Raw genomic sequence first — 144,179 nt, forward strand, 5'->3', positions numbered from 1 at the left:
ACTGTGTTTGTGTGGATGTTAATGTCCACCTGTTACTGTGTGGGTGTGGGTGTTAGTGGCCCATCTATTACTATGTGCGTGGATGTGTTAGTGGCCCATCTATTACTGTGTGGGTGTGGGTGTCCATCTTTTACTGTGTGGTTGTGGGTGTTAGTGTACACCTGTTACTGTGTGGGTATGGGTGTTAGTGTCCATCTATTACTGTGTGAGTGTGTGTTAGTGTCCATCTGTTACTGTGTGGACAGTGAGGCTAGGCTTCGTTATATAACTATCCATTAGGCTGCCAAATGATGATGGACATACAGTATATACATTTATTATCAAACTTCAAAATATATTTGATGATAAGAACAATGAATATATGACTAATTTAACCCCGGGCATCCAAGGGCAATGTTTAGTAAGACCATAAAAACGTAAGGGGTTCGCAAAAAGCCCACTGACTATACTTGGCAGCCCCTGTCTACCTACCGCGAGTGGCAGTGTAGCACCTATCAGTAACAGTAATAGATGGGCCACTAACACTCACACCCACACAGTAATAGATGGACACTAACACACACAGTAATAGATGGACACTAACACACACAGTAATAGATGGACACTAACACACACAGTAATAGATGGACACTAACACACCCACACCCACACAGTAATAGATACACTAACACCCACACCCACACAGTAATAGATGGGCCCCTAACACCCACACCCACACAGTAATAGATGGACATTAATGCCCACACCCACACAGTAATAGATGGACACTAACACTCACCCACACAGTAAGAGATGGACGCTAACACACACACTCACACATTAATAGATGGACACTAACACCCACATCCACACAGTAATAGATGGACACTAACACCCACACCCACACAGTAACAGATGGACACTAACACTGTACACATACCCCCACACAGTAACAGATGAGCCACTAACACACCCACCCACACGGTATTAGGTGGGCCACTAACACCCACACCCACACAGTAATAGATGGGCCACTAACACACCCACCCACACAGTAACAGATGGACACTAACACACCCACACCCACACAGTAATAGATGGGCCACTAACACCCACATCCACACAGTAACAGATGGACACTAACACCCACACCAACACAGTAATAGATGGGCCACTAACACACCCACCCACACAGTAATAGTTGGGCCACTAACACACCCACCCACACAGTAACAGATGGACACTAACACCCACACCCACACAGTAATAGATGGGCCACTAACACACCCACCAATACAGTAACATGTCGGGGAAAAGCTGAGCAGCTCTCGCGGTAAATATGTGCCTCCCAAAATGGCGGGCCTTTGCGGGGCAGCTGAGAAGTGATCAGCTGATTGCTGCTGATGACGTCACGTGCAACCCCTCTTTAGGAGTTGCCAACGATTGATTTCCTCCCGCCTGTATGGCGATACCTTCTCTATAAGTTCCTTGCCCGGCCCTGCCGCCGCGATGCACCCCACGCCGCCGGCCATCAGCAGTCCTCCGCGCCCCAAACTAGCCCCCCCCCCCACAAATAACACAAATACACATGAAAATATACCCACTGGCGTAGCAAAACCAAAAGAGAGTAGCCTTTAATCTCCTATCCTTCCTGATTAAAATCCTTTTTTTGAATGAATGAAATCAGCCCATAAAAAAAGGGAGAAGATACGCTTAGAACATAAGGAATTTAACATGAAATACCTCTTACAGTATACACAGTACCAGGTTAACTGCTGATTCGATTTCATCATGTAGTTGTACATCTCAATGGGCATATTGTCACAAGCTATATGGCACCATTTCGTGCATAAATCACATTCCACAGCATTTGCTTCATTATCCACCTCTTTGCTACATACACAGCAGTAGTCTTTGACCACATCTTCAGTGTTTACCTGCAACAATAAACTATCAATCAATCAATTTCGTCCACTGTGGCACCGCTGCCACATTTGTTTACAACCGCGCTTCCTCTGTAGGGGTGGGCAGGTACCGGTACCAGTACCGGTACTAACGGTACCAGATAAACGGTACGGTACCGGTACCAGATTGCTCGGATTTATTTATTGGATTTATTGATAATTCTTCATGTCCGATTCTTTTTTTTTTAGGTTGCTTATAAATATTGTTATTGTTATTAGACTATGATCGAGTACATCCATAATAACTATACATGTTATTTTTTATCGAAAAAGTAAATATTCACTTCATTCAGAGAGAGAGTACAACAGTAGAAACATTCTAATTAAGGGCAGAAATAAATGAGAGGAAAAAGTCCACTGTGTGTGTGTGTGTGTGTGTGTGTGTGTGTGTGTGTGTGTGTGACACACACACACACATACACACACACACTGGACTTTTTTATCATTTATTTCTGCCCTCAATTAGGATGTTTCTCCTGTTGTACTCTCTCTGAATGAAGTGAATATTAATTTTTCGAAAAAAAATAGCATGTATAGATATTATGGATGTACTCTATCATTGTCTAATAACAATAACAATATATATTAGCAACCTAAAAAAAGAATCGGACACGAAGAATTATCCAGTAAATCCAAAAAAATAAAATAATGGAGACGGGAGCTATGATGGAAACGAAAAGCAGGACAAAATGATGGGAGCTTGGGAAGACGGTCAGCGAGGCAGTGACTCAGCAGCGAGCACAACATTCAAGGCTTAGTTTGTCTCCACAGGGCCCATACCGGTACCGCATGGTGACTGGCCAACCCCGCTCGCCGTCAAGCGTCACCAAGATCCAACCAGTACCGGCACTAGCGGTAATGGTCAGTGCCGAGTGATCATGAGTCTTCCCGGCACCGGGTACCGGTACCGGGTGCCGGCTGAATCGATTCTTCTCGGTACTTGGTACCGGTACCGGGTGCCGAGAAGAATCGATTCAGCCGGCACCCGGTGCCGGGAAGACTCATGATCACTCGGCACTGACCATTACCGCTAGTGCCGGTACCGGTTGGATCTTGGTGACGCTTAATTGACGACGCGCGGGGCTGGCCAGTCTCCATGAGGTACCGGTATGGGCCCTGTGGAGACAAATTAAGCCTTGAATGTTGTGCTCGCTGCTGAGTCACTGCCTCGCTAAACCGTCTTCCCAAGCTCCCACCATTTTGTCCTGCTTTTCGTTGCCATCATAGCTCCCGTCTCCATTATTTTATTATTGGATTTATTGGATGATTCTTCATGTCCGAATCTTTTTTTTTTTTTTTAAGGATACAAATATATATTGTTATTGTTATTGTTATTAGACTATGAACTGCAACAGGCATGACTGAGAGTTTTGATGTGAGGGTTGGGCTACACCAAGGTTCAGCCCTCAGCCCTTTTCTCTTTAATATAGTATTTGATGTGTTGACGGAGGGCATAAGAAGAGGAGTGCCATGGGACATTATATGCGGATGATGTGGTGTTGGTTGGTGAATCAAAACAAGAAGTGGAGGAGAGGATGGAGGAGTGGCGTATAGCATTGGAGAGGCGGGGAATGCGAATAAGCAGAAGTAAGACGGAATATAAGGTGATGACAGACCAGGATCAAGGCAGGAACAGGGACATGAGGAGCATAACATTAGATGGCCAGTCTCTGAATAGCGTGAGGGACTTCAGATATCTAGGTTCAACGGTTGCGGCAGATGGAAATGAAGAGGCGGAAGTTACAAGAAGGATACAGGCGGGATGGAATAATTATCGTGATCTGTCAGGAGTCCTCTGTGACAAGCGAATGCCAATGAAATTAAAAGGGAAAGTGTATAGAACAGTGGTGAGACCAGCTATGACATATAGCCTAGAAACTCTGCCAATGAAGAAGTGTAGTGAAAGAAAATTGGAAGTGGCAGAAATGAAAATGCTGAGATGGATGAGTGGAGTGACAAGAAAGGACAGGATCAAGAATGAAGTCATAAGAGGTACAGTTAAGGAAACAATTAAGTGTGGGTAAGAAGGTGCAGGAAGCGAGACTGAGATGGTTTTGGTCATGTTATGAGGAGAGAGGAAGGGAGTTGTGAAAGGCAGATAATGGACATGGAAGTGGGTGGCAGAAGGAAGAGCTAGAGGAAGACCCAGGACGAGATGGAAGGACTGAATAGGCGCACCTGACAATCACCAAATGGGGGGGTACAAACTTGGCGGAGGGACTTTTTTGGCAGCCATTGCCGGTAACGGCTAAAGAGTAGCCTATCCATGTTTTTTATTTATTAATGATCCACGAGACATCCTAGAGTTAAATCAAAGTATGTGCTTATCTTTGTATTCATTCATACACACACTGGTAATATTTCTGTGCATGCAGTCTGATTCACTTGCTTGAGTGAAATTCTATTGTGAAAAACAGTCACATATTCGTGTCACTAGTAAAAATGAAACTAGTGATGAAAGTTTTGCCACCATGAAATATACACAAATAGATAAATATGAAAGCTCACTTAGTCACAATAAGTGACATCACCTGCTTTGCGCAGTAAAAATATGCTAATTATGGTATCTGACATCCGCAAAATGGCGTACAGCTGGCTCGCGGGCCACGGAGCTATACAGCCTCAACGTTGCCAGATTGTCATACTCAGCCGATTATATTTCCCGACTTCCTACCCCCAAACTGCATGTCTTCTGGGCTCCAATAGCGAAACTAATTTATAGTTATCGCTATAAGAGTTTGATCCTGATGTTTCTTGGCAATAGTTAGGCGTCAGAAACCGGTAAGTACTGTGCTCTGAGTACGATGACCTGGCAACGGTGGCTATACGTATTTTCATATTATTGTTCTCTTGTTTATTCAATGTTCTGTTCAAGAAAAAAGAATACCCGTAATTCAAAAATATCTGCCAAGTGCGAGCGCGCCACCACCGTGCACCACCGGCACCACGTACCCAAGTTGACGACCCTCAACCTTACCATTATACCCGTATATGCACTGCCACATTCGTGTTACCTTGGGTACCTGGCTATACAGTACCCAACCAGCAGGTAACATTATTTCGTCTGATGTGGAGATATATTTAAGATTTCTAGCGTTTAGGGACCAATGTAACGTTTTTGATGCTCGTGTAGCGGAATTATAGTTACAGTTGGCAGCACTGACAGGACAACAACAACACACGCCGCCGAGGGCCGAGCAGCCCAGTCGCCCCATGGACACAGCCATTGCCCGTCTGAGGATTGGACACACCCGCCTCAACGCCCACCTGCACAGACTGAACATAGTCCATGACCCACACTGCCCATGGTGCCCCACACAACCTGACACACCAGAACACCTCCTCCACTGCCCAAGATTCCACTCCCTCCGCACCACCCTCAAAGCATTCTTAACCAGTCTCCGTATTCACTGGCCAACCCGAGAGGACCTGCTGGGCAGCGACGCCCTCAGCCCCAACACTGCCTTCCACGCTCTCAGGTGCACGCAAACCTTCCTGCAGAAGTCGGGGCAACTCGACAGGATCTAACTCCCGCCCTGGTGACAGGACGGCCAACACAATAAACAACTCCTGATAACAACTACCACTGACGGGGCTCTAGAGGCTGGGGCCCACAGCCTAACTAGCCCCATAAAACACCCACGAAGAAGAAGAAGAAGCATCCCTGCTGGCCCTGCCCAACGAAGGCTCTACACCCACGGGCCAGCGACACCCTCAGCACCAACACTGCCTTCCAAACCCTCAAGCGTACACAGACCTTCCTGCAGTAGTCCAGGCAGCTTGACAGGATCTAGCCCTAGCTCTAAGGACATAACAATAACGACTGCCTCAAGCAACCTGTTCTGCTAGGACTATAGAGGCTGTGGTCCCATGGCCTAACCAGCCCCCTGAAACACTGAGGTATATACCTGAAGAGGCAACCACCCCCTAAAACACTGCCAGGAGGACAACAAACACCATCTGCCTGCTGCCATTACTGCTACTAGCCTACGACTACGCTTCCTGTTCACCACACTGACGACCCCAGCGCAGCAACAACAGCTTCCTGCAGGTGTGGAGGAAAGAGAACGAGGACAGCAACAACACACTCAGCCGCCACAAAGGTTCCAGACTGGATAAATGTTCTTGGACATGTCAAAACTAAATTTATGCCAATAATATAACCATAAAAGGAAGAGAGATAAGGAAAACTGGTAATAGTATCGGCCTAATAACTGAAAACATCTTGTGAAATTCCAAACTCAAGATTGAAAGATGGGAGCCATGGAATAGAGATAGGTAAGCTCACCTGCACAAGACAGGCTGCCCACCACGCCGGTGTGTGGAGGAAAAGAGAACAAGGACAACAGCAACATACTCCAAGACTACCGCCGCAAAGATTAAGGCGCCTTCCTCTGCAAGACAGGCCGCCCACCACGCCGGTGTGTGGAGGATAAGAGAACGAGGACAACAACACATTCCAAGACTGCCGCCGCAAAGGTTAGGGCCGCTTCACCTGCAGGGCTGGACAGCAGCTTGAGTGGCCAGGACAGTCAGGAGCAGACTGCTGTAGGGAGCAGGAGGGTCAGAGGTCATCAGGTAAAACAACTTGCTGCTCGCAACTCCAGCAACAAAGAAGAGAGAAAGTTTGTTTTTCTAGAGTGTGGAAAAGAATTCACCTCAAAGGAAGACCTCAGATATCACACCCTTACAAACACTGGTGTGAAGAACTATGAATGTAAAGAATGTGGGAAAAAATTCATCCAGAAGAGTCACCTTAATACACACACCCTTACACACACTGGTGTAAAGAACTATGAATGTAAGGAATGTGGGAAAAAATTCAGCCTGAAGAATCACCTTGATAGACACACCCTTACACACACTGGTGTAAAGAACTATGAATGTAAGGAATGTGGAAAAAAATTCATCTGTAAAAGTCACCTTGATAAATACCCTTACACACACTGGTGTAAAGAACTATGAATGTAAGGAATGTGGGAAAAAATTCATCAGCAATTATGACCTTGATAGACACACCCTTACACACACTGGTGTGAAGAACTATAAATGTAAGGAATGTGGGAAAAAATTTAGCCTGAAGGGTTCCCTTGATAGACACACACTGGTGTGAAGAACTTTGAATGTAAGGAATGTGGGAAAAAATTCAGCCTGAAGAGTCACCTTGATACACACACCATTACACACACTGGTGTGAAGAACTGTGAATGTAAGGAATGTGGGAAAAAATTCGGCCTGAAGAGTCACCTTGATAGACACACCCTTACACACACTGGTGTAAAGAACTATGAATGTAAGGAATGTGGGAAAAAGTTCAGCCGGAAGAGTCACCTTGATAGACACACCCTTATACACACTGGTGTAAAGAACTGTGAAAAGAACTATGAATGTAAGGAATGTGGGAAAAAATTCATTCATAAGAGTCACCTTGATACCCACACCCTTACACACACTGGTGTGAAGAACTATGAATGCAAGGAATGTGGGAAAAAATTCATCCAGAAAAGTCACCTCAAAATACACACCCTTACACATACTGGTGTAAAAAGTCATGCATGTGAAGAGTGCGGGAAGAGGTTCAGCATGAAGTGGACACTCAACCAACATGTATTCAGGCACTATGGCCTTAGAGAGTTCAAGTGTGATATTTGTGAAAAGCTCTTTAAGACAAAGGGTGACATTGCCAGGCACATGAAGATCCACTTTTGAAGTGTGTCTGCCTACAGTAGTTATAGTGATCAGGGTGTTAGCAGGAGCTGAGCCTGATAGAGAAAGGTAAGTGAGGGAGAGGTAAAAGTGATCTTGTTAGACAAAGAAGAAAGAAGGCTTGCCTGTTAAGTGATAAAAGGAGAGGAGCCACAGCAAGAAGAGGAAGGGAAATACTGATGGATGCCTTTCCACAGCTGTGGTAGCTGCGCCTGGAGCCTGGTTGAGTCTCACAGCTACAGTGAAGTACTTACTCCTCTGTGAGGTGAGAGGCAAGAGAATGTCACATAACACTAAAATAGTTGGATCTAGATCTTTGAGCGCTTTCTGGGCAAGCATCTCACTTGTTTTTTAGACACAAACAAATTATTACCTTCTAGTTAGTTTGGTTTTAGAAAAGGTCTCAGCACCTCCAACGCTCTTATCTGCATAACTCATGACGTACAAGTTACTCCTGATGCTGGCTATGAAGCTAGACTTATTTAACTGATTTTAGCTCCGCATTTAATTGTGTTAACTACAAGGCCCTTTTGTTTATAGCCAGATCTCTTGGAATTGGAGGCCGCTTCCTTCAAGTTCTTTCCGAGTTTCCATAGCTGGGCATGATAACAGAAAACCTTATTCCCGATAACCGATAACTGATAATGGAAAACCTTATCAGTGATAACCGATATTTGTTAACTGGAGACACAAATATAGGCGATAACTGATACCTGATATAAATCCACAACTCCGATACTAGCTAGCGATAAGTCTGATAGGCGAAAACGATACTATATTGATATTTCAAATGAAAAACATTGATGAATTAAAATTTTCATAATCTGTATTTTAGAAAACTTACAAAACCTGAGAACCACAGGTTGACACATACCTTCGGACGGTAATACTAGAAACGCCTGAACTGGTGTTGTGTTATTTGGTGTCCCCACCGTGAAAAGCTGGCGCTTTTGCTTACAAACACTGGTGTCTCGTGAACAGCGCATGCTCAGACCAGTAAGCGTAGACCTGTACGTACAGTCTCACAAAGCTTTTCAACCATAATTAAGAGTTGCTGGAAGGCTGAATCAGACATACAGTACCACTACCACCATCCCTGCTGTTTCTAGAACGACACTCTGTACGAGTTGTATTTTTATGTACAGAGTGTCGTTCTAGAAACAGCGAGGAAGGTGGTTCTATATGTCTGATTCAGCCTTCCAGCAACTCTTAATGTGTTAAAAAGCTTTGTGAGACTGTCTAGGGCTACGCTTACTGGTCTGAACATGCGCAGGTCACGAGAGACCAGTGTTTGTAAACAAAAGTGCCAGCTTTTGACGATGGGACACCAAATAACACAACACCGGGTGCCTTCAATACCACGGCATGCTCACAAACAAATAGAATAATAATTTTGGGGGCAAAGTTAAATGACATTTCTCTTTGATATATTGATTTTTGAGTCGGACATAAAAAAATAACCTAGTGTTTTAATGTTGATGATCTAGTATGAAATCTCTTCACCAAAGATATTTCATACCCCAAAGTTTTTTCATACAACACCGGGCGCCTGGGCCACGCATGCGCAGTAGGGAGGAGACAATGTTTTTTTTTCTGAGAGGCTGAAAAAAAGTAGTGATTATCGCTAGTTTGGTTACAAAAGTAACAAAGATATTGATATATGTTTAAATAAGTAATGGATGGCCGATAACCCGATACTGTTATCAGCGATAAAGCATCGCAATAACGCCCAGCTATGCAAGTTTCTAACTGAGAGAAGGCAGTGTGTGACTGTTGATGGCTGTTACAGTTCTTTTAGTCATTGTATCTGGTGTTCCCCAAGGTAGTGTCCTGGGACCCCTTCTTTTTATTATTTATACATTTGACATGTGGTGTGCAATCAAGTCTACAGTACCCTCTTGAGTTTCGCACTTGCTTCATTCCGAAGGTATGGTGCTAAACTTGAGGATCACAAAACTCGAGGTATTGAAATCTGTGTAAAAGCGCTTATTGGTTCTGACCCGTGGAAAATAATGACTTTTTCCGACTTTACTCCCTTGTTATCCCTATTTTTTCGGCTTTATTCCCTTGTTTTCTCGGTAAAATTCTTGTGTTTGCTCATACTCCCCCCTCATCCCCAAAACAAGCTTGGGATCTGTGGGAATGCGGGGTTTCGGGTGGGGGACACGAAATCCGTCGCAATCGCGTATTTTTATGAGGGAGGTGGGGGAGAAAAATTCCCTAGATCTAGGAAAACTCCCTACATTTAGGGATTTTTCCTCCCACCGCCACTATAATGAGTGTTTGCGACGAATTTAGTGTTCCCCAAATGGAAACCATGCATTCTCAATGGATCCCCAAGGTTGTTTTGGGAGAGAAGCGTAGTGAACCCACCAAACAATGCTGACCTTACCGGTCTGGCATGGCGCCGGAGGCAATCTGCGCCCACATAAACAGCCTACACTACACCCATGCCCTCTCTCTAGCACCGGTGCCAGTAGGTTCTCACCTCATCGCAAGGTTTCTGTCCTGCTGGTAGAGTCTGTGGCACCAAACATGGTGTATCTTCATTGTTTATCACTGACACAAGCAAAACCACTAGCTAGCTGTGAACCGTCCAACGCTGCACCTTAAACAGTACTGCGGGTTCTAGAGCAAGTGCAGGCTCTCGATTCTCGAAGCTCCTGCCTGAGCTGTTCAAACACATGAATCCTGACTGACCGCATTTTGAATCTGCTTCGCGGGTTCGTGTTCCCAGTATACAGGGTGATTGTGGATATTGACTCCGCGCCTCCAGAATACGATAATACGCCTCCATATACCATAGTTAATTAAAAAAAAAACATGTCCCTCAACCATAATATGAAGGCGGCGCCAGTATCAGATCCAGATCCAGCCTCTTCCCCCAACGATCTTGGGGGACTCACGGGAGGTCGGGGTATTTGGGTGGGGGAGCATATTTAAACTACTCCAACCGAACTTTACGACCCGCTAACGGTGGTGGGGGGGGGGGTTTGCCCCCCTGGACCCCCCTCTTAAAGTACCCCAACTGAACTTTATGACCTAACAGCTAACTGAGGGACATTGAAAGAGGTACTTACGTCCCCTTCTTCAACATTAGTTATTACTTACATTACTGACGAAGCCAAGATGGTCCGGTGGCTTCACCAGACCCATCCTCCTCCGACCTGCTTCAAGCGTTCGTACGTGCTACCAAACCTGCTTCACGCGTTAGAACGTGCTACCAGTAAGTGAATACATAGTCTTATATGACGGTTGCAAGATTCTTATGACGTAAATTACTTACCGTTTAGATGCTTCATTATGATCTTAATACTGTGACGGGGTGGCTTCGCCCCCCTCGAACTCCTCTTTGGTATGGAGAGTGAGTGAAATTGCGTGGTTTCCGTATGTTGTAAAAAAATCCTGGAATGTACGAAATTTCCCTACATCTAAGTAATTGTAAGGAATTTCCCTATATCTAGGGTATTTTTCAACCCCCCATAACTCAAAAACTTTGCATTTGCGATGCATTTCATGTTTACCACCGCATTCCCTGCAGTCTCAATGGCCCCCTAGCCAATTTTGATTGCGAGGGTTGAGTATGGGGAAACACCAGAATAATACCGTTTTCTCAAAATACGTACCTTGTTAATAGGCAGAAAATAGGAAGTAAGAACAGTTCGTTTTTAAGCCACAGTTGAAGGCGGCTGCCTTACAATTGACTGGCAGTTCTGATTACACGCTTGTAATCCACATGGTGTCGTCTGCTAAAGTAAGGGCGGTTACCCGTGGGACAGTTGGACAAACCTATATTTTTCTGATAGTTTTCTGTGTTATGAAATAATCTGCTAACTCTTTCTGTTAAAAATTATGAAATCACTAATATGATTGACTTTTCAATGCCTATTGAACGTAAACTGCTGCCGCCGCTGCAAAATAGCTCGCAGAGAGGTTCAACTTGTTTACTCTTTCCATATTTCCCTCACCGCTCACAAAGATCACAAGCGGACAGACTAGAACAAAACGAGGCAAATTAATACTTTAAATGCTGTGTATTCCCACAGCGTGCATGTGTGGTGGACAGCAGAATGACTAATTTCATCGGGGAGATATTTCTCGCAACACCGGCCAGTGTAGTGGACCTTCTTCTTCTTTTGACCTGTAACGCTTTGTATCGCTTCTTAGGCCCTCCTCCTCCACTTTTTTTATACATCACAACATACACTTAGGGCCGCTTTCACAGTCATTTTGTTTGTTTTGATCGTTACCAATGGCAGCGGTCGCCAGGGTTTTACCTTGGCAGTCGCCGCTATAGTATTTCCATGTGAAACTGGCCGATTGGGTAGTGGCGGCTGCGGGGTTAGCCTAGCCCCACACTTAGCACACACTCTCAACATCTCTTGCTACGTCTGCAGCCGCCACTACCCCATCGGTCAGTTTCACGTGAAGTACTAAGCGGCGATAGCTGCCATTGGTAATGATTAAAACAAACAAAGTGACTGTGAAAGCAGCCCTTAGTTACTTAACAGTACGCACTTAAACATTTCACCCCAAACTTGGGTGTTTTTCTGTCCTTTTCTCTCCCTGATTTTGCTTTTCTGTGCCCTTTTGTTATTTTTCACTATTACTTTTCACTGTTGCTGTCATGCATTACAGGTCAAAAGAAGAAGAAGAAAAGGAAAACAACCCCGGGAGATCTACAATTTTCATAGACTTGAGAAAAAGATTTTTGGACTGTGGTTCCACAGCACGGGGTGTTCCCTTATCTTGTCAATCAAGTAGTAAGCAAAGCAGCTCTGCCAGTCCATTTTACGAGTCTCTTGGTGGGCCATCTTCCACTGCTCCTCATTCCTCAGCCACTGCTGTCGTCTATTTGTTTACATGCAGCTGTTCGGTACCCACGTACCCATGTTCATACTCACAACCGTTTTCCATTCATAAGGACAACCAACAACTTGCTCCAGGTTAGGCATACGGGCAACAGCGGTTGCCCATAGCTGCAATGGTTGGACACCGCCTTTTAAGGCAGCACGCATGACACTGACGGTAGGTAGACATGACCCGTACATCTCAAAGCAACGCGAAACTTGTGGCAGTAATGCGCGAAAGTCGTGATGGTAAGAATTTAGGACTAAGTGCTAAACTCGAGGATCGCGAAACTCGGATAGCGCGAAACTCGAGAGGGTACTGTAATATGGTTGCATATGCTGACGACACCTCTACATATGCAGTAATTCCTTCCCCTCAGGATAGACAGAGAATTGCCAATGTTCTCACTCGTGATGTGTCTAGCATTCTGTCTTGGTGTGGTCGGTGGGGTATGAAGCTGAACACGAGTAAATCTCACAGTTTGGTTCTTAGCAGGTCAAGGCCTCCCTTTCCTCCTCACCCTGATATTGTGGTGAGTGGAATACTGATCCCTTATTGTTCCTCACTGAAGTTGCTTGGAGTGACCCCTGATCCAAAACTCACTTTTGAGTTGCACCTGCGTTCACTTGCGTCGACAGTCTCACAAAAAGTTGGTTTGTTGCGTAAGTGCAGTCAGCTTTACTCCTCTGATGATGTAAAAAAATGCTTTTACTCTTTCATACTGCCTCTTTTCGAGTACTGTCATTCCGTTTGGATTTCTGCAGCTGAGTCTCACTTAATGCTGTTAGATAGAGTGTTCAACCAGATTAAATTTCTTCTTCCGAATCTCGAGCTTAATCTTCGGCATCCTCGCTTGCTGGGATCATTGTCTTATTTTTTCAAAATTCTGTCTAATATCGACCACCCATTGCACCTTCATTTGCCTGCTCTCTCACAACCATCACGTGCTACACGACACTCCTTGGGGCTAAATGACCGTTCCTTGTCTGTTGACCGACGTAATACATCACAATATTCCCGGTGTTTCATCCCAGCGACCATCAAACTGTGGAATACACTTCCTAATGTGATTGTTAATTTTAGTAATTGTGAAACATTTAAAATACATGTGAATGCCTTTCTTTTCTCTCAGCTCGCTTAGTAACCTACTAGATTTTTCTCCATCTTCCTATTCTTTGTTTTCTTCTTCATTCTGTATTTCCCGATATCGGTGAAGTGTCGCCCGCTGGGCCTTTTGGCATACAGTAATCCCTCGTTTATTGCAGGGGTTAGGTTCCAGAACCCCCCGCGATAGGCGAAAATCCGCGAAGTAGCGACCTTATTTTATTATTTATATAAATTATTTATATAAGCATGCATATTTCTGTGAATCTCGCCTCAGCCCGTGTGAACAAGGTCACCCAACCACTAGTTTCTCGCGAGATTCAAAGTCGGCTACATTTCACAGGAAACTCATCGAAATTCTAGTCAGAAACTCAGTCACCAACATGTCGGTTTCTCATGTGGTCGGTAAGTTGTGGTCACAAGAGGAAGAAGAGTGTATCAGCTGTTCGATTCAGTAGCTCTCCACGTGTTTATTCCAGTACCACAAAGAGTTCCACGAAACTAGATAAGCTTGGAGTAATCATTTTGAGCAACTTTGGGACTTTAGTCTTGTTCAAGTGTATACATTGCCTCATCCTGTCTGGGTCCTCACTGCCAACTTCTCGAGCATTTAACGGTAGCAAGCTGTAACACATTCTCCATTTGTCTTCGAGCTAACCACTGACGAACCAACAAATGCTACGGTCGCTGAGCCAATCAGTACCCAGGATACAGAACACAGTGCTCTGGTTGGTCGCCTCCCATCCATCAGCCAATAGTGTGCCGTGTACGATCACACGTGGGCAAACTAGCTCAAGCGTAAGCGGACGGAGCTGTATTTTACATACATGCGAGTCTTTGTCGACTCATCTGCTGTACGCTACATATTTTATTACAATTTAATATTCTTTTAATATGTTCTTATTAATACTTTCTTAATTTTCATTATATTGTTTACATTTTTTTAGGCTAGAAAATACTTCTTTTACTGCAAAAAAGTAAAATAATTAATATATTAAAATACCTCTATACCGCAAAATCCCACGATATAGTGAAAAATCCGCGATACGAAATTAAATATTTACTATTTAAAAATTCGCAATACAGCGAGACCGCGATAAGTGAACCGCGATATGGCGAGGGATTACTGTATAGCATTCGTGCTTTCTGGCGGGTCACCTTCATTGATTTATATAATAATAATAATAATAATAATAATAATAATAATACGTATTTATAAATTATTGCTGCAGCAAAAGAATCAATACCTAAGAGTGGTGTTCTTCACCCAAGAGAACGATACCACAGATGCAAGTGCTTCCAACACCTCTCTGGCCATTGAACTGCCCTGCCTCAGAAGTGCCTAAGACGAGCTTCAAAATGTGTCCTGTGTTGTGGAGCGGCTGCAGTGGTCTGGTGATTAGGGGCCCAGGCTGCTGATTGGAGGGGCGACAGTTTGCACCTCTCCCCAGGCAGCTGTTGGTGGGATTGGTCAGCCCTGGCCTGTACTGGGCTGCCTGACAATGATGCTTCGTCCCCCTTGCTTGGGCTGTGTCCCCAACAAACAGTGAAGAAGTAAGTGAGGGAATAAACAGCTCTGAATACTACAGCCATGCAAAGACGACTGAAAAAATTATCCAGGAAAGTTGTTATTTAGCAAAAATTGATAAGAAATAACATAGAGGATGTCAGAAGTGGTGCTGCCAAGGCAATACTTGGGTCAGCAGCAACAGTCTCAACTCAACTCTTCCTGACCTTGTTGGCAGGGTGTGCTGGTCTGTGCCTCCCTCACCCTGCTGCCTCCATGCTGACTGAGAGAGAAGCAGATGGTCCGTGCAGTGATACGAGGCCACAGAGGTGACAGCATCAGGAAGGTTGTTGCTGCTGCACACACTGTCGGAGGCAGGGTGTGCTGGTCTGTGACTCTGTGTTCTCGCCTTGACTGGCTCTGAGTGGCTGTGGCAGTACAGTTTCCCGACGTTCCTCGCGTAAGCTTTAGACCACTCAGCTTGCAGGTTCCAGTTGTTGGTGGGCGGAGCGTCCGAGGTCTCCTGCACCCACAATTCATGTAGGTTCATACACTGTTCATATTTCTTTGCACGGGTCACCTGTTACACGAGAGAAGCAAGTTTTGTCGACATCCTTGGATTAAGCAGCGACTGTACAGCCATCACATGGTTTCAAAAATTTGATAGGGCAAAAAATAAAGTAATAAGGGTGACAAGTTCAGTAAATAACACTTAATGTTTACACCACTTGTTACTTGTCATCGTTATTTGCATTGATTATGGAATCAGGTTTGGAAGATAACATTTTTTTGTACACACAGTCCTCCTGTGTAAGATGGTGCTTTGCAATACAAGAGGCAGCAGTGAAGGCTTTGCAATAAGTGCTATAGACATTAAACGATATTCTCTCAGTTTTACTCACCACAATTACTTATTTATTACCCTATCTAGTTTTGGAAATTGTGTTACAGTTGTAGTCATGGCTTGATTCAGTGATGTCAACAAAACCTGCTTTTCGTGCAACAGGTTACCCTTGCAAAGAAATATGAACAGTTTGTGAACCTACGCGAGTTGTGGGTGGAGGAGACCTCAGACACTCTGCACGCCACTAGCCAATCAGCAGCACCATTTCCTGCCTGGTTAGGGGTGGGCAAGATTGGGACAGCCTCTATATTGTGCAAAGATTGGAAAAGTATCTTTAGTTTTGTTAAGATTGGGAGTGTCTTTAGTTTTGTAAAGATTAGGAAAGTGTCTTTAGTTTTGTAAAGATTGGGAAAGTGTCTAGGTTTGCAAAGATTGGGAAAGTGTTTTTAGTTTTGTAAAGATTGGGAAAGTGTCTTTAGTTTTGTAAAGATTGGGAAAGTGTCTTTAGGTTTGCAAAGATTGGGAAAGTGTCTTTAATTTTGTAAAGATTGGGAAAGTGTCTTTAGTTTTGTAAAGATTGGGAAAGTGTCTATAGTTTTGCAAAGATTGGGAAAGTGTCTTTAGGTTTGCGAAGGTACATAAACAAAGTCTCCCTTCTCCATGCCAAATTCTCAGGGCCAGCAGAAGCATAACTAATATAAAAACAAAGTCTCCCCTCTCCATGCAGAATGTTTAGATCCAGCTGCATCTGGCGTAACAAACACTCATACTAACACAGCCTCCCCTCATCACAGAAAGGGTTCTTCAGCCACGAGAAGCTGGAGGAGATGAAGGCACACCGGGCAATGCTTCAGAGTGCCCCCACCGCCGTCAGTAATCCAACAGCCATCGGGGAGTAGAGTCACAGCCGCCAGCCGCCAATGTACACACACTAAAAAAACTATCGTTTCAGTGGGGTCCGACGAATTTCACACTGAGCAACCCGGTTACCTCGGTGGGGTTGGTAAAAATGTGATCACCCCCACCACCTCACCTCTGCTGGGGGGAGCAGGACAGGACCCCCGTAAGGGAGGGATAGAGAGGTGAGATACCAGATATCACCATAATATTAAGAAAGTGATTTGCGTGCCACTTGTTTAAGCTTGATATTCACAAATTATTAAACAATAATTAATGTTCATATGATATTCGTAACAGACAAAAACAACCATCAACGCATGTCAGATATAGTTCAGTTCATAATGTGCCATCCTGGAACTACTGCTTCCACTGAACGTGTCTTTTCTTTCATGAGCAAGTTGTGGGCATCTGAAAAAAACACAACTTCAAATTGCAATGCTAAAAGCATTGCTGGTTAGAAAGATAGTTTAAACAGAGTTGCATGGACTTCTACAGGTTGTTTCAATCTACTCCTGGGCTACCCTTCTTTCTTGTGCTGCCTCATTCCCTAATAAAAAGTAGGAACTTTGCGTGCTTTTTAAGTTGACGAATAAGGAATGTGGCGCGGGCGTTTTGAATGGCTGAAATTAGCCGTCTCTGGAGAAGAGTAATTTATTATATAGCTTGCATGCAGGAGTTAATTTGTCTAACATGTTGGTATAATGACTCGCTGAGAATTATTAGAGAATTAATCTTATTGGGTGCATTCCATTATTGTTTCAAGACAAGTGAATACCGTGACTCGAGTAGTGCAGCTATAATAGTGAAACCAATGCCAACGTTATCTTACCATTTGGGTGATAAGTTAAGTTTATAATCCACTATAAATCTATCATAAGGGTTCGCTAAGTTTTACGTAACGTCAGACAGTGGAACCGTAAGTGGCGATCAGTCAGTGGGATTCACTCTGATATCCGAATCCTGAGTGACTCATCACCGCAAGGTGTTTATCATATTGTCTCTTAAATGGACAAAATTTTTACTCTGCACTTGTGTGTGAGGTGTTAAAGCATAATTTCATCACTCCAAACACTACAATATTATAGCTACATAGAACACAGATCAATTAACTTCGACTAAGACTCCGCCTGTGTGTTTCATGAAGCCCTACTGTGCCAGATCAAATTCTACTGCTTCATTTACGAGTACCACCCACTTGGTTCAGGCAAAAGTACCCACACCCAACACACGCAGTGATACCAACATGAGTAGCCTGTTCTCAATGGCTTCGTCCTTTGTGTCAGTTTGTATCATGCTGAATGTGTAACGATATTTTTTTGAGTGTGTGTATGTACTGTCTGTGTAGGGCTGGCAGGGTCATCATAGACACAGCGCCACGCCAAAGATTCTTGTGTTGTATTGACGTGTAAGTCTGTATGGAGCTGGTGAAATGTAGTGTGGTGTAGTGCATCCTCTTGCGCTGAAGGAAGAGTGACTGGAACCTTATGATCTTACCCCTACCTTGAACCTTTTGATCTTGGGAACTTAAACCTTTCCATCCTGTCTTGTTAGTGATGTGTGTAGCGTCGCACCTCCTCTTACACTGATGGAAGAGGGACTCGAGCCTTGTGATCAAACAGAATCTTACGGCTGAGAACTGTCACTAACTTGGAACTCAGGTGGTTGTAATTAAGTCACCATCATCATTATCGTCATTCCCATTGTGTTACACTGGAATTGTGGTGTGGGTAGGATGATGATGATGATGATGATGATAAGTGTGTGTGGACTTAGTGTACATGGGTAGGATTTTCCATACACACACACACACACACACACAAACCTAATTTCACCCTCCCACTAAACAATATATAGTTAAATGGCTGGTTCACACACACACACACACACACACACACACACACACACACACACACACACACACACTTTGACCCTCACAACTAAACAATATAAGGTTGAGTGGCTGGTCAACACACACATTGTTTGTTATTGTTTGTTACCCCTGTTAGTGATGTTTGTATCGAGTGTTCTGTTTACAAGTCGTGTGCATGAGCCAGTCCTTGTTGACCATTGTTTGTGAGTCTTGTTAGGCTGTGTTGGAATAAAGAAGGAAAGTCAAGACCTTCCACCTATTTCTCTGTCACTTGTGTCTGTTACAGGGCCTTGTTGAGGTGTAGTAAACTTGTTAATGTAAGAGTTTCAGGATATGAAAGACAGACAGCTCTAAGGCTGTGTTTACACCAAATGAATCGAATCGATTCCATTCATGAAGAATCAACACAATTCGTGATTCGTCTTGATTCGCCACACTAATTTCAATGTAACCATTTACACCAAGCAAATCAAGTCAATTCAAATCATAACGATTTATGGCGATTCAGAGTCACTGATTGGTTTGAACCCATTTTTTTCATCAGTCAAGGCGAGTCACCTGAGGAGTTAGCACCATGCCAGTGGACATCCTGATCAATTTAGTACGAGAACGACATGTGATATATGATCCCAGTGATCCTATGCACCGAAACTGGGATGCCATAGCTGCATTATGGAAGGATATTGCTACTGAAATGAAATGAAAACGTTAGTTAATAGTTTTTATTCACTTACCACAGTAGGTAGGCGGTGGCCGAACTGGTAGCGTACTGGACCCACATTCGCCGCGTGATGGACGACGCGGGTTCGAATCCTCACGCTACCACTCGGATTTTTCAGTCACCGCCGAGTGGCTTAAAACTACCCACATGCTGTCCTGAAGACCACCCATCAACCCGGACTCTAGAGGAAGCCGTCCAAGCGAATCAAGAACGAGTTCCGGGGGGCGGCATGAGCCAATGCAAGATGGCGCCACTATAAACACTCGCCTGCGCCAGAACGGGCTGGGCCGACCATCAGGCCCCACCTGGAAGAAGCCTTGGGCCGACCATCAGGCCCCACCGGGAAGATGCCTACCGGCGCAATAGGCAACAACGTAAAAAAAAAAAAAAAAAAAAAAAAAAAAAAAAGAACTATTGTAGGCTACTGAACCACAGAAGGTATTGCCGCACCCTATGATTTACCAAACAACTTTATGCTGCATCTTTTTTTAAACAAATGACGACAAACGTTATGGATATAGCTAGATATTCTCATTTGGCAACTGTACGGTGCATGGTTTACATTTGAAATGCGTGACATAACTGCACGTCGGTAATTGGTATCCTACTTTCTTATGGTGGATCCAGTCAACTCTACCAACATTTTAAATTGTTCTTTAGTCATCCTAAAGAAGTCATTTAATTTCTCTGGATTTTTCACCAAATCTGGGAATAGATGTCCAAAGCTCCCAAATTCAGCTCTTTTAACAATAATTTCATGCACCCATATTCGTTGTTGATGCCTACGCCTACGCTGCCTCAACCACAGCATCGTTGCTATTTCAGTGACAGCGTTTTCGTCCATACACATGAAAGCCTGCCTTGGTACTGCCTTTTGAATATTGACTCAGACTCAGTCAGTAGGAACTATGCTGATTCAAAATGACTCGAGTTAATGATTCTTCATTAATGGAATTGATTCAATTCACTTGGTGTAAACGTAGCCTAAGCAATGACGACTTTATTACAATACTTTTCTCATTTTAAGGGCCGTCACAGCAGGTGTGGGGCCATCAGGGTAGGTGTGAGGCCATCAGGACAGGTGTACTGTCAGGGCAGGTGTGAGGCCATCAGCTAGGGTAGGTGTGGGGCCATCAGGGCAGGTGTAGGGCCATCAGGGCAGATATGGGGCCATCAGGGCAGGTGTGGGGCCATCAGGGTAGGTATGGGACTGTCAGGGTAAGTGTGGGGCCATCAGGGTAGGTGTGAGGCCATCAGGCCAGGTCTGGTACTGTCAGGGCAGGTGTGAGGCCACCAGCTAGGGTAGGTGTGGGGCGATCAGGGTAGATGTGGGACTGTCAAGGCAGATATAGGGACATCAGGGCAGGTGTGGGGCCATCAGGGTAGGTGTGGGACTGTCAGGGTAGATATGGGGCCATCAGGATAGGTGTGGGGCCATCAGGGTAAGTGTTGGGCCATCAGGGTAGGTGTGGGGCCATCAGGGCAGATATGGGGACATCAAGGCAGGTGTGGGGCCATCAGGGTAGGTGTGGGGCCATCAGGGCAGGTGTGGGGCCATCAGGGTAGGTGTGGGGTCATCAGGGTAGGTGTGGGACTGTCAGGGCAGGTATGGGGCCATTAGGGCAGGTGTGGGGCCATCAGGGTAGGTGTGGAACTGTCAGGGCAGATATGGGGCAATCAGGGCGGGTGTGGGGCCATCAGGGTAGATGTGGTGCCATCAGGGTAGGTGTGGGGCCATCAGGGTAGGTGTGGGGCCATCTGGGTAGGTGTGGGGCCATCAGGGCAGGTGTTGGGTCATCAGGGCAGGTGTGGGACTGTCAGGGCAGATATGGGGCCATCAGGGTAGGTGTGGGGCCATCAGGGCAGGTGTAGGCCATCAGGGAAGGTGTGGGGCCATCAGGGTAGGTGTGGGACTGTCAGGGCAGATATGGGGCCATCAGGGCAGGTGTGGGGCCATCAGGGTAGGTGTGGAACTGTCAGAACAGATATGGGGCCATCAGGGCAGGTGTGGGGCCATCAGGGTAGGTGTGGGACCATCAGGGCAGGTGTGGGGCCATCTGGGTAGGTGTGGGGCCATCAGGGTAGGTGTAGGGCCATCAGGGTAGGTGTAGGGCCATCAGGGTAGGTATGGGGTCATCAGGGCAGGTGTGGGACTGTCAGGGCAGATGTGGGACCATCAGGGTAGGTGTGGGGCCATTAGGGCAGGTGTGGGGCTATCAGGGTAGGTGTGGAACTGTCAGGGCAGATATGGGGCCATCAGGGTAGGTGTGGGGCCATCAGGGCAGGTGTGGGGCCATCAGGGTAGGTGTCGGACTGTCAGGGCAGATACGGGGCCATCAGGGTAGGTGTGGGGCCATCAGGGCAGGTGTGGGGCCATCAGGATAGGCGTGGATCCATCAGGGTAGGTGTGGGACTGTCAGGGCAGGTATGGGGCCATTAGGGCAGGTGTGGGGCCATCAGGGTAGGTGTGGAACTGTCAGGGCAGATATGGGGCAATCAGGGCGGGTGTGGGGCCATCAGGGTAGATGTGGTGCCATCAGGGTAGGTGTGGGGCCATCAGGGTAGGTGTGGGGCCATCTGGGTAGGTGTGGGGCCATCAGGGCAGGTGTTGGGTCATCAGGGCAGGTGTGGGACTGTCAGGGCAGATATGGGGCCATCAGGGTAGGTGTGGGGCCATCAGGGCAGGTGTAGGCTATCAGGGCAGGTGTGGGGCCATCAGGGAAGGTGTGGGGCCATCAGGGTAGGTGTGGGACTGTCAGGGCAGATATGGGGCCATCAGGGCAGGTGTGGGGCCATCAGGGTAGGTGTGGAACTGTCAGAACAGATATGGGGCCATCAGGGCAGGTGTGGGGCCATCAGGGTAGGTGTGGTGCCATCAGGGTAGGTGTGGGACCATCAGGGCAGGTGTGGGGCCATCTGGGTAGGTGTGGGGCCATCAGGGTAGGTGTAGGGCCATCAGGGTAGGTATGGGGTCATCAGGGCAGGTGTGGGACTGTCAGGGCAGATGTGGGACCATCAGGGTAGGTGTGGGGCCATTAGGGCAGGTGTGGGGCCATCAGGGTAGGTGTGGAACTGTCAGGGCAGATATGGGGCCATCAGGGTAGGTGTGGTGCCATCAGGGTAGGTGTGGGGCCATCAGGGCAGGTGTGGGGCCATCAGGGTAGGTGTCGGACTGTCAGGGCAGATACGGGGCCATCAGGGTAGGTGTGGGGCCATTAGGACAGGTGTGGGGCCATCAGGATAGGCGTGGGTCCATCAGGGTAGGTGTGCGGCCATCAGGGCAGGTGTGGGGCCATCAGGGTAGGTGTGGGGCCATTAGGGTAGGTGTGGGGCCATCAGGACAGGTGTGGGGCCATCAGGGTAGGTGTGGGGCATCAGGGCAGGTTTGGTGCCATCACGGTAGGTGTGGGGCCATCAGGGTAGGTGTGGGGCCATCAGGGCAGGTGTGGTCCCATCAGGGCAGGTGAGGGGCCATCAGGGCAGGTGTGGGGCCATCAGGGCAGGTGTGGGGCCATCAGGGTAGGTGTGAGGCCATCAGGGCAGGTGTGGTGCCATCAGGGCAGGTGTGAGACTGTCAGGGCAGATATGGGGCCATCAGGGCAGGTGTGGGGCCATCAGGGTAGGTGTGGAACTGTCAGGGCAGATATGGGGCAATCAGGGCGGGTGTGGGGCCATCAGGGTAGATGTGGGGCCATCAGGGTAGGTGTGGGGCCATCAGGGCAGGTGTGGGGCCATCTGGGTAGGTGTGGGGCCATCAGGGTAGGTGTGGGGCCATCAGGGCAGGTGTTGTGTCATCAGGGCAGGTCAGGGCAGATATGGGGCCATAGAGCAGGTGTGGGGCCATCAGGGTAGGTGTGGGGCCATCAGGATAGGTGTGGGGTCATCAGGGCAGGTTTGGGACTGTCAGGGCGGATATGGGGCCATCAGAGTAGGTGTGGGGCCATTAGGGCAGGTGTGGGGCCATCAGGGTAGGTGTGGGGCCATCAGGGCAGGTGTGGGGCCCTCAGGGCAGGTGTGGGGCCATCAAGGCAGGTGTGGGGCCATCAGGGTAGGTGTGGGACTGTCAGGGCAGATATGGGGCCATCAGGGCAGGTGTGGAACTGTCAGGGCAGATATGGGGCAATCAGGGTGGGTGTGGGGCCATTAGGGTAGATGTGGTGCCATCAGGGTAGGTGTGGGGCTATCAGGGTAGGTGTGGGGCCATCAGGGTAGGTGTTGGGTCATCAGGGCAGGTGTGGGACTGTCAGGGCAGATATGGGGCCATAGAGCAGGTGTGGGGCCATCAGAGTAGGTGTGGGGCCATCAGGGTAGGTGTGGGGTCATCAGGGCAGGTTTGGGACTGTCAGGGTGGATATGGGGCCATCAGGGTAGGTGTAGGGCCATTAGGGGAGGCGTGGGGCCATCAGGGGAGATGTGGGGCCATCAGGTAGGTGTGGGGCCATCAGGGTAGGTGTGGGGCCCTCAGGGCAGGTGTGGGGCCATCAAGGCAGGTGTGGGGCCATCAGGGTAGGTGTAGGACTGTCAGGGCAGATATGGGGCCATCAGGGCAGGTGTGGGGCCATCAGGGTAGGTGTGGTGCCATCAGGGTAGGTGTGGGGCCATCAGGGTAGGTGTGGTGCCATCAGGGTAGGTGTGGGGCCATCAGGGCAGGTGTGGGGCCATATGGGTAGGTGTGGGGCCATCAGGGTAGGTGTGGGACTGTCAGGGCAGATATGGGGCCATCAGGGTAGGTGTGGGGCCATTAGGGCAGGTGTGGGGCCATCAGGGTAGGTGTGGAACTGTCAGGGCAGATATGGGGCCATCAGGGTAGGTGTGGGGCCATCAGGGCAGGTGTGGGGCCATCAGGGTAGGTGTCGGACTGTCAGGGCAGATACGGGGCCATCAGGGTAGGTGTGGGGCCATCAGGGCAGGTGTGGGGCCATCAGGATAGGCGTGGGTCCATCAGGGTAGGTGTGGGACTGTCAGGGCAGGTATGGGGCCATTAGGGCAGGTGTGGGGCCATCAGGGTAGGTGTGGAACTGTCAGGGCAGATATGGGGCAATCAGGGCGGGTGTGGGGCCATCAGGGTAGATGTGGTGCCATCAGGGTAGGTGTGGGGCCATCAGGGTAGGTGTGGGGCCATCTGGGTAGGTGTGGGGCCATCAGGGCAGGTGTTGGGTCATCAGGGCAGGTGTGGGACTGTCAGGGCAGATATGGGGCCATCAGGGTAGGTGTGGGGCCATCAGGGCAGGTGTAGGCTATCAGGGCAGGTGTGGGGCCATCAGGGAAGGTGTGGGGCCATCAGGGTAGGTGTGGGACTGTCAGGGCAGATATGGGGCCATCAGGGCAGGTGTGGGGCCATCAGGGTAGGTGTGGAACTGTCAGAACAGATATGGGGCCATCAGGGCAGGTGTGGGGCCATCAGGGTAGGTGTGGTGCCATCAGGGTAGGTGTGGGACCATCAGGGCAGGTGTGGGGCCATCTGGGTAGGTGTGGGGCCATCAGGGTAGGTGTGGGGCCATCAGGGTAGGTGTAGGGCCATCAGGGTAGGTATGGGGTCATCAGGGCAGGTGTGGGACTGTCAGGGCAGATGTGGGACCATCAGGGTAGGTGTGGGGCCATTAGGGCAGGTGTGGGGCCATCAGGGTAGGTGTGGAACTGTCAGGGCAGATATGGGGCCATCAGGGTAGGTGTGGTGCCATCAGGGCAGGTGTGGGGCCATCAGGGTAGGTGTCGGACTGTCAGGGCAGATACGGGGCCATCAGGGTAGGTGTGGGGCCATTAGGGCAGGTGTGGGGCCATCAGGATAGGCGTGGGTCCATCAGGGTAGGTGTGCGGCCATCAGGGCAGGTGTGGGGCCATCAGGGTAGGTGTGGGGCCATTAGGGTAGGTGTGGGGCCATCAGGACAGGTGTGGGGCCATCAGGGTAGGTGTGGGGCATCAGGGCAGGTTTGGTGCCATCACGGTAGGTGTGGGGCCATCAGGGTAGGTGTGGGGCCATCAGGGCAGGTGTGGTCCCATCAGGGCAGGTGAGGGGCCATCAGGGCAGGTGTGGGGCCATCAGGGCAGGTGTGGGGCCATCAGGGTAGGTGTGAGGCCATCAGGGCAGGTGTGGTGCCATCAGGGTAGGTGTGAGACTGTCAGGGCAGATATGGGGCCATCAGGGCAGGTGTGGGGCCATCAGGGTAGGTGTGGAACTGTCAGGGCAGATATGGGGCAATCAGGGCGGGTGTGGGGCCATCAGGGTAGATGTGGGGCCATCAGGGTAGGTGTGGGGGCATCAGGGCAGGTGTGGGGCCATCAGGGTAGGTGTGGGGCCATCAGGGCAGGTGTTGTGTCATCAGGGCAGGTCAGGGCAGATATGGGGCCATAGAGCAGGTGTGGGGCCATCAGGGTAGGTGTGGGGCCATCAGGATAGGTGTGGGGTCATCAGGGCAGGTTTGGGACTGTCAGGGCGGATATGGGGCCATCAGGGTAGGTGTGGGGCCATTAGGGCAGGTGTGGGGCCATCAGGGTAGGTGTGGGGCCATCAGGGCAGGTGTGGGGCCCTCAGGGCAGGTGTGGGGCCATCAGGGTAGGTGTGGGACTGTCAGGGCAGATATGGGGCCATCAGGGCAGGTGTGGAACTGTCAGGGCAGATATGGGGCAATCAGGGTGGGTGTGGGGCCATTAGGGTAGATGTGGTGCCATCAGGGTAGGTGTGGGGCTATCAAGGTAGGTGTGGGGCCATCAGGGTAGGTGTTGGGTCATCAGGGCAGGTGTGGGACTGTCAGGGCAGATATGGGGCCATAGAGCAGGTGTGGGGCCATCAGAGTAGGTGTGGGGCCATCAGGGTAGGTGTGGGGTCATCAGGGCAGGTTTGGGACTGTCAGGGTGGATATGGGGCCATCAGGGTAGGTGTAGGGCCATTAGGGGAGGCGTGGGGCCATCAGGGGAGATGTGGGGCCATCAGGTAGGTGTGGGGCCATCAGGGTAGGTGTGGGGCCCTCAGGGCAGGTGTGGGGCCATCAAGGCAGGTGTGGGGCCATCAGGGTAGGTGTAGGACTGTCAGGGCAGATATGGGGCCATCAGGGCAGGTGTGGGGCCATTGTGTAGGTGTGGAACTGTCAGGGCAGATATGGGGCCATCAGGGCAGGTGTGGGGCCATCAGGGTAGGTGTGGTGCCATCAGGGTAGGTGTGGGGCCATCAGGGTAGGTGTGGTGCCATCAGGGTAGGTGTGGGGCCATCAGGGCAGGTGTGGGGCCATATGGGTAGGTGTGGGGCCATCAGGGTAGGTGTGGGACTGTCAGGGCAGATATGGGGCCATCAGGGTAGGTGTGGGGCCATTAGGGCAGGTGTGGGGCCATCAGGGTAGGTGTGGGGCCATCAGGGTAGGTGTGGGGCTATCAGGGTAGGTGTTGGGCCATTAGGGTAGGTGTGGGGCCATCAGGGCAGGTGTGGGGCATCAGGGCAGGTGTGGTGCCATCAGGGCAGGTGTGGGGCCATCAGGGCAGGTGAGGGGCCATCAGGGCAGGTGTGGGGCCGTCAGGGCAGGTGTGTGGCCATCAGGGCAGGTGTATGGCCATCAGGGTAGGTGTGAGGCCATCAGGGCAGGTGTGGGGCCATCAGGGCAGGTGAGGGGCCATCAGGGCAGGATCGAGTGGGGCCACTCGTTTCCACAGAGTCCACAGCAAAATTTACACCCTTTACGAGGCTGTGTTGCCCATCTTCCCAAAATGTTTCAAGAAAAAGTGACAGAAACGCATCATAATCATATGTTCCTCCCTTCTCCTTTGTTGTTAAATGCAACAATGAACAATCAATCAATCAATACTACTGCATGAAGGTAAAACTCGCTTACTTAAAGTATTTCTACAATATTAGACTAATGGACCAAACTCATTGTGGTTTTAATATATGGTAGTAGCCTTTTGGGGTGTGTGGGATGAATTCATGCCCTTGCATTTACTAGCAGTTTACGTCTTGATGCTCCCGGCGGCTCCTCCCACGTGTGAACGTACACTTGCTCCCGAGAGCACCCAGCTGGTCTAGCTGCTAGATCGTCGCGGCTGTATTGCCGGAATTGCCAGGTGTAAAGCCGCCTTAACTTTTAAAAAATCGCTAGCAGCGTTTCTATCAATTTGCGATGCATATATATGGGGTTCAAAATGCTTAGAAACATGAGATCTAACCCATGGTTAGAGTGAGAAGTACCACGTACAGTGAGATTGTAGTGACACGACTTGCCTGATGGGCGAGCCTCCCATAACCCAGTTAGCCAGCGAGGTACCTCTTTGGCCGACTGGTAAAGGAGGGGCTCTCCCGTTGTGCTGGTCGCGGGTTCGATCCCCGGCGCCGGCAAAACCTTTCCTTGTCTGGATTAATTTCTCGTGTGTTGAGTTCACATTTTCTATGAACTTCGGAGAGCATATGGGCCATCACTCTTACCTGTTACCCCTTCGGGGAGACAACAGAACCACAGGAGAGGATCGATGCCCACCGCTTTTGCTACCAGTGAAATGCCAGAATTTTTCTCTTTACAACACACACACGACCATCGCGTGTAACGAAACACACGAGAAATTAATCCAGACGTAACGGGAGAGCCACTCCTTTACCAGTCGGCCAAAGAGGTACCCCGCTGGCTAAGTGGGTTATGGGAGGCTCGCCCATCAGGCAAATCGTGTCACTACAAGATGGGCAATTCTGAACATTTACCCAAAGCGGTTGATTTTCCAAAATTCGCAGCTTAATGACAAGGGCTCCGGCCGCAAAATCAAGAGTCCGCCGTCCATTACTTGAAATGTCACTGCTTATAGTATTATAATCCTTGGCTTCACCTACCATCCTGGCGGATTTTTTGGCCATTCTAGCGGATTTATAAATTTTGAGTTGGCAACACTGGCCACGAGCCGCGGCAAAACAAACAACACACCTCCACGGCGCCACGCCAGGGACACCCCCGCAGGATTCACAAGAGCGACCAGACCGTGGCGGCCTAACACAACAGCACCACAAGTCACCCACACCTCCAGTGACTCCCAACTTGGCGGCCAGCAGGGCAGAACAGAGACGTGCAGTCACGTGCTTCCCCGAGGCGCGCCCCTGACCACCCCGCAGGACACCGACGCGGCAAGGAGAGTTGTCAGCAGGCCATCACAGCCCTTCAGCACGGTTGTCAGGCCATCACAGCCCTTCAGGACCACCAGCAGCAGCATGGAGGCTGTAGGGAAGGGGGTGAGTCCTTGGTCAGAAGTGTGTGCAGGAGGTGGAAGTCAATTGTGGACATAATGTGGACTATATACATTTTTTTTTTTCTACAAGGCACTTGATATTTGATGGTATATTTTTATGATATTATTCAAGTATACTGGCCCATACTCCCCCCTCACCCAAAAAAGGGTAAATCTTAGGAATAGCAGCTTCATCCCCTCCAGCCCCCCCCTACCCCCCAACACAAGCCTGGGAACCTGTGGGGAACCAGGGTTTGGGGGAGGAGGGAAGGCAAAATCACTGAAAAATGGGCTTCCAAAATTTCCCTTGAAAAATCCCTAAATTAAGGAAAATTCCGGTCTCGAAAGTAAGGAAAGTCCCTAACTTTATAACCTAACAGCTAACAGGGGGGCTTCCCACATGGTAAAGATTCGTTTTAGGCCCGTGCCAGTATCTCATTATCAACCTCATGAAATATCTTCATATATCTTTTCTACAAACCTTCAACAGTCATAGAAACGCTTTGAAAGTCCAATTCAAGGACTTTTTTTTTACTCTTGAAAATAGGGGATAATGTTTACAAAAACGCGTCGCCTCCTCTGGCGGCAGCCGTAAAATAGCTCGCAGAGGGTTTAGGGTCGGGGAGCATATTTAAACTACTCCAACTGAACTTTACGACCTACTAATGGGGGGGCTGAGCCCCCTCGACCCCCCCCCATGTGTATATGTGACTTATTTCAGCGAGGAGGTATTTCTCGCAACACCGGCTGCAGTGTTGCCGCGGCCGTCGCCAGAGGAGGCAACGCGCTTTCGTAAACATTATCCCCTATTTTCAAGAGTAAAAAAAAGCCCTTAAATTGGATTTTCAAAGCGTTTCCATGACTGTTGAAAGTTTGTAGAAAAGATATATGAAGAGATACTGATGTTTCATAAGGTAGGTAATGAGATACTGGCACGGACCTAAAATGAATCTTAACCTTGGTTAAGATTTGTTTTAGGACTCTCAATATAACGCTTTCTAGGCTGTTGAGTGTTAAGTGTACAGCGCTGACTGTGTGACATGCCCGTGTCACTGTGTGACACGCCCGTGTCACTGTGTGACTGTTCGCATATGGTGGTATTGAAATAATTGTTCAAAGGGACTCGGTTTTGGGTTATATGATGGCGCAATATGTGCCTCCTGAGGGATACTACAGGTAACTCGATTTACGCGAGTTTGGTTTACGCGTTTTTGAAATAACGTGGGGTCGAAAATCCAAATAAATGTTTAATTTACACGTTTTTTCACTTATACGCGATATTTTATGGAGTGGCAACCGGATGCCTCATGCAGCTGGACTCACACAGCGCCGCGGCCACACAGCTGAGCTCAGTTCTTCCCACGCACCACTTGAACAACAATACAGTACCCACGCTACTCAACAACAACAATACCCTCGCTGCTGTGCTACCACGAGGGGAAAGGCAGCCAGAGGAGGAACCACGAGAGGGAGAGGAGTCAGAGTGATACAGTAGGCAATAAAGGTACAAACCTACCTCTTGTTTGATTTACATTGTTTTTGATTTACGCCACCTCTTCAAGGACACAATACTCGCGTAAATCGAGAGTTACCTGTACCAATAAAGAGGCTAAATTGTTAGTTAACATTTACCAAGAGGTGAAGTAGAATGATATTTTGAGTGAGTGAGTGAGTGTGTCGATCCATCCATCATGGTAGGCCGAGGAAGACTGACAGAAACCTGCCTATGTGGTGCTGCCTGCGCGATACACCCCGCGTAGTAATACATCTTGAATGTAATCATTTAAAATTATAAAATACAAATACTTGCACCATTATTTGCTTTAATATAGATGTAGTCGCACCTACATTATGTTGTATATATGATGGTGTAGTTGTGCCTACGATGTGTTATATATAAGATGGTACCTAATGACTATGATGGTGAGTCGCGCCTACGAAGTGTTGTATGGTAACTAATGACAGATAAGATAGTAACCGTAGTGGTAGGAAATGTATGTGAGGAGTCAGGAAATGTGGTGGGGCGGCAATGGGCACCTCAGAGTCCCTGACGCCGAACTCAGCATAATCATCAGATAATCAAGAACAGTGAATGATGTCATGCCTGGCACAAGGGTCACAGTGCCATAGCAAGGCTTGTTTCAGGCGAGGAGGACAGACACTAGGCGAGAAGACATGAGGCAGGAGCGTAAGGCTCCTACCCGTGGAGAGGAGATGAGAGACAGGAACGAGCGCAAGGCTCGTACGGTGTATGACGAGGCTATTATTAGACCTCTCAATAATTGTGAGTATTATAAGTTTGATGTTGTGTCATAGGATAAGGTGACATTTGGTGTATTTGATGTGGCTGCAGTAATTGTATTGTGTCGATTGACACATGCTGATGAGCTGTATTCTTTTACCTCACTCAGGTTTACAAGCATATTAAAAGCGAGTAAAACAAGATGGGTCGTCTGATTTATCCTGCCCGAGCCGCCATATCGCGGCTACAATAGAGAAGAAAATAAAGTAGAACTTGTAAAGACCGTTTTATGTCGGAAATCGTGATCCATGCGAGTTCTGGATATTACTGGCTTAGGAACTAGTTTGTATGGTGCACTGCAGGGCAGCTATGAGGGTCAGTCTGTCTATAGAGGCGCTCGTGAAACCATAACAATGGACTTGGAAAAAATTGTGAGGCCAGCGTGGAAAAATACACCCCTTGTGACATTACAGTGAAGACTGCGAATGTTGCTGAAGTTACCGTAATAAAAAGAAAGTTGGAGAGGTATCAAGACACCTCTTGGCTTGGAGGTCGAAAGTGGAGTCCGCTCTGGGGCATTTGTATTCCCCCCCCAGACGGGGACTCCAAGGCTGCATTATTATACGCATGCTGAACTACTCTGGTGTAGATGAGACAATAAGGAAAAGGAGAGTGAGGACACAGAAGGGGTCTTCGGAGAGGCTTGCAGCACCTTCCTCACTTCCCGTATAAACCTCACAGGGAGTGGTTTGCGCCGGTCTGGATAGGTGTCTCCCTACCTACTCCCTTCGAACACATAAACTTACAAGAAATATGCGGTACTGTGTTGGTCATTTATTCACTGGGAAGAAGTGCAGGAGAGGGAAGAAATTAGAGTGTGGAAAATACCACTTCACACAAGCATGGACCAGCAGGGTGCATCATCAGGCTACCTCCCCTGGTATAGGCAACTCACTCTCCAATGTAATAATAATGAAAGCTAAGTAAGCTATCGTATCATACACAACTCATATTCTGATAGCTCTCGTACAATATCCAGGAAAAAAATTACATGATTCCAGAAGACCTCATCCAGGATGCAGCATACGTGTACTCAGATATCATGCGAGGGTGGCGAGGATGCAGTACAGTATCCTCTTGAGTTTCGCGCTCGCCTCGTTCCGAAGGTAGAGCGCTAAACTCGAGGATCGCGAAACTCGAGGTATTAAAAGCGCTTATCTGTTCCGTCCCATAGATTTTTATTTTTTTATTTATTATTATTTTTTTTTTTTTTACATGTGGGCTATGGCGCCGGTAGACTATCCATTTGGGCCTGATGGTCAGCCCCAAGCCTGTCATGGCCCAGGCAACTGTTCATTGTGGTGCTATTATAATTGGCTCATGCTGCCCCCCAGCGCTCAATTTTTTTCCTCCTTTACTTCCTTGTTATCTCAAAATATGTACCTTGGAAAAAGTAAGAAAACAGGAAGAGAGAACGGGTCGTTTTAAAGCCACAGATGAAGCCTTACAATTGGCTAAGCTCTGAAAACACGCTTGTGAATCGCTAGGAGTCCGATAACGTCATTGCCGGTGCTCACCCGGTCAGCGGCCTCGCTGCCTTGGGTCAGTGTCACACTGGCCATTTTCTTCTAATTGTTGTGGCTACTGGCAACTCCTTTGCGCCCATCTGGGAGCGAGTTGTTGGTTGTCTGTAAGCTGATGTCACACTGGGCCATTTTCTTCCAACTTTTCTGGGTGTGCGTCACACACGGCCAAGGTCGGTTGCCCGTATCCACATCCACAACGTAAACAAAGCACATGCTCTGTATTGACATGGCTTCGTCTGCTAAAGTAAGGGCTGTCGCGGCTTGTGCTGCCATTACCTAAGTTATGGACTTGTTGCCACAGTTAAATGGAAGGCTGAAGCTGTTGTGGGTGTGGCGTGTCTGTGGTTCCTCCATGTCAGTTCTCATTGCCACCATTGTGCGTGAGCGGCCGACCCATCCATCTAGATTCCGACTACATAAACACGTGGATCGAATAACAACAAAGACACACACACATGCTCGTACACACCAGACTCATCATGAACCATGGCAGATGTTTCTCACAGACAAAAATGGCTTTGCCATTTCCTAGAGTGTGTTAGAACTTATTTGGTGAGTGGTTCATACAAACCAAACATACCCAGTGGCAAGAAGAGAGCAGTGTTAAAGACGACTGCTCTCTTCTTGCCAAGAGCCAGGTTTGGTTCATGTGAGCCACTCACCAAATACGTTCCAACACACTCGAGAAATGGTGAAGTCGTTTCTGTTTGTCAGAAACATCTGCAATGGTTCCTAATGCGTCTGGTGTGAGTGTGTGTGTGTGTGTGTGTGTTGTTATTCGATCCATGTGTACGGGTGAGTTGGCCACGCACACGCAGTGGTGACCTGGCATGGAGGAACCACAGGCATGCCACACCCACAACTGTTTCTTCCTTCCATTTAACTGCAGCAACAAGTTCATAACTTGGGTATTGGCAACACAAGGCGTGACAGCCCTTACTTTAGCAAACGACGCCATATGTTGATACAGGGCAAGTGCCTTGTTTACGTTGTGGATGTGGATACGGGCAACCGACCTTGGCCGTGTGTGATGCACATCAGGAAAAGTTGGAGTTGCCGGTTGCCCTAGGTGGCACCAACGCGGCGGGAAGAAAAAAGCCCTGTGTGACACCAGCTTACGGATAACCATGAAGTCGCTCACGGTTGGGCGCACGGGCGTTGCCAGTAGCCCCAACGGTTGGACGAAAACGGTCATTGTGACACCGCCTTAAGGCAGTGAAGCCGCTTATAGGGTGAGCGTCGGCGATGACGTCGTCGGACTCCCAGCGAATCACAAGTGTATTTTCAGAACTGTCGGCCAATCATAAGGCAGCCGCCTTCAACTGCAGCTTCAAAACGACCCGTTTTCACTTCCTGTTCCCCCCCCCCCCCCTTCTCTCTCTCTCTCTCTCTCTCTCTCTCTCTCTCTCTCTCTGCGAAATTCGGAGTGATGCTGCATGAAAATCAGGATGGTAAGATTTAGGACTAACCGCAAAACTCGGATAGTGCGAAACTCGAGAGGGTACTGTATATGCATCCTCGTGTTCAAGGGGTTAAACTCAAAAGTGTTCAGTGCGTAAAGGACCTGCAAGATGACTTCATACAAACCTTTTATTCCAAGATAATGATTTGCACCTTTCTAATAGATATGCATTTCTTTTTTTGTCAAAGAAACTACACAAAATATTTGAGTTAATAAACTGATATTTTCCTTAAGCAGTGGATGCCTGAAAATGTGTTTTCACTGTAGCTGGCAGGTGAATTTACACATGAATTCAATTGATTTTAGTAAGAAAACCTGCAAGTTTCATTCATTTTGACTCAATTGTTTTTGCGCAAAAAAAATATTTGCAGAAAAGATAGATGTTTGAACTAAATGTTTAGCGAATAATATTGAAACTACTTTTCGCACTGACATTGTAACTGTGGCCTTTTACTTATCATGTCAAATGCTAACCCTTCCGCTCCAGGCGTTATTCCAGGAGGGGACACCCATGTCCTGGGGTTTTGGGAAAATTTAGGGTCATGGTTACATTCTAATTGCAACGTAGATAAACATAATGGAAATTAACCATATACTACTTCAAGGAGTACTCACCTTCCTCTGTCGAATGGCGTTTAGTAGACCGTTCTAGGTCCACTGGTTGCTGAGTAATCATGAGTAGAAGTTGGTCACTTTTTTTTGCCATAGAACTAGCCTGCGTTTGGGCGTGTGCGTTTGACACGGGCGAGAGTCTAACCCTCGCTCCTCGTTCCACTCCGCTCCACTCTATGCTAACCATGTGGGTGTGCTTGCATTTTTGTATGTGTTTTATGTGTGTGATTGCATGTGTAATGTGATGAAATTGTGAGTCTAGTATGGTGCAACAGTTCTCGAGTGAGCAATGCACTGGTGAGCGGGAGACAGGGAGAGTGAGACGCGTGTCTGTGCTTGCAGGTGTGCGTGTCTGTCGTGCTTCTGTGTGCCTGATTAACTTGTTCTGTGCCCTTGAGAACCTCTACTGTGTGAGGAACCTGTCATTAAATGTGACTTAGTGTTGAACGTGTATCTTTGTGCCCTGCCTCGTGCCTCTCTCTCCTCGGCGTTCTGAGGGCTGGTGACCAGTGCGCCGCCCATGTGGTTGTTCTGGGGATCACACCGGCTGCCTACCCGTGGTTTGTGTGTGGTGGCGTAACAATATTTGATTATTTATTAAATATTTTCCTGAGAATAGATCATGTCATTTTCAATTACATATAAATTGCCTATGTTGTACAGTTTGTTTTACACTTTGGGGTTGGTTACTTAAAAGTCTTGGTAGGTGTGAAAGTAGAAGTAGCAGGGTGTCACACACAATGCCACCTTGCATTCCGTGCACTCGTAAATGGTTTTGGTCGTCTTGCATGGCCCCCATGTGGTGTTGGCACACACGTCCCCCCTAGACGATTCTAGGACACTGCCTAACTCACTCATCTGGTTGCCACTTTCATCATCTACATCACCTTCACCTTCATCATCTTGGTCTAAGACCTCATCACCTTCACCTTCGAGATCGCTCTCAAGCTCACTATCACTTTTGCTGGCGAATTCCATAAATTCGCCATCAGAGTCGTGAATATCATCGCCTTCACACTGAAAATCACTCTCATCACTTAACAATTCGCCCAGCTTACCACGAAGAGACAGGTCTTCATATTCCTGCAGCTTCACCAGGATAGAACGTGGTGTTAGGGGAGCTCTGGGGGGCTGGGAGCGGTGGGCGGGTGGAGGCGATGAAGCGGCGGAGGAGGGCACACGTTCGGACACATCGGAAAATGAAAAATCACGTCCTTCCATCACTGCGGCTAGTGACCAACTGACTGGTGATGCCTACACATGCTCCGGGATGCTGGGCGTGGGCTGATACCAAACTAAGTCTGTGTGAGCATTTCAAATGGTAGAAATATGCACATGCCTTCTGAGAGGACACCCGGATTTTTGCCAGATTTTACGCGCGTCCTTCCAAGAGGACACCCGGAGTGGAAGGGCTAAAGTTCCAATGTTTCATTATTGTTTATCATTTTGCATTGTTTAAAAAAATTATTGCAAAGTTAATTTTTTTTAATTATTCACCATTTTTTTTTACTAAAAAAATCTACAAAAGATGCAAAGCATTTTCCCATATGTTACACATTGGAAAATTTCTCCTACATTCTTCTATCCTGAGATATATTCCAAATTTTGATTACTTGAACAGTACTGTCAATATTATCACTGAAAGTGCAATAATTTACCTCTAAAAAAAGTAGCTTTTAATGTTAAGGAGTATTTTTCAAGCATATTGTGGCATGTAATATAGACATGGAGATGCTCTAATGTGTTATTAGCTATTATGTTTTACTGATATTTTTTGTGTTTGAGTGGAATGACATCTGGTCCCCTCTTGCTAGTCCGTAATACAAAAATATATTGGGGACTCGCACAATAATTATCACACACAGGTGGGGCATCGGGAGGCTCCATCTCCCTCTTTATTGCCGAGTTTTTGCACTAAAATCCCCCTGGCTCGTGGTCTTCACTATTGGCTTTCTCCTTTTTTTTCTTGTCTTTTGGTGTTGTTTGGTGAATCTCCTGGATGCTTGTAGAGTCCCTTTGGATGTTCTGAAGCCTCACTGATTGAGAGCGAGAGGGTCTGTGGTGTTACCGAATATTACGATAATATGTTGTTTTACGTAATATGATAGAAAAACTAAATAGGACGCAACACATTTGGAGTGAACAGCGGCAATTGTAACTCTCATCACTCAAAAAGAGGAGGGCACTCCCAATACCACAATATATAGGATTTTTTCTAAGCCTATATGATGGCTGTATGGCAATGTAACTTTGAGAGAAAACATGTAAGGAAATATGGTACATCATGGTATTTTTTCTCAGTTTTGTCAATGTGACCCCAAAACACAATTTTTTCCCCAAGCATCCATTCCCCTTAACCCTTTCAATGCATGGGCTTGGGAGGCGACTATCCCCTCAAGTGCAGTCGGGCAGCCCAATGGGGGGTTTGTTTTAACCTCTGTATCTCAAAAACTATTCATCACAGCTAAAAACCAAAAACACCATTGGAAGGAGGAGGCCCAGATCTATAGGATATGTATACCTCTCCTGCGAACATACTTGCACGTTCAGGGAGTGTTAGATGCGAACACTTACGGCAGTGCGTGCGCGATGATCAACCATATTGACGCAACTGCTGACATCTCTCTCCATGAGGTGCTGGCAAGGTAGAATTGCCGACTGCAATATTTACAAGTATTTGGACAAAGAATCAGTCAGGTGATAGGTGAAACTGTGCAAAAATGCCGCTATATTGGACAAGAACATCCACTAGTTACTCGTCTGCAGATTTTCCGCGCTGGGCTTATATGATTTTCCACCAAATTTGGTGGAGAACCCACTCAATTGGCAATCCTGTGTTGTGAGAAACAGTGTTGGAACACTCATATGCGGGAGATTTGAGTGCGGCTGGAGCTTGCTGCGAACGTTTAGCACCACCAGCAAATGCGCCTATCGCTCGCTGCAAGCGTTTAGCAGTTGAAGGGTTAAGGCTTATATTTTATGCATTATAATGATATAAGGGAGACATCAATGTTTTCCTCTTTCCACTGATATCTGTCGACCATTAACCCTTAAAGCGCGGGTGTCAACAATAGTCGACACCTGGTGCCTGGGCTCAAACCATGGGTGTCGACAATAGTCGACAAGGCATTTTTTTAATTAGCGCACAGTCAGATTTAATTTGTTTGTGCTGAAGTACAGTAAACATGACGTTTTCTTTCAAACAATACCCAACCATGCTCCCTTGACTAATTATTGGTCATTGTATGCCTTGCGCTAGCTTTGAGATATCCACTAGACATCCCACATCTTCTCACCCTTCCAGTAAAATTCATCCACAAGATGGGGGCTTTTTGACCGCAACACCCATCAAGGGCATCAGGAAGGCCTGGAAGTTAGTTTTTTTTGGAGTGTGTGTTTCACATAAACTGTATAAAAGTTATGCTTTTTATTACTAAATCATAGAAGGGAAGTCCACTAGGGGTGGAAAACAGTCTATAATAATGTGTTTTCAGTGATCCTATTCAATATTCCGTACTCGTTCCACCAATGGTCATATAGTCTTCAAATTAACGTCAAAGGACAGTTAAGGGCATGTACTTAACAAAGATACTTCATTCAGTCACGCGAGTTAAGTAGGAGTGAAGGTATTAAAGGCTGAAGTGAGGTATGTTTTTGCCTGAATATGCCCGCATGGGAGGACAGGCACGGCAAAACAACCCTGCACTTTAAGGGGGCCAGCCGGTCGAAAAAGATGAAAATCGGTCAAAAATGAAAATCTGAGAAAAAAATTCCTCGGCTGCGTATGGCCTTTGAGAAACTAATGACAACATGAAGACATATCTTTTTTTGTATCATTACAAATAAATGAAAGGATAAATGCCATAATATCATTTCGCTATGTTTGAATGTCACGCATTCAAAACTTTACCTGGCCGGATCTCAAAATGTAAGTTATGTACCTTTGAATTTCAATTTCTCCACCATTTTTTAAACAATTTCGGTGAAACCAACACCAAAACCATGCCTAGACTTGTAGGAATCAAACTATAGTGAGTTATGTCTCATATATGAAGTGACTGACTTATGGTGAATATATGTCTGAATTTTTAGGGGGAAATTATTACCATGAAGGTTTGAAAATTTATATTCCACAAACTAATGATTATTGATACAATATTTCGCTATACATAATTTCATTGGCCTAAACATGGTTCTTGTACTATAATGATTGTTCCCATGTAGAGCAATTATTATGGTAGAAATAGCCTTCTCAAAAAACTTCAAATTTTCCAAAAATTGTCATTGGGAAAAAATGGAAAGGTGATAGATTGTTTTTTGGGGGAGCTAAATCTTATGCATAGGGTGTCCCTTACGTCTGGTATATAAATCACGACAATAACTCATTGAATAAGAAAAAGGGTAAAAAACAGCCGGCCCCCTCAAGGGTTAAGGTCCAAGGAAGATGACATTTGCATCTTGTCTCACCTAGTGGGCTGAGCTTTGTCCAACTACTCAGAGCAGAGACTGTAGCAAAAGCCCTTGATGTCAGAGTTTGCAGGTGACTCTGCTTCCATAAGGCACACATCAACAAGATCACTTCTAACTCAGTAACTACAAATTTATTTGTCACAATAGGTTTCTTTCTCAATAGTCTATAAGAAAAGGTTTTGTCCAACAGCCTCAGTTACTTCTGTTTTCAAGCCCTGGGAAAGCCTGGCCTGGAGTGATCCTTCACAGCAGTAGAGGACTTGGTAGACTTGGTGTGCTGTCAAACTTGGCTGTGGCTGTGAGTTGCTTCCACTTCCAGTGTGTTCCTGCCACAGTGCCTACAGTGTGTTCCTGCCACAGTGCTTACAGTGTGTTCCTGCCGCATTACCTCCAGCGTGTTCCTGCCACAGTGCCTCCAGTGTGTTCTGCCACAGTTCCTCCAGTGTGTCTCTGCCGCAGTGCCTCCAGTATGTTTCTTCGGTAGTGTCTCCAGTGTGTTCCTGTTGTGGTTCCTCCCTCATGCTTTCTCTCTGTTTCAGGATGACAACCCGAAGGACTGTCCAGTGTGCTTGTCAGCCCATGACAGCACTGTGTGGCTGTGTTCTGCATCCACTGTGTCTCTGCCTCAGTGTTTGCTTCATGCCGCCTCTCTGTTTCAGGATAACAATCCTGAGGACTGTCCAGTGTGCCTGACAGGCTTTGATGACTTAATGCAGCGGCCACACACTATGCCTTGTGGCCACACTGTCTGCACGCTGTGCATAGATAAGCTGAAGGAGCAGGGACATGTTACCTGTCCAGAGTGCCGCGTCAGCCATGCGGTGCCCAAGGGAGGGCACTTTCCTGTCTGCTATACTCTTGAGGCAGTCTTAAGAATGATGAGAAATATCAAGGTGGCAGCAGCGGCAGCCTCGTTGCCACCCAGTGCCGAGGAAGGGAAAGGAGCAGCAGGGGTAGCTGTCAAGAAGGAAACAATGGATCTCTCCAAGAAAATGCGTTCCTTTCTTGAGGAACAGGAAGCCACAGTTATGGCCACCATCACTGCCTGCCAGAAGGCTCAATCTCAGCTGGACGAGTATCAGAAATCGCTGACAAACTGGGGTGAGCGGCAGCAGCAGCTGGAGGACAGGCTCCAGGGACTGATGGACCAGAGCAAGAGTGCCAGGGAGCTTGTGCAGCAGGAAGGGTCCCGTGCAGCAGCTATGGGGGAGGAAGTGAAGAGGGGGGAGCAAGGGCTGCATAATGTACTGGAGACATTGCGCACTCCAGCAACAGATCAAGAAGCAGGTGTGGCAGTGGCTGAGGTGTTTCGTTGCATTGGTGAGGCAGAGCAGATGGTGGAGGAGTGCCAACAGTGTTTCCCTGATGCCAGTACCATCACTGTTGTCAGGAAGGTGAGTGTGCCAACACTGTACCTGTGTCATGGGTTCTCAGCCACAAGAGTAAACACAGCAGGCAACACACTGAGGAGCATAAACAAGGGTACACACAGGTGGCATACACAAGGGTACACACCAAGGTAAATACAGGGTTCCTGGACATTTCGCCGAACTGACATTTGACTGAATGGACACTTGGCCAAACTGACATTTGGCCGAAGAGAATTGGCAATTTCTTTAATGAATTTGTCTCATCTCTAGTTGATGAAACTGATGAACTTCTCTCTGACATTCTTGGCTACTTTGAAGCGACATGGATTGGTGTTATACAACATGGAAAACGATGAACACCAGCGTTTGAACTCAGTATGTGGAACAGAACAGAGTGAACCACAAAAGGCATTCCACGGACAACAAACTATCTAGAAGTACGGCACGGAGCGTTTGAGCAGAGAATGGCAATCACTCACCCCTTTCTTTGCCGTCTAGTTTCAAAGCTAAGGAAAGAGCAGTCGGATTGGGAGTTGACAATTAAGCAAGTAGAATCAGGAGTAGAGTTAAGAAAACCAAAGAAGAAGCACCAATTATTAAACACAAGACTGAAGTCTATCACTGAGAAGTATGAGTATCAGAGAATTCATTTCTTGAGAGCAATTGCCCACAATCTTTAAATATGCTTGGACTTTAAATATTATAGTACATTTTTTAACAAATTTCCTTATAAATTAATTAATATCTTAAACTTTTGCCACGTACAATTTTTATCCATTTCTCTTCGGCCAAATAAACTTTTAGAGTACATTTTTTTCAAAAACTTTCCTTATAATTAATATCTTTTAAACTTTTGTCACGTACAAGTTTTATCCATTTCTCTTCGGCCAAATAAACTTTTGTCACATACAATTTTTATCCAATTCTCTTCAGCCAAATTTCTGTCTGCCAAATGTCCGTTCGGCCAAATGTTTGTTCGGCCAAATGTCAGTTTGGCCAAATGTCCGTGGGTGAAATGTCCGTCGGCCAAATGTCCGTCGGTCATCTGTCAGGCCACGAGATACAGGGGGCATACACAAGGGTACACGGGGCATACACAAGAGTTCACACAAGGGGCATACACAAGAATACACACAGGGGACATACACAAGGGTACACACAGGGGGTCATACACAAGGGTACACAGGGCATACACAAAGCTACACACAGGGGGCATACACAAGAGTACACACAGGGGGTATGCACAAGGGTACACACAAAGGGCATACACAAGGGTATGCACAAGGGGCATACACAAGGGTACACACAGGGGGCATATACAAAGGTACACACTGGGGGCATACACAAGGGTACACACAGAGGGTATGCACAAGGTTCACACAGAGAGCATACACAGGGGTACACACAGGGGGCATACACAAGGGTACACACAGAGGGTATGCACAAGGTACACACAGAGGGCATACACTAGGGTACACACAGGGGGCATACACAAGGGTACACACAGAGGGTATGCACAAGGGTACACACAGAGGGCATACACAAGGGTACACACAGGGGGCATACACAAGGGTACACACAGGGGGCATATGCAAGGGTACACACCACAGAGTTATATACCTAGAGCGCGCGCTCCCGTGTTGTGGGGTTAGCGGCGGGTGAGGCATGCTAACCTGGAGCGGCAGCCATCTTGGGGAGCCCACTTTCCCTCACTCTGTGGTGGTGGTTTTGATGGTGGTGGTGGTGATAGTGGTGGTGATGGTGGTGGTGGTGGTGAAGGTGGTGGTGGTGATGGTGGTGGTGTTAGTGGTGGTGGTGATGATGGTGGTACATGATAGTGGTGATGGTGGTGGTGGTGATGGTGGTACGCGATAGTAGTGGTGGTGGTGGTACGTGATAGTGGTGGTGGTCTTGGTGATGGTGGTTTTCATAAACAGAGAGAGAGAGAGAGAGAGAGAGAGAGAGAGAGAGAGAGAGTATAAAACCTGTGTTATGTCATATATGTCACGTCAATCCGTCTCTCTCTCTCTCTCTCTCTCTCTCTCTCTCTCTCTCTCTCTCTCTCTCTCTCTCTCTCTCTCTCTCTCTCAACCAACTCCTCCACCCACCACCACCACCACCACCACTATAGCACCACCACCACCACCATCACCACCACCACCACCACCATCATCACCACCACCACCACCACCACCACCACCACAATCATCACCACCATCACCACCACCATCACTATAGCACCACCACCACCACCATCATCACCACCACCACCACCACCACCATCACTATAGCACCACCACTACCACCACCACCATCATCACCACTACCACCACCATCACCACCACCATCATCACCACCATCACCACCTACCACTTACCTCCACTTTGAAGTTGCCGGCTGGAGCACAGAGTTGGCTGGACTGGGCTCCCAAAGATGGCGGCCAAGGTACTTTCAGTTGCCGCACCCGAGTGTCTTGCTCGCTCGCTCTAGGTATATAACTCTGTGGTACACACAGGGGGCATACACACGGGTACACAAAGGGGGTGGGGGTGTGAACTTCTTCCCTAACCCAGTGTTGTTTCAGGTGAGAGAGGCATCAAGTGCAGCTGCCCAGGCTATCCAGGCAGCTCTGGAAACTCATCATATTGTTATTAAAGAAGAGGTCCATCCTCAGTCAGACCCAGAAGAACCCAGGCCCCAGGCAGACCTGGACTTCACCATCTTGGACAGAGTGCAGCTCATTATGATGCTGAGCTGGAAGGTAAGTAAACCCACAGGTGTATCACTCTTTTTGCAGTGAGTCCCTTGATGCAGTACTGTTGTGATTACCTTACCAAAACAATATATCGTAAAGTCACCTTAACTTGTCATTGTACGAAGGGGGATCAGTAGGTTGTTGGTCTAGGATAAAAGAAAACATACAGAGCTGTGGTTTATTTTTTATTTCTGAACATAATTTCCTTTAACCCCAGTGGACTTAGACAATCTGTGCTCTAACATCTGAATGCCCTTGAAAAAAATCTTTCTCTTGACAACTTGAATATGCTTCAGTGGCAGACACGACAACAGTATCGCTCTCAAATATCTTCCCACGTAAGTGATCTTTCAAATTGGGAAAGAGGTAAAAATCACTTAGGGCCAGGTCAGGTGAATGTGGCAGGTGATGCACAATTTCAAAGTCAGCTTCATTTATGGCAGCTGTCACAACAGGTGGGCAAGTGCATTGTCCTGTACCTTAACCCCTAAAGGGCCGGAGGCGGCTATAGCCGCTTTTCCACGGAAGGGCCGGGGGCGGTTATAGCCGCTTTGCTTTTTTCGCGCTAAATTTATTTACTTTTCGGTAATTTTCGATGACCATTCGTTGGCAACACTGCCAGAGATATGTTTAGGCTACTGCTTCAGAATCTTGCCCGCTCTCACGATGGACAGGCGTACTGACACGGATTCTGACGCGTCCGATTTCCTGCCAGACCCTGCCGAGCCCAGCAGAGCAACACGAGAATGAGAAGAGTATGCTACAATGACTCCCAAACCACACATCACAAGACTGTGTTACATAGAGAAAGCTTAGAGTATTGACTATATATAAGAATTAGAGCATGGGGGCATCCGTTTTCATTACGCACTAGTCAAGGCCACACAAGCGAAACGAACGCAGAGCGGGCAAGAGCCTCGCTAACTCCAAAAGTCTCTCCTCTTCAACTCAATATTTCTCCAAAACCACAGCACATAGAAACGTTTTCATGCAATAATTAAAAAGAAGAAGAGTTGATGATGACTATGACGACAAAGTAATTTGTTATTGCATTGTAGTTCAGCAGAATCAAGTGTGTGAATATAGGCTATTTTCGGTGTTTGGTGCTGAGGTGCCGGTCCTGTGGATGTTGTAGATGACCACCCAGGCCGGCCCTTTAGGGGTTAAGGTAGGGAGACACACGAAAATGACTATTTTCAACTCTGACATCAAAATTTGGGTTTTAACAATTTTGGTACCCCTGAAATGTTCCAAGTTTTCTGAGAAAATGGCGTGTTGATATCTCAGTTCCTTCCATCTTTAATTTGGCTTTGTTTACATTCACTGAAAGAGCCCTGCCGCACGCCACATCACATGTTTTGTTGTTGCTCATGACTGAAGGGTTTTTAACCCCTTCGCGCTGGATGTTCAAAAAGCCCGCCTGGCTGATATACGGTGCGCGCGGTAGCGCGCACCGTATATCCGGCATGTATCTGCTTGTCGCCTCCGTATATTATGCTGCTGAAAGCCCTCATTACATGTATCCCGTATTTGCAAAGCAGCATACACGATGAGTCAACATATACCTGCTATGCATAATATAAATTGCGTCAACGCGAAATAAAAAAAAAAGCGAAATAAAGAAAGGGGAGAAAGGGGCAAGGGGGAAAGAAATAGAGAAAGCAGATGATTGTGTAGAGGAGGAAGAATGTCAAGAAATTATCAGCAAATACAACTCTGTTATCATCGGTCAGAGAGCTGCCAGATACTCCTTTGTCATCACAGACAATGTATGTGTGTGTGTGTTAGAGAGAGAGAGAGAGAGAGAGAGAGAGAGAGAGAGAGATAGGCCAGGAGTGGTGGTGTTGGCACCTTGGTGTCTGAGAGAGAGAGAGAGAGAGAGAGAGAGAGAGAGAGAGAGAGAGGTGGGCGAGACGCACCGTTGCCAGATTATCGTACTCGGAGCCTCGTATTTACCTATTTCTGAGCCATAGCAATTGCCAAAAGACACCAATAATTAATTATTTTACCGATATCTATTTATATAGGCAGTTATTGGGGTCGAGGAGGCAGTTTTTGGGTCGGAAATCGGCAAAAATAGGAGGCTGAATACGGCAATCTGGCAACGTTGGCGAGACGTGATGGTGTCGGCGCCTCGGTGTCTGAGAGAGAGAGAGAGAGAGAGAGAGAGAGAGAGAGAGAGAGAGAGAGAGAGAGAGGTGGGCGAGACGTGATGGTGTCGGCGCCTCGGTGTCTGAGAGAGAGAGAGAGAGAGAGAGAGAGAGACAGCCAATGAGACTTCCTAATTTTAGACACAAGGCGGGAAGAAGGCGGTGCATACTGTAGCTCATTTTTTGTGATTGGTGGGAACAAGGATGGTGGGAGGAGCAATAGGATTTCAAGGACAGCATACGGCGTCTTTACTTAGTAACCAACACAAAGTACGGGACAACTCAATAGAAGAAGAAACAGAATAGAAATATGACACCTACGTAGGCGTCATCGTATATGCTACTGGGGCTTCATGACGCCTACATAGGCTTCATCGTATTGAAAGGGTTAAGCATTATTTAATGTTTTTTTTTATGTTCTTTTAGTATTTAATAATATGGACCACCATATGTCAGTATCATGCAGCTCTGGGTGGTGAATGAGGTGCATCAGTGAGTGACACACTCGGTGTCTACTCAGAGGCTTTGAGAGGAGGGAGCGTTGATGCTGTCTTTAACTGCTGAATGCCTTTCTCTCTTGAAAAACAGCTCCCAGAATAGAGAAGACGAAGGAGAAGGGGTCCAGCACCTATTACTGCACTGGTGGTTTTTACTAGACCTGGCAACAAAGAGGAAGGTGGTTGAGTGGTTAGAGTGTGGGCTCCTCACTCGCTGCATTCTGGACGACAGGGGTTCGAAGCTGCCGCTACCACCTGGGATTTTTCAGTCACCACCGGGTGGCCTGAGACTACGCATATGCAACCTGGACTCTAGAGAAAACTGTCCAAGTGAATCAAGAATGAGCTCTGGGGGTCAGCATGAGCCAAGAATTGATAGCGCCCTTTTAAACACTTGGCTGCGCCATGACGGGCTGGGGCCGACCACCAGGCCCCTGAAGAAAGCCTACTGGTGCTATAGGCTAAGATGTTAAAAAAAAAAATCTAGAATGACTAATATCCCATTTTTATGGGAGGGGACCAGGCGCCAATTAGGTTTAGGACTTATTTATATATTTGAAAACAATGAAAAACCTAAAATAAATTACAGTAAACCCTCTGGTGTCTGGGTTAATAGAGCCACGGGGGCACCTGGATATGGGGAAAACCTGGATATGGTGAAGGTTAAGTCTGTTGACCCGAAAACCCAACTTTCACTTACCACATTTAATATATCATTGACACAAATGAAGCTACTTAAGATCACGCCCGTAAGCCCTCGACAGCCTTCCATGGCCGCGCATACGTACATATATGAAATGAGTGCAGGGACGTTATCTTATAGCTGTAAAAAAGAAAAATATGTTACGGGTTGCATTTCAGCTGCGCTGTCACCACCCCGCCACACCTGCCCTGAAAATATATATCCTTGTTATCTCACAAACGGAGCTACTTAAGCTCATGTCCGTACGCTCACGTCAGCCCTTTACGCCTGCGCACATGTGGATATATGAAACGAGTGCAGGAAGCCGTATTATAGCCATAAAAATGAAAGAATGTTACGGGTTACGTCAAACTGCCCGCCTTGCCCCGCCGCCCTAAGAATGTTTCACCTTGTTTTCTGCAATATTACATTATCTATGCTAACGCCAGTGTAGGCAAGCCTTTCCCCATCCACAGTGAATGCGTGGGTGTTGTGGCGTCTCTTGCAAACGATAATTAGTGACTTAACGTAAGAAAACCTGTCAGGGCGTTGCGGGGCTCTGGTCAGCACCCGCCATGGCTCCAAGGATGTTAAGATTCGCTCCTAACGAGGCAATTTATGTTTTATATATGTATATATATATATATATATATATATATATATATATATATATATATATATATATATATATATATATATATATATATATATTTATTATTGTGTATGGATCTCATATGTGGGGGGGCGCCACTCACACAGCTCTTCTGGACAGAGTGGAGGCTAAGGCTCTTCTCATCAGCTCTCCTCCTCATACTGATAGTCTTCTACCTCTTAAATTCACGCAATGTTGCCTCTCTATCTTCTATCGATATTTCCACGCTGACTGCTCTTCTGAACTTGCTAACTGCATGCCTCCCCCCTCCCGTGGCCCGCTGCACTCGACTTTCGACTCATGCTCATCCCTATACTGTCCACACTCCTTCTGCAAGAGTTAACCAGCATCTTCACTCTTTCATCCCTCACGCTGGTAAACTCTGGAACAATCTTCCTTCATCTGTATTTCCTCCTGCCTACGACTTGAACTCTTTCAAGAGGAGGGTATCAGGACACCTCTCCTCCCGAAACTGACCTATCTTTCGCCACCTCTTTGGATTCTTTTAGGAGCAGAGTAGCGGCTTTTTTTATTAATGTTTACTTTTTGTGCCCTTGAACTGTCTCCTTTGCTGTAAAAAATATATATATATATATATATATATATATATATATATATATATATATATATATATATATATATATATATATATATATATATATATATATATATATATATATATATATATATATATATATATATATATATATATATATATATATATATATATATATATATATATATATATATATACAGTAGAGCCCCATTTAGCGCGAGAATTAGGTGGATGAACGCGGTCGCGCTAACTGAATTAACGCTAATTGAATAAAGTAACCAATATGAAAAAAAATTATTTGGCGTATACGTGGGTCTGACTTTTGGGTTTGATAATTACTCAAAATAATCAGTCACATTAAAAAAAAAAACTACGATTGGCTAAGCTCTGAAAACACGCTTGTGATTCGCTGGGAGTCCGAATTCGCTCACCCGGTCAGCGGCCTCGCTGCCTTAAGGCAGTATCACACTTGGACAACCGGCAAATCCAATTTTTTAGGGTGTGCGTCACACACGTCCAAGGTCAGTTGCCCGTATCCACATCCACAACGTAAACAAAGCACTTGCCCTGTATCAACATGGCGTCGTCTGCTAGAGTAAGGGCTCTCACGGCTTGTGCCGCGCATCATGGCAACTTGTGCTGCGCATCATGGCGGCTTGTGCTGCGCATCATGGCGGCTTGTGCTGCGCATCATGGCGGCTTGTGCCGCACATCATGGTGGTTTTTGCCATGCATCATGGCGGCTTGTGCTGCGCATCATGGCGGCTTGTGCCGCGCATCATGGTGGTTTTTGCCATGCATCATGGCGGCTTGTGCTGCGCATCATGGCGGCTTGTGTCACGCATCATGGCTGCTTGGTGCAATTTTCAAATTTCAGTCATGGTGGCTGCTCGCACTAACTGAGGCTTTCGCGTTAATTAATTTTTTTCTTGGTAGATGGTGGCTCGCGCTAATTGCGGTTCGTGCTAATTGATCTCGCGCTAAGTGGGGCTCTACTGTACATATATATATATATATATATATATATATATATATATATATATATATATATATATATATATATATATATATATATATATATATATATATATATATATATATATATATATACAGTCGTCCCTCAAATAGCATGGTTTCCAATAGTACGGTTTCGATTTTGTATGGATTGTCATAGAAGAATTTTTTTAGGATTTTAAATTTCCTGCTCGTCGCACCAAGTAGCCATGGCGTGAGTGGCAACACTGTTCTGCCAAAACACTTGCTGAAAGCACCCAAAAGTGTTCGAGATAGGTGTTCACCTTGAAGAAGAATTCAGATTTAGGCATAGCTGGGCACAATAACAGAAAACCTTATTCCCGATAACCGATAACTGATAATGGAAAACCTTATCGGTGGTAACTGATATTCGTTAGCTGGAAACACAAATATAGGCGATAACCGATACCCGATATTAATCCACAGTTCTGATACTAGCTTGCAATAAGTCCGATAGGCGAAAATGATACTATATTGATATTTCAAATGAAAAACAGATGAATTCAAATTTTCATTATCTGTATTTTAGAAAACTTACAAAACCTGAAAACCACACGTTGACACGTACCTATGGACGGTAATACTAGAAACGCCTGAACCGGTGTTGTGTTATTTGGCATCCCCACCGTCAAAAGCAGGCGTTTTTGTTTACAAACACTGGTCTCTCGTGAACTGTGCATGCTCAGACCAACAAGTGTAGATCTGTACAGTCTCACAAAGCTTTTTAACCATAATTAAGAGTTGCTGGAAGGCTGAATCAGACATACAGTACCACTACCACCATCCCCGCTGTTTCTAGAACGACACTCTGTACAAGTTGTATTTATATGTACAGAGTGTCGTTCTAGAAACAGTGAGGATGGTGGTTCTATATGTCTGATTCAGCCTTCCAGCAACTCTTAATGTGTTAAAAAGCTTTCTGAGACTGTACAGGGCTATGCTTACTGGTATGAACATGCGTAGTTCACGAGAGACCAGTGTTTGTAAACAAAAGCACCAGCTTTTGATGATGAGACACCAAATAACACGACACTGGGTGCCGTCAATACCATGGCATGCTCACAAACGAATATGGAATATCAAATTTGAGGCAGTGAATAATCATTTTTTTGGCAAAGTTAAATGATTTTTCTCTTTGATATATTGATTTTTGAGTAACAAAAAAATAACCTAGTGTTTTAATGTTGATGATCAAAGTATGAAATATCTTCACTGAAGATGTTTCATACCCCGAAGTTCTTTCATACAACATGGGGCACCCGGGCCACGCATGCGCTGTAGGGAGGAAACAACGTTTTTTTTTCTAAGAGGCGGAAAAAAGTAGCGATTATCGCTAGTTTGGTTACAAAAGTAACAAAGATACTGATATATATTTAAATAAGTAGCGGATGGCCGATAACCCAATTTTGTTATCAGCGATGAAGTATCGCAATGACTTATCGCGATAACGCCCAGCTATGGATTTAGGAGAAGTTACGTTTTGGGATGAGTTATGTTGCCGTAGGGAAAGCATACCACATGAATGAGAGCAGTGTTTGCTGTATCTATGATGTTGATCTTGGTCTTGATGTCACAGGTGGCCTTGGATTTTTCCCTTGGTCTTACTAAGGGCCGCCTTCACAGTCACTTTGTTTGTTTTGATCGTTTCCAATGGCGGCGATCGGCGCTATAGTTTTCCACGTGAAACTGCCAAACTAGTGGGGTCACAGTTATGTCTAAAAATGCATGATTGGTGTCACCTGAAAGAAAGGTTGGGAACCACTGGTCTAAGAGCTCTGAATGTGGGAAAATTAAGCCTTTATTAATTTTTGCTAAATATTGCCGTAATCATTGCCGCTTCATTCTGCAACAACTTAAGATATAAAGGATCCTTACAATGGATTGTTAGTTTTGTGGTTGGTTGGTTCAGGGTTAACATTTTCATAAATAGTTACTGTGCCGGGGTGACCTGGAGGCGGGGCATCATCACACAACTCCTTGCCCAATTTGAATTCATGACACCATTTCTTGACAGAGGAGTACAAAGAAGTCATCTAAAGTATTCAACCAAATCATTAATTGTTTTTCTACTAGATATTTTATCACTAGTATGGTACTTAGAAGGCTTCATTTTCTGACATTACCTCACTAAACATTACTCACTTGTCATCAAAAGAAAAAAAAATATTTGGGTTAGAAAAAAAATTTGGCCTAAAGCATGTAAAGGTTGACCGTATAGCATATCAAAATAAGATGGGTGTATCATAGTTACAACTAGGGCAGGCCGAGGACTTATTGATCCACCCTTGTACAATTATGTTTACCATACCAGAACTCATCAGTGTAGATTTACCTTAATTTGTCACACACAGTATAATTGCTGCATTTACCCTACGAGGACACAGCACTAACCCTTTCACGCACCAAAAGTTTTATAAGTTTCTTTTTCCACTGCGACATCCACCTGGGGCTCCCTAGGGTGCCTCGTGGAATGGCCTGACCGTGCAGCAAATTTTTTTATCATGTTATTGATTTCACCCTCGAGTATTCTTTTTTCCTGGCATTATTATATATCGTTGGTTTTGGAAAAGATTATTCTGCCTAATGGAAGAAAAAAACTGTCAAGAAATGCAAATAAATAGCAAAATATACCGACTGAAAAAGCTATTTAAGGGGACGACAGTCGCGCTCACAGGCTGCCTGCTGAGAGGCAACTAAACCACAAGTAATTATCACTTCAAATCCAATGGCACAAGAGAGTTGACAATTAGTTTATTTTATAGGTCGAGCTTGGATCTTTGATGCAAAAAAAATTGTTGAAATTCTGAAAGATACTTTATTTTTTGGCGAATTTTTTAAAGTTTTTGCCGCAATTCAAGTCAAAAGCTGATGTAGATAATTCCGTTTTGACGTGAATCACATCGTGGTGCATGAAAGGGTTAATAGTCATCTTAATGGGGGCATTTCCTTTAGTTTTTGTCAAAAAAGTTAATTTTCAGTTTTATGGTTTCTTGAGTACCTCAGGGCTTGTGGGTGACTATAGTAAAGGAACTAGTGTCATAACTTCACCGTATACAGTACCCTCTCAAGTTTCGTGATCCTTGAGTTTAGCGCTTATTCCTAAATTCTTACTATCACGAGTTTCGCGCATTACCGCCACGAGTTTCGCGTTGCTTTGACATGTGCGGGTCACGTCTACCTACTGTCGGCGTCATGCGTGCTGCCTTAAAAGGTGGTGTCCAACCATCAGGGCTATGGACAACTGCAGTTGCCTGTATGCCCAACTGGGAGCGAGTTGTTGGTTGTCCTTATGAATGGGAAATGGTTGTGAGTACAAGCGTGGGTACGTGTGTACTGAACGGCTGCACGTAAACAAACAGATGACGGCAGTGGCTGAGGAGTGAGGAGCAGTGGAAGATGGCCCACCAAGAGACTCGTAAAATGGATTAGCAGAGCTGCTTTGCTTACTACTTGATTAATAAGATAAGAGAACACCCCGTGCTGTGGAACCACAGTCCAAAAATCTTTTTATCAATCAATGAAAATTGTAGAACTCCTGGTGTTGTTTTCCTTTTCTTCTTCTTTTGACCTGTAATGCATGACAGCGACGGTGAAAAGTAATAGTGAAAACAAAATAACAAAAGGGCATAAAAAAGCAAAATCAGGGAAAGAAAAGGACAGAAAAACACCTAAGTTCAGGGTGAAGTGTAGCTATAAGTACGCACTGTTAAGTAACTAAGGACCACTTTCACAGTCACTTTGTTTTGATCGTTACCAATGGCGGCGATCGCTGCTTAGTATTTCACGTGAAACTTGCCGATGGAGTAGTGGCGGCTGCAGACGAAGCGAGAGATGTTGAGAGATTAGGGTAAGTGCGGGTCTAGGCTAACCCCGCAGCCGCCACTACCCCATCGGCCAGTTTCACGTGGAAATACTATAGCGGCGATCACCGCCCTTGGTAACGATCAAAACAAACAAAATGACTGAAAGCGGCTTTAAGTGCATGTTGTGAAGTATCAAAGTATGGAGAAGGAGGACCTAAGAAGCGATACAAAGCGTTACAGGTCAAAAGAAGAAGAAGAAGGTCCACTACACTGGCTGGTGTTGCGAGAAATATCTCCCTGATGAAATTAGTCATTCTGCTGTCCACCATGCATGTGCGCTGTGGGAATACACAGCATTAAAAGTATTAATTTGCCTGTTTTTGTTCTAGTCTGTCCGCTTGTGATCTTTGTGAGCGGTGAGGGAAATATGGAAACAGTAAACAAGTTGAACCTCTCTGCGAGCTATTTTGCGATTGCGGCGGCAGCGGTTTACGTTCAATAGGCATTGAAAAGTCAATCATGATATTAGTGATTTCATGATTTTTAACAGAAAGAGTTAGCAGATTATTTCAAAACACACAGAAAACTACCAGAAAAATATAGGTTTGTCCAACTGTCCCAAGGGTGACCACTAGCGACCGCCCTTACTTTAGCAGACGACACCACGTGGATCACAAGTGTGTATTCAGAACTGCCAGCCAATTGTAAGGCAGCCGCCTTCAACTGGGGCTTAAAAATGATCTGTTCTTACTTCACATTTTCTGCCTAATAACAAGGTACGTATTTTGAGATAATAAGGGAGTAAAGTCAAAAAAATAATGATAACAAGGGAGTAAAGTCGGAAAAAGTAATTATTTTCCACGGGTCAGAACCAGTAAGCGCTTTTACATGGATTTCAATACCTCGAGTTTTGTGATCCTCGAGTTTAGCGCCATACCTTCGGAATGAAGCAAGCGCGAAACTCGAGAGGGTACTGCAGTATAATAATTGACTGTTTTAGGGCCTACCCCCACATGGACCGTGCTCCTAGAGTTCTAGACACTCGAGCTAGCCACTTTCCCTCATCTTTCAAACATTTTCTTGTTATTTTTCTATGAAATTGAGTAACATTAGACTATGTGTCATCTGTGGGCTGAGTTATCAAGGAGGCTTGCTATTGGAGAGGCAAGACTATGCTGCTGGATTTTTCTGCTTCAGTACTTATTTTCATGCACTCATCAATGCCGAAGGCTTTCAAAAAGACCCTTGATATGTATGGGAAAATAAGGAAACTAAATGAACTACAGCTGAGGAATGAGATGGGGAGATAGAGGGAATAGGAGGAGGAGGGTCAGCCGGCACCTGTCACCCCTGTGCGGCCAGTCACATTGTCTCTGCTGTAAACACCCACTCTTGTTCCACACTTGTTGTTGGCACCTCTTCACTGCCTGATACACCAGTATATGTTGCTGGCACCTCTTCAACACCTGATACTCCACCAGCTGCTAAGTCTATATGACTGTTTCCCATCTCCATAGCTGTCACTGCAAACAAGAAAACAGAATGTGTCGTTTTGAAATAATGCAACTTTTAAAACATGATACACTTCACCACACAAGAAGCAGCCAAAGAAGAAAACAATGGTGGATGACAGTGACTACAAGCCAGGAGTGTTTTAGGCACCACCCATGAAACCACTGACTTCAGAACACCAATCTGACTACAATGAGAGTCAGTGGTGGGCACGGTTCTGCTAATCCACTAGCAGCTAATTACCAAAGCTAACTTTTTTCGTAGCTGATTAATGTGTTCGCTAACTTTGGAAACAGTTAGTGGACCAATTAGCTTTTGCTATATGTAGTTCCTCCTCCACTAGCTTTAAGTCCTCTAAAAAATTCATACAGGTTTGCTCTTGTGCATTGTGGGCAGACACAGCTCCAGTTGAGCCACATGGCACAATAATTCCAGGGCTTCCACATTGGGGTAAATTTCACCTTAAAGTAGGGTAATTGGACAATTATTAGGGAAACTTTTTGGTATTTTAGGGTAATGCATCTTCCATTTCCAACTCTGTGAACTCGGGATTTAATAGCAAAAATTTGATATTTTCCATCTGACATGAATAAACTTAGAATAATAAAAATAAGTGTCAGTTATGGAAAAGTAAAAAATTCATAAATTTGCAGGAAATCTTGGGTAAACTATACAGATTTAGGGTAAACCGGAGGCTTCTTTCTCTTCTCTTCTCTTATTATTATTGCTTGTTGTGCTCTTTGTTCAGTTCAGCTGCAATGTTGTCACCGTGTAGTCGCGTTCACTGTTTTCGCCTTGTTTATCGTTATCGATGTCATGGAAGGTGACCCGAGTGAGGATGTTTTAGCTATACCTCTCTGGAAAGCTCTATGTCTAAGCTACAATACAGTAAACCCTCTGGTATCCGGGTTAATAAAGCCACGAGGGCACCTGGATATGGGAAAAACCCGGATAGGATGTAGGTTAAGTCTACGGACCCGAAAACCCAACTTCTGATCAAGGCCTGCCATAAAGGCAATGACAGAGTACTGCATAGGTGCTTCTGTCCATACTCATACTTTGGTACACCCCATGGCTTTGTAGCAGTCAGTCTGCACCAGGGAGTGAAATGTGTGCGATTGACGTGCTCCGGGCGCTGAGAAAAGGGCTCGAGCAGTGTCGTCACGGTTAACACTCGCGGCAATCTCTCCCTGGCTTATTGCAGTCCTGCTGCACCTTGGGGGGATCTGTTACTTGGGATTCGGCAATTAGGCGCGACAGCCTCAGCTGCTAACCCATTGCTGGGGTGACTAGCCCTGTGTTCACAGGCAGCAGCTAATGTACCCCTGCCTGGTCAATCGCAGCAGCGGGGCCTGGATCCAACCCAGCAAAGCCCAGGTATTTGTGGCAGCTTAACCGCCCAAGTCTGCACCATCGTATTTACCACATAGGCTTTCTAGCAGACCCAGCACTGCCACAAGAAACTTTTTACGGGTCCAGTTTTACAAAACTGGAAGGCCGACTCTCTGTGCTGTTTTTAGGTGCACGCCCGCAGCTTTATCGCTGCGTAGCTGCGTTAGCAACCTTGTGGCTATGAGCACCGCAGGCATACCAGAGTGATACCCGAAGTGGTCCGGGTCGGCAACGGGCATCAAGTGCTCAAAGCAGGCTTCTATATGGATGCCCGGGCAAGCACCTCAGGGCGCTATCCTTTTCATTCATTCATTTCATCGACGCCTGCTTCTAGGAGCTCCCACCAGGGGATGGCCATGGCAGAAGAGCTTCCAACTTTCTCTATCCAGACACTCCCTCCTTGCCTGCTCAAAGTTTCTCAAAGAACTTTCCCCCCTCTCCCTAACGTACTCTTGCACCCTATCCTTCCATTTCACTGGAGGTCGTCCTCTAGCATTCCCTCCCTCTATCTCACTCACATACACCCTTCTGGTCATCTTACTCTCCTCCACTTTTTAGTCTGTCACTTCACTTCTTCCACCACTCCACAGTTCTTCCCTTCACCCCTGTGACACATTCCAAAATGCTCGTACACACTTTCATTACTCATTCCATCCATTCTACTCACACCACAAGCACTCCTCAAATAACTCATTTCCACTGCCTGCACTCTAGACCTCTGACTTTCATTCCAGGCCCACGTTTCACTTGCATATGTGAGGGTTGGTACTATTATTGTATTTCTCAAATCCCTCTTTACCTCCATGCTCACACTTCTGCCATTCATGATTCGTCCCAAAGACCCTACCACCCTTCTTCCTTGCAATGCCCTTTCTCTTATCTCTCCCTCCATACCACCATGCTTACACATAACTGATCCAAGGTACTTAAACTCATTGACCTCCTCCATTTCTTCACCATTCAAAATTATTTTGCATTCTTTTTCACCTACCAAACGGGCATAAGCTACTCCCGGTGAGGATATATGGGAATCGAGGAGGGTGCTGAAGCCCTTCAAAAACCCTTCCCATGTCCTCACTAACCATTTCCCTTTTGTCTCATCAACTCCAGAGAGCAGTTCAGCATGCTCTCTAAAGACAGTTCCTCTCTCTTTTTACACCACACTACATTCACACAACACACACACACCTTTTCCCAAAATTCAAAATTCAAAATGGCAAAAAATTACAGAGCCTCGGAGTCCCCGCCTGGGGGGGGACCATAAATTCCCCCAGGGAGGACTCCCCTTCTGGCTGCCGACTTGAGAGGTGTCCTGATGACTCCTCAAACCTCCTCCTTATCAATTTCTGCAACATTCGCGGTCTTCGTTCTAATTTTCATTCTGTGGAACACCATCTCTCCTCCTCTAAACCTCACCTTCTCTTCCTCACCGAAACACAGGTTTCTGAGGCTACTGACAGCAACCTCTACTCTGTTCCCTCCTACTATTTCTATCCTAAATTTGAATCCAAAGCTGGATGTTGCGTCTACGTGCGCAACGACATCACTTGCTCTCATGCCCGCGACCTTGACTTTTCTGAATTTTCTACCATCTGGCTAAGACTTCATTGTCATTCTGTTACTAAATACATCTGTGCTGTTTATCTCTCACCTAACTCTACTAACTATGTAAAATTCTTTGACTATTTGAACTCTAAAGTGGAACACATCTTGACTCACTCTCCCTTCGCTGAAATCTCCATCTTAGGAGATTTCAATGTTCACCACCAGCTTTGGCTTCCATCCTGTTTCACTGACCAGCCTGGTGAACAAGCCTACAACTTTGCCCTCCTCAATGACATAGAGCAGTTGGTTCAGCACCCTACTCGTATTCCCGACCGTCTTGGAGACAGGCCCAACATTCTAGACCTCTTCCTTACCTCTAATCCTTCTGCTTACTCTATCAAACTGTTCTCTCCGTTGGGCTCCTCCGATCATAACCTTATTTCTGTATCCTGTCCTATCACTCCTGTACATCCTCTGGACCCACTGCAGAGGCGATGCTTCTGGCATTTTGCATCAGCTCGGTGGGACGACCTGAGGATGTACTTTTCCGATTTCCCGTGGAATGATTACTGCTTCCAGGAGAGAGACCCCTCTGTGTGTGCCCAGCGCATCACAGAGGTGATTGTCTCTGGAATGGAGGCATACATTCCACGTTCTTTCTCTACTCCTCACGCTAAAAAGCCTTGGTTTAATCATGCTTGTTCTCACGCTATTAAAGATAGAGAGGCAGCTCACAAAAGATTCCAGAGCCTTCGAACACCCGCTAACTTTGACCTTTACATTTCAGCCCGGAATCGTGCCAAATCTATTCTCCGACTTAACAAAACTTCTTTTATCAATAGAAAATGTCAACATCTTGCTTCTTCTAATTCTTCCTGTGACTTCTAGCATCTAGCCAAAAATATCTCCTCCAATTTCACTTCTTCCTCTTTCCCTCCTCTCCTTAACCCTGACGGCAGCACTGCCGTCTCATCTGTCTCTAAGGCTGAACTCTTCGCTCAAACTTTCTGTAAGTACTCCACCCTGGACGATTCTGGGCATATTTCTCCTACTCATCCCACCTCTAACTCCTTTATGCCTGTTATTAAGATTCTTCCAAATGATGTTTTCTATACCCTCTCTGGCCTCAACTCTCAGAAGGCTTATGGACCTGATGGAGTGCCTCCTATTGTCCTTAAAAACTGTGCTTCCGTGCTGACACCCTGCCTGGTCAAACTCTTTTGTCTCTGCCTATCAACATCTACCTTTCCTTCCTGCTGGAAGTACGTATGCCTTTGTACAGCCTGTGCCTAAGAAGGTTGACCATTCCAATCCTTCAAACTGCTGCCCTATAGCTTTACTTTCCTGTCTATCTAAAGCTTTTGAATCAATCCTTAACCGGAAGATTCAAAAGCATCTTTCCACTTCTAATCTTCTATCTGATCGCCAGTATGGGTTCCGCAAGGGGCGTTCTACTGGTGATCTCCTTGCCTTCCTAACTAACTCTTGGTCATCCTCTCTTAGCCGTTTCGGTGAAACCTTTGCTATTGCACTGGACATATCAAAAGCTTTTGATAGGGTCTGGCACAAATCTTTGCTTTCCAAACTACCCTCCTACGGTTTCTATCCTTCTCTCTGTACCTTTATCTCCAGTTTCCTTTCTGACCGTTCTATTTCTGCTGTGGTGGACGGTCACTGTTCTTCCCCTAAACCTATTAACAGTGGTGTCCCACAGGGTTCTGTCCTATCTCCCACTCTCTTTCTGTTGTTCATTGATGATCTTTCCAAAACGAACTGTCCTATCCATTCTTATGCCGATGACTCCACTCTGCATTACTCAACTTCTTTTAATAGAAGACCCACTCCACAGAAACTTAACGATTCAAGGCTGGAGGCAACAGAACGCTTTGCCTCAGACCTTACTATTATTTCTGATTGGGGCAAGAGGAACCTGGTGTCCTTCAACGCCTCAAAAACACAGTTTCTCCACCTATCCACTCGACACAATCTTCCAAACAACTATCCCCTATTCTTTGACAACACCCAGCTATCACCTTCCTCAACACTAAACATTCTCGGTCTATCCTTAACTCAAAATCTCAACTGGAATCTTTATATTTCATCTCTTACTAAATCAGCTTCCTCTTGGCTGGGCATTCTGTACTGTCTCCGCCAGTTCTTCTCCCCCGCACAGTTGCTATCCATTTACAGGAGCCTTGTCTGCCCTCGTATGGAGTATGCATCTCATGTGTGGGGGGGGTCCACTCACACAGCTCTCCTTGACAGAGTGGAGTCAAAGGCTCTTCGTCTCGTCAGGTCTCCTCTTCATACTGATAGTCTTCTACCTCTCAAATTCCGCCGCCATGTTGCCTCTCTTTCTATCTTTTATTGATATTTTCATGCTGACTGCTCTTCTGAACTTGCTAACTGCATGCCTCCCCCCCTCCTGCGGCCCCGCTGCACATGACTTTCTACTCATGCTCATCCCTATACTGTTCAAACCCCTTATACAAGAGTCAACCAGCATCTTCACTCTTTCATCCCTCACGCTGGTAAACTCTGGAACAATCTTCCTTCATCTGTATTTCCTCCTGCCTACGACTTGAACTCTTTCAAGAGGAGGGTATTAGGACACCTCTCCTCCTGAAATTGACCTCTCTTTTTGGACACTCCTTCGACCTCTATTCAGGAGCAGTGAGTAGCGGGCTTTTTTTTTTATATTTTTCTTTGCACCCTTGAGCTGTCTCCTTAGCTGTAAAAAAAAACTATATGGGCATACAAAATCTACAACCTCACTTCTACTTTGCTCACAAACCATCACTTTACTTTTGTTGACATTTACTTTCAGCTTTCTCCTGTTACAGGCACTATCAAAAACACTGACCAAATTTTGTAGGTCACTTTTATTTTCTGCAATGAGCACCGTGTCATCAGCAAACAGTATTGAATTCAGTACCCACTTCCTTCCCTCATCGAACAGTCTTACTCCAACTTCTCCAACTTTGCCCTTAATTTCTCTAATAACACCATCCATATAAATACTGAATAACCATGGTGACATGACGCACCCTTGTCTTAAGCCCACTTTTATCTCAAAATGTTCATATGTTTCTCCAGTAATTTTGACACATGCAGATGCATCCTCATAGAAGGACTTTATTGCACTAAGCAGTTTTTCTCCCACACCATAAATCTTTTAAACATCCCACAATGCAATCCAGTCAGCTCTGTCATAAACTTTTTCCAAATCCATGAAGGCAGCATTTAGTTTCTTTCCTTTTTCTAATATTTTTTCTACTACCATCCTGAAGGCAAATATCTGATCCACACATCCCCTTCCCTTCCTAAAGCCTCCTTGTTCTTCACTGATTTTCTCTTCTGTAAGTCTTTGCACCCTCTCTATTATGACTTTTCCATATACCTTTCCGGGTATACTCAGGAGACTTATACCTCTATAGCTCCCACATTCCCCTCTTCTGCCCTTCCCCTTGTAAACTGGGACAATGATGGCTTTCGTCCAGTCTGATGGCACCCCCCCCCCCTCCCATGCTACTTCACATATCTTGACCATCCATTTAACAACTACATCTCCTCCACACTTCAACATTTCTGCTGTGATTCCATCAATTCCTGCTGCCTTTACATTTTTTAATCTTTATATTGCCTGATTTACTTCTCCATATGTTATACTTCTTTCTTTATATACTCCTCCTCTACCTCTTCTCAAAACTGCTGCTGTTACAGCTGCTGGACGTCCACCCTCAAAATTCATTAAGTTTTTGAAATATTTTTAAGCTCAGCAATGAGCCCGGACGCCCACAGATGCCGGGCAAGTACGCCAGGCCACCCCACTCTGAGTGTGAGTGGGGAGGATAACCAAGGAGTCAATGACAACCTGGCGCATCCGCTTGCATGGTGATCTGTGGCTGTTTAGTTATACTGTGTTGCCCTTGTGAGCCAGGGGGGCGGGTACCCCCTGCACAGTGCATCCAGCGGGACCACGGGGAGGCCAGCCACAAGAAGTACGTAACCACGATTTACGGCCAGCCCGCACCTCCGGATCGGGCTGGCCCATGGGACTCCCAAACCCCTGCAGGCCCCTTTACTCGCCTTACCGTAAGCATGGTAAAATCCTTCTTTCACATGTCAGACCGAGGGCGGTACTTATCCACATTTCTTATTCCACCCTCACTCCCGCAGGAGTGCTAACGTACCAGCACACATTCTCCACAGGGACGGAGCCCTACTCACCTAGTCCAGTCTGGATATAGGCAGTCATCAAGGCTTAAGCTTGGGTTTGCACTGTGTGTTTCATATAAACAGTCCCTTGACACTCCCGCCATTTAAACCTGCACTGCCTTGACTCTCATTACTTCGATATGGTCTGCAGCGCTCGGCAAGGATGTTTATGTGCCAGTTGTATTGTGAAGCACACAGCTTTCCTGCGAACCTTCGCACCAGGGCATCAATATCATTGCTACGTGCAAGCTGGGGTGCACCTTACGGGTGTGGTATGCCACCCAGGCAGAGCTTAGAGGCATAACATGGGCAATTTGAACGACTTTTGGCGGCGCGTGACAATTTTTTTTGTATTTTTTGGAAAAAATCAAATATTTTTTAAAACTCGAATACGGGCAAGGTCGGATACCATGCACCCAGATAACTGAGGGTTTACTGTATATTGAAATTTCAGGTCACTAGGTCTGTTTTTAAGGGTTTTAGAGCCAAAATGCTAAACCGAAGCTAAATTCATATAAAAAAGTTAGCGATTAACGTTAGCTTCCACTTATTTCTTTACCAGTTTAGCAGTTCAGCGTAAGCGAAGCTAACTTTTTAGTAAGTGGATTACCAGTTAACGAAGCTAACTTTTCGGTTAGCAGTGCTCACCACTGATGACACCCGCAACTACGAGTGCATAATATTTTCTTTAGAGGAGAAAATCAGGTGACAAAGTCCTCTCAAATAGATATACATATACAAGTATATGAAAAATAATATTAATTTTGATGACCCACTAATGACTTCCCGGTGATTTATTGGGAACAGACCTTTCAAAGACGATTTCTCGAAGCACATTTTTTTTACATAATACAATGACACTACGTGAAAACTAATAAACCTTTTTGAAAATGGTTTGTTGCACCCAAAACAACAAGGAAAAGATTAAAATTCCACATGAGTAAATAATTCTAGATAAAAAAAACTAATGATATAACAAAAACAATACCAAAAAAGAAAAAAAATCAATGCCAATTTTTTTTATTTATATTTATAATAAAGCTATCTAAAAAACTAGTGGGAATTTAGCACATTGGTCAAAGTTACTAGAGGAAAAAAAATAATAAGAATACAACCAAAAATAGTAGTTTAGGTCACCTCAAAAATGTTCCTAAAAATGGGTGAAAATCAAAAACTTTTTTTTTTACGCAGAAACTTCTGCTGCTATCATATTTGAACTTGCCCACATATGTTATGATGATGCTTTATAATTTTTGTAAATATCTCAGTTCATTATTTCAATTTTGAAAAAAAGTGGAAATGGCCCCTCAACATGTCATCTGTTCATCATTTCAGTTTCTCTCAGTGTCTCATTGACTTTCAAGAACACATCATAAACAAAGCTCCTTTACAAAATCACTGGCTTTACATGCTTGTTTTCTGCCAGGTAAGTCATCAGCTTAATGTTGCCTTCCTGCTTTTCCCTTCTCTCCACTGCTGACAGCAAGCTGAGGACCTTCGCAGCCTGACACAGCCCAACAGGACCCTGCTGCAGGATGGCCTGGTGTTTGCTGTCCACCAGGTGGAAGATCAGCGCCGTCATGCAAAAATAAGCTTTGAAGACGGTCGACTCTACCTCCATGCTCTGAGGGAGCATCCCCAGCCACTGGGTATGGCTACCCTGCAGGTGAGCTGGGAACTTGAACCCTCCCTCCTCCCTGGAGCGGGGAAGGCAACCTGGGAGTTCCTAGTAGGGCATTGTCACCAGACATTAGCCATTGCCAGACTAGGAAGAGCATCTTGTGGTGCTATAAACAGACTTTTCTTACTTCTCACAAATATCAGGAAGATCAAGGTTATTGTGCTTTAATATGTTTAGCAGTCTAAGTACGGTAGAACCTCATTTATCCGGCATTCAAAACAATGGCATTTACAAAAACATTCTTCCTTTTTTTTCTGCCTGTCGTGCTTGTAGGGTTTCTTGAGGGGCCTTATGGATGGTCCCATCCCATTAGTGCCACAGGTTAATTTTATTTATAGTGGCTGCCGTGATGTAGGCGTCTTGCTGGGTTCATTCTGCCCCCCAGGGCTCCTCTTGACCAAAGTCACTGAAGTTAGGGATGATTGAAGATCTGGACAGCATGTGGGTGATCTTCTACCACTCAGTGATGACTTACAAAATAAGCATGTCTCGGTGGAGCTCAAACCAAGACTGTGCCTGGTCCTCGGGCTCACCATGCCTGCACACCAACCACTCAGCCACGGCCTGCCCAGAGTTCCACTTAATCTTAAGTTATACTTAAAGTTGAACACTTCAGTAACTGAATATACAGTACCCTCTCGAGTTTCATGCTAACCGAGTTTCATGATCCATGAGTTTTGCGGTTAGTCCTAAATTCTTACCATCCTGACTTTCGCGCATTATCACCCCAAGTTTCGCGCTGCTTTGACACGTACGGGTCACGTCTACTTACCATCGGTGTCATGCACGCTACCTCTAAAGGTAATATCACACTGGACGTTTTCCTCCGAACACTGAGGCTATGGCAAGAGAGAGAGAGAGAGAGAGAGAGAGAGAGAGAATGGGTCGTTTTGAAGCTGCAGTTGAAGGTGGCTGCCTTACAATTGGCTGACAGTTCTGAAAACATGCTTGTGATTCGCTGGGAGTCTGAAGACGTCATCGCTAATGTTCACCCTATCAGCGGCTTCACTGCCTTAAGGTGGTGTCACAATGGCCGTTTTAGTCCAACCGTTGAGGCTATGGGCAATGCCCGTACGCCCAACCAGGAGCGAGTTCACGGTTATCTGTAAGCTGGTGTCACACAGGGCTTTTATCTTCCCACCGCGTTGGCGCCACCTTGGGCAACCAGCAACTCCAACTTTTCCTGGTGTGCGTCACACACAGCCAAGGTTGGTTGCCCGTATCCACATCCACAACGTAAACAAAGCACTTGCCCTGTATCAACATATGGCGTCGTCTGCTAAAGTAAGGGCTGTCGCGGCTTGTGCTGCCATTACCCAAGTTATGGACTTGTTGCTGCAGTTAAATGGAAGGAAGAAACAGTTGTGGGTGTGGCATGCTTGTGGTTCCTTCATGCCAGTTCTCATTGTCACCACTGTGCGTGCACGGCCAACCCACCCATACACATGGATCGAATAACAACAAACAAACACACACACACACACACACACACCAGACTCATTAGGAACCATTGCAGATGTTTCTGACAAACAGAAACGACTTCACCATTTCTCGAGTGTGTTGGAACATATTTGGTGAGTGGCTCACATGAACCAAACCTGGCTCTTGGCAAGAAGAGAGCAGTCGTCTTTAACACTGCTCTCTTCTTGCCATTGGGTATGTTTGGTTTGTATGAACCACTCACCAAATAAGTTCTAACACACTCTAGGAAACGGCAAAGCCATTTTTGTTTGTGAGAAACATCTTCGATGGCTCATGATGAGTCTGGTGTGTGCGTGCATGTGTGTGTGTGTGTGTGTGTGTCTTTGTTGTTACTCGATCCACGTGTTTATGTGGTCGGAGTCTAGATGGGTGGGTTTGCCATTCACACACAATGGTGACAATGAGAACTGGCATGGAGGACCCACTGACACGCTACACTCACAACAACTTCTTGCCATTTAACTGATGCAACAAGTCCATAACTTGGGTAATGGGAGTACAAGCCGCGACAGCCCTTATTTTAGCAGATGATGCCATGTCGATACAAGACAAGTGCTTTGTTTACATTGTGAATGTGGATACGGGCAACTGACCTGGCTGTGTGTGACACACACCCGGAAAAGTTGGAGTTGCCGGTTGCCCAAGCTTCCGCCAACGCGGTGGGAAGAAAAAGGCCCAGTGTGACACCAGGCTGTGGACAACCGACAACTCGCTCCCGGATGGGCGCTTGGGCGTTGCCAGCAGCCAGAACGGTTAGAGGAAAATGGCCAGTGTGACACTGCCTGAAGGCAGCGAGGCTGCTGACCAGGTGAGCGCCAGTGATGACATCATCGGACTCCCAGCGAATCACAAGTGTGTTTTCAGAGCTCAGCCAATCGTAAGGCTTCATCTGTGGCTTTAAAACGACCCGTTCTCTCTTCCTGTTTTCTTCCTTTTTCCAAGGTACGCATTTTGAGATAACAAGGGAGTAAAGGAGGAAAAAAAGTGAGCTCCAGGGGGCAGCATGAGCCAATTATAATGGCGCCACTATAAACAGTTGCCTGCACCATGATGGGCTCGGGGCTGACCGTCAGGCCCAAATGGATAGTCTACCGGCGCCATAGCCCACATGTAAAAAAAAAAAAAAAAAAGTAAAAAATATAAATGAAAAAAAAATCTCCACAGGTCGGAACCGATAAGCGCTTTTTCAGTGTTTTCAATACCTTGAGTTTCGCGATCCTCGAGTTTAGCGCTATACCTTCAGAACGAAGCGAGCGCGAAACTTGAGAGGGTACTGTTACTGTATAATAATAATACTGTATAAATGTTAAATGATGATCTAGTCAAGAAATATGGGCATTGTAAGGTAGCGTTTATAAAGGTTACGTTTATCATTGGCGCAAGGTGATAGTCTTTTCTTGTTTGTAAACAAGAGCACATATGTTGTGCTGCCGGCGCCGTGTTGAGACCTGCTGTCTTTCACCGTTATTACTGGGGCCACATCTCAAGATATTCAAAGACGCCTTTTGTGGCAATGGCACCTTTCTGTACTGCCGTTCCATGAAATGTGCATATACAAAAGCTCAGCTGGATGGCGCCATATTTGAAAACACGGCTCGTAAACACCTTTGTGGAAAAGCAGGGTTGGAGCTGCTGTTGAGGAGGCAAAGGCACCTTGTGGCAAGTCAATGGAGGAGAACGCCTGTCTCCTAGCTCACAATTAATACAGCCTCAGAACTTGGTTTTGAGTGAAATACATCCTTTCAAGAGTATTTACTGGGTGGTAGCACTGTAGTAAACTTGCATTACCTAATCAAATAAGGAGTTATGAATGATTTCTCGGGATTTTGAGTTGTGATTCATGAAGTTATATAATGGTGTTTAATCCACTCACTGTGAGGTGGACCCCAAGTAACACTATAATAGGCTAGTAAATGGAGTCACATTACTTCAGTAGATAGTACAATCGATGGTTTTATTATTGATATGGGCTCACAGGATTGTGGCTACTGCTGAGTGTTAGGCTATGGACTGTTTATATTGCTTCTCGACGGACATACTTTTCACCCTCACTTGTATCCGCATGTTTTCTCCCTCCATGCCATGTGAGGCTGCGGACCATGCTGCATGATTGGCTCACACTTCTAAAACCACAGTTGTCATGGGTGCTGTGATTGGTTGACTCGTGAAAAGGCACCTGTGAGGGAACTCCTGCCTTACAGCGACTTGGCAGGCCGATGGCGCCTTTGAAAATGTTTATGTATTGGGACCCAGTTGAAATGAAAGGTGCCGTTGATGCGCCCTTTCAAATGGCACCTTTTGTCAATTGGTGCCTGTCAGCAAGGCGTGTTTTGAGTATACGGCTCCTGGACCATTGTGCCTGTTATTCAGTAGGATCAGGTGTATTTACTTTATCAGCAATTCTGTAGGAGTTCTATTCTATTGGAGAGGCGTTGGCTGAGTGGTTAGCGTGCTGGTCCCGCGTTTCGTTGTGTCCTGGATGATGTGGGTTCGAATCCGCCGCTACCAGCCATGAATAGGTGGCGCCACTATAAACACGCCTGCTCCATGACGGGCTTAGAATGACCACCAGGCCCAACCCATAAAAGCCTGCTGGTGCTGTAGGCTTATCAGGCTTCAGTGTATTTTGTCTTATAATTCTTAAGTCTTTTCCTTCCTTCACTGTCAATGATTGTCCCTCCCATCTTATACACTGCACCTGGTCTATTTTTACTCCTGCCCATTTTCATTGTGTGACACTTCATTGAACTCCATTTCCCATTTTTTACTCCATTCATGTATCTTATTCAAATCTTCCTGAAGTTTATTACAATCATCCTCGTCTCGTATTTTTCTAAGCAGTTTGGCGTCATCTGCAAACATACTCATGTAACTCTTCACTTTTTCTGGCATGTCATTTATATATACATTAAAAACATTATCGCCGCTAACGCTGATCCCTGTGGAACTCCACTTATGACCGTTCTCCATTCTGATATTTCATGTTTCAACACACTTCTCATCTCTCTGTTTGCTAGGTAACCCTTCATCCATTCTGTCATTTTTCTCCCCAGTCCTCCTCTATGTTCTAATTTCCAAAGCAGCCTTATTTTGAACTTTATCAAATGCCTTTTTTAGGTCCAAAAATATGCACTCCGCCTATCTGTCTCTCTCCTGCACTATATCTATTGCTCTTGAGTAAAAACATATTGTAGATTTGTGACACAAGATTTACCTTGTCTGAATCCAAATTGACTTTCACTGTCTTTAAATTATCTTCTCACACAGCTTACACATGACGCTTGTTAAAGAAACTGGTCTATAGTTCAGAGGTTCCTTTTTGTTTCTGCTTTTATATCATGTGACCACATGTGCCCTTTCCCACTGTGCTGGGACCTCCTTGGTCTTGACTGAACAACTTATGATATCGTGAATTGGTTTTATTAACTGATTATTGCACTCTATTAGTACTTGACCTGATATTTTGTCTGGACCCATTGCCTTCTTACCATCTAGTGATTTTAATAGCCCCATTATCTCCTCTCTGTCCACTTTTGTTTTCCAATCTCTTGACACTTCTCTCTTCACTCCTCTTTTCAAATTCTGTCTCTTGGGTGAATACTTTCTGAAAGTTTTCATTTAACCCATTGGCTGCGGATTTCCTACAAGAAGACATCACCAATTTACAGGAACGGAACAAAAGTAGCTGCTAAAATTCAATGAAGAAAAATGTAGTCATGCACTTTGGGAGGGGATATCCAGCATACCAGTACCACATGGGAAACACTTCACTATCCACCACAGAGGCAGAGAAGGACCTGGGAATATATGTTACCAGGCTACCTGTGAAAGGCAAATCCGTGCCAATCACAGCGGATGGGTTAATGTTTCACAGATCTCCTTTCCCAATCTCTTGACACTTCTCTCTTTATTCCTCTTTTCAAATACTGTCTTTTGGGTAAATACTTTCTGAAAGTTTTCATTTAACCCAGTAGCAGCGGGGATCATGTTTCTTAATGGTCCCCCCAAGCGAGAAAAATGAGAAAAAATCACCCCTCACTCAAACCATTTCATAATATATATCAAAGCATTTGTGATAAGATTATGTATCATCTATTTTTGGGGTTAATATCATGGCACAAATTTGGCCTGTCGCTGCTACACGGTAAAACCACAAATTTGGCCCGTCGCTGCTATTGGGTTAATATTTCACAGATCTCCTTTGTATCTTCATAGACTTGGTCACCCACTTTGATTGCATTCACAGCTTCTTTTTTCCTCAATTTAAAATTTATGTGTCTATAAAAAAAGTGTTGGGGCCTTATATTTTTCTATTATGTTCTTTTCATTCTTTCTTCTTCTCTCCTCACTTTGGTGTAATCATTTCTAGCTTGTCTGTAGCTTTCCCTGTTTGTGGCATTCCTTCTCCTTTTTAAGTTTCTCCATGCTTTATCTTTCCTCTTCTTTGCCCCCAGACATCTTGTATTAAACCACTCTTTTTTTCCTCTTTTCCTTATCACATAGTAGGGTGCCCACCTTCATTATGTTTTAAGGAAGTAATCATATTTTTGTTGTACTTTTCTCAGCATTTTCATTTCTGATCAATTTATACAGTACCCTCTCGAGTTTCGCACTCGCTTTGTTCCGAAGGTATAGCGCTAAACTTGAGGATTGCGAAACTCGAGGTATTGAAAACACTGAAAAAGCGCTTATCTGTTCCGACCCGTGGAGATTTTTTTTTTTTTTTTTTTACATGTGGCCTATGGCGCCAGTGGACTATCCATCTGGGCCTGATGGTCGGCCCCGAGCCCGTCATGGCGCAGGCAACTGTTTATAGAAGCGCCATAATAATTGGCTCATGCTGACCCCCGGAGCTCACTTTTTTCCTTCTATACTCCCTTGTTATCTCAAAATACATACCCTGGAAAAAGGAAGAAAACAGGAAGAGAGAACGGGTCGTTTTAAGGCCACAGATGAAGCCTTATGATTGGCTGAGCTCTGAAAACACGCTTGTGATTTGCTGGGAGTCCGATGATGTCATCGCCGGCGCTCACCCTGTCAGTGGCCTCGCTGCCTTGGGGCAATGTCACACTGGCCATTTTTCTCTAACCGTTGTGGCTATTGGCAACGCCCGTGCACCCATCCGGGAGCAAGTTGTCGGTTGTCCGTAACCTGATGTCATACTGGGCCCTTTTCCCACCGCGATGGCGGCAGCATGAGCAACCGGCAAATCCAACTTTTCCGAGTGTGCGTCACACATGGCCAAGGTTGGTTGCCCGTATCCACATCCACAACGTAAACAAAGCACTTGCCCTGTATCGACATGGCATCGTCTGCTAAAGTAAGGGCTGTCGCGGCTTGTGCTGCCATTGCCCAAGTTATGGACTTGTTGCTGCAGTTGAATGGAAGGAAGAAGCTGTTGTGGGTGTGGCGTGTTGTGGTTCCTCCATGCCAGTTCTCATTGTCACCATTGTGCATGAGCGGCCAACCCACCCATCTAGACTCCGACCACATAAACACGTGGATCGAGTAACAACAAACACACGCACACACACGCACGCACACACCAGACTCATCATGAACCATGGCAGATGTTTCTCACAAATAAAAATGGCTTCGCCATTTCCAAGAGTGTGTTAGAACTTATTTGGTGAGTGGTTCATACAAACCAAACATACCCAATGGCAAGAAGAGAGCAGTGTTAAAGATGACTGCTCTCTTGTTGCCAAGAGCTAGGTTTAGTTCATGTGAGCCACTTACCAAATACATTCTAACACACTCAAGAAATGGTAAAATCGTTTCTGTTTGTCAGAAACATCTGCAATGGTTCCTAATGAGTCTGGTGTGTGTATGTGTGTGTGTGTGTGTGTGTGTGTGTGTGTTGTTATTCGATACATGTGTTTATGTGGTTGAGTCAAGATGGGTGGGTTGGCCGCGCACGTGCAGTGGTGACAATGAGAACTGGCATGGAGGAACCACAGGCATGCCACACCCACAACTGTTTCTTCCTTCCACTTAACTGCAGCAACAATTCCATAGCTTGGGTAATGGCAGCACAAGCCTCACAGTCCTTCACATCATTCACTCGCCTCAATAGCTTTGCATCATCTGCAAACAAACTCACATAGCTGATCACTCCGTCCACCATATCATTTATATAAACAGCAAACAGTGTGTGTGTGTGTGTGTGTGTGTGTGTGTGTGTGTGTGTGTGTGTGTATATTTGCTTAGTTGTATTTACCTAGTTGTAGTTTTACAGGGCCTGCTTGGGCATACGCTTGTGTGGTCCCGTCTCCGTATCTGTATTTGTCCAACTTTTCCTTCAAATTTTGCACACTCTTCGCTGATACTACATCCTCACTTAGTCTGTTCCAAACCTCTTTATTTCTTAGCGGGAAGCTATATTTCTTTATGTCTCTCAAACATCTTCCTTATCTCAATTTTTTACTGTGTTCTCTTGTGTTCCTGGTGTTTCTTTCTTCTCTTAGTAGTAACTCTTTATTATCTACTTTGTCTATATTACTCAATAATTTATAAATTTGTATTAGGTCTGCCCTTTCTCTTCTTTATTCCAGTGTTGGTAAGTCCATTTCCTTTAACCTATTCATTGCTAAACGCTCGCAGCGAGCGTTAGGCGTATTTGTTGGTGGTGCTAAACGCTCACTGCGAGCTCCACCCGCACTCAAATCTCCCGGTATGAGTGTTCCGACACTATTTTTCACAGCACAGGATTGCCAATTCAGTGGATTCTTCACTGAATTTGTCGGAAAATCATATCACCCCAACGCGGCAAATCTACGGACGAGTAACTGGTGGATGTTCTTGCCCAATGTAGCAGCATTTTTGCATAGCTTCACCTATCACCTGACTGATTCTTTGACTAAATAGTTGTAAATATTGCAGTTGGCAATACTCCCTTGCTAGAATCTGAAGGGGATATGTCTGCAGTTCTCTCAATATGGCTGATCATCCCGCACGTACTGACGTAAGTGTTAACATTCAACACTCCCTGAACGTGCATGTACGTTCACAAGAGAGGCATACATAACTGACTCCTATAGATCTGGACCTCCTCTTTCCAATGGTGTTTTTGGTTTTTAGCTGTGATGGATAGATTTTGAGATACAGAGGTTAAAAGAGAGCCCCCATTGGGCTGCCAGAATGCGCCTGAGGGGATAGTCGCATCCCGTCTTGCGCGTAAGGAAAGGGTTAACCCTTAGAGTACGGGTGGCGATGTATTTCTCTGGATGCTGTGCACAGGGAAAATTTTGACATTTAAAAGAGGTGGAAATGGTGTCTTTCTTCTTTGCAATAATAGGTGCACCTAACATCACCCTAGCCGATCCAGGATTCAGGACGTTTCCTAAGGTAGAGGAGGTAGCCTTATAATTGTATTTCCTAAAGAATCCTCATAACCAAAAAGTAACTAATATTATGAGTGTTCTTTTTCTTGAACACTACATTGAATAAACAACAGAACAATAATATGAAAATGCATATAGCCACCGTTGCCAGAGTATCATACTCAGAGCACAGTATTTACCTGTTTCCGACGCCTAACTATTGCCAAGAAACATCAGAATCTAACTCTTTCAACGATAATTATAAATTAGTTTCGTTATTGGAGCCCAAAAGACAGTTTGGGGCAGGAAGTTAGGAAATATAATCGGCTGAGTACGACAATCTGGCAACATTGAGGCTGTAGCTACGAGGCCAGAGGCAACGCGCACACCTTTTTGAGGGTATCAGATACCATAAATAGCATATTTTTACAGCGCAAAGCAGGTGATGTCACTTATTGTGACTTTGTGAGCTTTCATATTTATCTATTTGTGTATATTTCATGGTGGCAAAACTTTCATTACTAGTTTCATTTTTACTAGTGACACGACTTTGTGACTTTTTGACAATAGAATTTCACTCTAATAAGTGAATCAGACCCCACAGAAATATTACCAGTGTGTGTATGAACAAATACAAAGCACATACCTTGATTTAACTCTTGGATGTCTCGTGGATCATTAATAAATAAAAACAAAATATCCGGATAGGCCACTCTTTAGCCCATTGCCTTCACTGTCCCCCAAAAACAGTCCCTGCGCCAAATTTGTACCCCCCATTTTGGTGATGTTAGGTGCGCCTAATGTATATTCATCTAGTATATGTGGTGCTGTAATAATACTTCTCTCCTAATAATAATAAAAAAGTTATGACAGCCAAAAATATTGCGCATTTTCTCGTGGCCGTGACTCATCACGTGGAAGCACCCCCCCCCCCCCCCCACACACACACACACACATACACATACTCTCTCTCTCTCTCTCTCTCTCTCTCTCTCTCTCTCTCTCTCTCTCTCTCTCTCTCTCTCTCTCTCTCTCTCTCTCTCTCTCTCTCTCTCTCTCTCTCTCTCTCTTTGCCCCTCCCTCCTCTGTCAATGTCACTACCATAGCAGTCATCAGAGTCACTGTCACTTTGATTCGCCCGTGCTCTACTTCCGCCCGGAGCAGAGGAACTGCTTGACGTGTCACAAGACATGACAGATGTATTCCGAACAAAAGTGGAAAATGATCTGTGGCCTTCGGCAGGGCGCGCGCTGAGACGAATGAGAGTGTGTACGGATGCCAGATGCCTCCACCATTCTTCTGAGTAAAGAACTGGCGTTATATTTGAAACATAGGGAGCGTAGAGTCTAATGATTTTATATATGATTCCTGTGCGGGTGGGGCGTGTGGTAGCACACTTATATACATGATCATCATAATGTAAGGGTTAATCTCTTCATATGTCAGTCCCTCCAGTTCTGCAACCATTTTTGTTGCCATCCTTTGTATTCTTTCTAGTTTTTTTATGTGTTTCTTCTTATGGGGAGACCACACCGCCTCCATATATTTCAATTTTGGTCTAATCATAGTGGTTATTAACATTTTCATCATATCCTTATCCATGTAGTGGAATGCTGATCCTATATTTCTCACCATTTTATACGTATTACCGAATATCCTATTAACCCTTTCATTGCTAAACACTTGCAGTGAGCGTTAGGCGTATTTGCTGGTGGCACTAAACACTCGCTACGAGCTCCAGCCGCACTCAAATCTCCCGCGTATGAGAGTGTTCCAATACTAATTCTCACAACACAGGATTTCCAATTGAGTGGGTTCTTCACTAAATTTGGTGGAAAATCATGTCAGCCCAGGGTGGTAAATCTACAGACAAGCAACTGGTGGATGTTGTTGACCAGTATAGCGACATTTTTGCATAGCTTCACCTATCACATGACTGATATTTTGACCAAATAGTTGTAAATTTTGCAGTTGGCAATACTGCCCTGCCAGCACCCCATCATCAAGAGATCTACAGTAGTTGCCTTACGGCTGACCGTCGCGCACGTGTAAATGTACATCTTCACAGGCAACACCCCCTGAACGTGCCTGTACTTTTGCAGGAGAGGCTTACATTACCGAATCATATAGATCTTAGCCTCCTCTTTCCAATGGTGTTTTTGTTTTTAGCTGTGATGGATAGTTTTTGAGATACAGAGGTTAAAAGAGCGAGCACTAGAGCCACTTGCTGGTGGTGCTAAAAGCTCGCTGCAAGCGCCAGTCGCACTCACATCAAAAAACACCCCTAGAATGTGCCTAGACGTTTGCAGGAGAGGCTTACATGACCGAATCTTATAGATCTTGGCCTCCTCTTACCAATGGTGTTTTTGTTTTGTAACTGTGATGAATATTTTTTGAGATATAGCCGTTAAAATAGAGCCCCTTCCCCCGCTGGGGTTCCTGAGCACGCCTGAGGGGATAGTCTCGTTGCAAGCGCTTAGCAATGAAAGGGTTAACCCTCCCGTGCCTCATAAGTTTCCAATAAGTTTCTGTTCTACTCACCATGCATTTCTCAGGCCCGACCGTCCTCATTTTGCTGCCGCGATACTCTACATTCCAGGACGTATTTTACTCTCACAGATATATCGTACCCCAATAAATTTGGTATCAATGGCTTCATAAAAACTTGTACTAGAACATACGCAAATAAAAATAGAGGAAAATAAACAATACAAACTCGTTTCAAATCTCCGTATAGAGTATTGTAGACAATAAATCCTATGTACCAACTCTTCCCTAGCTAGCTAGCTCAAAATTTTGTGGGCCAACTTTTTTAGCCGAATATATGTTTCGATGCAGAATTTAGTGAGGATTCTTATGGCATCCTCAAAATCCTCATACACCTATTAGTTCCCAAGTTACACCAAGAAAACTATTTTTTTCGAGGTGACCGACCCCTCCTCCCTCCACTCCTCATCTACGCTCCTTAGAAAGGTTGCCAAATGTTACCATTAAGAAACTTATCCTAACAAATGACGCTCCCAAATTTGACGCACTTTCACCGAAAACTTAATTTTTGATAAATTTTTAAAGCTTTCATGACGTGTTTCTCGTCATCGGGCGCTAGGACCTTTTTACCCTTGATGACGCGAAACGCGTCATCGGGCGCGAGAGGATTAACACAACTCTCAGGCTGGTGATTATCTTGTATTGTCACTCCCAGATCTCTCTCTTCTTGAACTTTCTTTAACCCTTTCCATCTGTGACGCAGATGTCGGCGTCACAGTATGGAAAGGGTCAAGAGGAAATGGAAGAGGATTAATCCTTTCATTGCTAAACACTTGCAGCGAGCAGTACGCGCATTTGCTGGTGGTGCCAAACGCTCGCTGTGAGCTCCACCCACACTCAAATCTCCCACATATGAGAGTGTTCCAACACTATTTCTCACAGCACAGGATTGCCAATTGAGTGGGTTCTCCACTAAATTTGGTGGGAAATCATATCAGCCCAGCATGGAAAATCTACGGACGAGTAACTAGTGGATGTTCTTGTCCAATATAGCGGCATTTTTGTATAGTTTCATCTACCACCTGACTGATTCTTTGACTAAATAGTTGTAAATATTGCAGTTGGCAATACAACCTTGCCAGAACCTTAACCCCTTCACTACGGCCGGGCGAAAACAGCGCCCCACGCTGTATCTAAGATCGCCACGTGTGCCAAATTTCAAATGTCTCTATTGATTGTAACAAGTTTTCAGCCATAAACTCAACATAATCATCATGTATTATATATGAAAACATGCAGAATTAAATGCTGCACATAAAGAAGCATAAATTAATTGATCATTTTGAGATGTAAGCATAAGTATAAAGATAAAATAACTCGTATATTGTCTAAAGCGTGCCAGGACACAGTATGCGCGTCCTCGGATATGGTACGGGGCAGGCAATGACGCAGTATACGCATCCTCGTGTTGAAGGGGTTAAGGAGAGATGACTGAGATGTCAGCAGTTGCCTCAAAATGGCTGATCATCGCGCAGGCACTGATGTAAGTGTTCACATTCAACACTCCCTGAACATGCATGTACGTTGGCAGGAGAGGCATACATAACCGACTCCTATAGATCTGGGCCTCCTCTTTCCAATGGTGTTTTTGGTTTTTAGCTGTGATGAATAGTTTATGAGATACAGAGGTTAACCCTTTCATGGCTAAACGCTTGCAGCGAGCATTAGGCGTATTTGCTGGTGGTGCTAAACGCTCGCTGTGAGCTCCAGCCGCACTCAAATCTCCTGTGTATGAGAGCGTTCCAACAATATTTCTCACAACACAGCATTGCCAATTAAGTGGGTTTTCCACTAAATTTGGTGGAAAATCCTGTCAGCCCAGTGCGGAAAATCTACGGACGAGCAACTGGTGGATGTTAATTGTTGTCCAATATTGCGACATTTTTGTATAGCTACACCTATCACATGACTGATATACAGGTAACTCTCGATTTACGCGAGTATTGCGTTCTTGGAGAGGTCGCGTAAATCAAAAACAATGTAAATCAAACAAGAGGTAGGTTTCTGTCGAAAAATAAATACCGTATTTTTCAGCGTATAGCACACACCTTTTTCTCAAAAAAATGCCTGAAAGTTTAGCCCTGCGCCTTGTACTCCGAGTGTACAAATTTTTAATGATTTTTTTCTTCTTTGGGGTGTTTTTAAGGGTCTGTTTTTTGTCTTATCCAATAACAACGGCAAACTTTCCTTTATCATTGTATATAATCCTTCATAGTCCGTAGCTGTCTTATAATATGTTACCATAGAATACAGGGCGATCTAATAACTACTATACAAAATTGAAATCGATGGAGGTTGCGGCTGGTTGCCCATGCCTTGCTGTTATTCCGTTTTTCCGTCGGGCGCCATTTGTATGATCTTGATCTTGATGTCACAGGTGGCTTGATTGTATGACTAAGGAGCAGTACAAGCTACATAAAAAATCATATTGGAAAAAAATATCCATATGTTCATTATTAATTATTAATATTAGTGAGAATAATGGGGTAAATATGATATCAGAAACTGTACATCACGAGTCTTGTACGAGGAGATATTTCGCGCAATACCAGCCAGGCCGCCATTTGCATTGTTTACAAACCACACAACCACACCCATACAACTAACAGCTGCATGGCGCGTGTCACCAGAAACGTGTGAATTGTGTCTTGCCTAGTTCTCTGTCATAACCTACGAGTGATGGTGGGAATAATATGCTTATTCACTTCATTCAGTGGAGAGAGAGAGAGAATATCCATATCACCGAGATATCCACTCAGGCACTCAGTCTCAGCCTCACTCGTGTGAGGAAGAAATGAGGGACACCATGAGTGGCTAGCTAGTATCGGTACCGGTACCGAGCAGTCTGGTACCGGTACTGTACCATATAGCTAGTACCGTTAGTACCGGTAACTGCCCACCCCTATTGTTGAGTACCGTGGCAGCGTGGGTACTGTATTGTTGTTCAAGTGGCGCGCGGGAAGAACTGAGCTCTGCTGTGTGGCCGCGGCGCTATGTGAGTCCAGTTGCGTGAGACATCTGGTGGCCACTCCATAAAATATCGCGTATAAGTGGAAAAAACGCGTAAAATTTTTTTATTTTATTTTGGACCCCGCGTTATTTAAAAAACGCGTAAACCAAACTCGCGTAAATCGAGAGTTACCTGTATTAACTAAATAGTTGTAAATTTTGCAGTTGGCAATACTGCCCTGCCAGCACCCTATCATCAAGAGATCTACAGTAGTTGCCATACAACTGACCGTCACGCACATATAAATGTACGTCTTCACAGGCAACACCCCCTGAACATGCCTGTACGTTCGCAGGAGAGGCTTACTTTACCGAATCGTATAGATCTTGGCCTCCTCTTTCCAATGGTGTTTTTTGTTTTTTTTAGCTGTGATGAATAGTTTTTGAGATACAGAGGTTAAAAGAGCGAGCACTAGCATCACTTGCTGGTGGTGCTAAAAGCTCACTGCGAGCGCCAGTCTTCCTCACAGCAAAAAACACCCCCTGAACGTGCCTATACGTTCACAGGAGAGGCTTACATAACGGAATCTTATAGATCTTGGCCTTCTCTTTCCAATGGTGTTTTTGTTTTGTACCTCTGATGAATAGTTTTTGAGATGCAGTGGTTAAAAGAGATTCCCTTCCCCAGCTGGGGTGCCTGAGCGTGCCTGAGGGGGTAGTCTTGTTGCGAGCGCTTAGCAATGAAAGGGTTAAAAGAGACCTCCCACTGGGCTGCCTGACTGCGCATGAGGGGATAGTCGCGTCCCGCACCACGCCCAATGAAAGGGTTAACCCTCTTCTAAACCTCTCAATCCTCTAAAGTCCTCTTAATCCTCTTCCATTTCCTCTTAAGAGGTTTAGAAGTGGATTAAGAGGTTTAGAAGAGGACTAACGGTGATGCCATCAGAGGCTCATTGGACGCTGACGTCGGTGTTGCCGGAGTGAAGGGGTTAATATTTCTTCATCTCCCATTTTGTATGTCCATTTTGGTTTCCCTTCACTCTTTCCCATTTCCATTACAGAAGCCTTCCGCCATTCGTGGGTATTTGGTTCCGCGAGATTCCCATGATCCGTGAATCCGTGATCGACGGGACTATAATCAAATAGGGAAAATAGGGTTTTGTTTCTACCATCTCGATCGAATAAAAAAATGTATTTCTAAGGCATTTCTAGGCATTGTTCTATAGTTTTACATACACATAAATCACGAATTAAATATGGACTGTTATAATTTAACACTCTGTGGTTGGTTGTGGTGAGTGTGAGTGCGTAGGTGGTGGTGGTTGGCGGGCGAGCGGTGTTTTTGTGGTAGTTATCGGTCGGAAACTACCAAAAAATGCAATGCGATGAGTATGATAACTTGGTAACACTGCGCATCAGTGTTTACCGTCTTCCACCCAGCCGTCAAGTAGTAGTGAATTCTCGTCTCTCCCCTTTGTGTTAATATTCATGTGTATATCCATATACATCAGGTTTATTTTTTGTTAATTTGAGTGTTTACTGGGCCCTTGGAAGGTCCATTTGTTGCTGTTCCCGGTGGAATGCACGTACAAACTTTATACCCGTTACCCCTCTGCCAGTCTCCGCCATGTTTGTTTACTCCTCAAAGCAGTAGCCTCGAGTCTCTAAGAAGGACCAGTTGTGGCAGGTCCCAGTTAGTATCAAGGATTTTAAATGTATTATATTGGGATTTAGGGCTGTTTTCACAGTCACTTTTCTTTGTTTTGATCGTTACCAATGAGCGGCGATCGCTGCTGAACTATTTCCACGTGAAACTGGCCGATGGGGTAGTGGCGACTGCGGGGTTCGCCCCGCCCCGCACCTTGCCACACACACTCAACACCTCTCGTTTCCTTTGCTGCCACCACTACCCCATAGGCCACTTCCATGTGGAAATACTGTTGCGGCAATCGCCGCTCATAGGTAACGATCAAAATAAACAAAAATGACTGTGAAAGCGGCACTTAGTAAGGATCAGCTGTGTATACGCAAGTTTTCATCCGCGTTCGGCGGGGGGTGTCGCAATTACCCTAACCGCGTATAAGCGAATCCGTGAACAGTGAGGCCACGAATGGCGGGGGGCGTCTGTACATGACATTTCTTCGCATTGAATTCTATCTCCCATTTCATACTCCATTCCCAAATCTTGTTCAGGTCATCTTGCAGAATTTTACAGTCTTTACTGTTTCTTATATGTCTTGGCAGTTTTGCATCGTTTGGAAACAGGCTCATATAACTGCTTACTCCCTCTGGCATATCATTTATATATACCAGGAAAAGTAATGGTGCAAATACCGATCCTTGAGGCACTCCACTATCTACAATTCTCCATTCCGATTTCATGTCCATTACCACTGTTCTCATCTCTCTTCCCCTTAAGTAACTTTCCATCCAGTTCTTTGTTTTTCCTTTCAATCCTCCTTTATTCTCCAGCTTCCATAGTAGTCATGTATGTGGAGCTTTGTCGAACGCCTTCAAGTCCAAGTAAACGCAATCAACCCATCCGTCCCTCTCCTGTATTATGTCTGTTACTCGAGTAAAAGCTCAGTAAGTTTGTTACACATGAGCGCCCTTTTCTAAAGCCATATTGTTAACTTGTGATTAGATTATGATCTAGAAATCTTGTCCATTGTTTCTTTACACTTTCTCACATATTTTACTTACTACGCTGGTCAATGATACAGGTCTGTAGTTCAGGGGTTCTTCCTTTTTCCACTTTTGTATATGGAGACCACTTCAGCCCTCTGCCACTCCTTTGGTGCTTTACCAGTTGTTATTGAGCATTTTATGATATCATATACCAGTCCAACCAGCTGATTTCTGCATTCTTTCAATATATAACCTGAGACTCCATCCGGTCCTGCTGCTTTCCTCTCTTCCAGCTCCCCCATCATTTTATATATCTCCTCTTTAATTTCTATGACTTGTTCCATATGAACATTTATCTTGTTATCTTGTGGTTCATTGAATTGTGATTCTTTTGTAAAAACTTGCTGGAACCTTTTGTTTAGTAGCTCAGTCATGTCTTTAGGATCTTCGATTATCATATTCCCATCACTCAATCTTTCTACTGTTTCCCTTGGTTTGATTTTTCCATTTATGAATCTATAAAACAGTTTAGGTTCTTCCTTGCACTTTTCGACAATATTCTTTTCATATCCTTTTTCTTCTCTCCTTATTTTCACGTATTCATTTCTCAATATCTTAAAATCTTAAAATCTTAAAATCAGTTGACCCTGCCCCATCCTGGGGGTACATGTGTGTCACCTTGCTCTCAGTGTTTCGATGCTTTGGCTCTCCTTATCTGCTACCCAGTGGTTCCTGAGGCTGTTCTGTTGCTGTAGTGCTGCTGCGGTGACTGAACAACAAGCTGTACTAACCCCATACATCTCACAACTTCACAGTGGTGCACGCAAGCTCCCTCTAAACATTCTACATGTATTTTTTTGCTATTCATTCTCCAGGAAGTGTTTATATTAGATACTGTTTCAGGCTGTAATTTTCCTTGATAAACGGAAGTTTCCAGGCCACCAGACGACACCCCGCTCGCTGGCCGTATTCCCCTGGGACCCTTTGTTTCACTACGCTCTGGGGAAGGATCAGCCAATATGCCCTCAAACTTGAAACGTCGTTCTAATTGTGGCCTTTGCCAAACTCTAGGACAAGTAACGGGACAAGTAAGACTTGCCGTTTTTGCGTCAAGGCGGGGCATGATGAAAGAAAAATCAAGCACCTGGAATCCACGATCCACTCGTTAACACGGGACATGAAATATTTGGCGGAGCGAGTCACAGCGTCTCGCAGGTGTTCCTGCTCATCTACTCACGGGGGTACCTCACCCCCCCTTCCTTCCACCCCTGCTTCTTCCCATGCAGCAGCCTCCCTTCTCCTGCCTGCCTCCCCCTCCTCGCTAGTGCCTTCTCCCTTCACTTCTCCCTCCTCCTGCATCTCCCTCTTCCCCTCCACTCCTTCAACCACTTCTCTCCTCTCCTCCCCTCTCCCCTCTCCTCACCCGCCATCTCCCCTCTCCTCACCCGCCATACTTCCCTTCCCTTCTGCCGCTGCTGACTCTCATTCATCACCCCCCTCTCCTCTTTCCTCCAACTCTTCCCTCCCTTCCGTCTCTTCCTGCTCTTCCTCGCATTCTCTTTCCTTGTCCTCCACCACATCACCTCCCCCCTCCTCTGCTACCGCTACCTCCCCCGCCTCCTCCTCCTACCCACAGCTGGGCGTTATCTCGATAAGTTATCGCGATACTTTATCGCTGATAACAAAATCGGGTTATCGGCCATCCGCTACTTATTTAAATATATATCGGTATCTTCGTTACTTTTGTAACCAAACTAGCGATAATCGCTACTTTTTTCTGCCTCTCAGAAAAAAACACCGTTGTCTCCTCCCTACTGCACATGCGTGGCCCGGGCGCCCGGTGTTGTATGAAAAAACTTCGGGGTATGAAATATCTTCGGTGAAGAGATTTCATACTTAGATCATCAACATTAAAACACTAAGTTATTTTTTCATGTTAGACTCAAAAATCAATATATCAAAGAGAAAAATCATTTAACTTTGCCCAAAAAATTATTATTCACTGCCTCAAATTTGATACGCCATATTCCTTTGTGAGCATGCCATGGTATTGAAGGCACCCGGTGTTGTATTATTCGGTGTCCCATCGTCAAAAGCTGGCGCTTTTGTTTACAAACACTGGTCTCTCGTGAACTGCGCATGTTCAGACCAGTAAGTATAGCCCTGTACAGTCTCACAAAGCTTTTTAACATATTAACCCGAGAACGTCGGCAGACCCTTTTCAGGGCTTTCACGAGTCGTGGCTGTGGTACGGTGGACCCTAAAAAGGGCTCACCATAAAACCCCTAATTCAAGCTAATTGTAGGCGGTGGTGGCATAGAGCAACCATACATGCCCTGGGTCATAGTTGTGAGTGAGTGATCTTGAGATGGGCTTTTTTTGTCATAGGTGGTGCTGTAAGGTCATGGCAGACTGAATTAGCTATCCACACAGTAATCACTTGTCAAATTCTCTAAAGTAGACAACAAGCGACTCTAGGCTAGATGCCACGCGTCACGAGACTGTTTATTTTGTAGCAAGCACCACCGGAAAAGAATGGAGTTTGAGTAAAAGTAAATATTTTTAACAGCTTTATAGTTATGAGAGGAGTACTCAGATGTACGTTCCATGCTCTTTTCTTAGTCTCAAAATGCAGTGTAATTTTGCCATTTCATGGCCACTTCTCGACTTTCCCATAGCCGAAGCCCACGGGTTAAGAGTTGCTGGAAGGCTGAATCAGACATACAGTACCACCATCCACGCTGTTTCTAGAACGACACTCTGTACATATAAATACAATTCGTACAGAGTGTCGGTCTAGAAACAGCGAGGATGGTGGTAGTGGTACTGCATGTCTGATTCAGCTTTCCAGCAACTCTTAATTACGGTTAAAAAGCTTTGTGAGACTGTACAGGTCTACGCTTGCTGGTCTGAGCATGCACAATGCACGAGAGACCAGTGTTTGTAAACAAAAGCGCCAGCTTTTGACGGTGGGGACGCCAAATAACACAACACGGTTCAGGCGTTTCTAGTATTACCGTCCATAGCTACGTGTCAACGTGTGGTTTTCAGGTTTCGTACGTTTTCTAAAATACAGATAATGAAAATTTTAATTCATCTATGTTTTTTATTAAAAATATCAATATAGTATCGTTTTCGCCAATCGGACTTATCGCTAGCTAGTATCGGAATTGTGGATTTATATCAGTATCGGTTATCGGTTATCGCCTATATTTGTGTCTCCAGTTAACGAATATCGGTTATCACCGATAAGGTTTTCCGTTATCAGTTATCGGTTATCGGGAATAAGGTTTTCCGTTATCGTGCCCAGCTATGCTCCTACCCCTCCTCCTCCCCCGCCTCCCCCACCACCTCCTCTCCCCCTTCCCCTTCGACTTCATCCCCCTCCTCTCTCTCCATCTCCCACTCATTGTCCTCCTCCTCCTCCTCCTCCCCTGTTGCCGCCCCTCCCTCTCCTCCTGTAGGGGCTTCCCTTCCGTCTACTGACAAAGTTAATAAGAGGAAAGTCCTGGTGGTTGGGGGCTCTCAAATCAGGTTCATTGACAGGTACTTTTGTTCAAGGAATAAGGAAAATAGGCTTTGAGTGTGCTTTCCTGGGGCAGGCATCCAGCACGTATCTGACAGAATGGAGGAAATTTTAGTGGGGGAGGGGATACAACCTATCGTCTTCTGCAGTTTCGGTGATAATGACATCAGTAAGGTGGGTAGCGAAGAGATATTTCAGCGCTTCAGGGAACCGTTCGCTAAAGTGAGAGATTTCGCGGGGGGGGGGCTGGCCGTTTGTGGTGTGTTGCCGAGGAGGGGGGGGGGGGGGGTGAGGGATGGCTTTCCAGAGCCTTGGCAGTAAACAGCAGGCTGGCGGCCCACTGTAAGCAAAATGGTTGGCTTTTCCTTGATAATTGGGACCTCTTCTACAATAAAGGCACCTTGTATGCCAAGGATGGAGTGCACTTGTCACTCCAGGGGTGGAGGTTCTCGCAGACTCCCTCGAGCAATCACTTAGCACCCTACAGGATTTTTTAGAGTAGGCGAGGGGGGAGGGCCTGTCATCAGTGGTTATGCATCGCAGACTGGGACTAGGGGGCGCAGGAGTGATCGAAAGGATGTAAGAAAGGATGGGCTAACGGCTTATTACACCAACAGTAGGAGTCTCAGGAACAAGATAGATCTACTGAGGGGGAAAGCATGTGTCGAGAAATTCGACATTATAGCTATCACGGAAACATGGGTGGATACTGCAAACAAAAACTTCATGTCGGAGTATGAAATAGATGGTTATCAGATGTTTCACAAAGATAGAAAGGGAAGAAGGGGAGGGGGGTGGCACTTTATGTTAAAGACACACTTAAATGTTCCGCTAACAACTCTGTTCAAACAAATGGCGACTCAGAATCAGTTTGGGTGGACGTCCACAAAGGGAAAGACAAACTAATTCTAGGGGTTCTTTACAGGCCACCCAACCTTAGCAGGCAGGACACTGATATATTACTGCAAGAGGTAGGCAGGGCGAGCAGGAGCAAAAATGTCTGCATAATGGGGGATTTTAACTATAGGAATATAGACTGGGAAGGCGTGGTGGGTGATCTAGAATCTGAGGATTTTCTGAAAGTAATACAAGATAATTTTCTCAAGCAGACAGTAACTGAGCCCATCAGGGGTAACAACATTCTAGACTTGGTCTTAACTAACACCAAGAATATGATCAGCAAGCTGGATGTTGGAGGAGAATTAGGTGGCAGTGATCACGAGGAAATTAGGTTTAAATTAGACTGGGGGGTGACCCATGAGCTCAACCCTGTCTTGGTGCCTGACTTTAGAAGAGATGATTATGAGGGGCTTAGAAGACACCTTGAGGAGGTAAACTGGGAAACCCTAGGGCTGGATGAGGGCCAGATCTCGGGGCTGGAACCGGAAAGACAGGGGAACCATGTAGAAATGACCTACAATAATATAGTTACAGTAATTGCAGAGGGTCAGAGACAGCATATCCCTTACCAAGCACGTAGGAAGGAAAATAACGACCCCAAATGGATGACCCGCAGACTCAAGCATGAGATAGGCTTGAAGAGAGGAATTTATAGGAAAATAAAGAACGGAGAAATCCACCTCAGGGATAGGTATGTTGAGCTAGCCAGGTCGGTGAAGAAGAACACCCGCCTAGCAAAAAGAGATTATGAGATTAGGGTAGCCAACGAGGCCAAGAGCGATCCCAAGGCTTTCTTCAAATTGTACAGAACGAAAGCAAGGGACAGAATTGGACCGTTGAAAACAAACACAGGTGAGCTCGTTGAGAATGGAGAAGATATGGGTCAAATGATGAATGACTATTTCCTCTCAGTTTTCACGCAGGAAAATCTAACAACCATTCTGGAGAGAGTTCAGGTATATGAGGGCGGAGAGAACGAGAAGTTGAGGGATGTGATCATCACTAGGCAAGTAGTCCAGGATGAGATTGGTAGATTGAAGAAAAACAAATCGCCGGGCCCAGACGAAGTATTCCCAAGGGTGCTGAAAGAGTGCAAGGAAGTCCTCAGTGGCCCACTTACCGGTATCTTTAAGATGTCAGTAAATTCTGGGTATGTGCCCAATCAGTGGAAAGTAGCTAATGTGACGCCGATTTTCAAAAAGGGAGACAAGTCAGCCACCTCAAATTATCACCCAATTAGCTTAACATCAGTTGTAGGAAAGATGTTGGAGTCAACTATAGCCAGGAGCATTTGGGACCATCTAGAAAAGCCCATTCCATCATGAAGTTTTCCATCATCAATCTTAAAAATCTTTCCCCCCATGCCGTTTCACTACCTCCACTTGCAAATATTAACCAATTTACCCCCTTACAGTTAAAATCTCCAACTAACAAGAGTTTTGCTAGCTTTGGGTAACCTACTCAAACTCTGGATGGTATCTCCAATCATGGTCTCATATTCTTCCCTGTTCCATGAGTTAGTTCTTGGTGGTACAATGGTTGCTATTATCGTCATCATTTCTCTGTTTCTGTCCTCCAGATTTACACTCACTATTTCTGCCTTTCCTTCTCCATGTACTACTGATTTCACTAATAACTCCTTCCTTGTCGTAATTTTTGGCCTTACCACAGCTCCGGTAAGTGGTTGATGAATGCCGATTTACCAGGTGGGCAGAGATACTGCGAAACTTACCAGACAGAGGTCCGGTAAATGGTATGATGAATCCTGCCCCTGGAATGAAACTCAGAGGTGTAGAGTGCAGGCAGCGGAAATGAGTTATTTGAGGAGTGCTTGTGGTGTGAGTAGAATGGATGGAATGAGTAATGAAAGTGTGTACAAGCGTTTTGGAATGTGTCACAAGGGTGAAGGGAAGAAGTGTGGAGTGGTGGAAGAAGTGAAGCAACAGACTTTAAAGTGGTTTGGCTACATGGAGAGAATGGAGGAGAGTAAGATGGCCAGAAGGGTGTATGTGAGTGAGATAGAGGGAGGGAATGCTTGAGGACGACCTCCAGTGAAATGGAGGGATAGGGTGCAAGAGTATGTTAGGGAGAGGGGGGAAAGATCTTTGAGAAACTTTGAGCAGGCAAGGAGGGAGTGTCTGGAATTGGCTATTTGTTAATATACCGTTTTCTTCTAAATACTCCACCCATCTGTTTTTTTATAATTTTCTCACACATCTTTGCTACTACACTTGTTAATGACACTGGCCTATAGTTCAACGGGTCATCTTTACTTCCTCCTTTATGTATTGGAACAATGTTAGCCCTCTTCCAGTCTCTCGGTACCTTCCCTTGTGCTAGTGAGACATTAATCAAGTTGCTCAACTTTTCAGCTATTTGCTGGTTACACTCTTTTAGCACCCAATTCGACATACCATCTGGTCCTGCTGATTTCCTTGCATCCAATTCTTCCAATAATTTTCTAACTTCACCTGCTGATGTTTGTATTCTCTCCAGGCCCACTCTATTCCCCGGCACTGCATCTACACCTTCAAACTCTCTCTCCCTTGTGAACACTGTTTGGAAACAGTTATTCATCACTTCTACTATTTCACTTATACTATCAAAGATTTCACCATCAACTTTAACTTTTGAAACTCATCTCTATTTTTCAACTTTCCATTTATGAACTTATAAAACTGTTTTGGCTGGTCTTTGCACTTCTATACAATATTTTTCTCAAAATTCCTTTTTTCTTCTCTTCTTACTTTGACATAAGCATTCCTCTTCCTTTTGTACTCATTCCATAGATCTGTCCTCCTATTTTTTCTCCATTTGTTCCATGCCTTCTCCTTTTCCTGCTTGGTGTCTACACACTTTCTATTATACCACTTTTCTCTTGATTTCTGGCCTTCTTTCATCCTTGGTACCCACTTTTCCACTCCTTCGTTGTAAATCCGTAGAAAGATAGCCCATTTTTCCTTCACATTTTCAGCCTCAAAATGTTTCCCAAGTTGTTTAAAATTTGCCTTATTAAAGATAAACCATTCTTTCCTGTAGTCCTCATTCCTGACTATTTTACCTCCTTCTCGTAATATGTTCTTAATAAGTACGTGATCGCTCTTCCCTATAGGGCTCTTATAGTTCATCTCCTCTATGATATCTGGCTCTCTGGTGATTATCAAGTCCAATCTAGATGGCTCGTCTTCTCCTCTGAATCTTGTATTTTCCTCCACCCACTGTGTGAGGACGTTATCTATAACCAATTCCAAAACCTTGTTCCCCCATGAAGCTTCACTTCCTTCCGTTGACCAGTTTTCCCATGACACTTCCTTACAATTAAAATCTCCCATTATCATAATCTTATCCTTCTCCTCCAGCAATCTCCTTAGGGAATCCAATGTGTCTTCCAGCTTCTTCTTGTCCAATTCTTCTGTCCATGAATTGGTTTTTGGAGGGACATACACCACTACGATATTTCTGCATCCTCCCCTTTGCAGTGTTATTCCCACACTCAAGACTGCTTCCCCTTCGCCATAGGTGACACCCTCCACTGTCCATTCTTTTTTCAACAATAGCATCACTCCTCCTCCTTGTTTATTTTCTCTATATCTCATCCATACATTATATTTACCATCCCCTATGTTAAGTGCATCTATACCACCAGTCAATTTGGTCTCCGTAATCCCCATAACATCTGTTTTTCCTTACTCAGGTAATCTCCTATTTCTAACATTGACGATATTAACTCGTTCACATTAGTGTATGCCACCTTCAAGCTGTCACCTCTTCCCTTCTGTACCACTTCCTTAGGTCCATGTCTATCACTCTCCAGAAAAACATCTTTTTCTCCTCTTCTGACCTTGCTTAATTCTTTTCATTGGCTTGATTCTTCAATTCTCTTATCGTGTTCCTTTCCTCCGCACTTCTGTCCTCTCTTACCCAGACTTTTTGTAAGTCTCTGTTCTTGCTAACTTCCATGACTTTCCCACCACTTCTTCTGCAGCAGCTTGAGACCTAAATCTAATTTATACTGGTTGTTGGGCTCCTTCATACTTTCCAGGCTTGAATACTTCTTCGATCTCCCCTACCAGCTCATGACCTTCCTGAATTATTTCAATTACTTGCTCCACTGCCACTGCCAAGCCACTGATGCATGTGTGTGTGTGTGTGTGTGTGTGTGTGTGTGTGTGTGTGTGTGTGTGTGTGTGTGTGTGTGTACCTAGTTGTAATTTTACAGGGCCTGGGCTTTACACTTGTGTGGTCCCATCTCCATGTCTGCATTTATCCAACTTTTCCTTAAAGCTTTGCACACTCCTCGCCGATACTACATCCTCACTTAGTCTGTTCCAAACTTCTATATTTCTTTGTGGGAAGCTATATTTCTTTATGTCTCTCAAGCATCTTCCCTTCCTCGATTTTTTACTCTGTCCTCTTGTGTTCCTGCTGGTAATTCCTTCTTTTAGTAGTAACTCCTTGTTATCTACTTCCATTTTGCTCAATAATTAATATATTTGTATTAGGTCTCCCCTTTCTCTTCTTTGTTCAAGTGTTGGTAAGTCCATTTCCTTTAGTCTTTCCTCATATGTTAATCTTTCCAGCTCTGGAACCATTTTTGTTGCCGTCCTTTGTATTCTTTCTAGTTTCTTTGTGTTTCTTCTTATGTGGAGACCACACTGCCTCCCCATATTCCAATTTTGGTCTGATCATAGTGGTAATTAATTTTTTCATCATATCCTTATCCATGTAGTGGAATGCTATTCCGGTATTTCTCACCATGTTATACGTATCACCGAATATCCGATTTATATGACTCTCTGGCTGTTTATTATCTTGCATTATTACTCCCAGATCTCTCTCTTCGTGTACTCTCTTTAATATTTCACCATCTCCCATTTTATATGTCCATTTTGGTCTTGCTTCACTTTTTCTCATTTCCATTACATGACATTTCTTCACATTGAATTTCATCTCCCATTCCATACTCCATTTCCAAATCTTGTTTAGGTCTTCTTGCAGAATTTTGCAGTCTTTACTGTTTCTTATATGTCTTAGCAGTTTTGCATTGTCTGCAAACAGGTTCATATAACTATTTACTCCCTCAGTCATGTCATTAATATATACTAGGAAAAGTATTGGTGCCAATACCGATCCCTGAGGCACTCCACTTTCTACAGTTCTCCATTCCAGTTTTATGTCCTTAACCACTGTTCTCATCTCTCTTCCCCTTAGGTAGCTTTCCATCCAGTTCTTCATTTTCCCTTTCAATCCTCCTTTATTTTCTAGTTTCCATAGCAGTCGTGTATGTGGAACTTTGTTGAATGCCTTCTTTAGGTCCAGATAAACGCAATCTACCCATCCATCCCTTTCCTGTATTTTACGTCACTTGAGTAAAAGCTCAGTAAGTTTGTCATGAATGAGCGCCCTTTTCTGAATCCATACTGTTTACTTGTGATTAAATTATGCTCTTCTAGAAATCTTGTCCATTGTTTCTTTATCACTTTCTCACATATTTTACATACTACAGTGGTCAATGATACGGGTCTGTAGTTCAAGGGTTCTTCCTTCTTTACACTTTTGTATATGGGGACCACTTCGGCCCTCCGCCACTCCTTAGGCACTGTATCAGTTGTAATTGAGCATTTAATGATGTCATATACCAGTCCAACCAACTCAGTTCTACATTCTTTCAATATATACCCTGAGACTCCATCCGGTCATACCGCTTTCCTCTCTTCCAGCTCCCCCAACAATTTCTATATCTCTTCTTTATTTACTGAGACTTCATCCATATGAACATTTATATTGTTTTCTTGTGGCTCTTTAAATATTGATTCTTTAGTAAAAACTTGCTGGAACTCTTTGTTTAGTAACTCCACCATGCCTTTAACCCGAGAACGTCGGCAGACCCTTTTCTGGGCTTTCACGTGTTGTGGCTGTGGTACGGTGGACCCTAACAAAGGCTCACCATAAAACCCCTAATTCGAGCTAATTCTAGGCGGTGGTGGCATAGAGCAACCCACCATACATGCCCTGGGTCATAGTGGTGGGTGAGTGATCTTGAGATGGGCTTTTTTGTCATAGGTGGTGCTGTAAGGTCATGGCAGACTGAATTAGCTATCCACACAGTAATCACTTGTCAAGTTCTCTAAAGTAGACAACAAGCGACTCTAGGCTAGATGCCACGCGTCACAAGACTGTTTATTTTGTAACAAACACCACCCAAAAAGAATGGAGTTTGAGTAAAAGTAAATATTTTTAACAGCTTTATGGTTATGAGAGGAGTACTCTGATGTACGTTCCATGCTCTTTTCTTAGTCTCAAAATGCAGTGTAATTTTGCTGTTTCTCGGCCACTTCTCGGCTTTCCCATAGCCGAAGCCCACAGGTTAAGATCATCGATGTTCTTAGTTCCGTCGCTCAGTCTTTCAATTATTTTTCTTGGTTTAATCTTTCCATTTATGAATCTATAAAATAGTTTAGGTTGTTCTTTAGACTTTTCCACAATATCCTTTTCATATCCCTTTGTGTGTGTGTGTCACATTACCTGTTGTTGTGTGTGTACAGATGAGCGAGTTTGTGCCGCCCTCCCCTCCCTGCACTGTGTTCCTGGACCTGTCCTGGCCGGGCAGTGCACCACGGCAGGTTCAAATACACCTGAGTCAAGACACTCCGTGGGGCAGACAGTTAGTAATGTTGTGCACAGGGCAACACGGCCCCTCCTACATCAACACTTTGTCAGCAAAGGTGAGAAACAAGGGGCAGACAGGAGAGTGGATGAGTTTTGGGGATGGTTTTGGTGCATCTGACCTACTGCCTGAGCTTGATGTGGGTAAGTACAAGACATCAGGCAAGGCTGGGGCTGTGTTTTGGCTGGTGGATGAGGAACACTGGAATGCGTGTGGTCAGTTTGGCATCTTCACACGGGACTGTCAGTGTAAGTGTGAGTCGACTCGTGTCTTCGGTGAGGTGGTGGACGGACTGCACGTGGTGGCCGAAGCAGCCCAACACAGCAACATTAAGGAGGTGACTGTGGTGGACTGTGGTATTGTGTTGAGAGATTAATGGGATACACCACCACAGCAAGATTATGGAGGGGACTGTGGTGAACTGTGGCATGGTGTTGAGAGGGTAATGGACTATGCCACCACCACCACCACAGCAAGATTATGGAGGGGACTGTGGTGGACTGTGGCATGGTGTTGAGAGGGTAATGGACTATGCCACCACCACCACCACAGCAAGATTATGGAGGGGACTGTGGTGGACTGTGGCATGGTGTTGAGAGGGTAATGGACCACCACCACCACCACCACCATCATCATCATCATCATCATCATCATCACCACCACCACCACAGCAACAGCATGAAATGAGTGTAGTGGAAGTGGTTTTCTTAGTATTCTTTATTTCTTTTAACATCCACAAAATACTCTTGTTTGCATTACATAATTACTTTATCTGATGTGTTACCTAATTTCTCGCTCTATTATTGTAGCATCTTGTAACATCCCTTCACTAATTTTTGTCAACTCACGTTTGATGATATCCAATCTTATAATCGTCCCTTCCAGCTTGTTTGCCTGACTACTGAAATGAATCTGTAGATCAACCGTTTAGGATTAAAATATTATAAGAAATGAGAAATACAGGAAGTAGTCATGTGGTGATGAATGTATTAAAGTACAAACATAATGCATGGACATTTTTCTTCTTATAAATTGTTATCCACTTAGCATATGAGTGTTATTGTTTAATGTTATAGCATTTCTTAACCTTTAAAAGATGGATATTGTTTTAACCGAATGGTCTCAGGATATGGGAAAAAACAGCTGCGATTTTTGTTGTTGTTTATTCACATTGTATGAAGCGTCTTAAGGGGAAAGTCCGCCGTGGACTAAAATTGCATCTATGGTCATGAATGATTTATATGTTGGATATATTAGTACCTTTGTTATCATATGAAAATTTCAAGCTGATCAGATGAAATGAAACATTAAGAAAATTATTTTTTGTTGTTTTATGAAAATTTAGAATTAATTTTTCTCAGACATTTTTTTACGGACTTTCCTGTGATACGCACATCTGATAGTTCATTGTTATTCTAACAATTTGTCAAGATGTTTTTTTTTTTTCAACTTTTTGTTAATCTAAAAAAAAAAAAAATTTTGAAATTCATTTTGGAAAAGTTTTCCATATATCGAAACTGCCGTTTAAAAAAAAAAATCTTGTCAAATTTTCGTACGATACATGATCTTGTATGTCCTAAAGTTTCATGAAAATCGTGCAGAAAATAAATGCAAAAAATAAGGTTATGTTAATTTTGTACTAGTTTTGAGAAAAATGCGATTAAAGTTTTGCTAAAGTTCTTCAGCTCAGTGAAGGTACTATATTGTCAATGCCACTTTCATATGAATTTTATGGGATCAGTAATTACATATCAGTGAGTGCATAAAAGAATCAGGCACCTTGTCCCGCCTTATAAAGGTATTAATCACTCAAAGGTGGGGGTGTCAGGGCGTGCCATGCCCCTAATTGTTGCAAGGTTCGATCAGTACTCTCCAGGTGCATAGCTATCGGTTGGAATTTCTTTGTCTGTCTTCCTCTTCTTCTGTATTGTCTTCGGTGAAATTCTTCTCTTTATCTCTCATTTCTAATCCTTTTTCTATGTATTCATTTGTTCCAATCATTTTTGTGAGCAGGTTGCACTTTTCATATCCATAATTATGTTCCAAAACTGTTACCTGGGTTACAAACTTCACCCTGAAGATTGCTGCATGTTTGATTATCCAACATTCATTCCAGCTAATGCGCAGCAGTCAGCATGCCACGCCCACACAGTAGCCATTTAAATTCCCTCGCTATTGGCATTTAAATTTATGTTGACAAAAAAATTCTACCATTCAAAAGCCAAAGGATAGGGTGTTGCCATAGACCATAAAACTCAATTTCATATTTAAAAAAAAAAATTCATATTTTCATGGCGGACTCTCCCCTTAACTCACTGAACACAGCGGTGAAATCCAAATTGTGATACGTTGTGTAACAGTCATGCTAGCGGATGTGAAGTGTAGCCAGGGTGTGAGCTGCCGGCATCAAACACTGCTCTGGGCAGCTTGGGGCGAGCCGTCGCCAAGGACACACAACATGTCAACACAGGCTGGCCACGGTAGCGGCATGCGTCACACTTCCTCCGTCTCACAACTGAAGGTCAATAATATGAATTGCTCTTTACACTGAAATAGTTTAGACAACATCTACTTTACTCACTTACTTTCAGTCCTCCTCAGAGCTGGCTGTTTCAGTTGAGGGAACACATGCCTTTCGTGTAGCCTTCTTACCCTGCACTGCTGTCATGGAAGCACTTCCTGGGCCAAAGTGCAGTACAGATAGTGAAGTAACATCATCACGCTCTAAGTCACTCGCACTACTGCTGTCACTACTCACAATGTTTTCATCACTGTTATCCTTGTACTCAGATTTATCTTCACTCTATCCTGTCCTTTTCTCCCGATGCATCACTGTGTTTCCCTGTGTTTTCTTATCTTAGGTTCCAGGGCTGCTCAGTGAGGACTAATGATCTTATTTCAAATCCACGTGGGTCAGACATGCTGCCGGACAACTCGGCAAGTCACAGAACCCACCAAATTTGATCTAAAGTTTTTTCTAAACATTCAAATTAATGGCACGAAAGAGTCTGATTAAATAAATGATGGCCATCTGTGTGGACCATGCCATGTTTGATTAAATAAACAATGGTCGTCTGTGTGGACCATGCCATGTTTGATTAAATAAACATTGGCCATCTGTGTGGACCATGCCATGTTTGATTAACCCTAGATTACTATCGTTGTCCGGAATCCCGGCATGGGGGGTTAATTTGCGTCGCAGAAGGAAATCTGTTAGACGTACAGTGCTGTACAGCCATGACATCTCAGTTAGCATTCTGCCCTTGGTGCGTGAGGTACATTTGTGTTTTTCCCGTGCTTAATTCCTGAACTATTCCCAATTGTCCAGAATTCCGGACAACGATAGTAATTATGCCATATCAAGTATAATGCAGGCAATAGGGCTTCCGAAGCTAAAACATTTGGGGGACGTGTGAACTCCACATGTGGCACATTTCAACACAATCAGCCAACACTGCCTGGCAGTGGTTCCTTCATCAGGGAAAAGTAGCATTTTTTTAAAGTTTCACATCTTTTTTGTTTATTTTTTTCGTAATGTTATTTTTGGGTAATATGTTAAGTTTATAGGTCATAGAATTAAGAATGTATTCTTGTTTAAGTAAAAATTTGGTAATCAAAATTTGTACCATTCCTATATGTGTTTTAAAGCCCGCAAAGTTTGTCTGGAATTCCAGAGATCGATAGTAACCACATTAGTCCGACAACGATAGTAATCTAGGGTTAAATAAAGAATGGCCATCTGTGTGGACCATGCCATGTTTGATTGAATAAACAGGTACAATAACACTCATATCGACTTATTTTTGCCTCTGTGTGGGATGGTTATGGAGTGCGCTACGGTGCGTCCTCCCGCCCGGCCGGTAACCTCCCTCATCTCACGTGCCACTCTGACGCTGTATAGTTCTTGCTTTAGTGATGTTTGTAAGCAGTATGATTGCCTCTTTGACTATGTACATGCACAGCTATATAAAATTTATAGTAATAACTAAATATATACTTTGTGTGTAAATTTATATCATGCATTCACTTTTATTGTTGTGTCTGTAGATCTTACTGTCACTCCTTATTGTCTTGGTAATAATATTTAAGAAACACTATGTTTTTTATATAGCCTAGTTAGCGTCCTTTTTCACTCATTTAGAACTTAAAACTGCACTTGGGTGTGGTACACCTCAAAACAAGGGGCTACACAAAAGGACAGGTCGCAGTTTGGCTATTTCCTCCTCCACTGACTCATCGTCTGTGGACACCATACCCTCTTCCATAGCGCGCCGTGACGACGATAATTCCACAAAGCCACTGGTATCACCATGTGTGGCTGCCCTCGTCACCACGGGTATGACTGGGGTTTCAACCTCAGCCAGTTCATCTTGAGTTGACTCCGACTCACTGAACTCACAATCAGAGTCCAGGAGCATATTCAAAGCCTCTTTGGAGTGGAGCGGCATCAGTCAGACATGACATAAACATTCCTGACTACTGACAAGGTTCTGTCACCGCGGCACGGAAGAGTGGATGAGTTGCTATTTCACATTTTGGCCTAAAATTATAAATTTTTACTTCCTAATTGTGCAGCTGTACATATACCCATCGGTTAGAACGTTACAGCAATAGACTCACCAATGCCTCCTCTTGAATGTGCAAAAGACTCGAAGTTCATAACGTGAATGGTTTGGCCGTGGCGAAGTGAGGAACTTAGTGTCGGCTATAGACGGCAGCGGGCTCTCAGCTTACAACTGAGGTGACGGCTATAGACAGCAGCGGGACTGTACGGGTTAACCCTTATGCTCCATTAGGCATGATCGTGGCATGTATGTTAGACACTGACGTGCCACGATCATGGCTCTCTTCAAATATCGCGCTTATTTTATGACTCACAGTTTGTTTATGCTTGAGGCTATGCGTTATACATTAAACCCTGTCATTGGCCCTTAGTTTTCAACATGGTGGATGCTTAGCCAATCACGTCCCAGCTTTTTACAAGGATTTGTTTGTGTTGTATTTGGGCTCCAGATTTTCCCGTGGTGAATACACAGTCGCGATGTGTGCTGTATTTTAGCATTTTTTACTGATTTCTAGGCAAGATAGCATACACAGTCATCCCTCAAGTAGTACGGGGGTTAGGGACCCAGGATCCCCGTACTATTCGAAAATCTGTATAAAATTAGTGCCCCCCTTAGAAACACCCCTGGGCTGTGTTTGAGAGAGGGAATCGGGACTCGGAACGTCCCGAGTGCTCTCAAATGCGTTACACGGGAGCATGAGTTGCCAACTCGGCACGTCTGCTGGCTCCCAGCTTTGAGAGGTGGAGCGCCTTTGTGCTGTGATGACATCATTAGCAAATAAGGTGGCCTAAACAAACAAATATAAGTGTTTCCATTGCATTTCATCTCTCTGTGCCACCATAACCACTGCAGCTTCCTTTTCATCTTCTGTTGTAAGGAGTTCGTCAGCCAGGACAGCTAGTAATGCATGTTTAACGTCGCCAGGAAGATCAGCGCACGCCATTTTGCTGCAAGTCAGACGCCGTTACCATAGCAACAACGAGGCTTAGTAAAAGGACGGCCTTTATCTCCACTCTTGCAGCACTCTTGGAGCACTTGCAGTTACTGCGGCAAGAATATCTTTTACACTGTGATTTTCAGGGTGTTGGCCCTGAGGGAGTAAGCCGTTTCAAAAGCTGTAGTTGGGACCGAAAGGGACAACAACCTCCTGAACCATGACCAAGACCAAGGGAGAAATCCCAGGCCACCTGTGACATCGAGACCATGATCAAGATCACAGATACAGTGAACACTGCTCTCATTCACGTGGTATGCTCTCCCTACGGCAACGTAACTCATCCCAAAACGTAACTTCTCTTAAATCTGAATTCTTTTGCAAGGTGAACACCTCTCTCGAACGCTTTGGGGTGCTTTCAGCAGGTGTTTTGGTAGAACAGTGTTGCCACTCACGCCATGGCTACTTAGTGCGACGAGTGGGAAATTTAAAAATCATAAAAAAATTCTTCCATGACAATCCGTATAAAACCGAAACCGTACTTTTGGAAACCGTACTATTTGAGGGACGACTGTATATATATATATATATATATATATATATATATATATATATATATATATATATATATATATATATATATATATATATATATATATATATATATATATATATATATATATATATATATATATATATATATATATATATATATATATATATATATATATATATATATATATATCTATATATATATATATATATATATATATATATATATATATATATATATATATATATATATATATATATATATATATATATATATCCATGAGAAAATAAGTGTTTCAGGCACATGATATGATACATGACAATACGTGAGAATTGTTTTCTTCTCTTCTAATTGACCTAGATAAGAGTGGAGTGCTACGTGTATGATGGCCGATGACCAGAGTGAAGTAATACTGGAGGTTTCTGATCTAGAAGAAATTGAACTGGATGAGATTGTTGAAACTAGTGATGAGGAATTAGACGCAGATGACTTAGCAAGTGGTGGAATACAGAGTGATGACAATTCTGGTACTCTGCCAGCAAGTAGTGTGGGTGACAGTAGTGATGAGGACACCAGCGAGTCAGCTGGTGCATCGTCTGCAGAGACTAGAGGGTGGGCGTCAGTGAGGTATTATGTTGGCCCTCCTCCTGTTCCTTTTACAGGAGCCAGTGGACTCATACATTCACCCAAGAGTGATGCCATGCCCAGTGAGTACTTTAGAAAGTTTTTACTACTGCTGCAATAAATAAAATGGTTCTGGAAGCAAATAGGTATGCAGAACAGTGGATTCATGAAAATGCTGAGTACTTGAGTAGAAAACCAAGGTCTTTGGTAAATTTATGGATCAAACAATGTAAAACAGAGCCAAAAGAGTTTATGGCATTTCTAGGAATAATAATGAATATGGGGCTAATTAGGTAACCAACTATTAGGTCATCCTTGGACTCCTATAACCCCAGCCAGTCAATTCCATGGTTCAATTGTCACCTCAGCAGGGAAAGGTTTGAGCTGCTGCTAAAGTTTGTCCACTTCAGTGATAACAAAAAAATGCCTTCAAAAACAGATCCTGCTTATCAGTTATACAAAATTCAGCCTCTTGTGGACCATTTTCTGAAAGTGTTCAAAGGTAATTATATCAATGAATGCAAAATTTCTATTGATGAGAGCATCATTGGATACCGGGGTAAAACCCCTAATTTGAGGCAGTATATGCCTAATAAGCATCATGCATGCTTTGGGTTGAAGGTGTGGTGCTTGTGTGAAGCTGACTCAGGATACACTGTAACCTTTGAAGTGTATAAAGGCAAAAAACATTTACCAGTTAGTGAAGACGGTGCCACTTATCTTGTGATGAGGCTTCTAGCTGAGGCAGACCTCTTTCATCGTGGTTACCATCTTGGTTTAGACAATTTCTTTTCTTCACCTAAATTATTTGAAGATCTGTGGCAGAAACAGACTACAGCAACAGGCACAGTACGGATAAACAGGAAAGGGCGAAGCTGCACGTGCAAAGTTAGGGCAACATCCAGTTTCAGAGCAAAGAAAAGGACTCTTTACTCTTCATACAGAGATGGCAAAAAGACCCCTGTGCTTCTCTCTACAGTGGCCAAAGCAGGGTTCACTAATGTGCATGGGCCAGAGAAAGGAGACAAAAAGTTGCCATGCATTGTTGCAGACTGCAACAAAGTAATGGGAGGTGTCGACTTAAAAGACATAAAGCTGTATGTGTACCTTGGGGAAAGAAAAATGTTGAAATGGACTGTAAAGGCTGCCTTTTCCTTGTTTGGTACAGCTTGTCTCAACAGTTACATAACATATCAAAAAAACTAATTCTGTCAAGATACCAGTTCATGATTAGTATTCTCGAATCACTTGTTGGCGAATACACTCCACCAAAAAGCATAAGGTACGTCGCACTAAAGTGCAACTCCAAGCCAGCAGACTCTCACTCCATTTAGTAGCTGTTCCTTCACATGTAATATCATCACCAGATAATGATCATGACATGAAAAGATTGCCTGTGGGCAAGAAAAAGGACTGTCATGCTCCTCATCCTAAACGTGTGAGAACATGCTATATATGCCCAAGTGTAACAAGGGATTTTGCCCAGAATGTTACCCAAACTATCATAAGAAGCTCAGGGGATAATCTGCATACTTTCTCTCACCATATCCATTCAAAAAATAATTGGCTCCAAATATTTACATTGTTATTTTTATAGGAAAATCTTACATTTTTGTTTTCCATTTTGGTGCAGCATTCTCAGATTCTACTTTAATTGTCAGCCTATATTCATTTTCTACATTTCTGAATGAATAATTGCAAGGAACATATTGTAACCTTTCAAATGGCATGTAATTCAAAAGTATTGTTCGCCTCTCCTCCAACTCTTCTTTTTATTACATTATATTATGCTTACCTCCCTGCTTTATTTTTCATACATGAATACACCATATCAAAGAACAAAATCTTAGCTTTCAAATGGTATGTAATTCTAAAGCTTGTTAGGAAATTTTGGAGTGTAAAATGAAGGAAATAAAAGAATACTCATTTAAATTAATCTCAAAATTTTCACTTGTTTTTTTTTTTCATGCATATGTAAGTTCCATTGGTTCATTTATGATTATACCACATGAAAGAGCAACTTATAAGCTTTCAAATGATATATGATTGTCCCAGTGTTTGTTAAAATAATTTGACTGAACACTAAGGAAAGCAAGGGAACACCTATTGACATTAGTTGCCTGTTTTATATCTATGTAACTTAGAACCGCCCGCTCATTTTATCACAGGGTATAAGGGTTAAAGCTGTTCACACTCTTCACTGATACTACTTTCTCACATAGTCTGTTCCAAACCTCTATGTTTCTTTGTGGGAAGCTATATTTCTTTATGTCTCAAGCATCTTCCTTTCCTCAATGTTGCTGACATTTCTTCCTTCTCTTAGTAGTAACTCCTCATTGTCTATTTTTTCCATTTTGATCAATAATTTATAAATTTGTATTAGGTTTCCCCTTTCTCTGCTTTGTTCCTGTGTTGGTAGATCCATTTCCTTTAACCTTTGGGGAGGCGATGGCTGAGTCGACAGAGTGACGGCGCCACGTTCAGAAGGACGCGAGTTCAATCCCCGCCCGGTGCCTCCAAGCTGGGATTTTTCAGCTGCCGCCGAGTGGCTTAAAACTACCCACATGCTGTCCAGAAGACCACCTATCAACCCGGACTCTAGATTCTAGGATTAAAGATGAGCTCCGGAAAGGCAGCATGAGCCAATGCAAGATGGCGCCACTATAAACACTCACCTGCGCCAGTACGGGCTGGGCCGACCATCAGGCCCCACCGGGAAGAAGTCTACCGGCACAATAGGCCGTGACGTAAAAAAAGAAAAAAAAAAAATCCTATGACAATCCCTCCAGTTCTGGAACCATTTTTATTGCCATCCTTTGTATTCTTCCAAGTTTTTTTTATGTGTTTCTTCTTATGGGGAGACTACACCGTTTCTGCATATTCCAATTTTGGTCTAAGCATAGTGATTATTATCTTTTTCATCATATCCTTATCCATGTAGTGGAATATGTGTGTGTGTGTGTGTGTGTGTGTGTGTGTGTGTGTGTGTAGGTGTGTTTATTTACCTATTTTTCTTTTTCTAGTTGGAGTAGACAGGGCCTGAGATACACTCATGTGATCCTGTCTCCATATCTATATATGACCAGTTTTGCTTTTAACCCCTTCACTACGGCCGGGCCAAAACAATGCCCCGCGCCGTATCCGAGATTGCCGTGCGTGCCAAATTTCAAATGTCGCTATTGAATATAACAAGTTTTCAGCCATAAATTCAACATAATCATCATGTATTATATATGAAAACATGCAAAATTAAATGGTGCACATAAAGAAACTCACTACGGCCGGACCAAAACAGCGCCTCGCGCTGTATCCGGGATCGCCGCGCGTGCCAAACTTCAAAAGTCACTATTGAATATAACAAGTTTTCAGCCATAAACTCAACATATCATCATGTATTATATATGAAAACATGAAGAATTAAATGGTGCACATAAAGAAACATAAATTAATTGATAACTTTGAGATGTAATCATAAATATAGAGATAAAATAACTCGTATATTAGCTAAAGGGAGCCAGGATGCAGTATACACGTCCTCGGATATGGTACAGAGTACGCAAGGACACAGTATACGCGTCCTCGTGTTGAAGGGGTTAAACTCTGCACAATCTTTGGTAGGGGCAGGTCAATCTGAATGAGGAACGCAGCATCCTCAGCTTTCCCAAACTGCTTTTCCTTTGTTTTCTCTCTCTCTCCTGTTCATGCTTCTTTATTTGGGTAACCGGGGGATTAATCCTCCCAGGGGTTCTGCGTCCCTGCCCAATGGTGAACAGTCAGTCCAGCCCCTGATCTGGGGTAGTTGGGGAAGGGGTTTGCACCCTCTCACCCTATAAAAAAAAGTACCTAGCCAAAAATCAAAATAAAAAGTAGAGGTCGGGGTTGTGGCATGAGCCTCTACCTCAATCCGGTCTCGCTGGGGGGTCCGATCGTGCGGGAGGTTCCCTCAATGCATCTGCAAGGCCAAGCCTACGGGACTCTTGCGTCTCAAAGGAGGAAGGGCTCCCTAGCCTCTCTTTTTGTTTTGGGGGTGACCGGGCAATGCAGATGCTGCGCCCACCCGCAGAACCAGGCCCGGGGTTAACCTTCGGAGGGCTCTGTGTGTGGGCTTCTGGAACATCCGAAACCTCTCTGATGATGATCGACTGCCCTACCTATCAAATGAGCTCAGAAAGATGAGGGTTGTTATAGTGGGACTGAGACAAAGAGGCCTGGCAGTGTGGCGAGATCAGGAAGGGGGTACACCTACTACTGGTCTGGCAGCAATGGCTTCCATCTTAACCCTTTCATTGCTAAACGCTTGCAGCAGGCGTTAGGCGTAATTGCTGGTGGTGCTAAACACCCGCTGCGACCTCCACCCACACTCAAATCTCCTGCATATGAGAGTGTTCCAACACTAATTCTCGCAACACAGGATTGCCAATTGATTGGGTTCTTCACTAAATTTGGTGGAAAATCATATCAGCCCAGCGCAGCAAATCTATGGACGAGTAACTGGTGGATGTTCTTGCCCAATATAGCGTCATTTTTGCATAGCTTCACCTATCACCGACTGATTCTTTGACCAAATAGTTGTAAATATTGCAGTTGGCAATACTCCCTTGCCAGAATCTGAAGAAAAAATGTCTGCAGTTCCCTCAATATGGCTGATCATCACGCATGCACCGACGTAAGTGTTAACATTCAACACTCCCTGAACGTGCATATACATTCGCAAGAGAGGCATACATAACCGACTCCTATAGAGCTGGACCTCCTCTTTCCAATGGTGATTTTGGTTTTTAGCTGTGATGAATAGTTTTTGAGATACAGAGGTTAAAAGAGACCCCCAATTGGGCTGCCCGACTGCACCTGAGGGGATAGTCACGTCCACACTGCGCGCAAGGAAAGGGTTAAGGGGGTAGCTATGGGCATCTCCAGCCAACATCTGACATTTGTGGTTGAGGTTGCTCCAGTTGATGAAACTGTAATGTGGGTGAGCCTGAAGCACACACTGGGGTTCATGTCTCTTGTTGCAGTGTACGCTCCTACCGAGATGCGTAAAACTGAAGAGAAGGAGATGTTCTACGCCAAACTCGACTCCGTATTAGACCAGTACCCTCTCCGGGACACACTCATTGTCTTGAGTGACTTCAATGCTACTACTGGCACTGACAGGGTTGGCTACGAGCTATGTGTTGGTCCCCATGGTTCTGGTACCAGGAACATCAACAGCGCTCCTCCTGAATTTTGTAAGATCCAGAAGGTTGAGAATTGTGGGTTCCTGGTACCAGAGACCAGAGCTGCACCGCTGGACTTGGTATAGCGATGCCGGAGGGGTAGCTAAGGAGATTGATCACATCCTCGTAAGTACTCGTTGGAGGATCTTTCAGAACTGCAGGGTTTATCGGAGTGCTGAGTTCTTTGCAACTGACCATAGGCTTGTTGTTGCAACACTTAAACCTTTCAATGCGGTGATGCAGATGTCAGCATCACAGTATGGAAAGGGTTAAGAGGAAATGGAAGAGGATTAATCCTCTTCTAAACCTCTTAATCCTCTTCCATTCCTCTTAAAAACTGTGCCTCCGAGCTGACACCCTGCCTGGTCAAACTCTTTCGTCTCTGCCTATCAACATCTACCTTTCCTTCCTGCTGGAAGTACGCCTTCATACAGCCTGTGCCTAAGAAGGGTGACAGCTCCAATCCTTCAAACTACTGCCCTATAGCTTTACTTTCCTGTCTATCTAAAGCTTTTGAATTAATCCTTAACCGGAAGATTCATAAACATCTTTCCACTTCTGACCTTCTATGTGATCGCCAGTATAGGTTCCGCAAGGGGCGTTCTACTAGCGATCTTCTTGCTCTCTTAACTGACTCTTGGTCATCTTCTCTTGGGCGTTTCAGTGAAACTTTCTCAGTTGCGTTAGACATATTGAAAGCTTTCGATAGAGTCTGGCACAAATCTTTGCTTTCTAAACTGCCCTCTTACGGTTTCTATCCTTCTCTGTTCCTTTATCTACAGCTTCCTTTCCAGCCATTCTATTTCCGTTGTGGTAGACTGTCACTGTTCCTCCCCTAAACCTATCAACAGTGGTGTTCCACAGGGCTCTGTCCTATCACCCACTCTCTTCCTGTTATTCATCAATGATCTTCTTTCCATAACAAACTGTCCTATCCATTCATACGCTGATGACTCCACTCTGCATTATTCAACTTCTTTCAACTGAAGACCTTCTCAACAGGAATTACAAGACTCCAGACTGGAGGCTGCAGAACGCTTAACCTCAGACCTTGCTATAATTTCTGATTGGGGTAAAAGGAACCTTGTGTCCTTCAATGCCTCAAAAACCCAATTTCTCCACCTATCACTTCGACATAAACTTCCGAACACCTATCCCCTATTCTTCGATAACACTCAGCTGTCACCTTCTTCAACACTAAATATCCTCAGTCTGTCCTAAGCTCAAAATCTCAACTGAAAACTTCACATCTCTCACTAAATCAGCTTCTTCGAGGTTGGGCATTCTGTATCGTCTCTGCCAGTTCTTCTCCCCTGCACATTTATAGGGGCCTTGTCCGCCCTCGTATGGAGTATGCATCACGTGTAGGGGGGCTCCATTCACACAGCTCTCCTGGACAGAGTGGTCCAAGGCTCTTCGTCTCATCAGCTCTCCTCCTCTTATTGACTGCCTTCTACCTCTTAAATTCCGCCGCCAAGTTGCCTTTCTTTCTATCTTCTATCGATATTTTCATGCTGACTGCTCTTCTGAACTTGCTAACTGCATGCCTCCCCCCCTCCCACGGCCCCATTGCACACCGACTTTCTACCCTTGCTCATCCCTATACTATCCAAACCCCTTATGCAAGAGTTGACCAGCATCTCCATTCCTTTATCCCCTTCATTGGTAAACTCTGGAACAGCCTTCCTTCATCTGTATTTCCTCCTCTTTCAAGAACAATGTATCAAGACACCTCTCCACCCAAAAATGACCTCTTTTGGCTACTCTTTACTTTTATCTTTTCTGGGATTGGCAAGTAGCATTTTTTTTTTTTTTCTTTTTGTACTCTTGTTGCCCTTGAGCAGTGTCCTTTGATGTAAAAAAAAAGTTTCAAGGGCATAGGAGACAGAGATGAACACCAAGGCCATGCACAGTTTAGCTTATACCCCCAAATTTCCTATGCTTATACAAAAGTTCTGATGTGCTTTGAACAAGGAAATTTTGAAGATGACTTTGGGTGACTGAAATCTCTTATGTAAAATAATAATTATTGCTGTACTTCATAACATTTAAAACACTAGTTTGAAGAATGCAGGAGTAATCTCATGTGTTAATTATATTTTACATAAGTTCAACACACTCTTGGGACACAGTTCCAGGACAATGGAGTCTGCCATTCTTCTTCTCTTGTAAACACCAGTGGAGCAAGCGAACACATTATTTCAAGGGAGTTCTTTTAATCTTCATGCATACACATGCGGTATCATAATGTAAAAAACATTTGGTCAACTATGCCTATTATCAAAGGTGAACAATATTTGCTTGGATCAAACAAAATTAAAATCTATTTTCAAAACTAAAAAGTAAATGAAAAACTAGCAATACATATGAATATTTCCCATAATATTCTCAAATACTAACAATACATATCAATATTTCCCATAATTTTCTCAAAACTCCCTAAGTGTCACTACAGCAAGAAACTGAAATTGAAATGCAACTTGTGTCAAAAATTTCTAGTTTCGGTTGTAATTTGTGGCTTGGAATGGCATGGCTGTAAGCTGAACTAGTTTGAACTTCTAATAATCGTCCTTACATCTAAATATAGGCTGGGGGCCAGAGTGGATAAAAACTAAGGAAAAAGTCTCTTATGGAAGAGGAAATTGCCACAGTAAACATTTGTGCATCTTCATGTCCAAACTTTAAAGCAATCTACAAACACAAAAGCCACTGACATTATGTAATATCTCCTACTTTGTTAGCAGAAAACTTTTAATGAACTAGAATATCAAGGTCATGTGCTTTATCATGTTTACAAACCATGCAACACATCTCAAGATATTCAAGTGAGACTTTGTATTCCCTTATTGCTCTAATGAACATAAAGATTTTAATAACTACTTTAGGAATTCTTATATATAGTTTTATAAATGATAAGAACTGAAGCATCAAGAAGAGTAGAAATATTTCAAATACATTACAAAAAAATAATAGAATATCAAGACAAATTTTATACCTTTCTTCAAGGTAAAATACCTACTGTTGAAGGATGACTTTTCCATCCCCAGGAAACTCAGTCATTTTTCCTATTCCTTGAAGATCTGCGAGTAGATCCTGAATCTTGAGATGACTGAGAGTTGGAGTTTGGTGACTTGGACTGGACAGATTTTCTTGTGGCTTCTGGAGTCTGATATCTCCGAGAAGACCTTGTACAAGGTACTTTTAGTGCTGCAGATGAGTTGTCTGTCGTTGTGTTGTGACTTGGAACAGAAGGAGATGAATTGGTGTTGCTGGTAGAGGGGCTGCTGGGGGTGAGGGTAGTGGTGACCCGTCCCCTGGACTTGCTGCGTGTGGCCCTTCTGACAGCAGAATCCGAGGTGCTCTCGTCAGATGATACTGGAGGGTTCGCTAAATTAACTGAGAGGTCCTTGCTTCTCTTTCGGCTAGAGCCTGGTGTCTTATTGATGGGCTTCTGCAAACTTTCGGACCTCCTAGAGTCAACAGTGGCACTACTGCTGCTGGAGCTGATGTGGAGTGGGTCGGGTAGGGACTTTGTCTTGCGTCTGGCTTTGGAGGACTGGCTGAAGTCACTGGAGTCTGATGTAGTCCCTTCAGCCAGCGTAAGCCTGCTGCTTCTCCTGTTGATGTGAAAATAATATTCTTAGAAATAAGAGCTGGTAATCATTATATAGACTTTTCTTGATTGTGGATGCTTAAAATTGACTATATCCGTCATAAGTCAATCAATCAGTGTGGGCTTATGCTGGGGGGTGCGTCACCTAGCCCACCCTAAAACACCAAGCCCAGAGGTCCCCCAGGCAAGTCTCCATGCAGGCCCCCTTCCCATCCCGAGTGCCTCCCGGCAGGATCTATTGACTTGCTCAAGCCATGAACTCCGTGGGGGTCCCCTTGACCTCCTTCACTTAGGATTGTCTCTTACAGAGACAACCCGATGAGCAGGATCAGCTTCTTGTGCCTGTATAGCCGAAGTTGGCGCTGATGGACTATGCAGGTAATATAATGTCGAACCAGTTTCACGGAGTAGTCGCCAGTTTGACACAGTCATTCTAGCGACATCCCATGATTTTGTGTAGACACTTATTACCAAAGGCAACAATCTGCCTCTCCAAGTCCCCATTTAGTATCCATGTCTCACAACCACAGAGTAAGACCAGGATCATAAGGGACTTGAAGATCCGGATCTTTGTCCTTCTGCACAGGTATCGACAACGCCATATACTCATGTTGAGCGAGTCTATAACACCATGGGTCAGGCCAATCCACCGTAAGACTTCCTGGTGAGACTCACTGTTGTTATGAACTACAGTAATCCCTCGTCTATCGCGGGAGTTAGGTTTCAGAACCCCCCGTGATAGGTGAAAATCCGCGTAGTAGCGAACTTATATTTTTTTATTATTTATATATATTTTGAGTCTTTATATACCCTCCCCACAGTCTTACAAATCTTTCCCACCCTCCTATTGACTTTTCCCCCACTCTTATAAACATTTCCTACGACGTTTCGTCATTACGAAGCAGTCCCGATAAATGGTTCTTGTTTCGACTTTCGACATTTGCTTTGTAAATACGAATTTCACGCAGAAATTAGTTTGTTGAGCGGGGCGTAAGAATACTCAGAGAAAGGACAATATGAGCATAGCTCACTTCCTTTATATCACAATTAGGTAAATATGGAAGGGGAAAGGAGGAGAGGGACAGAGTGAGTCATGAAAAAAATACCAATAGAGGATGTAAGAAGGGAGAACAGGGAAAAGGAGTGGAGGAAACAGGGAGAGAGAGAGGATGAAAACAAGAAGGAGAAGGGTGTGGGGAGGGAGGGACAGTGGGGAGTCAGGTCAGGTCCTGAGGGAGAGTCAGGTTCTGGTGACACATGCCATACAGCTGTTTGTTGTATGGGTGTGGTTGTGTGGTTTTCAAACAATGCAAATGGCGGCCGGGCTGGTTCACAGAGTAAAGGGTAAAGTTTTTAACTGGGTCAAGGCATGGCTTGGCAATAGGAAGCAAAGAGTGCAAATCAATGGTAAAAGATCTGACTGGGGATGTGTTACAAGTGGGGTCCCACAAGGTTCAGTGTTAGGTCCACTTTTGTTTATTATTTATATCAATGACTTAGATACAGCAATAATTAGTGATGTCAGTAAGTTTGCAGATGATACCAAGATCAGTAGAATAATTGAGTCAGATCAGGACGCTAGTATTCTCCAGGATGAACTAAACAGATTATATGACTGGGCGGATAAATGGGAGATGGAGTTCAATGTAGGGAAGTGCAGTATTCTGAGTGTAGGTAGGAACAACCCCTCACATAACTATTGCTTAACCCTTACACTGCCAAGCTGCCGTTCGTGCGTGCATCTCACACGCCACAAACCTTCCCGTCATCACCACACCCTCTTTTCATCCACATATTTATATTCTGTGAAGTTCCTGTACATGAAACTGTATTAAATTTTGTAGTACAATACCTATAGTTAGGCATATGAATCCAATTTACTTTATACCTTATGCACATGACAAACATATTTTCTGAAAAATAATAACAGCGATGTTTAGCCTAATTTATGTATGTTTCATATACATTATTTCCCTATGTAGGCTACTCCCTCCCCCAAAAAGGGTGCATATTTCATCATCAATACAGTACTTCATTGTTATGTTACATAATCAAACGTAATAATGGAGCACTGTAATTTTGAGGAGCGGCAATGTAGGATTTATTTCCTGTAAAAATTTTGTCTTCGGACCCAGCAGTTCCTTGCTGCGAGTGCGTTTGAATCTTTGGCAAAAGCCTATAAAATAGTATGTACACGTAAAACAAAATGTGTTCATGACGCAACAAATACTTATAATGTGTAAAGATAAACGTGTACCTTACAAAAAATTCAGCTGCTGAACGAAATGGAAAATAACGAAATTAATTATTTTTTTACCAGCTGAAACGCATACAAGCCTCGACGGTTACCAAGGAAACAAAATACCAATTGTCAACGACATAATTCATATATATATATATATATATATATATATATATATATATATATATATATATATATATATATATATATATATATATATATATATATATATATATACATATATATGTGTGTGTGTGTGTGTGTGTGTTATTCACGTAATAATGAGCTCAAAGGTCGCTCCCAGAGGATGGATCCACAATGATCTGCAAGGCTGTACGTGAATAACACACACACACACACACACACACACACATATATATATATATATATATATATATATATATATATATATATATATATATATATATATATATATATATATATATATATATATATGTGTGTGTGTGTGTGTGTGTGGGTGTGTCACACACACATCTCTCTCTCTCTCTCTCTCTCTCTCTCTCTCTCTCTCTCTCTCTCTCTCTCTCTCTCTCTCTATATATATATGTGTGTGTGTGTGTGTGTGTATGTGTGTGTTATTCACGTACGGGCTTGCAGATCATTGTGGATCCCTGTGAGCCACCATCCTCTGGGAGCGACCTTTGAGCTCATTATTTGACTGGTCTATGGATGGGGATGAAGCCAATACACACACTCACTCTCCGGGCTACGAGATCACAAATTTTCGATTTACATCCGGTATCAAATTATTGCCATGTGAAGTGGGGCTACACGTGAAACGAAACATGCCCAAGTTTTTCCGTCCAGCCAGGGAATCGAACCCGGGTTCTTTTACGTGTGTGTGTGTAAATCACCTCTTGGTCTGCTGCGGGTCTCTCTCGAGACAGCCAGCCGTTGCCCTACGGAAGAGCATAGGGCTCAGTGTGTGTGTGTGTGTGTGTGTGTGTGTGTGTGTTTACAACATAATATAGTAATTGTGTTTCCACCTTTTCGGATTACCTGAACTCTAATAATATTATCGTGTTCAGGAGAATTTTGTGTGTCAGCTGTTATTTCTTACTTCTTCAACGCCTTGGTAGTTCTGTAAAAATAATCCAAATGAAGTAAAGCTTGGTAAACAACATTCATAACAACCCCTTTGACCTAATTTTTATACTCGCCTTATGTTATTTATATTTGTGAATTTGAAATTTATTCATTACAGCTCCAATGCACTACCATCCTAAGTTTATTGATGAAAGAAAGAAGTAACTATTACGCGAGATAGGTGAACTACAGATAATACTGAAAACTTGAAGTGCGGAAAGTCCAGGGGATGGAAGGCGAGAAGGGACGCACTGAAGTTATCCTTCCACCTCGGAGTAGATTGCAAACGTACGTGTTGCCATACATAAGAGATGAAATTGCCGGGTCAGAGCTTATTCTGTGGAACATTTATTGGTACACAGCACAACAAACACATCGACCCCAGAAAAGTTGGAGCTATTTAGTGAAACATGTCATTGGGATCTGTTATGCAACTTCCTCACTAAATAGCTACAGACTTTTCTGGGGTCGATGTGTTTGTTGTGTATATGTTGCATTAAATGTTTGACAGAATAAGCTCTGACATGGCAATTTCATATCTTATGTACGACAACACGTTTGCAATCTATTTCGAGTTGAAGGAATAACTTACAGTGCGTCCCTTCTCGCCTTCCCTCCACGAGGCATCTTGGGAGAAGTTTCAGCTGCATACGAAGACAATGGATACGGATATATATATATATATATATATATATATATATATATATATATATATATATATATATATATATATATATATATATATATATATATATATATAAATATGTAAATAAATTATGCTGCCTAGTTTATTGTAATTGCTGTAGAATGATAAAATGTGCTTGTTTATAAGATCATATGACTAAAGGACAAAGTACATTCCTACTGGAGAGGTAATTCAAAATAATACAATATCCAATAGCCTAATCTCACTAATGCCGACATCATCAAAAGTAGCTTTATGTATAGTTGATTCTTTTACAGACTATCCATTACTGACAAGCATATAAGGTTTCGAATGATGAAGTTTAATTATTGAGGATGGTTACCTATGAAAAAATATACCGTAATAATTATTATAAACGCACAGTGATGGAACAAAATAAAGGGTGTGTGAAAAGCCACCCGGGTGGCTCATGGCAGTCTACTAGCCAAGCCACCCGGGCGGCTCCGGCACTGTAAGGGTTAAATGACACTCCCATAAGCAGGTCTGGATGCGAGAGGGATTTAGGGGTCTTAGTGAGCTCTGATCTCCGTCCAAGGGCACAATGCATTCAAGCTAGAAATCGAGCAAATGGGGTACTGGGATTTATTTCAAGAAGTGTAAGTAACAGAAGCGCTGAAGTCTTCCTCAAACTATATTTAGTATTAGTTAGACCTCATCTTGACTATGCAGTTCAGTTCTGGTCACCTTACTATAGAATGGATATCAAAATGTTAGAATCGGTGCAGAGGAGGATGACTAAGATAATTCAGGGGTTAAGAAACTTGCCATACGAGGAAAGACTCAAACAGTTAAAGTTGCATTCTCTAGAAAGGCAAAGGGTGCATGGAGACATGATCGAGGTTTATAAATGGATGAAGGGCTTTAATAAGGGGGATATTCATAAGGTTTTGTTGGTAAGAGAACAAGGTAGGACACGTAGTAATGGGTTTAAACTGGATAAATTAAGATTCAACAGGGACATAGGCAAAAACTGGTTTACTAACAGAGTGGTGGATGAGCGGAATAGGCTAAGCAGTCATGTGGTGAGTGCCAATACAATTGTCACATTCAAAAATAGATTAGATAAGTTCATGGACAGCGATGTTAGGTGGGGTTAGATTCACGGGAGCTTAGGTTCAAAGGAGCTGCCTCGTACAGGCCTACCAGCCTCTTGCAGACTTCTATGTTCTTATGTTCTGAGGGAGAGTCAGGTGAGGTCCTGAGGGGGCGTCAGGTCAGGGCTTCAGTCAGGACGTGACCTGACTCACTTCTGCCCCTCCCTCCCCACACCCTTCTCATTTCCCCTTCTGTGTGTGTGTGTGTGTGTGTGTGTGTGTGTGTGTGTGTGTGTGTGTGTGTGTGTGTGTGTGTATTTACCTAGTTGTTGTGTGTGTGTGTGTGTGTGTGTGTGTGTGTGTGTGTGTGTGTGTGTGTGTGTATTTACCTAGTTGTTGTTGTGTGTGTGTGTGTGTGTGTGTTTACCTAGTTGTAAACACACACACACACACACACACACACACAGGAGGGGAAATGAGAAGGGTGTGGTGAGGGAGTGGCAGAAGGGAGAGTCAGGTCAGGGCTTTGGTCAGGACATGACCTGACTCGCTTCTGCCCCTCCCTCCACACACCCTTCCCATTTCCCCTTCTATGTATTTATCTACCTAGTTGTATTTACCTAGTTGTGACATACAGGAAAAGAGCTACGCTCACGCTGTCCCATCTCTATATCCTCTCTTATCCAACTTTTCCTTAAAATCATGAATGTTTCTTGCACAAACCACCTCCTCCTCTGGTCTATTCCATAGCTCAATGCTTCTGTTTGGGAAGCTAAACTTTTTCACATCTCGCCTGCACATGGTCGCCCTCAACTTCTTTCTATGTCCTCTCGTTTCTTTCTCGCTCCACACACACAGGTCCTCTCTGTCCAGATTCTCCACCCCGCTCGCCACCCTGTACACCGCTATCAGGTCTCCTCTTTCTCTTCTTTCCAGGGTTGTGAGCCCCATGCTATTGAGTGTCTCCTCATACGTCCAATCCCTAAGTTCCGGTACCATCTTAGTTGCCACTCTCTGCACTCTTTCTAGCTTTCTTATGTTCTTCTTTTCGTGAGGAGACCAGACCACTGCTGCATACTCCAACCTTGGCCTTATCATTGTAACTATTATTTTCTTCATCATCTCTTCGTCCAAATACACAAATGCCGTCCTTATGTTCCTCAGCAAATTCATAGTTTGTCCCGTTATCCTGTTGATGTGTTTGTCCGGTGACATGTTCTCTGAGATAGTCACTCCCAAATCTTTTTCTTCCATTCCTCTGCATATTATCTCACTTCCCATCTTATAATCGTATTCACATCATCTACTGCTCCTACCAAACTCTATTTTTTTACATTTCCCAAGTTTTAACTCCATCTGCCATGTACCACTCCACTCCCTTATTTTATCCAGGTCCCTCTGCAATGCCTCACAGTCCTTCACATCATTCACTTATCTCAATAGCTTTGCATTATCTGCAAATAAACTCACATAGCTGGTCCCTCCGTCCACCATATCATTTATATAAACAGCAAACATTATTGGCGCAAGCACCATGTGTGTGTGTGTGTGTGTGTATTTACCTAGTTGTATTTAACTAGTTGTGACATACAGGAAAAGAGCTACGCTTGCGCTGTCCCGTCTCCATATCCGCTCTTGTCCAACTGTGTGTGTATGTGTGTTCATATACTCTAATGGGGAAGGAGAATGGGAGGAAGAGAGTGATAGAGTGAGAGATAAGGCTAAAGATAAGAGGGTGTGAGAAAGGAGGAAACAAGGGAAATGAGTGGAGGAAATGGGATGGGAAAAGAAGAGAGAGGGAGGGTCAGGTAAAGGTGAGGTAAAAAGGAGAAAGAAAAGGTGTGAGTGGGAGGGAAAGAGATTAAAAGAGAAAAAACTGGGAGGGAGGGGAGAGGAAAATAAGAAAGAAATGAGAAGGAAGGAGAAAAATACGGGGACAGAGAGGGAGAAGAAAGAAAGGAAGAGGGGGAGTAGTGAACCAGGGAAAAGCCTAACGGCACAATAGGCCGTGATGGAAAAATAAAAAACAGGTAGGTGATGTAAGTGCTTATTTAGGTGTGTTCCGACTTAAGCTGTTTTCATTTTTTAGGCTAGAAAATGCTTATTTTACTGCAAAGATATTTCAAATAATGAATATATAAAAATACCTAGAAACCGCAAAATCCCGCGATATAGTGAAAAATCTGCGATACAGCGAGACCGCAATAAGTGAACCGCAATATGGCGAGGGATTACTGTACACTACCAAGATACGTGAAGCTTTATGAGATCTCAATGTCCTCGCCACACACATGAACAGACTGTACTGTTTCATCTAGCAAGCCTCTAAACACCCAGGAGACCTGAAGTCCCAAGGGCTTTTCTTCCTTGTGCAGTGCCTCGAGAGCCATCACCAAAACCTCCAGAGACTCCTACAGGATTACTGCATCATCAACAAAAACAAGGTCAGTGACCCTGATATTGCCAATGGATGCTCCGCAATGACTCTGGTCCACAATTCTGTCCAGTACCCAGTCCTTACAATTGTTGAAAAGCGATGGACATGGACTCACTCCCTCATGCCTCACTCCCACATTCACGGGAAAGAAGCTGGACAAGCCCCCCCCCACACACTTCACCGCACTTTCTGTCTCAGAATACAGGCCAGTCAGCAAACCAATAGTCCTCGCAGGAATTCCATGGAGTCGCAGAAGATCTAGAGTGCCTCACGATGCACTAAGGTAAACGCCCTCTTGAGATCGACATAGGCTGCAAGCATCCCGTCGAAACTCACATCGGAGCTCCACCAGTACGCGAATCGCTAGGATACGGTCAGTTGTTGACTTACCAGGTGTGAACCCAGACTGTTCAGGTCTCTGCATCTTCAGCAATTGACTAAATTTGCATCAGCAATAGGTGGGCAAGCACCTTGCCTGGCACACTGAGCAGTGTAATACCATGGTAGTTGTTGCAGTCCTGTCGGTCCCCTTTCCCTTTCCAGATGGGGACGACCAGTCCCTTCCTGTCGGGAGGAATGGTACCAGACTGCCATATGGCAGTCAAGACAGCATGCAACCTATGGATCATGGCCTCACCTCCAGCTTTGAGTACCTCTGCACTGATGTTACAAGTGCCAGGTGTCTTTCCACCCCTTAACTTTGCCACAGCCTCTCTATCCTCACCCAGAGAAGGCGGGCTTTCGTCGATGGGTGGATCAGCATCCTCCACCTGCAACCCAACAACTGGAAGCTGCCCATATGGAGGGGCCGCCATGCACAGCTGCTCTAAGTACTCAGCCCAACGAGCCCTCTACCCATTTGGATAGTGCTCGCCTGAGAGGGAGACTTGGAGTGGAGTTTCTTCCAGGCTCAGTAAGCAGGTCGGAGGTCATTCGCATTTAATGGCCCTCGACTTCCTCAGCGAGACCCCTGACATACCTTTCTTTGTCTCTTCTCAGGAGAGCTCTAGTCCTACGTGACAGAGCCCTGTATTGATCCTGATTCCCAGCTTGTCTGGCAGTGCAACTCTCCTCAATATTCTCCAGTGTATCCAGCTAGGCAAATCCACTCCTAGATCTCAGGCACTTTCCAATGCACTCCTTGGCAGCTTGAAGAGTCTTACATTTGAAGGTATCTCACAGTTCTACAGGGTCCTCCAGGGTGCTGAGCACATCAAACCGTTCGAGACTGTCACTGCATACTCCTGAGCACATGCCAGGTCCTTCAGCCTCTCGAGATGGAACACAGCCAAGCCAAGCACAATAAACCACTATGCATGTCTTTCACAGATCAATAAAAAAAGCTTGACTCAGTTAAATTTCAACAGTCATGTAGACACACAAGAGGCAGTGCATAGATGAACCGGACATATTGGAAGATACATAAGGAAACTGCACACACTATGAAACTTCATAAGAAAAGCTAGTTACACTCAATCTTTAATTTAATGGAGTTTGGATTCAGACTCCATCCCCTACTGAACAATGGACTGGACCACTCAAAGAGTTGGTTTCTTGAAAAATTTCTGCAAGGTGGCTGTGTGGTGATGCAGCATTTCTGTCAAAACACACGACTTGCAGTACAAGTCTACTATACGCTACTGAACCCACAACATATAAACACCTGTCCCTCCTTACTGGTGGGGGTTAGGGGACATGGACCCCAATGAATAGTGAATTTACCCCCCCCTCCCCCCTAAACACACACACAGACATGAAAAAAAAAGCAAGTTTACATAAATTGTACCTATTAAATAATTTTCTTTACCTGAAATCAGCATAGAATATCAAAATTGGCATTTTTCATCAGTTATTCGTACTTTAAACTGGCGTAATTTATGTAAGCTTTTTACAAATATGCATTCATTAAAATCTCACTTGACTGTTGGGTCCCCACCATGAAGTCTCTGCCCTTTTCTTTTGCAACTTCAGGTGCTGAAGTATATCATGCCATGCTAATTACTCGATAAGAATATGAAATGGGTACAAATACTGGATTATAACTGCAAGCAACTGTTCAGCTAAAAATAAACATAACAAATAGGTCCTGTCAGAAGGAGGGCAGACAAGTAATGTTACTGTGTCACATAGCCAGTACTGTTAGTAGCCCTACCGCCAGTACTGTTAGTAACCCTACCACCAGTACTGTTAGTAGCCCTACCGCCAGTACTGTTAGTAACCCTACCGCCAGTACTGTTAGTAGCCCTACCGCCAGTACTGTTAGTAACCCTACCACCAGTACTGTTAGTAACCCTACCACCAGTACTGTTAGTAGCCCTACCGCCAGTACTGTTAGTAACCCTACCACCAGTACTGTTAGTAGCCCTACCGCCAGTACTGTTAGTAACCCTACCGCCAGTACTGTTAGTAACCCTACCACCAGTACTGTTAGTAGCCCTACCGCCAGTAGTTAGTAACCCTACCACCAGTACTGTTAGTAGCCCTACCGCCAGTACTGTTAGTAACCCTACCGCCAGTACTGTTAGTAACCCTACCGCCAGCACTGTTAGTAACCCTACCGCCAGCACTGTTAGTAACCCTACCGCCAGTACTGTTAGTAGCCCTACCGCCAGTACTGTTAGTAGCCCTACCGCCAGTACTGTTAGTAACCCTACAGCCAGTACTGTTAGTAACCCTACTGCCAGCACTGTTAGTAACCCTACCGCCAGTACTGTTAGTAACCCTACCGCCAGTACTGTTAGTAACCCTACCGCCAGTACTGTTAGTAGCCCTACCACCAGTACTGTTAGTAGCCCTACCGCCAGTAGTTAGTAACCCTACCGCCAGTACTGTTAGTAACCCTACCGCCAGCACTGTTAGTAACCCTACCGCCAGTACTGTTAGTAACCCTACCGCCAGTACTGTTAGTAACCCTACCGCCAGTACTGTTAGTAGCCCTACCGCCAGTACTGTTAGTAACCCTACCGCCAGTACTGTTAGTAACCCTACAGCCAGTACTGTTAGTAACCCTACAGCCAGTACTGTTAGTAACCCTACCGCCAGTACTGTTAGTAGCCCTACCGCCAGTACTGTTAGTAACCCTACAGCCAGTACTGTTAGTAACCCTACCGCCAGTACTGTTAGTAGCCCTACCGCCAGTACTGTTAGTAACCCTACAGCCAGTACTGTTAGTAACCCTACAGCCAGTACTGTTAGTAGCCCTACCGCCAGTACTGTTAGTAACCCTACCGCCAGTACTGTTAGTAACCCTACAGCCAGTACTGTTAGTAGCCCTACCGCCAGTACTGTTAGTAACCCTACAGCCAGTACTGTTAGTAACCCTACCGCCAGTACTGTTAGTAACCCTACCGCCAGTACTGTTAGTAACCCTACCGCCAGTACTGTTAGTAACCCTACAGCCAGTACTGTTAGTAACCCTACCGCCAGTACTGTTAGTAACCCTACAGCCAGTACTGTTAGTAACCCTACCGCCAGTACTGTTAGTAACCCTACCGCCAGTACTGTTAGTAACCCTACCGCCAGTACTGTTAGTAACCCTACCGCCAGTACTGTTAGTAACCCTACCGCCAGTACTGTTAGTAACCCTACAGCCAGTACTGTTAGTAACCCTACGCCAGTACTGTTAGTAACCCCTCCAGCCAGTACTGTTAGTAACCCTACCGCCAGTACTGTTAGTAACCCTACCGCCAGTACTGTTAGTAACCCTACAGCCAGTACTGTTAGTAGCCCTACCGCCAGTACTGTTAGTAACCCTACAGCCAGTACTGTTAGTAACCCTACCGCCAGTACTGTTAGTAACCCTACCGCCAGTACTGTTAGTAACCCTACCGCCAGTACTGTTAGTAACCCTACCGCCAGTACTGTTAGTAACCCTACAGCCAGTACTGTTAGTAACCCTACAGCCAGTACTGTTAGTAACCCTACCGCCAGTACTGTTAGTAACCCTACCGCCAGTACTGTTAGTAACCCTACCGCCAGTACTGTTAGTAGCCCTACCGCCAGTACTGTTAGTAACCCTACCGCCAGTACTGTTAGTAACCCTACCGCCAGTACTGTTAGTAGCCCTACCGCCAGTACTGTTAGTAACCCTACCGCCAGCACTGTTAGTAACCCTACCGCCAGTACTGTTAGTAGCCCTACCGCCAGTACTGTTAGTAACCCTACCGCCAGTACTGTTAGTAACCCTACCGCCAGTACTGTTAGTAGCCCTACCGCCAGTACTGTTAGTAACCCTACCGCCAGTACTGTTAGTAACCCTACAGCCAGTACTGTTAGTAACCCTACTGCCAGCACTGTTAGTAACCCTACTGCCAGTACTGTTAGTAACCCTACCGCCAGTACTGTTAGTAACCCTACCGCCAGCACTGTTAGTAGCCCTACCGCCAGTACTGTTAGTAACCCTACTGCTGATAGGACCAGTTGTTTTGTTTATCAGCTGAACAGCTGTTTGTAGTTATGATCCAGTGTTTATACCAGATTCATATTTCAATCATATTTTTATGGAAAGCAGCAGCCATTGACAAATAATTCAGATAAAATGATAAGTATATACTTAAGCCCCTAAGTTCAAAAAGAGATGGCAGAACTTCATGTTAAGGCCCTAACAGTTTAAAGCAATTTTCATGGCTACATATTTGTAGGAAGTTAATGTAAATTACAGTATAGTAAGGGAAGGCCTATCTGGATGAGTAATTCAGCACACTTTTAACCACCCTGAGCTGCATCCTTCTTTCCCTCTTCCTGAATAATCCTTCTCTCCATTGGACAAGCCAAACCATGAGGGCAGGTTGGCATGCCATTATCCTTAGTCCTCCCACATATTTGCCACGTGTGGCATCCCTGTAAGGCTGGGAGACGTGAGTCCTGGAGGTTGAGCAATGCTGTAGTCCTGTGCTGCAGCTAGAAACATAGTTCTTTGGTCCTTTATTCTAGCTATGATGGGCAGAAACTCCTGGCTTGTAGAAGTCAATCAGGTAGTCTGTGACCATTAGCCAAGCAGCCACCACTGTCAGGTGATGGCCGCATATACTTACCTCCTACCCCTGGGGATGTTGGGCTTAGAATTAGAGGCCCAATGATCAGCCTCCCCTTGTGTGGGTTCTTGGTGGGTGGGGACATAGGAGAATGGATTCTTCATCAAGATGTATACTGCATCCAGTACTCTGACAGGCCAAAGGGGGGTGAGGTGGGATGGGGGGAAGGAAAGTATCTCTACCTCGCCAACCACACCCACCCCCTTTTCTTGGGGGCCGCCAGAGTGATGCCAATGAGACATGAGTTTGTCAAGCCAGGTCCTGGGTCAACCTTTGGAGGGCTCTCCGTGTGGATCCCTGGAACATCCCGAGCCTCTCGGATGATCAGCAACCCGCTGAACTCAGGAGACTGAGACTGGACATAGTAGGGCCCTGAGACAAGGAGACCTGAACTCAAGAGACAGAGTGGATGTAGTGGGGCCCTGAGACGAGGAGACCTGGCGAAGGAGAGATCAGTAGCGGGGGTTATACCTACTACTGGTCAGGCTAGCTATAGCCATTTCTAGCCAACTGGAGTCCTCTGTTGTTGGTGTTACTCAAGTTGATTAGTGTATGATGCTGGTGAGGTTGAAGCACACCCTAGGCTTCATATCTCTTATTGTGGTGTACACCCCTACCAAGATGTGCGGACTTGGGGAGAAAAGAGATTTTCTACATCAAGCTTCGGGAGCGTCGCACTGATATGTACAACAATTTCTGAGATTCGACGAAAATTAGTTATGTGTTTCTAAAGTATGATTGTGATGATGGCAATAGTCTCTCAAAGTTTTGTGGTAAAACCTGGTTTCTAAAGGGTTTATTATTAGCAAAATGGATAAAAATATCGTGACTGTAGGCATCCCAAATACGACTTTAAATGGCGTGCTCAGCTACGCCTCAAACTTTAAATGTCCATCTCAAAACTGTTTTTTTACCAATTAGAAGAACACAACTGTTATGCCTCAACCGATTTGAGTGATTTTTATTTATTTATTTATTTATTTTTTTTTTTTGTCTATATTTTGTGTGGAGTGAAATAAAAATATTTAGTCTCACACATTTTTCATTATTCCTTTCCCCTCAAATTCACATTTTTTAGAGTACTTGCAAGTAAAATATTATACGGAGAGATGCAGACTGGTAAGTGAAAAAGGAATCCATAAGAAATGTTCAACAATAGTTACTCCTTCAAAAGAGACGATGAGCAAACCCTTCTCAAAGAACAGCTCAGTCGTATCCTCGAGTAAAGTGATGGTTCAATTTTTGCGTACTTTTGCATTATTATTAAAGGGATTTATGTGATTTACTCAGGCAGCACAGGAATGATACTTCATTACTAAAGGATTGTTGCATAAATTAACCAAAGTATGATTGAATTTTGATGTTCTCGAACAAGAGTAAAGTAGGCGATAATCCCTTAACTCTATAGCTGACCACATGATGCACTCATTTTCTTGAGTGACTTCAGTGTATCCACTCTCACAGAGAGCTGTGTGTTGGTCCCCATGGCTCTGACACCAGAAACGTAAACAGTTCTTTCCTTCTGAACTTTGCAACATCTAGAAGGTGCTCCACAAGGATGCAAAGTGCTAGGATCTGGTCAATTGTTGACTTGCTGGAAGTGAATCTTGACACTGAAACTTTAGCAGATGAGATCGAATTTACATCAGCAGCAGATGAGCAATCATTTTGCCCAGCACACTGAGCAGTGTATTACCACAGTAACTGTTACATTTCTGTCAGTCCCCTTTCCCTTTCTAAACAGGCACAGCCAACCCTTTTTTCCAGTCAAGAGGAATGGCCCTGGGCTGCCACATGGCAAACAGCACCGTATGCAACTCACAGATCATGGCTTCACCCCCAGCTTTCAGCATCTCCACACTGACATTACAGACCCAGCTGTATTTCCATCTATCAACTTCTTCACAGCCTCTTTCACTTCTGCAAGAGAAGGTGAAGTTTCATCTATTGATGGATCAGCAGCTGCCATCTGCAACCCAGCCAGAGGGAGCTGTCTGCTAGGTGGTGTGGATTGAAGATGCAGCCAAAAAGGTGCAATAAGAGATATGAAGTTTTGAGTTCAAATTTTAAGTAAAGGATAGACTGAGAATGTTTAACCCCTCATAGAAATAGTGGAGGTATCAAAAAACCCTTTTAGTATATTAAAATTAAGGATTTTCTAAGATATTTTTACTCTTGAACATTTTCTGATTTGACACACCCATCCATTGCAAAGTTGCATCAAAGTAGTAGCCTGTGCAGGCTAATCGCCCAATTTGCTGATACTCACCCAACACCCCTAAATATCAGCATGTAGTACATGTAGCATGTAGCATTGAGCTGTGTCCTGTAAGGTTTTGGTAAGTTTGCCTCCATTGTGTTGGGTGTGGGCGAGGCGAGAAGAGGAGCAACTTTACGGAAATCTGCTCACTTCTGACTCTCAGGCCACAATGGCACATTCTCTTGCTCCCACCATAGCTGCCAGGTACACTAAAGAGCCATGATTGGCTGGAGAGTGTGGTGAAAGATGCCTCTATTGGCCGAGACAAACAGACACCATGTACGTCATCACCAGGTGGCGGAAAATGCTTGTGAAAACGTGTTTTTGGTATCCCAACCAGGTTAATTAATGTAGAAGGGGATGGAGAAATTGAGGTTTTAAGGCATTGAGGATGCCAAGTTCCTTTCGTTCCATTCAGAAATGATAGAAACGTCAGGTGTTCAGCATTTTGTAGCATCCAGCCTTGAGGGTTTTGTGCTGAAAACTGTTGAGTAATGCAGAGTAAAGTCATTGATGCAGAAGCTGACAGAACAGTTTGTAATGGAAAGATCATTAATGAACTATAGAAAGATTGTAAGATAAAACAGAACCCTATGGAACACCACTGTCCATAGGTTTAACCACTCACTACGGGGCGTGCACACCGTGCTCAGTATGTGGTGCAGTTCGCCGCTGCTATTCTAACTCACGCGGTTGCTGACAATTAATTTTTGCATCTTTTTAGCATAATATTGTCTGCTTTGACTATTGTCTGTGTCATTTTGCTATACAACTTACTCTCATGATGACATTGAGTTTGTTGGAGTAAAAAATATACAGATGCATGAATAATCAAGCCACATAATGAGTCTCATTAAGTCCTCATCTGGATATAAAATCCATCACCCTTGGGGGTTTGTGTGAGGCACATAACTTTCCACCCAACACATCATCAAAGAGTAGCTTGAAAGCGTCAGTGAAAGACATCAGACACGAGTCCCCAAGTGGAGGATTCAGTCCAGAAAACTGCCACAAACTGTGGCAGTGAATCAGGACACTTGTCAGAAAACACGTCTCCAGTAAACTCCCGGCCTTCCTCAACCTCCCTCATCTCTACCTCGGGAGCCTCAAGCTCATCATGGAGTCATAGTCATCATCACTATCCTCCATGTCTACCATGTATTCATCCCCAATACTGTCATCAGAAAGGTCATCCATACTGACTGGGAGGCAAGTAACTCCTCTAACACCAAAGACAAAGTGAGTGGGTGGGGCAGTGTGTAGGGCCAGCCAGCCAGCCAGGGGGAGTGTTACCATATGAGTGGTGACAATTATTTTCTATTTTATGATTGAATGACGACCAAAGTGGGCAGAGCCAAGGTCTGAGTGAGTGAGGCATTCCAAGGACACACCGCTCTCCCTGTAACCCAGTCCCAGATTCATATTCCTTCGAGTCTCAAGCACAGAGCACCAGGTGCGCCATCGTAGTGAAGTGGTTAAAGGTAGAACAGTGACCATCTACCACAGCGGAGATGCTTGTAGATTGGCATGAAAGAAAACTAGAAATAAAATACAGAGAGAAGGGTAGAATCTATAGGAGGGTAGTTCACAAAGCAAAGATTTGTGCCACTGTCAAAAACTTTTGTGTCTAACGCAACAGCAAAAGTTTCCCAGAGATGGCTAGGAGAGGATAACCATGAATCAAGGAAAGCAAAATGTAGAATGCCACTTGCAGAGTCTGTACTGGTGATTAAAAAAGTTGAGTTAATAATATGTAAGAACTTTCCTGTTAAGGGTATTGTTTCAAAAGCTTTAGAAAGACAAGAAAGCAAAGCAATAGAACAGTACTGTGAAGGGATAGAGCAGTCGTCCATCTTGGGCACAGGTTGCATGCAAGAATACTTCCAACAGAAAGAATAGTTGTTTAGAGGTAGAGACAAAGGAGTTTGACCTGGCAGGGTGTCAGAATGAAAACTCATTTTCAGAATACAAGAGGAGGAACTCAATTAGGTTCATAATTTAGCAGTCATATAATGGTTCCTCTTCTGGCCCTAAATTGCTCTTACTACCTTGTGAGGTGTGGGACTTTGGGAGGCGTTGGCTCCTCATCACTGGTGAGCTCGGCGCTGCTGGATTCATGTATGCTCTCAGAAGCTTCACCAGACACTGAAGTTTCTCTCTCCTGAGGTGACCTGAAAAAAGTACACAAAATTTATGACTTTACCTGAATATCTCAAATCAGTGAGAAAGATGGAGGGAAGGGATCAGGAGATAAGGAAGAGGGAGAGAAGGGAGGGGGAGGGAAAGGTGTGAGAGAGCGAGAAAAAGGGGAGGGGGAGTTAGACAGAAGGAAGGAGTAGAAAGTGAAGGAAGAGTGAGGGGAGACAGGCAATGAGTATAAATAAATAATTCTTAAAGAATCTTGTTCTTCACAGGTATTTGGCATTTCTTGCACCTGATCTAAGAGTTGAATCAATTGCCTAAAAGAAAATTAAAGGAGAGCATAATGTTAAGCACAACATCTACTATAGTCTGTTGTGAGACTTAAAACAATGCTCACATGGTAATACCTTTGTCATGCAGTTCCTTTAGGTCTTTTAATGAAACATTCTCTTGATATATTTCTTTTTCCCACAAGGAATAACAGATTAAATAAATTTTTTTTTATTATACAATACATTTTATATCATTGCTTGGTAGTTGCCAAACGACCCACTGATGTTCTGAAATGTACTCCTTTCTCCAATGATCGCCTTTAGCTGACCTGGGAATGTCGATGTTGTTTTGGCATACAGGGGGAAGGAAGGGCAGGGTGAGAAAGTTGGAAGGAGAGGGAGTCAGAAAGGAGACAAGGTGGAGAAAAGGAAAAGGAGGAGAGGGAGAAGGAGGGGAGAGAAAGGGGAGGGAAACAAAGGTCAGGCAGAGGGAGGAAAGGGGAGTTCCCGGGAAGGAAATAAAAGAGAAAGGGAAGGAAGGAGACAGAGGGAATGGAGAGAGTGAAGGAGGAAATGGGAAGGGAGAAGGCAGTGAGTGAGGGTAGGGAGAGGGAGGAGAAGGAGCTAAAGAAAGATGGAGGGAAGGGAGACGGAGCGAAGGGAGTAAGAAAGTGACAAATGAAGGAGAGAGAGAGGGGTTAGATGGAAGGAAGGCACAGGAAGGGAAGGGAGAGTAAGGGGAAGGAAGGAAAGAGATGGAGGAAGAGGTGGGGACAGAGAGAAGAGAGAGGAAGGGTAGTGAGGCAGGGCAGAGGCGGAGGAGTTGAGGGAGAAAACCCCATTACCAAAATCTCCGTCATCAACAGAATATGCCCAAACCTTGCTTTCTCTAATTATTCCAGGGACTTCTGGCACTTAACCAAAAATATCTCCAACAATATTCCTTCATCTTTCCCACCTCTCCTTGGTCCTGATAGCTGCCCTGCTGGCATACACCTCCTGCTCATCCCCTCCTCTGACACCACTATGCCTGCTATTAAAATTCTGAAGAGTGATGTTTTCTATGCCCTCTCTGGCCTCAATCCTCAGAAGGCTTATGGACCTGACGGAATGCCTCCTACTGTCCATAAGATCTGTGCTTCTGTGGTGACAGCCTGCCTGGTCAAACTTTTTTGTTTCTGCCTTTTAACATCTATCTTTCCTTCCTACTGGAAGTACACCTACATATAACTTGTGCCTCAGAAGGATGACTATTCTAATCCCTCAAAATACTGACATAATTATGATTATGGGGAGGCGGTGGCTGAACAGATAGTGAGACGGCCCCGCATTCAGGAGGACACAAGTTCAATCCCCGACCAGTGCCACCAAGCTGGGACTTTTCAGCCGCCGCTGAGTGGCTTAAAACTACCCACATGCTGTCCAGAAGACCACCTATCGACCCGGACTCTAGATTCTAGGATTAAAGATGAGCTCCGGGAGGGCAGCATGAGCCAATGCAAGATGGCACCACTATAAGCACTCGCCTGTGCCAGAACGGGCTGGGCCGACCATCAGGCCCCACCGGGAAGAAGCCTTGGACTGACCATCAGGGTCCACCTGGAAGAAGCCTACCAGCATAAAAAAAAAAAAAATTCTTTTGTACTTTCTACAACTTTCAAAACAATCTGATCACCAGTATGGGTTCCACAAGGCACATACTACTGGTGATCATCTTGCCTTCCTATTGACTCCTAGCCATCAACTCAGCCGTTTTGGCGAAACTTTTGCTGTTGCCTTAACCTCTTCACTACGAGATGCGGGAAACGGCTTCAGTGGCGCGTGCGAGAGTACCCGGGCCACTCCTCGCCTTGGTGTCGCAGTTGCCATTAGTGTACTTTTCGTCCTGGTAGAATCCACCTCTGATTTTGTTGCTATCCTTTTCTAGTCATATGGTTCATGCCCTTTATGATAGTATTTTTTTTAGTTATATATATATATATATATATATATATATATATATATATATATATATATATATATATATATATATATATATATATATATATATATATATATATATATATATATATATTTTATTTATCAAAAACACGCCACGCCAGTGTGCTCTCTCTCTCTCTCTCTCTCTCTCTCTCTCTCTCTCTCTCTCTATATATATATATATATATATATATATATATATATATATATATATATATATATATATATATATATATATATATATATATATATATATATATATATATATTATAATTTCATAATTTTATTATTTCAAAAAAATCAGACATATAAGCGAAGGTAAAAAAATGACAAATAAAGGCTATGGATGCATACGTGTGAGCAGAATTCAGAAAGGCTGAGTGTCAAGACACCTCCCTAACTGAAATTGAACATGCTTCTGGCCTCTCTTTGAACTTTCGTGCTATTTTGTAGCAGCAAGTAGCGTTTTTTATTTTTTTTTTTCATTGAGCTGCCTCCATTGCTGCAAATGAAAAAAAAAAAAAAAAAATGTTCCCTCACACACACACACACACACACACACACACACAAAGAATAAGTCTTTACTTGGATGCAAAACACATCACCCCTGGAGGTTAGTGTGAGGTTCCCATATTTTTTTTGCCCAGAGATGGACTTCCTCTATCTCTGATAAAAAAAATCAACTAAAATAAAACAGGTCATGTATGTGCTATATAGCCTATGAGGTATTCGAAAAAAGGAAAAAAATCAAAGTGTAGCTTTGTTTACCACAGATTCCTCGCATAAGTAAAATAACCCAGAAGGAAAAAAAAAGCAGAGGAATGGACCTCTTCATATCTGATACCTCGCTAAAAATAAACAAAACAGAAAAAAACAAAACAAGGATGGATGCTTCACCAAAATGACAAAGAAAAAAAATCTTACGAATAAGTTTGTGTAGCTAGGGTGGGGTTAGGCGTGACAGTCTATTGTGGAGGTGCAGCCTGTTCCTGTTCATGCCAAGCCCTGTAGTGCTGCATTGAGCACAAGCCACGGTGACCATCACATCCTGGGCAATGATGCCTGATGTCTTTGCGTGTTGGGTAGAACACCTTGCACCTCTTTCTTTTTCTTCCCTCTAAAAGTATGAACTGATGCGTGTTGCTTACTACTCTCTCCTTATGAACATTTGGTGTGTTTACATTAGCAAGCACTGCAGCACCAAGATTGTGTTGGAGCAGGAGCTCTCTTGACACCTCCCTTATGTAAATGAAAAAATCAACACTGCTGCTGCTGTGTGCAGTCTTGCAGGCAATGAATGAATTTAGCAGTATCCTGAACATGAAATGAATGCCTAGCTTCTTGAACCATGCTAGACTCTTCCTGTGGCTCTCATAAGGCTCAAGCATTTGATCTACATAGTCTACACTCCCCATTTTTTATTGTACTTTTCTACTTGCAGTGGTTTATTGAAGAAGACTGTTTTCCCACCAATGTTTTACTTTTCTCCATTATATTTGCTTCATACTTGGTGGACGAGACAGATTTCCCTTTTGTCTTTCCATTTCACTAACAAGGTATTTCCTTTTCTAGCAAACAAAGCCTGATTTTTTTTCAAGGTCTTCGTGTTGAACTGTTTTGGGTGGCCCTCTCCCTTACCTGACTACACCAGTCAGCATTGTTGCTCGAGTTTGCAAGTAGTCAGATAACTTTAGGCGGGTGTACCAATTATCAATTATGATGTGTCTGCCTTCATCAAGTAGGTCACCAAGGATTTTCACAACAATTCGCTCTGATATGGAAAGACGGGAAGCATTTGGGTCGCCAAGAGCAAATGCATCTTTTCCATAGTACAACATGAAATTCCATGAATACCCCTTCCACTGTTCATTACTTGGAGAGGCGACAAACACTTTCACACCAAATCTTGCCCTCTTACTTTTCATGCACTGGTGAAATGCTAGTCTCCCCTTCCACAAGATCAAAGCCTCATCCACAACTACACTCCTGGGTGGTCTCATAACCATTTGGCAGCGTTCATGTAACAGGTGTAGATATGGCTCAATGCGTGTTGCTGGACAGTTCTTTCTGACAAGGCCTGGTGGCGAAAATCTCAGAAATTTCATGATACTAAAGAAGCGATCTCGTGACATAACTTCTTTACAAAACACAGCAGGGCCAGAAAGCATCATGTCAGTGCTCCAGTAGTACATCTGTAATGCCCCGCGAGCTTATTTTCGATCCTTTCTATTTCCCAACACGGCCTCTGCGTGTATCGAAACACACGAGAAATTAATCAAGACAAGGAGAGGGTATTCCCCGGCTGCCTGGGATTGAACCCGCGACCAGCGTGACGGGAGAGCCACTCCTTACCGAGTCGGCCAAAGAGGTACCCCACTGGCTAAGTGGGTTATGGGAGGCTCGTTCATCAGGCCGTCGCCGCACTACACATCATTCTAGGAATGGGCATCAAAGCCATTGCCATGACAAGAGCTAAGAATGTGTACATATCATCATGTGTGACTGGGCGCCAAATAATGCTGTTCACACGACCTTGTTTGTCAGGGTTTGCAGCAAAGTATTTCACAGCCCTCTCGTTCACCCATTCACATAGTTTTCCTACCAACTCACCATCAAAGAAAAGCTTGAAAACATCAGTAAAAGACATAACAGACAAATCCCCTAGTGCAGGATTCAGTCCAGAAAACTGAGAAACAAAGGGGGGTAGAGCTCAGGACGCTTGTCAGAAAACATGTCCGCTATCAACCTCCAACCGTCCTCAACCTCTCTCATCTCTACCTCAGGAACGTCAAGTTCATCATCACTCATGGAGTCATAGTCATCAGCACTGTCCTCCATGTCTGGGGTATATTCATCCCCACTACTGTCATCAGAAAGGTTATCCATAACCACTTGACCAGTAAAAGGAGAAGAAAAGAGCTGAACAGATGACTTGCAACCATGAAGGACAGAGAGAGAGTGAGGGAGGCTGAGAGTGAGGTGGCGGGCTGGCGCCGAGGGGGTGTTGCCATACGGGCGGCATTAATTATTTATTGTTTCATGATTGGCTGAGATCGGAGACGGGTGGAGCTATAGATCTGAGTGAGTAAGGCATGCGAGAGACAAAACGCTCTGCCTAGAACGCTAAGCGAGATACAGATCCACCATGGGAAGCAACACAGGAGACTGTGGCACTGTTTGACTGTACGGGCGAGCCATGATGCGCGAGATGCGGCATCGCATTGAAGAGGTTAACCATTTCGAAAGCTTTTGATGGTCTGGCACAAATCTTTGTTTTTCAAACTACCCTGCTATGGATTCTATCCCTCTGTTCCTTTAGCTCCAGTTTTTTTTCAAGCTGATCTATGCTGTGGTGGGTGGTCAGTGTATTGCCCAAATTCCTCTTCTTCACGATACCTTCACACGACCTCTGCGTGTCACGAAACACAGGAGAAATGAATCAAAATCTGGAGAGGGTTTTACCGGCACTGGAGATCGAGCCCATGACTGGTGAGATGGGAAAGCCACTCCTTAACCCGGTAGCAGCGATGGGCCAAATTTGTGGCTTTACTGTGGAGCAGCGACGGGCCAAATTTTTGCCATGATATAAACCCCCCAAAATAGATGATGCATAAACTGATCACAAATGTGTTGATATATATTATGAAATGGTTTGCGTGAGTGCTGATTTTTTTTCTCATTTTTCTCGCTTAGAGGGGCCTTTAAGAAACATGATCCCCGCAGTTACCGGGTTAACCAGTCAGCCATAGAGGTACCCCACTCACTGAGTGAGTTTGGGCGGCCTTCCACATCAGGCGGGTCAGTCACTACAACTGTTCTTCCCCTAAACCTGGCAACACTGGTGTCCTGTAGGGCTCCATTCTTTCCCACTTTCTTGTCTTGTTCATCAATGATCTTTCCATAACAAACTGTTTTATCGACTCCTATGTTGATGACCCTACTCTGCATTACTCAGCTTTTTAACAGAAGACCCTCCCAACAGTAATTACAGGACTCAAGATTGGATGCTACAAAACAGTTAAACTCTGACTGTGCTATCATTTCTGAATGGGGCAGAAGGAATGTGTCCTTCAGTGCTTCAAAAACTCAATTTCTCCACTTGTCAATTCAACACAATCTTTCAAACACCTATCCTATATTCTTCAATAACACTCAACTGTCCCTCTCTTCTACACTCTACAATCTTAGCCAAAGCCTTACCTGGAAACTTCATCTTTCATCTCTTGCTAAATCAGCTTCCTCAAGGTTAGGTATTCTGTATAGTCAACATTTTTTTCTCCCCTTCCCAGATGTTATTCATAAACAAGGGCCTTGTCTGACCTTGTAGGGAGTATGCATCTTATGTCTTTAATGTGTGGGAGGCTCCACACACACAGCCCTTTTGGACAGAGGCACAGGCTCTTCTTCTCATCTACTCCCCTCCTATTATCGACAGTTATCTACCTCTTAAAATCCGCTGCAGTGTTGCCTCTTTCTATTTTCCATTGATGTTTTCAAGTTGACTGCTCTTCTGAACTTGCTAACTATGTGCCTCCAACCCTTCCATGACTCTCTACTTTCTCTCATCCCTATACTATCCAAATTCTTTATGCAAGAGTTAGCCAGTGTCTTCTTCCTTTCATCCTTTTGCTGGTAAACCCTGGAACAGTCTTCCTCCATATGCATTTCCTCCTGCCTATGACCTGAACTCTTTCAAAAGGGGATACCTCTCCATCCAAGACTGACCCTTTGGACTATTGTTCTATTTTCTTTATTAGTGAGCTTTTTTTTTGTTTTGTTTTTTGCCTTTACTGTAAAAAAAAAAAAAAAAAAAATTGGGAGGGAGTACAAGAGAGAGACAGGGGGATATAGGAGGTGATGGAGAGGGCCTGGAGAGATGAAAGGAGGGGAAGGGGAGGGTAGACACATGGGGGGATAGAGAGTAAGGATAGGGAGATATATTGAAAGGAGAGGGAAGACGGTGATGAAGGAAGGAAACAGAGACAACTGGAAGGAATAGGGAGGTGAGGGAGACAGGATGAGAGGGCAGAAAGAAGGGAGAGGGAGGAGAAGAAGAATACATGCATGTACACAATGTCCCATCTCCAAGTATTCAGGTTCTCCATATACAGTACCCTCCCGAGTTTCGCGCTCGCTTCGTTCCAAAGGTCTAGTACTAAACTCGAGGATCGCGAAACTCGAGGTATTGAAAACACTGAAAAAGCGCTTTATTTGTTCCGACCCGTGGAGATTTTATTTATTTTTTTACATGTGGGCTATGGCGTCGGTAGACTATCCATCTGGGCCTGATGGTTGGCCCCGAGCCCGTCATGTCGCAGGCAAGTATTTATAGTGGCGCCATTATAATTGGCTCATGCTGACCCCAGGAGCTCACTTTTTTTTCCTACTTTACTCCCTTGTTATCTCAAAATACGTACCTTGGAAAAAGGAAGAAAACAGGAAGAGAGAACGGGTCGTTTTAAAGCCACAGATGAAGCCTTACAATTGGCTGAGCTCTGAAAACACGCTTGTGATTCACTGGGAGTCGGATGACGTCATCGCCAGCGCTCACTCAATCAGCAGCCTCACTACCTTACGGCGGTGTCACACTGGCCGTTTTCCTCTAACCATTGTAGCTACTGGCAATGCCCGTACGCCCATCCGGGAGCGAGTTGTCGGTTGCCCGTAAGCTGGTGTCACACTGGGCCTTTTTCTTCCCACCGCGTTGGCGGCAGCTTGGGCAACCAGCAACTTTTCCGGGTGTGTGTCACACACATAAGGGGAAATTAGAAGGGTGTGGGGGGGAGGGGCAGAAGGGAGAGTTGGGTCATGTCATGACACACACACACACACACTCACAAAGGGAAATGAGAAGGGTGCGGGGAGGGAGGGGCAGAAGGGAGTCAGGTCATCTCTTGACCTGAGTCAGGTTATATCCTGACCAAAGCCCTGATATGACTCTCCTTTCTGCCCCTCCCTCCCCACACCATTCTCATTCCCCTTCTCTGTGTGCGTGTGTGTGTGTGTGTGTGTGTGTGTGTGTGTGTGTGTGTGATAAGTCAGGACATGACCTGACCTGAGTCAGGTCATGTTTTGACCAAAGCCTTGATCTGACTTTCCTTTCTGCCCCATCCTCCCCACATCTTTCTCATTTCACCTTCTGTATGTGTGTGACAGGTATGAACATGACCTGACCAAAGCCCTGACTTGACTCTCCATTCTGACCCTCCTTCCCCACACACACTTCTCCTTTCTCCTTGCTTTCAGCTTCTCTATCTCACCTTTCATGAAAGGGGCTCATGACCAGAGTGAAGCTACACACCTCCTCTCGAGTCGGGGGCTCGCGTGGCATTGACGCTGCACCGAATTGAACCAAATGCAACAGGGAGGAGGCGGCAGGAAGTTCAAACGCAGTTAACGTGTTAAGTCTCTCTCTCTCTCTCTCTCTCTCTCTCTCTCTCTCTCTCTCTCTCTCTCTCTCTCTCTCTCTCTCTCTCTCTCTCTCTCTCTCTTGCCATAGCCACAATGTTTGGAGGAAAATGTCTAGTATGATACTACCTTTTAAGGTAGCGTGTGTGACGCCGATCGTAAGTAGGTGTTACCCGTACATGTAAAAGCAACGCGAAACTCGGGGTGATAATGCGCAAAACTCGGGATGGTAAGAATTTAGGACTAACCGTGAAATTCAAGGATCAGGAAACTTGGATAGCATGAAACTCGAGAGGGTACTGTATTCTATTATACACTGGGAACACAGTGGAGCAATGTTTTGTGTGCACACACACACACACACACACACATTTACATTTACATATTTACATATTTAGATGAAGAAATGATGAAGAAACTAATAACATTGATGATATGCTAAGACTGGAATATGCAGCATTAGTGTGGTCATCTAGATTGAAGAAAGAAATTAGAATGTTGGAAAGAATACAAAGAGCAGCAACTAAATTACCGGAAACTCTGAGAGAACATAATTATGAAGAAAAACTGGAGAAATTGGGACTAACAACACTGGAGAGAAGAAGAGAGAAAGGGGACCTATTAGCATTGTACAGGATACAAGAGGGATTGGAGAAATTGGACAGGGAAGACCTAGAGGTACGTGACAGAAGTGTAACAAGAGGCAATGGTAGGAAATTGAAGAAGAGCGACTGTAGGAGAAACATCAAGAAATACAGTTTTCCATACAGAAGCATAACAACATGGAACGGACTTGACGAGGAGACTGTGTGTGCAAAAATGATTCATGAATTTAAAGTCAAACTGGATAATAAGCGTTATGGAGACGGGACAGCACGAGCCTAGTACGGCTCTTTTCCTGTATTTCACAACTAGGAAAATACAAGGTAAATACTCACACACAAGTTAATTCTCTAGATAGATAGATATATGGAGCTAGTAAAATAGATAGTCATATCTCTGTTTACAAGCTTATTTCATTCTGGAATTTTGCTTGAAAACCAAAAAAATCCTGAACCAAAACAAATTTCCCCATTTAAATTAATGTGAATCCCATTAATGTGTCCCATATCTCAAAAATATTAACAAATCACTTTACATGTTACTTTATACAGAATAAAAGTAATTTTACTAACAAATACCTTGAATGCCTCCTCATCTTCAAACAACATGCCAGGGGTTTTCCTTAACAGATCCGTGGGCCTTTGCCTTCTCACTAATGATTTCCTCAATCACGGTATCACCAGCTAATTGTTTCTCACTTATCCATACTAGCAGCAACTTCTCGATGTCATCCAGGATTCGTGGCCGTTGCTTCGTAGCCCTGGGTACTCCTTTTGCCACATCTAAATCCTTTAATTCTTCCTTCTTCTTCAAAATGGTGCAAATGGTCAATGTCGACTTGTTGAACATGGTCGACCATGCATATGCCACAATCATACTTCTCTATAATCTCCTTCTTTAATTTAACAATAATCGTCTCCTTTTTCTTCTTTGCAGCACCATCCCTTTCAACCATCTCTCTGGGGGACATTGTTAAAATCTCAAAGAATGCACACTGTAGTACTGAAAACACAAAGATCGCACTGTAGAGCCCAAACGTAAGTGGAAACAAGCGAGCAGGTGCTACCTCTGTGAGTGTACAACGCGGACTGAGACTCTATTTCCACTGTTTCCCGCTCTGAGTGCTCTCATCTTACAGCGAAGAAAGGGAACCAGCGCTTCCATCTTCGACTTGTACAAACAGGATGCTCGTACAAAATGTCACCGCTCGTAAACCAAGGCATTTTAATGATTTTTTTTCGCTCGCAAATCAAAAAAAATCATAAAGTAAGTAACTTGTAAACCAAGGTATAACTTTACATGGATTAGTGTGTGTGTATTTACCTAGTTGTATTTACCTAGTTGACTTACAGAAACGGAGCTATGCTTGTGCTGTCCCGTCTTTTCAACTACTTCTGTCTAATTTGGCCTTAAATGTGCTTAATGACTTAGCCTGTACCACTTCCCTCTCCAGCCCATTCCAGACCCCCACACATCTCTGTGGGAAGCTGTTCTTCTTGATGTCTCTTCTACAAATTCCTTTTCTCAACAGTTTAACATTCCCTCTTAAGTTTCTCTCTTCTCTTATCAAAAGGTCATCTCTATCCAATTTCTCTAGACCATTCATCACCCTATACACTGCTGTTAAATCTCCTCTTTCTCTTCTAATTTCCAATGTAGGGAGGTTCAGCCTCAGCAATCTTTCTTCATAGGGAAGGTTGCTCAGACTAGGTGCCATTTTTGTTGTCGCTCTCTGTATCCTCTCCAGTTTTCTAACGTGTTTCTTAAGTGATGGCGACCAAGCCACTGATGCATATTCTAGTCTAGGGCATATCAAGGTCACAATTAATTTCCCTACCATGTCCTCATCAAGGTATGTGAACGCTGCTCTGATGTTCCTCAGCAGCTTGTATGTCTCAGCTGATATTTCATTCACATGTCTTTCTGGAGACAAGTTTTCTGTGATCATCACTCCAAGGTCTTTTTCTTCTTTCTTCTTGTCTAACTTATCCTTACCCAACTTATAATGTCCCTCTACTCTCATTCCACTCTTTCCAAATTCAATAACACTGCACTTTTTGGTATTAAATTCCATTTCCCACTTCCTGCTCCACTCCCACACTGTGTCCAGGTCTCTCTGGAGCAGCAAGCAGTCCTCCTCTTTTTCCACTCTTCTCATTACCTTAGCATCATTGGCAAACAGATTCATATAGCCATCCACTCCTTCTATCATATCATCAACATATACAGTCGTCCCTCAAATAGTACAGTTTCCAATTCTTCCAATAATTTTCTAACTTCACCTGCTGATGTTTGTATTCTCTCCAGACCCACTCTATTCCCCGGCACTGCATCTACACCTTCAAACTCACTCTCCCTTGTGAACACTGTTTGGAAACAACTATTCATCATTTCTACTATTTCACTTATACTATCAAAGATTTCACCATTAACTTCAACTTTCTGAATCTCATCTTGATTTTTCAACTTTCCATTTATGAACTTATAAAACAATTTTGGCTGGTCTTTGCACTTATCTACAATATTTTTCTCAAAATTCCTTTTTTCTTCTCTTCCTACTTTGACATAAGCATTCCTCTTCCTTTTGTACTCATTCCATAGATCCATCCTCCTATTTTTTCTCCATTTGTTCCATGCCTTCTCCTTATCCTGTTTGGCATCTACACACTTTCTATTATACCACTCTTCTCTTGATTTCTGGCCTTCTTTCATCCTTGGTACCCATTTCTCCACTCCTTTGTTGTAAATCCGTAGAAAGATTGCCCATTTTTCCTCCACATTATCAGCCTCAAAAAAAGTATCCCATTGTGCTGCCTCAAAATGTTTCCCAAGTTGTTCAAAATTTGCCTTATTAAAGTGAGTGTGTGTGTGGGTGTGTGTGTGTGCGTGTGTGTGTGTGTGTGTGTGTGTGTATTTACCTAGTTGTGAAATACAGGAAAAGAGCCGTACTAGGCTTGTGCTGTCCCGTCTCCATAACGCTTATTATCCAGTTTGGCTTTGAATTCATGAATCGTTTTTGCACACACAGTCTCCTCGTCAAGTCTGTTCCATGTTGTTATGCTTCTGTATGGAAAACTGTATTTCTTGATGTCTCTCCTACAGTCGCTCCTCTTCAATTTCCTACCATTGCCTCTTGTCACACTTCTGTCATGTACCTCTAGGTCTTCCCTGTCCAATTTCTCCAATCCCTCTTGGATCCTGTACAATGCTATTAGGTCCCCTCTCTCTCTTCTGCTCTCCAGTGTTGTTAGTCCCAATTTCTCCAGTCTTTCTTCATAAGTATGTTCTCTCAGAGTTTCCGGTAATTTAGTCGCTGCTCTTTGTATTCTTTCCAACTTTCTAATTTCTTTCTTCCATCTAGGTGACCACATTAATGCTGCATATTCCAGTCTTGGACGTCTCTCTCTCTCTCTCTCTCTCTCTCTCTCTCTCTCTCTCTGTGTGTGTGTGTGTGTGTGTGTGTGTCATGCACACGAGCCTCTGCCTGCCTGTCAGTGTCACACACACACACACACACTCTCTCTCTCTCTCTCTCTCTCTCTCTCTCTCTCTCTCTCTCTCTCTCTCTCTCTCTCTCTCTGTGTGTGTGTGTCATGCACACGAGCCTCTGCCTGCCTGTCAGTGTCACACACACACACACACACACACACACACACACACTCTCTCTCTCTCTCTCTCTCTCTCTCCAGTGAATGAAGTGAATATTCATTTTTCGATAGAAACCTACCTCTTGTTTGATTTACATTGTTTTTGATTTACGCGACCTCTTCAAGGACACAATACTCGCATAAATCGAGAGTTACCTGTACTTTATCAAACGCCTTCTTTAAGTCCAGATACACACAATCTGCCCAACCATCTCTTTCCTGTATTATATCAATTACTCTTGAATAGAAGCTGATCAGATTAGATGTGTGTGTGTGTGTGTTTGTGTTTGTGTGTTTGCATGCATTTGTGTGTGTGTGTGTGTGTGAGAGAGAGAGAGAGAGAGAGAGAGAGAGAGAGAGAGAGAGAGAGAGAGAGAGAAATTTGACTTTTTATCCTGGCATCCTTCCCTGTATAACCATTGATATGGTGATACACCCTAAAAAAGTTGGGAACTGCTGCCATTGGGTGAGCATTGCTTTTGACAGACTAACTGGAAAACATTAGAGTATATGAACTTACTTAGGACATCCTTGGCTGGGCGCTTCTTGGCTGCCTGGCACCATAGGATCTTCCTGACACGACACCTTCTGCCCTTCAGAGCTGGACACATTCTCCTCTTGGGTCCTGTAGGAAACAATTGATTCCTCATCCAGTTTTGAAACATCTTGTATTCTGAGACACAGGGATTTAGATTCTACTAAGAGTCATAAGAAGTGCCTTTGGGGAACATAGCTCCTATTAGGGAGGTTGAGACTGAGGTGTGGATCCTCTCATCCATTTTACTGAATAAGAATTGCAAAAATAAAATCTAAAAGCATATGTAAAAGAAATGTGCTAAAGCCATAGCATCAGTTTTAATAGATAATTAAGAATGTAAGAAAATTAATGAGTCCTCACAGTTCTAGTTCCGAGTTGACCACAATGTGTGCGGCACAAGTCACATTTTTCTCCTGCTCCTCACTTGATGCTGGCTGCTCATTCTGCAAAGTTACATCAACAAATTATTAATTAGAAAATAATGTGACCTTTACAGTGCTTGTCACTAGGACTCTAATGATCGTTTGAATTTTCAAATGCAGGCACATCTTGTGGCAAAGCACAGGTGCTGTGGTAGACGGTCACTGCTCTTCCCCTAAATCTATCACAGTGGTGTCCTGCAGGACTCCGTTCTACCTCCCACTCTCTCTCTGTTGTTCATTAACGAGCTTCCCATAACAAATTGTTTTATCTACTAATACGCTGATGACTCTACTTGCAACTACACATAACATTCTCAGCCTATCCTTAGCTCAAAATCTTGACTGGAAATTTCTATAGATGCCCCCCGCCATTCGCTGCCTCACCGTTCACGGATTCGCTTATACGCGGGTAGGGTAATTGCGACACCTCCCGCCGAATGCGGATGAAAACTCACGTATACGCGGTCCAATCCTTACTAAGTGCCGCTTTCACAGTCATTTTTGTTTGTTTTGATCGTTACCTACGAGCGGCGATCGCCGTTACAGTATTTCCACGTGAAAGTGGCCTATGGGGTAGTGGTGGCTGCAGAGGAAACGAGAGGTATTGAGTGTGTGTGGCAAGGTGCGGGCCGGGGCTAACCCCACAGCCGCCACTACCCCATCGGCCAGTTTCACGTGGAAATAGTACAGCGGTGATCGCCGCTCATTGGTAACGATCAAAACAAAGAAAAGTGACTGTGAAAACGGCCCTAAATCCCAATATAATACATTTAAAATCCTTGATACTTACTGGTACCTGCCAGAACTGGTCCTTCTTAGAGACTCGAGGCTACTGCTTTGAGGAGTAAACAAACATGGCGGAGACTGGCAGAGGGGTAACGGGTATAAAGTTTGTACGTGCATTCCACCGGGAACAGCAACAAATGGACCTTCCAAGGGCCCAGTAAACACTCAAATTAACTAATAATAAACTGGAAGTGTAATGCCCCGACGAGCTTACTTTCCATCCTTCCTATTTCTCAACACGGCCTCTGCGTGTATCGAAATAACACGAGAAATTAATCAAGATCAGGGTATTCCCCGGCTGCCTGGGATTGAACCCGCGACCAGCGTGACGGGAGAGCCACTCCTTACCGAGTCGGCCAAAGAGGTACCCTACTGGCTAAGTGGGTTATGGGAGGCTCGTTCATCAGGCCGTCGCCGCACTACAGATGTATATGGATATACATATGAATATCAACACTAGGGTTGCACTGATAAGCAATTTGGCAGATTACCGATTATTGATTAATCGGTAACCAATAATTGGCCGATACCGATTAATCGGCCGATTATTTAGAAATTATAAATGTGATTAATCTTCATTAATTACTGGACACTGGTACCACAAAGTTTAAGACATACCGTAACCCTCATGTTTACAACTTTGTTTACTGCCCAACTGTCATCTCCTGTAAGGAGAGAAAATACTTCTAGTAATTTATTACTTATAATTTAGCCTTGCTTTGTGGAAACATCCTGGTTTTAATATGTTAGAATTTGCCAGTTTTCTCGTTCTTGTGGTGATCCTAGATGCTACTAGAAATGGTGGTGTACAGAAAGTTTATCAATCTCTCAAGTCTTCTACTAATTTACCGTCTGTTACACTGTGTTTGCTTACTTCTAAACTAAAAACACGCATGTTTTGATTTTTTTATTAGTACAAAATATACAGTATGATTACTGCATATTAATATGAAATAATAACTTCATGTAGCTACAGTGATGAAAAAGTTGAATAATGTCCCTCAATTAGGTCAAACTGAAAATGGTCTAAGCGTATCGTACGAAGTCTGTATCTGAACGTGTCCAGTACCAGTACGATGAGACTCGGTGAGAGTCTGTGAGACCCACGCCACAGGCTATCATTTGCCTGTCAGTCAGTCAGTGTGTCTCAGTGAGCATTTACAGTACTGAGAAAAATCACTTGTCTAGTTCCATACTTTTCATTATATTACAATAACTTGTTTCCTTATGCCCGGCAGGCATGGTGAATGATATTACTCAATTACTGTACTAAGCAAGTTGAAATAGGTACGTATATAATTTTTTAGGGTTGTAATATAAAGTAATATGTTGATTTTTTTCAAGTTTCAAAGTTGAAGCAAATACCAGTACTTCAGTTCATATCATAATTTTATATATCAATTTGAATTACCTAATATACATTTGCATAGGGACTTGTTTGAAATGAATGCTGTGGAAAGGTATCAGAGTTTTGGTAACATCACCATCCTTACATTAACATTATTAATATTGTGTTATGAACATTGTATTATAAAAGAGAAAAAAAATACTAATCGGCCCCGATTAATCGGTCAAAAGGCCGATTACCGATTACTTACCGATTAATCGGTGCAACCCTAATTAACACAAAGGGAAGAGACGAGAATTCACTAATACTTGATGGCTGGGTGGAAGACAGTAAACACTGATGCGCAGTGTTGCCAAGTTATCTTACTCATCGCATTGCATTTTTTGGTAGTTTCCGACCGATAACTACCACAAAAACACCACTCGCCCGCCAACCACCACCACCTACACACTCACACTCACCACAACCAACCACAGAGTGAGTGTTAAATTATAACAGTCCATATTTAATTTGTGATTTATGTGTATGTAAAACTATATAACAATGCTTAGAAATGCCTTAGAAATACATTTTTTTTAATTCGATCGAGATGGTAGAACAAAACCCTATTTCCCCTATTTGATTATAGTCCTGTCGATCGCGGATTCGCGGATCACGGGAATCTCGCGGAACCAAATACCTGCGAACAGCGGGGGGTTTCTGTATTTCATTTCTTGCTGAGTCAGCTTTCTCGTGGTTAGGTGTTCTGTATGATCACCACAGTTTTTCCCCCTCACATAATATGTTATCCATATACTAGGCCCTTGTCCATCCTCATATGGAGAATGCATCTCATGTGTTGGGGGGCTCCACACAGCCCTTTTGGGCTAAGTGAAGTCAAATGCAATGCTGCCTCTCTATCTTCTATCAGTACTTCCATGCTGACTGCTCCTCTGAACTTGTTAATTGTATGCCACCACCCCTCCCAAACCCTGCTGCAAATGACTTTCCATTTGGACAGGAGAGTCTATGGCTTTTCCCCTCATCAACTCCCTCCTCATACTAACTGTTAAATTCTGCTGCAATGTTGGCTCTCTATCTTCTGTTGATATTATCATGCTGACTGCTCTCCTAAACTTGCTAAATGTATGCCTCTACCCCTCCTGCGGCCTAGCTGCACACAACCTTCTACTCTTGTCCATCCCAATATTATCCAAATCCCTTATGCAAGAGTTAACTATCAACTTCATTCTTTCATCCCTTTTGCTGGTAAACTCCAAAAATCTTCCTTCATTTGTATTTCCTAATGCCTATAACTCTTTCAAGACCTCTCTCCAAACAACTCTGGCCTCTTTATTTCAAAATCTTCCGCCAAACGCTGTTTGCAGTGCTATTGTGAGCTTTTTAGTTTCCTCTTTTTTATTTCACCCTTGAGTTGTCTCCTTTTCTGTTAAAAAAACTTACGCAGCACAAAGACAGGATGAGACAATGTCGATGACAAATACCATTTACAAGCAAAATATTACAACGGGATAATTTCTCATAACTATGGAAGTGGTTATGGACTCAAATTTTGAATGCAACAATTTAATTTTTATTCATCACTCCTAATAACTGCAAAGCAAATATATGCTTTCTCCAAACCTACTAGCATGATCATCAGTCAGTGAGAGCAGTGAGAGACACTCTATCTCTTCAGGCATAATTATTACATTTGAAACACATACAACTGTGCAAAGATTGTATCTAATAAGCTGGCACACCAAATACATTTATCAGGGTAAGACAGATAGCTTCCCTGGAGGAAGACACCCTGGGGTATGCTGACTCACCTTGGTCTGGGTGCTGGTGACTACTGGTGAGCCAAAAGAAGCAGAATCCTCATCCAAGCTGGCATCAGAGAGGCTTCGTGCAACTCTTTTGGTGGGGCTTTTCACCTCTGCATCAGACTCAGGCTGGAAGGAAGTCTTGTTGAGGAAGCTACTCAAGATATGGATGCATGATATGTTTGACACTTCCGATTGATACGCAAGTCTGGAATCGATACTACTCTGGAGCTGAGGTACTAAAAAGAAATATTTTTGTCCTCGTATAAGTACTAATTGTCATGGTGTGACCAAGTGGTGAACATAACCTGAGCTGAGAGTTTGGTATTACTGATATGTATCTAGATTAACAGAATCCTTGATATCCTTCAGTCACTAAGAACTTTTCCTTTTCTTGAATATCAGCTGGTACTCAACCACTACATCACGGCGCCCAAGTCTGAGGTATGTGTTATCGTGCCCTGGAAACCTGTTGTCACACTTTTCCCCATTTCCATAACATGGCATTTGTTTGCATTAAATTCCATCTCCCATAACTGGCTCCATCTATACACTGTCCAGGTCTTTTTGCAGCTCTTCACAGTCTTCCTCTGTCCTCACTTTTCTTATTAACTTTGCATCATCTGCAACAAGGCTCATACAACTTTTTATACTGTTTGGCATATCATTTATATAGATTATATTATAAACATTATTGGTGCCAGAACTGAGCCTTGAGGAACTCCACTCTCTACTCTCCTTCAATTTGATTTATCCTCCCTAATCACCGTCCTCATTTCTCTTCCCGTTAAGTAATCCTTCATCCACTCTATAACCTTTCCGCCCATTCCTCCCCACTGGTGTTGTTTCCTGATTAACCTTTTGTGCAAAACCTTGTCAAAAGCCTTTTTCAAATCGAGATATACACAATCAGCCCACCCTTCTCTCTCTTGCACCACATCTATTGCTCTTGAGTAGAAACAAAGTAACTTGGTGACACACAATTTCCCTTTTCTAAATCCAAACTGTCCCTTATTTATCATGTTTTCCTCTTCTAAATGTTCGACCCATTGTTTCTGTATTATACTTTCACAAATTTTGCACATTACACTTGTTAGAGAGACTGATCTGTAATTTAATGGTTCAGTTTTATCTCCACTTTTATAAATTGGTACAATGTTCGCTCTCTTCCACTCTAAGGGCACTTTTCCTGTATTTATAGAGCATGTTATAATGTCATAAAGTGGCTCCAATAATTCATTCTACACTCTTTTAGCACTTATCCCGAGATTTCATCTGGTCCCATAGCTTTCCTTCCATCTAAGGTTTTCATCAGCTGTATCAGTTCTCCTTTCTCTACCTTTACATGATTCAGTTTCCCTTCATTGCAATTTTTGAGACCCCAGTCAAAGTCGATTTCTTTCGTAAACACTATGAAGAATTTTATTTAATATTTCTGCAATTTCTTTGTCCTGTTCGTAGAATAAATTATTTTCTTTTAGCTTTTCCACTACATTTCTTTTTAACTTCCCGTTTACGAATTTATAAAACATTTTTGGTTCTTCTTTACATTTAAAAAACTATTCTTCTTTCAAATTTAGCTTCCTCCTCTCTCCATATTTTCACATATTCATTTCTTGCCTTTTTATATTTGTCCCTGTTGTTCTTATCTGGTCTTTTCTTTAAATTCCTCCGTCTTATTTCTATTTCTTCTTGTTGTTTCACACCTCCATCCAAATCATGTTTTCTCTCCTTAAGTTTTCAGTGTGTAGAATGGAACATATCTCTATTCCTGTTGTAAATATTCATGAAAAAGTCATATTTCTCTTGAATATTAGTACAGGTAACTCTCGATTTACGTGAGTATTGTGTCCTTGAAGAGCCCACGTATATCAAAAACAATGTAAATCAAACAAGAGGTAGGTTTCTATCGAAAAATAAATATTCATTCAGTGGAGAGAGAGAGAGAGAATATCCATATCACCGAGATATCCACTCAGGCACTCAATGTCAGCCTCACTCGTGTGAGGAAGAAATGAGGGACACCATGAGCGACTGGCTAGTATTGGTACTGGTACCGAGCAGTCTGGTACCGGTACCATATAGCTGGTACCGGTACCTGCCCACCCCTAATGTTGAGTAGCATGGCAGCGTGGGTACTATATTGTTGTTCAAGTGGTGCGCGGGAAGAACTGAGCTCAGCTGTGTGGCCGCGGTGAAATGCCAGAATTTTTCTCTTTTCTACACTCCCACACGACCACCGCATGTAACAAAACACACGAGAAATTAATCCAGACAAGGAAAGGTTTGCTGGCGCCGGGGATTGAACCCGCGACCAGCGTAACGGGAAAGCCACTCCTTTACCAGTCAGCCAAAGAGGTACCCCCATAGGCTAAGTGGGTTATGGGAGGCTCGCCCATCAGGCAAGTTGGCACTACAGTGGCGCCGTGTGAGTCCATTTGCGTGAGACATCTAGTGGCCACTCCATAAAATATCGCATATAAGTAGAAAAAACATGTAAATTAAACATTTATTTGAATTTTGGACCCTGCGTTATTTCAAAAACACGTAAACCAAACTCGCGTAAATCGAGAGTTACCTGTGCTCCTCTTCATATCAGTCCAGTCTACCCCACCGAAGAAAGTCTTGTGTTCAATGTAATCTGCCTTAGCATAGTTTTTCCTTTTTTCCTTATAAGCCTCTTTTCAATATTCACATCCTTCCAAAGTTTTCATCTCCAATACTTCATGGTCGCTCTTTCTTAAGGGGCACTCATGACTGACTCCATCCAACTCCACGTTTTTGGTGAAAATTAGGTCAAATCTTGATGGTTCGCCATCCCCTTTCAACCTCGTTTCTCCTTGCACCCACTGCATCATCAGGTTATCTGTTACCAGCTTCAATAGTTTACTTCCCCAAGTATTTTCGCCATCCTCCGTTCCATAATCTTCCCATTTTACTTCTTTGCAATTGAAGTCTCCTATTAATATTACCTTTATATTATTTTTCTATTTCATCTGTCTGTGCCCGTATTGTATCTTCCAGC

General features: G+C 44.3%; 2 protein-coding genes across 10 annotated transcripts in view; one reads left to right on the forward strand and one right to left on the reverse strand.

Annotated features, from left to right (window-relative positions):
• Positions 1 to 4,981: 4,981 nt before the first annotated feature.
• LOC126997880 (uncharacterized) lies at positions 4,982 to 94,665 on the forward strand. Of its 7 annotated transcripts, none has more exons than XM_050859092.1 (9): positions 5,069 to 7,718; positions 7,847 to 7,914; positions 14,837 to 15,158; positions 15,350 to 15,571; positions 16,750 to 17,037; positions 39,670 to 40,404; positions 42,965 to 43,141; positions 62,661 to 62,843; positions 90,758 to 94,665. In XM_050859092.1, the coding sequence occupies exons 6-9, from the start codon at positions 39,721 to 39,723 to the stop codon at positions 91,253 to 91,255; spliced, it is 1,542 nt and encodes a 513-aa protein (XP_050715049.1). In that variant the 5' UTR covers positions 5,069 to 7,718; positions 7,847 to 7,914; positions 14,837 to 15,158; positions 15,350 to 15,571; positions 16,750 to 17,037; positions 39,670 to 39,720; the 3' UTR covers positions 91,256 to 94,665. The 7 variants fall into 7 exon arrangements, 6 of the variants coding, with proteins under 6 accessions (XP_050715049.1, XP_050715051.1, XP_050715050.1 ...); XM_050859094.1 differs by having other exon boundaries at positions 16,908 to 17,037; XM_050859093.1 differs by having other exon boundaries at positions 15,350 to 15,440.
• A 10,250-nt stretch (positions 94,666 to 104,915) lies between these two features.
• The window catches only part of LOC126997882 (condensin complex subunit 3-like), a 155,972-nt gene continuing 116,708 nt past the window's right edge, over positions 104,916 to 144,179 (reverse strand). For 2 of the 3 annotated variants that reach the window (XM_050859099.1, XM_050859098.1), the window contains exons 17-21: positions 141,161 to 141,283; positions 137,154 to 137,236; positions 136,776 to 136,880; positions 123,252 to 123,374; positions 104,916 to 106,388 (exon numbers count right to left, since the gene is read on the reverse strand). In XM_050859099.1, coding sequence (XP_050715056.1) covers positions 105,824 to 106,388; positions 123,252 to 123,374; positions 136,776 to 136,880; positions 137,154 to 137,236; positions 141,161 to 141,283 — 999 coding nt within the window. In that variant the 3' untranslated portion in view covers positions 104,916 to 105,823. The remainder of the gene's footprint in view (positions 106,389 to 123,251; positions 123,375 to 136,775; positions 136,881 to 137,153; positions 137,237 to 141,160; positions 141,284 to 144,179) is intronic. The other variant, XM_050859097.1, reaches the window with a different exon arrangement.

The sequence above is a fragment of the Eriocheir sinensis genome, chromosome 13 (genome assembly GCF_024679095.1).
Source record: "Eriocheir sinensis breed Jianghai 21 chromosome 13, ASM2467909v1, whole genome shotgun sequence".
NCBI lineage: Eukaryota > Metazoa > Arthropoda > Malacostraca > Decapoda > Varunidae > Eriocheir > Eriocheir sinensis.

What these genes read in the sequence shown, in the direction of transcription:
- LOC126997880 (XM_050859091.1), top strand. Translation starts at nt 28,622, where the DNA reads ATGGAGGCTGTAGGGAAGGGG. An exon ending in TTATGATGCTGAGCTGGAAG is followed by an intron (nt 43,142 to 62,660) that starts GTAAGTAAACCC and finishes CACTGCTGACAG; the next exon opens with CAAGCTGAGGACCTTCGCAG. An exon ending in TGGGTATGGCTACCCTGCAG is followed by an intron (nt 62,844 to 90,757) that starts GTGAGCTGGGAA and finishes GTGTGTGTACAG; the next exon opens with ATGAGCGAGTTTGTGCCGCC.